Genomic DNA, 144,179 nt, shown 5'->3' on the forward strand with positions numbered 1-144,179 from the left:
GAAAGTGAAAGACCAAGACATTTCAAAACTTCAGAGCGTTTAACATTCCCAAGCATCCAGACTTTCTGTATCTTAACAGCTGTCACATTTCACCCTATTTATCGTGGTCAGCTTCACCAACAGCATTCGTTTGTAAGATGCTGCTCTATCCCCTTCACATATAAGATGGAAGGAACAACAGGGCAGAGTCTTCTCAGCCCCGGTGTCTGGAATGCAGCTCCTCTTGGCACCATGGCAGAGCTGGGGCTCTTGGTGAGTAATGAAGGGCAATCTGGTCTAGTGATCTCAGCAGGCTAGGCTGGGAGGTGGCACGCCGCCCGTCTCGTGCCAGCTCTCACACTTGCTTCTCCCTCTGTAAAGTGGGGATGCCACCTGCCAGCCCCACAGGCTTGTCATGAGGATTGATTAATGTTTGTAGACATTTTTAAGAGGGGGGAAGCTCACCAGACAGAGCTGCTAAAAGGCTGTGTGCGGGCAAATGATTTTATCACTGCTATGGCTTAAACTGAGGCCCACACCATTAAAAAAATTATTCAATTTGGATTCAGTTATGTCCAAAAGATCTGTGGCAGTCAGGCACCACTACAACATGCAGAAGTCTCAGAACAAGTGACTCTTAACCAAGAGAAAAATAGCCCATCCCTTGCTTTTTGCTTTTCTCCAAAAATCCCTCTGTAGCGTTGCATGCCTTCAGGGCTATGGGTGTTTCTGCATGATACCAGTCACAGTCTCTTCACAAAAACTTTCTAACCACTACCAGACATGCTCCCTCGACCCTGGGCTCCCTCTGGAAAGCATGCCTGGCCCTGTGTCCAAGCTGTAATGCCAGCAGTTAGTTCACAGGCACATTAGCTCTGCTGCAGCCTTTTAGTAGCTTGCCCCAAAACTTGCACCTTGAATTTTGACTGCGCTCCCCACCCAGGCCGAGGGAAAGTGCAGGGATGGGGTAACCCCTGCCATGGCAGAGCTGCCATTCCAGAGCACAGATAAAAGTGAAACCTGAGCAGAAAATGTTTGCGGTGCCACTGGCAATCAAGGGCCGGGTTGTCCCAGCAACGGGAACACTTCATCAGCTCAGCTAACAGATGGTCAGTGAGCAACAGGCAGCATATGTTCCAATAAGCACTGACATCAGCACAGATGGAGGGTGGGCAGGAGGCTGGCCCTGAAACATAACCTGACATTTCCTTCTCATTTGGTGCTGCATTGTTATAACTCACACAGGAAGATTAGCAGGGAAAAGTGAATAGCATTAGGGAATCTGCTCAGGAACCGATTACTAACACTTCACTGCAGTTTTAGATTTTTACTTAACCAGAGTGCAACATTGTTAACAACATTCAGGGGCAGAAAAGGAAAATGCACTGGGTTTTAACGATGGGGCTTTATTTTCATCACAGACAGGTTTTCCCAAGAACACTAGTTAACAGATTGCCACCTTCTAGGAGTCTAGATCTACAGTTCCACTATTTCTACAGCTTTTTCTTTTACTCCTTCCATCCGTCCCCCAACAAAATGCACCCAAATACCCCACAGGATTAAATAAAGCTCCACAACACACTGTCACAAAGGGCATAGCTTTCCTCAGCCCAAAATAAACTTTAATGCTTGCTACAAAAGACAGAAAAACAGCCACAAAAGGCAAAAAAATGAAATAAAACATATATTCCTGCCGATGAACATTAAACAAAAATAGAATTCAAAGGAGACTGTAGTCCTTGGAATGAATAACTGATCAATCTGGGATTGAGGGTCAGTATACAAACAGGTTACATGCAAGTTGGGTATTTATAGCCCTGCACTGAGGATAATGGGCAAGCATGCTGCATGGCTCCAAAGTGCCTCTTTGTGACAGACAGCCAGATGTCAGGTAGATACATCCAAGTGATGTAAGTGTGCAGCTGTATCACAGGCAGATATTAAAGAGAGGTAGCATGTGCAGCCACAGCCTTCTGTTACCTTGTGAGATACCTTTAGAAGCCTTTTCCTCCACTAGTTCATGGGAAAGTTTAGCAGGCACCTCCCTTCAATGCTAATGGGACTCGTATGTACATCCATCTCTTGTGTCAGCAGAAGAACAGACCCTCCAGTGAAGCCTGTCTGCAGTCCTGGGGGACTGCCAAGCTGTTTTGGAAATAGCAAATGCTTCCATCTCTGCTCCTTGTGCCTTTCTTTGGAGAGCATGAATTTGGTCAGAGATTTGCAGCCTGGATAACCCCCTGTACATCCTCCTGTTTATTCACAGTTTCTTCTCGGGAGCTTTACCCCGATAGCTCTGCAGTTCGATAGCCCAATTCACACAAGGATCTCCTGCCCTTCTTCAAACTACAGTATCTCTGAGAGGTGAATACAGCTTTTTAGCAAAGAGCTGCACAAAGAGTCATCTGCTGATATTTTCAAGTGGCTCCTAGTTTTGCACAGCTCAGTATCTGGCCTCAGCACCACAGAGTTATTGGGGTAATATTCCACACATTTAGTGTGGAATACACACTGCAGCAATCACTTTCCATGTCTCTCAGCTTCCTAGAAACTCCTAAAGATGGATCTGTGCTCCAGCTGATGACAATGAGTGTCACAAGATTCCGGGATATCTTGAGCAAGGTCACAGAGTCAGTAAATGACAGATCTAGGAAGGTGCAGGGGAATAAGTCAGATTTCCTAACTCTGACCCCCATCCTAATGATTAGACGGAATCTTCTTGCAGCAGAACAAATTAGATCCTCATCAACTCTGAACACATGTGTTCAGTGAGAGCTCCCTAATGAACCTTGTGTGCCAGTGAGTGGACAGACACACACACACTGCAGATCACTGCATAAGAAGCAAGGCATCCCAGCACTGTGCTCTTGCTGCTAACTGCTAGAGGCAAGCACTGCAACTCTAGCAAAGCCACTTAAGAACACTTTTAACCTAAGAAGACTGAGTAGCTGAGCCATTTTTGATACATTTCAAGCACAAGGATGCCAGACTGCTGAAAGATGCTCATTTTATGCTCTGGGCTGTGTTATGCTTTATGCCATCAATGACTTTCAGTATCAAAAAGGCAATCTGCAAATCTGGGACTGTGCTCTTGGAAGTCCACCTCTTTTAGTGCTGTTTGGGGAATGGTATTCCAGTCACAGGGGATGTTTTGTTCCTTTCCTCCACTGCATGTACAACCAGAGCTGGTACATACTAATTTGGTGCAGCCTCACTCCCCCAGTTACACCAAACACTGTATTTCAGTCATCACCATTTGGTTCTCTGGCAAATCTTCAATGATGTTAAAGCATTGCAAATCCTTTATGGTGAACAGTCTTCTTAAGTGGAAGTTGGAGATGGTCAATGATAGCCAAAGTCAAAAAGAAAAATCCAAAGCATGTGTTTTAATTGTAGCAATAATACTGACTGTTTACAAAACAGCTGCAGGGTGAGCATATACCGCCAGTTTCTGCCAGTTAAGAACATTTGGAATCACATTTAACAATTGAAGTCTTTCAGGATCCAGAAGGATTGGTTTGGCTTCATATAATGTGCTTTTTATGAGTAAAAAAAATTTCTGTATCTCTATTTGCACTACATATGTTCCAAAAAATGAGGCAAGTGGGGCACTGGGAATATTTATCCAACAAAGCAGGCCCTGAGTGTGCTATTTCTGGACAGAGGTAGTTTTTTCTAGGAAAACCAGCAGCCAAAGGATGTTAACATTGCTTAGATCTCCAGAAGTTCCTGCCTTCAAGTCCATCAGTTAAGAAATCAACCTGTCCAAGGTATCTGAGCATTCCCTTCTAATGAGTCCCTCGGTTCTCTGAAGCAGCATGGACAATCTGGCAGGTAAGGAGATGGGTAATCTGAGCAAGGAACAGAAAGAGGGGAGACTGCTTCCACCTCTCCTTCACTCTCCAACTTTCTGATCCTCAGAATGAGCAGGATATTCATGTTTACTGAAAGAAGAAGACAAGGGACAAGGAAAGGTTTCATTTCAATATAGTAAATAAATTCTTTGCAATGAGAACAATCATTCACTGGGACAACTTCTACAGGGATGTGGTATGGTCCTCATCACTGGAGGTTTTCAAGGTGTGATCAGACAGGGTGCTAAATAATCTCATCTGGGCTCCTTCTCCCATGGAAGGTTGGGTCAGGTGATTTTACAAAGTCCCTTCAAACCTGGGCTGTTCTGTGATTCTGCTTAAAAAAACTGCTTAAAAAAACCCACCAAACAAGTTTTACAAAATGCTTTTGGGAAGCGAGACTGGTTTCACCTTAATGTGAAGCAAGTCCTTCTCCTAAATGGAAGGGAAGGTCCTGTGCTCTCACCTGCTTCCACCTACCAGTGTCTGTCCCTTCTTTGTGCTGGCCACAACAGACAGATTAACTGATCAAAAACTCATTATCTGAGTTGTTAGTTTCTTGGGGAGGTTAGCTCTCAGTCAAGCTGACTCCCTGACTTTGTAAACAAGGCATGAGCAAAGCGAGCCTGCGGACAGTAGTTTTCAATTAGCTATAAAACAGATGACTGGAATTTTCAGGACAGACAAGAGTAGTGTCATTTGACTTTGACATCTGTGGACACACAGCCACAAATGTGACAGACGCTGGTGGGTCTTGTCTTCAATTCCAACCACTGAAGCTGCAGGCAGGACCTGTAATGGATGTGCTGCACCCACAAGAAAAATCTCATTCAGGCAGAGAAACCAGGGCATTGTCAATCCATAAAATACAGAAGAGTCTTTACTGAGAGCATATGCTACAGCACATCCTGAAAAAGCAGGGTGAATGGTGCAGCTTCTTCTCCTGATGTCCCCACCAATATGACGGCTCCAGTGACAGGTTAGAGCTGCAAATAGAGAGATCCCAGCAAAACTTGCTCTGAAGCAGCATGAACAGAGCAGTTCTAGCAGGAATCATGCAATGTTAGGAGCATATTTGTGCAGGGACTGGCAGTGTCTTACAAATAATTGCAGGTGCCTGATCTTAATGCTAGCAACTGCTTCTTTTTGTCTGTACTGTAGCCAGGACTTGTGAGCGTGAGAGAGATTGAATGCTTTGTAATGAAGGTATATTGTAACATTTCTCTCCAGGTGGCACTTTGTTAACAACAATTAGATCCTGATTCATCTTTGAAGGGCTAATTCTTATGTGGTTTGCAAGGGTCCTACAAGGAGCAAGTGTTGAGTGGGGGCACTTTAAAAGTATTAGTGGTGGGGGGGGGAAAGAATAGAGCCATAAGAAATTTGCAATACAATGCCCAAGCCTCCTTTGCACCTCACAGTAATTTGTTCTTATTCCTGTTATTATCCCCTCGGGCACTAATGGTCACTTTATTAATTAGTTGAAAATTGCATTCTAGGTCAAATGGCAGCTTTTTTTCCCTCCCATTGTTGCAAATTGCTAGTGGTATGGCCCAGTAAATGGCAGCGTTACTGCAAAATGGGAAAGATCCTTTGCTTTTCAAGATAAAGCCTATGGACCAGCTGCACTTTCCATGACATTTCTAAGCAGAGCATTTCCCCAGGCCTGCTTTTAAGCAGTTAGGAATTAAACAGAACTCACTGTCATTGTTAAGATTTCTAATCATAGGCTGTTACTGTATTTGCTCTCACTCTTCTCACCCTCCCCCCCATTTTAATTCTAGCCGAGCCTGGTTTCTAAGGTGCATCTCTGCAGTGCTTAGCCCCATTTTCCAGCAAAGTAGACAGTGTGTTTAGGTGCCTTCATTTCTGGTGCTCTGATGGAAATAGTTTAGAGACATCTGCTTTTGCAGGAGAGGACAGATGCTTAGTTTATTTCTGAGAAATAAGGCCATGTCTGTGGCCTCTGAAGTTAGAGACACAAAAATTACAAATCACTCTTGAAAATGTTTGCTGGCTACTGAATGTAGAAATACAGCAAACCACAGTCTCAGAAAACAAAATGGAAATTACAGATTTTGTAAAAGTTTTTTCATAAAGAAAACTCCTACTGGGGACAATAGATGTTTAGCCTTTAAACCAGAGGATCAGCCCACCAGAAGTGAACATCAAAGCAGTCTATTTCCCATTAACTACTTTCTGCAGCCTACTGTGCTGGATGCAATCTGTCATGCCAGTTTGTAGTCCAGCAGTCAGGGAAACTACCAGAAGTCAGAAGGCCTGGGCTAATTTCCCAGCATTGTCAGCCTAACACATCTAAAAGGACGCAGTTCTTTTAGATGCATAGCCTTTTCGTTTTTCAAGAAACCCTTGACCTCATATCTGCTCAATTTTCCTTCATAAAATTACTTTTAAACTTCTGTTCTGGTAGTCCCAACTTAAAACCAACAGAATTCAGGAAAAAAAAAAAAAAAAGACCTTCCCTCTGGCCCTTCAGGGATTTTACTGAAGTCATATAAAGAGCAAGAAAACTTTTCATATGGGAGGAAAATGCTACTGAGTCTCTTACAGAAACTTCACACATGCTATCCTCACATACCTAAAAGCACAACTGTTTTGTGACTGAAACTGTTTCCCCTCGAAGCATAGATCATATCCAGCCCACAGAGAGGCATCTTTTCCTCTAGCAGGCTGAACACTCATCCTCTCAAAATCTAAATGCTTGAGCTGGCACCAGCTGTAGCCCCTAGTGAGCATTACACACAGCAGTTAAAAACCCCCTGAAACACTGCACTCCTGGATCACAAGGACAGAAGAAAAGCTTTAATTCTCTTTTTTCTTTTTGCCCTCTCCTCTCCCCCCTCCCTTCCTATTTTCTAACATCATAAACGATCAGCCTTGCTAAGCTGAACTCTTTCTACAGGCAGATGGGGGTGCTTATGTGGGAGAGGGATGGTGGAGTGATTAAGCAATAACACCTTAGTGTAAACAAATGCACAGTGACAAATTTGGGATTTCTTTCCTGCTCCCAACAAGGAAGTGTTAAGACATGCAGACTGGCTTCTGTTAGCACTTAATATTTTTTCTTTGATGCTATTTTTTAACTTGCTTGGAGAAAAAGTTTCTTGCAGCACTATTTGTTGCCAAGAATTAATATAGTAACCAGCAATGCAAATAAGTAAAAGAATTCCCTCCTCAAAATACAAGAAGGCTGAATTTGCAGGTTAATATTTCTTTTGTTCACAGACTTCAAGAAATCATTAAAATCTAATCTTTATTTGAAGCATAAACCACAATCACTGCCTAGACTTGCACTAGTGTCACACAGTTACAAGATGAGCCTAGACAGACAATAAAAACCACAAACAAATCTGCATTAAGTGTATTCCAAACCAGTATTTGCTCAAGGTTTCTGATATGGTTTTAAAACCTAGAAGTTTTGGTCTTGATGCACTGGCCAGCTTCTAAATGCTCTGTGCTACTGTATATCAACTGTATAGCTGCTCTCCCTCTTCTGTTTGGAAATGCAATTTTGTAGTGGATTTGTTTGAAACTCTCCTATTTGCTCCTTTGTGGAACCCCCCCTCTGCACAGGGAAGGTGGAGTAGAAATCAAATCATACCTACAAAATGAAGGCTTTGTTAAAGAGAGGAGTATTGCAAGTTCCTCAAAGATGGTGAAGATTTGGGGGCAGCCTTATCACCCTATTTAAATGTGGTGATCTTTCCTATGTGTATTATGTAACAAGAAGTTCAGCCTTGTCACCAGCACCCTGCCTCAGACCTCCATAAACTTCACTGGAATTGAAAACCCTTCAGCAGAATGTAGATCAGAAGGACTGAAGGACCTGATGGGTAATTAAACTAGAGGACAAAAATGATTACCAAAAGGCAGCACATTATACACTTACATCCCTTTTAAATGAGCTGTATCATGATCACAAGTGTTAAAAATCAAAGTTTTATCAGGAAGTAGATACAGAGCCTGCTGGTCTTCTGCTATTAATGAACAATCTCTTGCCTAAAATAAAGCTGAATATGATGAAGGTAACTCCTGAATGGTTACCTTGACCTAAATTTTCCAAATGCCATAAATGCCATGCAAGTTTGTCATTGCTTTTCTAAAAACTATGATTGCTTTCACTGATTAATGAGTTTTTAAGCCACCTAAAGCATATTTAGGAAACACATCTGATATCAGCACCGCTCTTACAGTACAGTTTTGCTCTTTAATATGAGTCCAAAAAACAGCTGCAGACTTGGCTACCTAATTTTTGAGACAGCACTATTTCCTATTAAAAAGCCTGCAGCTATCAAGCATTTTCACAGAGCTTATGTTCAGGATTGGTTTCTGTGCCTAATATTTCTTGTGTTTTCTGGCATGAAAAACAGAAGCTTAATAAATTTGAAATATCAGTGTATTAATATATATATAAAAAAGCCTAGATTAACCATATTAACAGTTAATATATCCATTTATCTATGGGACCACTATTAATAACAGGTCATTTGATAAGTCATCTAATGTATAACTGGGAAGATAAGAACTAATGCAAAGACAAAAGCCTCAGAATACTAAACTGATGGATTGTGTGCACCCATATCTTGTATTTTGTCTGGTCCTTGCTTCCCTAGCCTGTGTAACTTTCAGGTTTGTGCTTGTATCTGATCACCAAATCAAGTTCTTCATGTCCAAAGGAATGGTAAACAGTCATTGCAAATGTCATCACTGAGGAGAAGAGAGTCTTTTGGTGATGCTTATTGGCAAGATACATTTTGATATCAAACACCCAGTGCAGAATACAACACTGTGTGACTGAAATTCTGCACGCAGAACAGTTCTTTGCCCTGAAGAAATGCCTATCTCCCTATTACACAGAATCACAAAATATGCCCAGTTGGATCATTGAGTCCAACCCCTAGCCCTGCCCAGCATCATCCCACAAGAGTCACACCACATGCCTGAGACCATTGTCCAAACTCTCCTTGAACTCTGCCAGGCTTGGTGATGTATATTTGTATTTGTAGTTTTTAGAGGTATAGGAGACAGCAGTTGCAATTGCTACAGCTGATGTCCTGCCTGCACTCTGATTTCAGGCGTGTTAGTGAGTTTTAAGCTATGCACTACCATAGCTTCTACCCAGGCAATGAGCAACACCCAGTACAGCATCACAGTCAGTAACTGGTTTGGATTCCTCACCAGAACAAATATTCCAGACTCTAAGGTCGAGGGGTTTTAATACAATTAATACAATATTTTCCCAGTTGCCACAAGCAAAACCAAACATTAGACCTTAATTTTGTAGTAAGATTAAATAAATTTAGGCTGATGAGCACTCAGACAGAATACCCTGCCAGCTGCCCCTGTCTTTTACAGACAACTTGTCTACTCATCATGTGTTGCCTCAATGCCATATTTCTAGGTAAAAACTGTAGGCTAAACTTAATGCCTGATCACCAACCTAGGGCTCCAAAAACAGTACAAGTCAGAAAGCTCTATGAGTATCAGTTTCAAGAACATACACTAACAAATGAGCTTCTGTGCTCTGAACCACCTTCACATTTGTGGTGAGCACAGTTGAAACACAGTGTACCCATCAGCCTGGCTATGGGTGAGAAAGGTCTGGGTGTCAGCTCTAAGGTTTAGGACAGCAATGAAAGCAAGGTCCTAATTCTGCAGGGATACACAAAGACACTTGGCTGGTTTGTAGTCATTTTCAGTTTTCCCAGCTGTTTTCAGCCCACAGGCCGTATCTATTGTTTTGACACTATCCAAGTACTACGGTAGTTTCAGCCAAACTTCCTGACCCCCTGTGCTGTCAGGGTCATAAAGCTGTCATGGAGCAGCAAGGGGGGCCTGCTCCACAAGGGAAGGCAAGTCAGCAGTGGAGGGGCAATGTAGGGCAGTGGCCTCACTGCTGAGGGTGCAGTCCCACAGTACCTGAAGAACAGGAGAGCAGGTCTGATGGTGGCAACCAGCTTCACACAACAGTCCTGTGGTCACTGAACAAGTCCATGGGGATGGGGAATGTCCATGTCACACAGGGAAGTCAAATCATCAAGGCAAAGGCAGAATCAGACAGGCACAGGACTGAGTTCCTACAAAGTAGATTAGGCAAGCACCAAGGGCAAGGACCTGGGCTTAAACACTGCTCTTGAGTCAAGAGTCTCATGAGATTCCCAGGAGGCTTCCCACAGCTCTCTCACACAAGTCTTCCTCACTGACCAGCTAGATCCAAGGTCACCCAGCTGTAGGCAGTCAAACCCCTTTGAGAACCAGGAGGAGAGCCTGGCAGTGCCTTCAGGATGTAGGCATGGAACTGTCAGTCACCTCTGCGCCAGGGACATCAGGAAACACTGGCGCTTGCAATAGTCACCATCATGAGCCCTGTCCTGAGCAACCTCAGCCATCCTGAATGACCTGCACTGAGGAGTTTGCCAGGCCATCAGCATGTACCCAAGAGGGCAGCCTCACCAGGCTCACAGAACCCCAGGGCATTCCTGTGCCCTCAGGCATCATGTGCCTTTATGGCAGAAATATACCAAGGTTTCTGGACATGGGCTTCTGGGCTGACCATGCTTCCACAGAACCAAATGATGCTCTCTAAGAGAAAGAGGCTCTGCACCACAGAGGACTAGCCCATCAAACTTCCAAGTGAAGGAGCACATACTAGCCTGTTTCCCAGTTTAGCTGCCAATGGGGAGTCAGTGTTTAAATGTGAACATGCAAACTTTTGATTTTCCTCCCCAGCATTTAAATAAAGATCACCTCTGCAATATAATACCGTATGTCGGAGTATCCTTATACTTTTTCTCAGACAGCATGGCACAAAAAGATCTGTAGAGCTTTAGGACAGCTGTTCCCCTCCATCTCAGCACAGCACTTGCTAAGATAGCAGAGCAATTAAAATTGTAGTCTCCTGTTTTATAAAAGAGGCAAAAACTATATGTTTTGATACTTGCAGTGCCACAGCATCATAAGATTAACTCGTTGTTTCAGGGTTTTCTTCAGTCCAGATTCAGATTCCCAGTGTGATGGTGTCACAAATGAGCAAAGTAATTTGAGAGGAAGGACACATAAAGAGGAAAGCTGATAGATGTGTTCCTGTCAGTCACTCTCTCACAATGACCATGTCACAATTTCTGCTGAGTCACTGTTGACTAAGTTTTTGATGAAATAGAATGTTCTCTGGATCCCCTTCCAGAAGGGAAACACATAAAGCTAATAAATCAATCCACAATTTCAGGGAATATTTGAGTCAGAGAAGACTAAGCAGTACAGCTGAACAAGAATGCTTTTCTTCACAAAAATATGTTCCTTCACTTCAAATCCACATGTCTGTTTGTCCTCTGTTCTGTAACCATTCAAAACAACCCTGTGGTCCACATAATAAAGGAATCCTATTAAACTAGAACCTTTACAGTTGATGTATCATGTTCTCTGATATTATTTCTTTCTAGATTCCATATGATTTGTGGTATTGTGAACAGTTCAAAGTTCAGTGAGACAGGAAAGTAGCACCTCTATGTTTCAACTTCATGCTTCTGCTTTCCCTCTACTATTCCTGGTGGGAAAAAATCTTATGGCTTGGAAATAATAATAATAAGCAGCTTCTGCTTATAGTCTAACATTAGGAAGAAAAACAACCTCACAGAGACGCTATCAATTCTTCAGTAATCGGGGTAATTATTACCAACAATTCATACCACAGCTAGCACAGCAAAACTCCCACTCTGACTGTATTTAACTTTGTTTATTGAGGACAACAGACATCTTTTCTCATATCAAAGCCTGAAGAGGGAATTACCAACAAATTCTGGCACACAATCACATTCTTTTAAAATACATTATTATACATAATGAGACCCCCGAAACCAGAGAAGTTTCCATAAAATTCAGACCACATTATTTCAAAAGGTTTGGAGGGAAGGGATAATAATGATAGTAAAAACATTATGATAGTACAATTACAGTCAGTGGAAAATTGATTGAAAAAGGAAGCAGGAATACCTCTATGATGACAGTGCATTTCCTGAAATGCAAATCAAGACACCGTGTTGTGTGAAATGGTGTCTGCTCAGACTTTTAATAAAACAAGAAATCCTTATTGCTTATTTATTTAGTTGGATTGTTGCTATATACGGAGTATGAAGAACACATTTATTGGGTTACAAACAGAAAAATACACGGGAGGAAATTGAGTATGGAGTTATGGATGTCTGACAATGCTATTTACTTTGACATAATATGGATACTAAACAGGAATGAAGGTCCATTGACAGTTGACTCAAAGGAGTCACCTGCACAAGGCCAAAGAAACAACATTAACTGAGTAATCACAGAATCACAGAATGGGTCAGGTTGGAATGGACCACAGGGGGTCATCTGGTCCAATCTCACTGTTCAGTCATGGTCATCCTAGAGCACGTGGCACAGGATTGAGGTCAGGTGGTTCTTGAACATCTCCAGCGAGGGAAAATCCACAACCTCTCTGGACAATCTGCTCCAGTGCTCGGTCACCTCCACAGTGAGGAAGTTCTCCTCATATTCAAGTGGAACTTCCTGTGCATCATTTTCTGCCCACTGCCTTTTGTCCTATTACTTGGCACCACCGAGAAGAGCCTGGCTCCTCCCTTGACACCCTCTTGATTTTAGAACTAAACAAATACATATATTACTGAAACTGAATCACAAAGTGAAACATACCAATTTTTAAGAAATAATTTTGAAGGTAAGTGTTTAAATTAGACTTCTGGACAGAAAAGAAATATTAAATTCTCATATGTATTATTCATTACAGAATATTATAGAAGTTTATAGAAGTAGAGCATGATAGATTCTTTCCTCAGTTGAAAAAATTATAAAAAGTTGCTTAACTAACAGTATCAAATGTAAAAGCAAATTTTTCCCTTTGTAAAAAGGTGTTACATTTTACAAGAAGGTCACATTGTTTCACTGGCAAATAATGCTTACATCAGTGATGTCATGTTTCAGACTTTTCAGGGTTTCAGTAACAATAGTATTACCCTTCAGACACAGATATAAGCCACAATCAAGATATAAACCACAATACAGCATAGACGACATATTATTCATGGTGAGGAAAATATTGTAATATAAACAACTATTACAAAAATATGCCAAAACTATAGTTTAAGTCTTAAATTTACACTCAGTAATATCTCACAATGTTATAAAAAACAATTCAGACCTTCCTTTGTCAAATGGACAAAACAGTGTAGCTATACTGGGAAGCTACTGTGCCTCAGGTATCTGTAACTTAAGTTTTGGTGATTCTGGTCTCATAACAAGCTTACACCTAACATGGTAAGTGATTAACAAGCTAAACAGCCTCAGCTTTGTGTGATTTCCTCCACAGTCACACCGTCTAGTTACTTTGCAAAGTTCATAAAAACAGGCTTTCATAAACAAAAATTATCCCAGTGGCAACTATTCCACCATCCCATTTGCCACTTGTAGGCAGGAATTCTTTACCGAGGAGGAAGGTGATATCTCCTCCAGTGTGGATGTCCCGATCCTCCACCTGGAGAGAGTAAGAGAGGAATTAAATACATTCAATGAGCATTAAAGCAAAAAAAGCAAGGGCTTATTAAGATAGTGTGCAAGAAAAGTTACAATTATACATATCTTAAAAAAATACATGTCTCTGTCCAGTTGGTGTGTAATTATGGCTAGTATTCTGAGATCCTCGAGGATAAAGTGCATGGTGGCTCTTTTTAAAACTCTTGGGTGACTGTAACTTTTAAACCTAGTCCAATTAAAGGGTTGGGATAGTGAATCTCATCTGTGGCTGGCAGATCTGACTGTGTGAATTCAGGTAAGGATAATATGCTGTTTAGAACCAGACATGAGCTATATTTACAAATATTTTCATACTGGTTTAAGTGTGCCTGTGCACACAATACTGCTTTAGTTAGAGAGCTCTATTAGCAAAGCAGTACTCACAATGTAAATTAAATCTTTTCTCAGCACTGACATTCTACTAGGTCCCATCTGCATTACAGTTCTACCAAAATCCTATTAATCAGAAGCATGCTTGAAAGCAACACCAGTGTGGAAGACTTGACTAAGTATCTTGCAAATGAGAGGCTGCTTGTATTATCAGCAGTTATGTGTTTTACAGTGTGCTAAGACTGAAGTGAATGTACCCTTTTGATGCAATTACATTCTGTGAAGAAATGGATAATTAACAGTGGTTTCCATAGTTCTTAATGCTCAGTTTATTTTTAGGTTCTTAAGGAATGAGTTAACATTGTGATGTAAAACAATGTATTAGTGGTCTTAACTTCTAATTAATGAAGTTTGTCTACCAATAGGGTATATGGGCTGTGGTGTGGTGCTGCAGCCACAAACCTAAAATCCATAAATTATCAAACAAGAAATATTAAGGGAAAAATCTACCTTCCTGAGGCTTACATGTCCTGCTCTGAGTAACAGGGGTGTGCTTTTATCCATTTGTAACACACAGCCAAGAAATTTATGGAGAGCAAGTTAAATTAATAAAATCAAACAAAAAAAACCCCAACCTTCCTAAAAAGCAAAAAAAGACACAGCAGAATTCCCTGCACTCGAAATACAGCTAGAGGATGAGCTGCTTATTACAGCAGCTGGGTAGCTACTATTGGCCATGCAATGAAGGATGCCTGAGTCCAGTTCTTGTTCTGCCTGAGGGGATTGAAGCCATTCCTCTCAGAGAAATACCACTGCTACTCGGGCTGATGCTTTCTTGGTGGAGGCACTCTTTCCTCCACTGGTGAAGCTGAGACATTCTCACAGAATTCTTAAATATTAACTGATAAGAGAGAGCAAAGGCTGCCTTATCACTCCTGATACAGATATGGGTCCCATAGTTACTGTTCCATTACTTTCTACTGTATTTAATCCAATGATTTATGTATTATATGCAACAGCAGAAGCCACAACAGTGCACCACGGAAAGGTACATAGAGGATGGGATAGACAGATATCAGTATTATTACTAGGGAGTTTTATGACATAAGCTACCATGAACAGAAAATGGCTACTTTTTTGTTCTTTTTTTTCTCTCTCTTTGCTGAGACACACACATAACAGACAACAGCTACATAGAGAAGCAACCCAAATACCTGTGCTAATATTAGCAAACTTAGGAAAAGAATTTTGCCAAAATGAGTCATGTTGGCAGATCACTTTAAAAGGAGCTCTAAAACATTGCAGGGCTCTTTTATATGGACAGATGTATTTTTCCAATAAACCTGTTTTACTTATAACACAGGCAATTTAACTGCAGTTATGGGATCATGTTTTAAGAGTGTCCTGAGGGTAAGAAATAGGGATAGTGTAGAAGAAGCCAAGATGTTTAAATAATGCTACTGAAAGACATTTATAACACAGCAGCACAGCTACTGTGGAACATACTTTGTGGAATACACTAGCCATAAGATCTCTGGAGCTGGTCAGAGATTATCTGACCCCTGAATATCAGGTTTCTTCAGATGGTCAAGAACTGGTAACAATGACCAGTTTGGATTTTGCCCGTGGTCAGCAAGCATACTTTATATTTTAGCTTTATATTTTACATAGAGGATCAAAGAATATTATTTGTGAATCAAATTATATTATCTTACTCCGAAGCATTCAACAGTGGCAGCTGAAACACATTAAAGACTTCACTGTATCTATATATTATTTATCTTTCCTAATCACATCAGCAATCTTATTTGAAAACCTCACCTGGAAACATAAAAGAAATTCAGGCTCTGCAGACTTAATAAAATAATTGCTGTTTCTTAGACACCTCTCTTCCTTTTGCTTATTTTCTTTAATCTACATGTATGTGCTTCAACTCACAGTAATGAGGAAGTAAAACTGAATTAAGTCAGCTCAACAGCGTTACCCACTGTGGCGTTTCACTGAAATGTCTGCTCTTTTCAAGAAGTGAGACTGGTGAATGACTTAAGATTAATGCCAAGGCAAGACAAAACTTGCATTTGTATCACTCAGGCAGTGACCTGGAAGCAGAGACCCTGATCTAGAAAACCACTTAAGTATGTGTGTAACTTTATTCATATGCTTGAGGGTTTTGCTGAAGTATGAACGAAGATCTGCAGCTAAAGACTTCAGACACATTTCTGGGCAGCTGTGCCAATTTGTTTTAGAACTGTTACAATTTTAAACAAAGTTCAGCTGAGACCAAGCATGAAAATTACAAATACCACATGAAAGCTTATTTCCCAGAACATTGTGAGTAGAAGATGACTGCAGATTACAATGCTACACTCCACCTCACCCTGCAGAATTAGTTTTTGCAAGTGGCAATACACAACTGCGTAACTGATGCTGATGCCTTGTGAAAGCTGACCTAGAACAGAGGCTTAAAGAATTAAGTAGGTATTTATTAAAAGGCCTCAATGGATACACCTTGGGCAGTACAGGAGCCCAGCCAGGGCTACACCCAAGATGAGCCGAAAATGGTCACAAAAATGGTCAACTGGTCACGAGGTCTCACATTTTTATTACTTTTGGTCCATTAGCATATTGGAGTTAATTGTCCAATTACAGATTTAGGTTATGAAGTCCCATCCTTCTTGTTTTTCTCTCTTAAGTCCACTGTCATTAATGCTCTTGGGCCTGAAACTAGTATGGATTGTCCTTGGTCCCAGGCTAGAAAAGGACTTTTTCTGTCTACCTACTCTGTGAAGAGAGCTTACCAAGCCTTAAGATGAAGCTCAGAACTACACACTAAAGCAGCCCAGAATCTGAAAACTATAAAAGCTAAAACTTAAGGCATCAATGCAAGATTTGTTGCTGACTGCTGTAGGGTTACTGCACACATAAACATGAACTGCAGGTAGACACAGAGCTGTTATACTGGTGATAGGGACAATTCCAAACCCACAAACATGTACCCATTTTTTACCTTGGGATTGCAGATGTCTTTGTGTGAACCCCCTCATCTGGTTATGATATGGAGAAACAAAATGACTTCTGTGTGGCTGTTGGAACCTGGGATTAAAATCTCTTTGTTCTCTTCCTGAAAAACAGTATTCACTAAGCAACTCTGACAATATGTAAGATTAAATGGAGAAAAAGAGAGACAGTGTATTCTTTTTCAGGAAACAGTATTTCTTAGTTTTGTGCCAAAATACTCATGCACAATTGTGATCTTTCCAAGCTAAAGTCAGCCTAACAAGCATGGCTCTTGTCCTCATTTCCATCTATGCACATCATCATTACAAGCTGTTAACAAGTGTATTTAGAAACCAGATCAAAATTTTATGACACAGATTTGGAGACTGCAGTCATTAAAACAAACAGAAATCTCTCTCCAAATTGGAATAGCAAATCATAATTAAAATAGTTAAAAATAGCTCTCAAGGAAAAGCAGATGCTACCAAGGTCTGGTATTATAAATCACCAACAGATATCCTCAATTTTGAGTGTCCAGCATGAGCTTGTTGAAGAGCCACATCAGAAGTATTGCTGCCACATAATGCAAAGTACTGAACCAGCAGAAAATCATTCTGTCTGTTATAATTTGCTCAAGGAATTCTGAAGGGGTAATTTTTGTCCTCACAGACATTACAACTGATCAGGTATTAAGCAGGTAATAAATATAATATGAGTATAAACACTGAGATTCAGTGTAAATTATTTCAAAGTCTCAAAGCCTCAACATTCAGGTTGATTTATGATTGATGTTAAAAACCTTTTAGATGTTTTTTACCCTGAAAGTCAGGCAGCTCAGGTAGGGAAAACAATTTTGCAAACTGAATTCTTTAGCAAACTGAGCCATAAAGTTGGGGGAAAGAGCAAGAAAGCACAGTTTTTCAAACTGACCAAGAGCTCTCTTCTATTTTTGAAATACGTCAGCAAATCCAATACGAAGTATTTCATCTTCAACGTCTCATTCCAGCCTTCAACTATCAATGTTAAATAGCTCCCCTGAGGGATTGAAAGAAAAAGCTGAGCCATTTAATTTCTCCTATAAAAATATCTTTAGTCACTGAATAAATAGTGATGTTTCTGTCAACTAATGACACTTATTGCATATATCTCACTAGCTATGTACCTAGATGGAAATATTATTCTATATAAACTTTGGTAATCAAATTCACATTAATTGCTAAAAAAGTAAATATTTTCTTAGACCTTTTCATTGCTTCTTGGAGAAAGAACTTAAAATTTACTTAGCTTGATGGGCTGCCTATGTAATTGCTACTGCTGTTGAAGAATAATTTAGCTCATCTATATATCAACTTTATTGAGAAAATTCACACAATGCCAACCTGTGTTAAATCCATTCCCTCTTGGTCTGCTCTGTATTGTTCTGTTCTTTGCCATGCAAACCTTGCAAATGAGAGATTTCAAATTCTGGAAGGGTGTGTACAAAGACTCCTGCAGAAAACACAGTTAAAAATCAATTACTCTTCTGCTCTTTCCTCAGGTGTAGCACAAATTAAACACAAGCACAACAACTATAAGACTTGTCTTAGCCACACTTGTGCATGCCTGAAGCTGGTAGATCTGGTTCACACTTTTACAGGAAATAAAGTTTGAACATTTAATATTAAATGTGGATACCTGGAGGGATGAGTAGGGGTGCAGAAGAAAAGCTTTCCCCTTTCTCAGTGAAGTAGTTTTTCCTTCTCTGCTCACATCTGCAAATCCCTTGCTGTCCTAATCTATGACCCTGTACCTGTAGATACACTTAAGTAGACTTCCATCTGCAATAGCTCAGGCAGAGATGGTTAAAGCCTCCAGATAAGGACTGATGAACTCATGGAAAATACACCAGTTAGAATCAGTCTCTTAATCTCATACAATAGAAACAGAACTTACCCAACAGTAATACATCTGCCCCAACTCCTCACTGATAAAACATAACTAAGTCTAAAAAGAAGTGGGGTAATTAAATTCAAGTGCTTATCTTGTGGTGTGATGAAAAATTCTACTGTCAAAAGGTCAAGCTGAAGCTATTTAAGGATGCAATATTGAGAGATGTAACACATCCTTAACTTTCTCTGATCTTAGAATGCATTTATTTTTTTCTGATTGGTACTGGGCATGTGGGATTTACTACACAGTGAAGAGAATTAGGAAAAGAGAGATTTTAGAATAATAGCATAATTTGTTATTTTCATAAAATTGAACTGATTTTTACAGGGTGACATTTCCTTTTGAAGATGACAGGATAAGCTAAAAAAAATCTAATAGGTAGCAAGACTGCAGTAACTAGAGAGGTTTCTTAAATTAAAGGCAGAGTCTGACTCCCTGTATGAACCCTGCTGAGAACTTCCCTAATAGACTTCTTGAGTTAACAAACAACTTTAGACAGACTTAAGTAAAACCCACAGATTTAAAAAAAAATTTGTTTTACTACACAAACTCGGTCCATCCTGTGAAGAGCACAGAGAAAAACCTTTCATTTTATTCCTGGGAGAATAAATTCAGAATGTATGGAGGTTGGATGAAAAGCGAGATCAGAAAAGAACAAAACACATCAATTATGCCGACCCCATGATGTAATTTGATTTTGATTTAAAAAAATTGACCATGAACATACTCATTAGTGAGAAGCACAATAAAAAGGCTAATAAAGTGATAATATCATTGCCTCACTTCTTTATGAGACTATTATAGCCAATTTTCTGTGTGGATAAACAAACTAATATGATTACAGTTTTGAAAAACAGAACTAGCATAATGTGAGCTTAGCATAATTTTGTAAAAAAAACAAGATGGCTCTATTTTTATTCTTACCAGAAGCTGTCCATTTTTATATCTTTTAACAGCTGTTAGGCTACAAAGAGCTGAGCTACACAAAAACTTGCCCACAAAAATATTAACTGTATTTAATGTACACATTTTCTCCTTTTGGTATAAGAACCTGTAGGAAGCAAACCCTAAGATGTTCAAAATTTTTGATATAAATGTAAATATTTAACAAGGATTGTATTTCCACTGTAATTGTCAGAAACCTATTAACTGTATTTAAGCCTATCAGATTCAAAACAACACTGATTCTGAGATTGCCTCAAGTCCCTGAAGTAATGTATCTGTCCAGACAATAGAGAAGGGACCCTAGGAGTTAGGAGACAAGCACTGAACAACCAAAGGAATAACTTTTTTCTACTATTTTTCCTTTCCACAACAAAATGTACCATGTAGAATAACTTCTTTTCTGAATACAATACTGTCACTATCACCAGATTAGATTTGTGGTGCTCAAGGTTAGATTGTTAACAAACAAGTGCTAAAAGATCTTGGCTTCCAGCAGTACATTAAGCTCTGCCAGGAACTAAGTACCATTTTTATTTATTAAAGTTGAACTTATAATAAGAGGAAAAACCAAACACATATACTTGTTGCCTTGCCAGTGTTCCCAGCTAAACTGGCATCTCTTGGCAATTATCCCCAAAACAGATTCTTGCCTCAAACTGATAAGCTGGAAAGTTGTTTTATTAGTCTGGGTACATATCTCTGCCATATATGTACCATAAAATTGTACCAAAAAAAGAGAAAGGTATGTAATCTACTCTGAAAGTTCACATAGCTAGAGTATTTTTCCTCTCAAAAGAACAGTTTATCTGGGGTTTGTTTAAAACAGAGCATCAGGCTTTTAAAACCCTAACCTAGATATTTCAGTTGACCAAGCATATTTCTAACTCGGTCCTAGAAAAGTAAGATCTTTCTTCATCTTCATTATAAAACAGAACTCCAACACAAGATTTTAAAATGTTAGCTAAAACATACTACATAACACATTTTAAAATATCTGTATCAATTAATATAAAAGTTGTACAGATTTAAATTTTTATTGTCAAAGTTATTCACTAACCTGAATTCTACCCAAGAGGAAAACAAGTATCAATTTCATTTTGGATACTTTAGCATTTTCCCATTTATTCTTTAAACCCTCTATTGTTTTGTAAAAATCCTGTATGAAATTCCTGGATGAACCATTAGCCCAATCCAAAATCTACTGAAATCAACAGACCAATTAATAGGAACCACAGGATTTGGATAGAGGTTATGGTCCTAATCATATGATTGAACACATATGGAAAGGATTATTCTCCTTCTTCATGCTAAAAACATGTTCATTCCACCCACCCACAAGAGCTGCACTCCTCACTCCAGACCAGCACGGTATGCAGCTGGACACAAATCACAAAAGAAAACCAGTTTTACAAAAACAACTGGCATTGATGCGTAAGATTAAAATAAATCAAAACTGAAACCTTTTTTCTCTGTAATTACTTTACTTCAACCTCAAGTGATACATTTAGTAGCAGGTAAAAGCATTTTGAAGGTAAGATTTTCAAAAGTAATTAAATGATACAGGCTTTTCAGACACATTAAATGAGAAAGACACATTAATTGAAGAGCTTTAGAGCTACCTTCCCAGATGGGTATAGATTTACCCAAGCATCTCTGCACATATTCTGTGCTGGTGGGGCACGAGGCAGGTCTGGTTTGAGGCTTCACCAGTGCATCAGCACGGTCTGGCACCGAGTCCAGCAGACCCTACCTCTGAGCCTGGACATGCTGCCCCTGTGCAACGCACAGTGCTCAGCAGAACCTCCCTGCCCAGACGTGTCTGAAATCACACTGCTTTTCTGGTAACACAGCATGCAAATCTTATAAATCCCCAGATTTGTAAGATAAAGTGGGATTGAGAACTAAATAAGTACTTAGAGCTACAGGAAGGTACTTGGTGAGATTCTAAAAGAAATACCCATATTTACCTATTCTAAAAGAATGTACCTTCTTCTTATTTGCAGTTCCTCTTTGAATTTGCCAAAACTTCATCTCAAAATTTAGGTTCCTTAATGCCTTTAAAAATATCACTCTTAAACATTTGGTTTTTTTTAAAGGTGTTCTTAATAAGTTGCTTAAAATCTTATGGGAGAAAGATCTCATTCATATCTCAGTACTAGAAAACTACTGTAGGCATTTTCATTTTTGAAACTGACAACTATTTTCCTTCTATTATTTTCTGAGTAGTGGGAACAAAAATAAGGGTAAAATTACAGCTTCCTTCATAAGCTCAGTATTTCTACTCTTTTTAAAAAAATATTTTTTGTGGAGAGAATGAAAAAGGAATAAGAAAGGGAAGAAAAATACAAAGAAAGGGGAAAAGTGTAAACACGAATACAAAAACAACAAACAAAATGGATGGGTACATTTTTACAAAGAATGCAGAACTAAAAGGAAGTGATTACTTACATTGCCTTCCAAAAGTTCTTCCACAGAGCAACCTTGGTGTGCCTTCTGGTATTTTTCTTGAAAAAGTTTTCCATCAAACACTGCCCAAGGCATCAGATCATCCATCCTGAATGGAAAGCCGCAGGCACTGTTGGCCATGAGCAAAGTCGTAAGGCCGCGGATGAGGACAGCACCCAGATGTACAGCCCTGGAGTCTACCTGTGCAAGCTGTGAACACACACACACACACAAAGGCAGGTCTCACAAGTCAGGAAATATGAGCCATCTTACCATCACATATAAACACACAAGCAGCAGAGAAAATTGTCAGCTGTCCTGATGTTGTGACCATGATGGCCCTCTACTCCCACACCAGAATTTGTCTGAGGGTTCTGTACCTAGTTTTATTCAATGAAGTGGAATAAGTGAAGTTTAACAAATACAGCATCTCATTCAAATTTTTAAGACAAATACATTCAAAATATAAATGGAAAGACAAAATAAATGGCTCCATAGCATTTTTCAAGTATTAGCAGCTCTGCATGGAAAAAACTTCTGTTAGTGGAATGCAAAACATGAACTGGGAGTACAAATTGATGTGTACAGTGATCCACTGACCTTCCAAAGTTTGCTTACCCCGGAAATGTTACAGTGTTTAGAGATCATTTAAATTGCAGCATTTGACAGAACAAAGTTTATTGTATCCTAGCTCTTATTTTAAACACTCCAGAATTTCTTTCTACTGTAATCTGAAAGTCAAATTATTTCACTTCAAGCTGGATGTCTCCAGAAGAAATACTGGAATCATGTGACAACATTTAGAAAATGCAAAGCAAGAAACTCAACAAGACAATTAAAACTCATGGCCAAGATAATTTCCATGCGTGAATTTAACATCCTGTTGTGGCAGAGAACAGCAAAATATAAAAACCTTGAATCCAGTATGGGGAAAACTCTGATTTTAAGTATTGTTTAAACAGTACAAAGCTCTCAATGGGCAATGCCTTTTGCAGTCTGGATCAGGAGAGATTCATAACAGTGCGGCCATCAATACTGTAATCCCTTGTAGCTGGTGTGCCCTTATGGTATAAATTATACCAGAAATGGAAGAGTATCCAAAATAGTCCAGAACAGAAAGGGCAAAAAGTGACTCAAATTGTCTTAGCTCTAGCTCCTGCAGAATTGTGAACTGTTTGTCTGAAACGCAATGGAAAGGGTTGGCCATCATTACTACACCTTACATCTTGAAATGTCTCCAAAAGACTTAAAGGTATGAACATACACCATCAGTGCCTTATGTTTTAAGAAATGACAAGTAGTAGCAAAATCCATGAAATGTAGTACTAATGAATCAGAATTTTTCCTTCCTAAGGTCCGCATAACAGAATCAGGAAACCTTTGCTAGCAATAAGGAGCTACAAAGCTTCTTCCAAAAATGAAAACCATCAAAATCACTTGGAGAATAGAGCCAGACCCTGGTGAAGGAATTAGGTTTTCTGCACTATTATGCAATGAGCTGAATTCTGTTGCAAAATTTGACTAGGTGAAGCTGACTTCTGTGATGGGGTTCTCCCTAACCACAGACAAGGGGCAGTAGGGTTCTGTTAAGCTGACTTGAAGATACGAGGTGCATCTCCATGGGCAGCTTTCTGTAAAATGCAAAAGCAAAAGAGCACTCACATATGAAGATGCAGGCAGGGAGATGCCAGGCAGGGAGGTTCAGAGCCCTCTGGGAAGAACTTCTTCTGTCTCTAGAGATTCCTGGAAAGGCATCAGGCTGGCCACCAGGGCACTGACCCAACATGACAGTAGCTGAAATTCATCCAGTGCAGACAACTGGAGACAGCCACTGACATCCAGACCATTGCAGACAACACAAGCTAATTTCACAGAACTGTACAATGGTTTGGGTTGAAAGGGACCTTAACATTCGTCTAGCTTCAAGCCTCTTGCCATGGGTAGGGACACCTCCCACTAGAATTTAAGCAGTCATTTAGAAAATGGAAGGTCCATATTTTTCGTGACACTTCATATTAGAGTAAGGAGACTCTCTCTTGCCCTCCCTTTAAAACAAATGTATTTGCAGTAGGGGATCATGAGTTTCAGAAACTTATTGCCTCCAGATGTCAGCTACCATTTTACCAGCTGAGACTAGTAACTACATGCATACTCATAATTCTCTTTTTCTGGCAAGTAAAGCAGGGGTTTGCAAACTGTTTAACGATGCTGAAGGGTACTTGAAAGAGGAATGTGGGTTAAGTGAACCAGTATTTGTACTAAAGTAAACTGCTAGAGTGCACACAGACACTTACCATGTTGCAGCTGAGATTCTTACATTGCATTTACTAGATTGTTTCTGATCACCAGGTCAAACCAGAAGATCTGCTAAGGAAGATACAACCCTAGCTGTGTTATTTTCAGTTAAACTTGAGACATACTGACCAACAAGATAAAATAATGTTGCTGGTGACAGGCTCTACAGTTAGAAGACTTCACTGCCTTCTAGGGATATTAGTCCAGGACTTCCCTAAAGCACTTTAGCATTGGGGGATAGAGCGTTTGTGTGTGTGTGAGGGATAACAAGTAAGGCGTGGTGTTTTAATGGAAATTAGTATGAGCAAGACCAATGCAAGAACTATCAACAGTGATTACTTTAATATGATAGGAAATACATTCACTAAAGGGTAGTTTCTATTTTCCATGTCTGGCAATGAAAACCAAAGAAAATGAAAGCACAGCGAGTCTGTAACAATGAGGCTGTGCACATGGCAAACCACAGAGCGGCCTTGCCATGGGAATGCTCACAACTACTTGGTGTCTGCAGTGTTAAGACATCATGATGAGAAGTGGAAAATTCCAAAAGAAAAGAAGTCTTGTCTTGCAGGGCATTACACCCTAGAGATTACTTCCTTTTGGAAATTGTGTCTGTTCTTTTTACCATTTCTATAAACTCAGGACCCCAGTGAACCACGTGAGACGCAGCCCTGTGATCTCGCTGCTGCTACTCCTACCACCAGCTGATGACATTTGTGTAAGAGATACAGGGAATGTGTGAGAACTGCTCCTCCTGCACCAGCTGCCTCTGCTGTGGCCCTGCTGCTAAGCCTACCAATGGCAGCTCCCCACCCTCCCAGCACTTGGGGAAAAAGATAAATTTTTCCTGTTTGAAGACTCAGAACTCAGAAGTTCACAGTCCTCTAGCATCATTGCAGCAGAGGCTACTGATATCAGAGGCCTGATCTGAACATGGTAGGCTACTTGAAAAGAGCAAGAGAAGTGCTACAGCATCCACAACACTATGCATAAAGTTTTTTTCTAACAATTTCAGAAATCTCTTTGCTAGAAGACTTATATCACTGAGTTCAGGCCAATCTCTGTGGCTGAGTGCATGTGCATAGGTGACAGAAAGAGGCTTGGCAGGGTGGAAGGTGTTTGCTCACAGCAGCACTTTTCAAGTCTAAACTGAGACTGCACATCCTGCTGAATAGTTTTAACTTACAGGAAGAGAAAATACATGGATCTTGTGTATGAAAGGCAAATTTTATGTTCAAATTTCATCTAATGAAATAATAATTTAAAATAATCAGGATGTAAAAATACCTTTATGTTTTAAGGAAATACTAGTAGTCTTCTGACTCTTCTTTGTAGTTTCAGAAGGGATTTTTTGATAGAGGTCTAAACCTTGTACTATGCATTTTTAAAGCCGCACAAACTATTTCCAGGAGCATACGAAAAAAAAACTGTTTGCCCCTCAATTGATTGGAGTTTAAAAGCTTCAAATTCTGCCAAAATTATAATAAATATGTTCTACGACAGTTGAAATGTGAGGGTGAGTATCTGAACATGCCAGATGTCAGCAGACACAGCAAAGCCACCTCACCATCTGAATGTCTTGAAACCAGGGAGAAAATGCATGATGACAATTTCACAGTTCTTTACTTGTGCTGCTTTACATGTCCTCTCTATCTCAATGTACTAAATACAACATTTCATTTTAAAAAGTGTTCCTTTAGTAGGATTTTCAACAACATTCTGGGCATGCTCTTTTTCAATGTAAAAAGTCTGTATTAATAATTGTTACTTAGGTTAGAGTTTTCTTTTTTCCTGTTCTGTTGCCTTCTTCCTGTGGTGAAGTTGAATACAGAAGACATGAATATGGCTAACATTTTGACATAGAAATTTAAAAAGAAAAAGCTTTAAAATTACATAATGCATTTCTCCACTCCTCCCTTCCCCACCTTCCCCACATTCCCACCTACAAAAGAACACACCTGTTTTTGTGATAAAAGGGAAAACATAACACTCAAGGACAGGTTAGTATTTGATGATTTCTAGTTAAAATTAATCAATTCAACAACAATAGTTACAAATCAATGTAATTTGCCCCATGCAATAAACTGCTGGAATTCAAGTGGTAGTGATCAAAATCTGTGTACTTGTCTAGTTTGACCAGTCCCTTTTAGATCCATTTGAACTCAGTCGGTATATCACCAGTATTGCTGCTTCTTGCATTAACTCCCCTAGCAGCCACCTGTATCTTAAATGATCAAATATTTAACCATAGGCAATTTGTGCTTGAGCAATAAAGGCAGCAGGTAGATCCTATCTCAGGAACTTGTCACTAGAACAGTAAGGCTTAGCTTTGCCTAAGAGCTCTAAGGCACACTGTGTTCTAAATATAGAGAGATGAACACTCAGCTGATGACAAGTCTTTGCAATGGAAAGCATCACTAAACAACCTCAACCCAAAGACAGAGAACAGATTGTCCTGCCTTCAGCCATTAGTATAAATTCCCAGTGGGAGCTGGCAAAGGATGCTAAAGCCCCTGCACGCTGGACTCTATTATCTGTTCTTGAAAAAAAAGATAATGTAAACTGGTGCAATGTTGGTAAATTACAAGAGTGTCACCCTGCAGAGGTGGGCTGGTGAAATGGTGCATTTACTAGGCATCAGTCAGCTTTAAGCAATAAGCTGCTGGGCCCTGTCAAACTGAGGGGGGAGAGGAGCACCAGTATTTTGAAAACAGTCTAAGGTTTATTCTGATGAAAGATTACAGCTTAAATTAAGCTCTTCCTGCTTAAACAAGGTGTGTGCAAAGGAAAACGAGGATTGAAAAGAGATCCTATGAGGGCATTGGCTGCAACAGAAACTAGAAAAACCAGTTTTTAAACACTTCTAAGACTTTGAAGTAAATATTTAGCTGTAAACAACCCAATTGTTTAGTATTTATATGTTCAGGAAAGTTTATTTACTGGGTTTTATCAGGACTTTGATGTAAAATGATACCTCTGTGTGGAACAACACTTGTATTTACATTAAACCAAAACCACCACTGAAGTAAACTTTAAAAAAAAATTAAAAATTGCTTTCACCATTAAGCACCATTAAGCACAAATAATAACACAAAAGTACTACTGCTAACCAATTTGCAACTAGAAAAAATTTCCTTCAGTTCCAAAATGATTACATCTCATTTCTTGTTTCATTTTCATAAACAGTTGCTTTTATCAGAACTCTTTATCATATCCACAACAAACCCCAGCATAAGTGACATTTCTGTGATAATTAATTTCACAATTAAAAAGTTTAGTCCTCTCAGCTTAATTATTCAGTTCTGCAATGGACAGCACATTAACACCTGCAGAAAGACTGAAATAACATTACTTCCCTTATTTTAGCCACAACTGCTCAGCTCTGATCTAAAGTGCTAGTGACAGTCCACAGTACCTATGACATCTACAGAATGCTGACATCAATTCTGAATTATAGTCACCATGCCAACCATCTGACTGTAGCCCAGCTTGCAGCCATGTCCCTTCTACAAACGTGAATGGATTTTAACTTTTAGTGTCTTAAATACTTGTTCATGTTTTTGGATACATACTTATCCTCGAACATCCTCACCTTTCCATCACATGTATAATGTTGAGTTTAGGGAAACACATTTTAATTTTTTGGAACTCCAAAAATTCTTGTAGCCTCCTGTAATGATGTCCCCCTCTCACATGGATGCCCTAATAAAAGTGATGCCACAATAAAGTTTGCTCCTGTTGGGCAACTTAGAGTGCCTTCTCCATCTTCCCTGCTGTTTAAAACAACCAGCAGTAAGTACTGCTCTCCCAGACTCCTACATTTCTGTCAAATGCAGCTGAAATTGGCCAACACATTCAAATGTTATTAGGGGACACAGAGAAAAAATTTAGAAAGCATGCAAAAGGTCACTTCTCTGCCAGTAACTTTCCACTGTGAGCCTTCAAACACCAAACTCTTCCCACTCTTTTACTTTCTGAAACTCACTATATATTTCTGTATTCTATTCTATACTGTCTAGCTCCATTACCAAAATCTTCAAAATGAGGGTCTTCATTTGCCGCTGCCTCATCCTGACCATACTCCTGATCTGAAGTCCTTATCCACACTTTAATCCAGCACTATCCCTTTGTTTAATCATAGGACTGGTCCATGCAACACAGTTTTAGGTGTAAAAATTCTGCCACCAACAGAACTACTGGGCAGAGTGTGCTGGGCTGCCTTTGCTAATGCAGTCTGTCCTTCCACAGCCTCAGACTCTCTTGGCAAATGACAGCTGCTTAGGCCTGCAACTGCTCAGTTCGCTGCTACAATTGTCCCAGGCTTAATTAGCCAAGCTTAAAAATCAGTATTCTTTATTTTCCTCCCTAGAATCAGAGTGGAAATTCAAGATTTATTCAATTGTCCTAATGTAGGACCATCCCCTCTCTTAAGATGTTTGAGTTTATATTTCTTAAGGGTCTGTTTTATTTTGCACTGAAACCAACAGAAAGATCAGTGAATTTCAGCAGAATTAGATCTGGCAAAATTTAGCATGTCTGAAGCACTGCAGCTTCCAGAAACATTATCACAACTGTTATTAATGTCATAAGCTCTTCAAATAAAATTGTCATTGAACCAAGATACCTTGTCTAGAGAATTCCAGTAGAGCAAATATTGCTTGCCAGCGCAATATAGGTTTTGTAGGTTTTTTTTTTTTTTTCCCCTTGGGTTTCTTTGTATTGCAAAGCAGCTGCACAGTAAGATTGTTGATACTGCGGTTCACCCTTTGAAGTGATATGGTCCACAGTAAACAGTTCTGGCTAAGGAATTTTCTAGGTGTTAAGTCCACAGGTTGAGGAGGAAAAGAAGAACTTGTCTGCTTCTATTTCATGACAATCCCGAGCTCCAAGACAAATCAAATGAGTCATGCAGCAGCATTTCAGATGACCTGTGAAGGGAACTGACAAACTGTAACCTGTGATCAGGGATGTTCAAGATAGCAGGATTTCACTTGAAACTAAGCTACAATAAAGTATCCACTTCCAGAACACATATTCCTTTCAAAATGGAAAATTGCCATACACAGCTTGAAAGTCGCTGCCTTTTGGCACAAGAATGCCAACCCTGTGCTGTGGTTTAGATGAATGCATACAGAGAAATTAGAGAATCCTTGTTTGGTGCACACAGCTGTTGCATAAAGATGGTCTTCTGAGCTATTCAAGGACTGACTAAAAATTTAGGTTTTAACAAAAATAAAATTATTTACAGGTAGTATTCTACATTTTTTTGTGTTAGCACTATGTCAGAGCAAATTAAAAATAAACAGAGAAAGAGTTTATGTGAGAGTAACTTGGCCATTTTTAAAGACTTATTGAATACAGAGAAGAATGCTGTTTTAAAGAAAATGCATGCTCTGTAATAAGCCAAAATTTGACATTGCGGCCCCTCAGCCAGCATTGGACTCTGCAGGCACTTTGCTGATAACATTTCACATTTCAGCCTCAGGAACTGATCCGCAGCCATTTTAAAACAAAGGGTACCTTTTTTTTTTAATGCAGAAGATGCTGTGCCAAAATAAACTTCCTGCAAACACCACTATGCTTTCAGCCTCCTGTAATTGAAAAATACTACTCACCATTGCTCCTAGCCTGAACTATTCCTCTATTGTACTGGAGCCTCAGGGTACAAATACAATATACAATTGTATGATTTTTCTAGAACGTTAAACATGCTGACATGCTGATGAAATTATAAACAATTGACTAAATCTCTCCATAAATCACAAATTTTCTTTGGAGGTAATAGACAACTACCTTTAAACATCTGGTGTTTCTTGTCCCTGTTTGTTCTTTCCTCACATGTAACATTGGGATTAGAATGTCTTAACAAGTGAAGATGTCTTTGGATGCTAAAAAATAATGCTGGTAAGGGATATCATAACGTACTTTCATCATGTTTCTCTTAACACAGCTCCATTTCTTTATAAAAAGTTCCTTCAACCATATCTCTGCTGTTTCTCAATGAACATCAAATGAAATAACCCAAAACAAAGATGAAGGGGAGAATATATGTATGACAACAATATTAATGTTAACATATTAAACGTTCGCTTTCACACAGCACTTTTGGCTAAAAAACTTATATTATTGAGACTACTGTTACAAGCAAGAACTAAAATACAAGAAAGAAGAGAAAAATTTCACCAAAGAAGCAACAGATAGGAACTGGACACTCTCTTGACTTTTAACCCCTGGACAATGGCCATGTCAATCAAGAATACACTTGAAAAGAAAGGGAACAAATCAGTTCTTGCTGTTTCTGATATCTTCCAGATGAACATTTCTACTATAGTATTTTGAAAACTTCCAGTACGTCCAGCAAAGCACTGTAACCATACGCCTATAAAGGCATCCACCTCTAAGAGGCTCATTTCAGCAAACACTTGGCTTCTCTGAAGCTGCACACAGCCATCTGCTTCTTTTTCCAGGGACAGATGTGCAGCTCGCATTCCTGCTCGGGCGTGACAGAGGCGCGCGGGCAGGTGCAGGCGGCCCCGAGCAGATGACGGGCAGGTGCGCGCGTGCCACCGCTTCCCAACAGCTCCTTTCCCTCCCTGCTCCAGCCCCTGGATGTCACCTGCCCTGGGGGACACAGGTCAGCCCTCAAAGGCAGCGGGGAGCAACCCCACCTATGCCACGCAAACACCACCTCCAAGCCTCATGGGCTGCTGGCTCCTTCCAGCATACAATATGCAAGGAAGTGAGAACTATTGAACTCAGAAGTAAACGTACACTTTGACCAACACAAACGTGGCAGGAAAATGCCAGTTGATACCAGAAATATTTATTTCCCCTTCTCTACAATATTTATCTCTGACTTTTTCAAAGTTGTCACTTTGCTTGATATTTTGGGAGAGCTTTATTACCCTCACTACTAACAAACATGTTTCACTTCCTGCAATATTATTTGGCATGGATTAAAAATTAACAGCAATTTTGTTATCTGAAATTCCAGTGTCTTTTACCTTAAGCATACTGAAATATTCTTTAAGCTATATACAGTCTAAAAGCAATTTATAAATGAAACATTGCTGCTATTTTCATGTTCTTGACACGTTGCTAATTATGAGCTACAGGACAGAAAAGGGGAAAACTCACAGAAACGCACAGCAAGCTTAACACAATTATGCAGAAAAATGCAAGACCATCTTCCACAAAGGAAAAAAGATCCGCTTTTTAAGACCCTTGCTGAAAACCTTGTGCAAGATTTTCTCCCTGGGCAGACTGAATCCAACTAAACAAATGAATTTTTTTCACAAAGTAGAAGAGATGACCTGCAACTCAGCTCTCTATGGCACCTGAATGGAGGCTGTAGTGAGGTGGGGGTTGGTCACCTCTGCCATGCTTCAAGTAAAAGGATGAGAGAAAAATGGCCTTTAGCTGCATCAGGAGAGATAAAGACTAGATAACAGGAAATTTTTTTTCACTGCAAGAGTGGTTAGGCACTGGAATAAGTTGCCCAGGGAGGGGGTGAAGTCGCCATCTCTGGAAGTGTTCAAGCATCTGAAGGTGGTATTTGGGGATGTTGTTGAGGGGTAATTATGGTGGTGCTGGGCTGATGGTTGGACTAGATGATCTTGGAGGCCTCTTTCAGCCTTGACAGTTCTGTGATCTAGTTATGCTGTGGTTTGTATTTGTGCCAATTTTATATAATAGAATTTACACAGCTATGTGAATTCTGGCATTGGGGCTCACGTCAACTGCAAAAAATGTTCAGGGAAATAGACTCTAATAATACTAATAAATATACCAAATTTTGTCAAGAAGAAAATGGGGAGAGTGGGGCAGAACACCAATCTTGTCTACAAGTTGAATAGATTAGTTAAGTCCAAGATTTCTTTTTAATATGCCTATGAACCAAGAGCAGCAAAAAAGGTAGAGCTAGTTGTCAGTGGACTAAGAAAACTTATTTCAGAACTTCAAAAGATGCTTATGAAAATAGCTACAAATTTAGAGATGGGTCTTTGAAAAATGCTGTAAGCAGTGAGAAACTACAGCTCCTGAAACAATTATATTTGCCCTAATGCTTGACCCATGTAAGTGCAGTGGAACTTTCTATTTGGACTGGTTCATTTAAGATCTTGAGTATATGAGAAGAATATTTCTAATTTTGAATAGGGACTGAACCAATACCAACTTGAAATACACATCTCATACTGCTGCACTTTAGTTCCAGATTAGCCCAGAACACTGAGGAAACTGAAAGACCGCAGATGAGAAAATGGGCTGGGGAGCAACGCCAAGATCAGCAAATCACCTCAATCCCCCCTGCTCTCCACCACCTGCCAGTTACAATCTCGCCGATAATTTTTAAAACACTTTTGACAGACGCAAATTTTGAGGGAATATGAACCCTGATGCAGTAAAGCATCTGGGAATGCACTCAAATTCCATTTTAGTTAATACTAATTTACATTACAGAAGCAGGTCCTTTGTATGTAAGAAGGGTTGATCCCTAAGATCTTTACAATATTCTTACTTGCATTTTATGTTTTACTCAATCCAATTAGACTTCAAGCAAATATTAATTAGGAAAGAGTCACACAGACACAATATACCCTCTCTGGGGGAAAAAATATTTTTTTTCAATAATCATATTTTGAAAAATACAGATAGCTTACAAAGGCTATTTGGGGTCTGTTTGAAAAATATCACACATAGTGGTATTGACAAACAGAGCTTGGCTTGCCAACACATCAGGAGATTGAAATTATTGAGTGTTCACAATCTGGGTATTATTTATGCCTTTCTGTCTGCATGGCACAGAAGAAAAAACACAGAATAGATGTAGCAGCATCCTTCTTTAAATCTGAGGGATCCCAACCAAGACACCTACACTACTACTTATGACTCTAAAACATACTGCTATTTTGCATAGATGTGGCCAAGTATCCCTCAGGAAAATATTCAGAGAAAAATACCCTGTGTAATATGGTATAATACTAAGGTAAACCAAGGTACAAAACCAAGGTAATTTTGCTTCCATGACACTGCACAATGAAAACTACTCAAAAGTTCTGTAAAACTAAAATTCTTGCTAAAGCTATTTCCAGCTTCTTCTTATTCCAGCTTATTTCCAGTACTTCTTCTTCTTCTTCTACTTATTATTATTATTATTCCAAAAGGTAATTAAATAATACCTAATACAGATTGTGTGAAAGTTCAATTTGCAATCAAGTAGCAAAGACTCTCCGAATTTTATAATTTCATCTAAAATGACTGTGCTCATTTCACATCAGTAACAATTTTGAATTACAAAAAGCTCTTAAAAATTGAAGGAATATATTTCAGCACATGACTGTCTTATATCTCATACACAGCCAAACTGCTCCTTTTACAAGTGTTACAAAAGATGTTATTATTAAGCAGATATTGGCAAAATGAGACATTTTAAAGCAAAAATATCAAGGGTTTGCAAATGCCCTAAATTCCAGCAGTGATATGTATGTCCACTCACACACCTGCTATTAAATTTGATTTCCTATTTTCTGACATACATTTCACTTTTAAAATAATTTATCAGGACACAAAATTAATCTACCAATTACCAGTTTTTATTTCCTTTTTAACCAAATTCTTCCATTTCATCTTTGGTCACAACTTTCAGAAAAGATGTGATTCACAGCTTTGTACCTCCAATGCAATTTTTTCATATTGTCACATATTTAGAGTAATCTTAGAAAAAATGTAATTGTGTTTATAATTCATTATGCTTTTTCCTCTTTGGGCAGTATTTTACACACATTACTGTAATTGCACTTGTAAACAACCAAGGCCAGCACAATATAAGAAGTGAGTCTGGAAGCACAACTACTGGTGCCTCTTTTTCTCTGCAATGGCCTCAAAGTTAGACTGATGGCTCTCTGGGCTTTTTGCCAACACCACACACCAGATTAAAATAGAAAGAAGGGAACTAGACAACCTGGGGTCCAAAATTTAATTCTGACCTTATGTATAAGCTCTATGGGAGGCTCGGGCAAAGTAGAATGCTAATCTACCATATAAGGGGGGCACCACAAAAAAACTAGAAAAAGTCTAACCAGAAAAATGTCTTTTTTATCGTGTGCACATTTTGGTATTTTGAAACCATATATCTTGAAAAATAATCAAATCTTCATGTATAAACATTATGTTATTCTCAGAAAGTAATATTTAATGTATAGTGTTGTTACATGTTCACAGCCCACTTTCTTTCAGCATGAGATAAACTATATTTTTTATGGCTTTAACCCACTTTATTCAAACCATAGACTTTTCTGTTTCATACACTTGTGGGTTTATGGATCTCATTAACTATGAAATATGGACAGCATATTAGAAAGTAGATTTGAAAGTGAAGGCTGAAACGCTCTCTTCATTCCACCAGAACAGGCTCTATTTATATTTCCTCTCATATTTCATAGTGGAAGATAAGTATTCTGCTAAAACATATTTGCTAATTGGCTTCTTTACAGAAAGAGATAATTTCTAAAATCAAATTAGTGTTCTTCAAAGAAATATTTAAAAGAAATAAACATTTTTTTCTACATTTAAATAATATTATAATGTTAAATCCAAAATGGCAAATGAGAAAATATCTTCATAAAATTTTGCAGATGCTGACTAATTTTACCATTGTCTTTGGAAGCTCTGTAATTTAGCTGTTTCTAGGGATTGCTTTTAACTTTTCAATGGAAAACAAAAACTATGGTAAACAGATTAAACTCTATTCCTGATTTCTTGTAAACTCCATTTAATAATCAACTGCATGTTAGTGTAATTCATTGCACTTGGATCCTTTGATTTTAAACACAAATATCTAGAAAATAAAGCTATTAAATACCTATTGATACTTTATTCACTAACTATTAAAATAACTCAATAACTCTATTGAGCGTAACTCAAATTTGTAAAATGACTAAATAAACACAGTAATGAGCAAAAACTGTTTAAGCTGTTCTGAGATGGGATCTTGAAAATTAGATGCTTGAATGGTAATTCTCAGAAAGCTTCCATTATTGATCATTATTCTTAGAATATTTGTATAAAATATTCTATTTATTTAGTCCCCTGCCCTTTCAAGAGAGAATTCCCAAGACATTATTAAGTTCTCTATTCTTGAAACAGCTTGACACGACACAGATACACATACAACTGAGAAACAGCAATTTTTTTTTTTCCACAGGGAAATTCTGGTCATCAAAACACAGGAAAAGAGGTTAATTTGAAGAAAATGAGGGAAAGTTTTGAGACTCTTATTTATGAATTCACAACCTCAGAAAAGAAAGAGATCAAAATCTTTCCTCACTATTCCCTTCAGAAGGATTTAGATTTATTCTGGCTCAAACTATTACCAAAGGCACTACCATGAATTTTTATATAAGATAAGGAGCTGATCTACTAAGTGGCCTGATACAAAAAATTTCAGCTATGTTACATGGATCTTGTGTTGGGTTTTAGCACAGCAGAAGGCATTGTGGGACAGTGCATGAAGTGCTTGTATAAGCAGCAGAGTGACATAACTTTGGAAAGGAATTGCCAATGGCACGCAGAAGTCAATTCCAAAAACATTCTGTCCACTTCATAAAGCGATTCATGACACAGTGTAAGACCAGCTTCACACTTCCTGCACTTCTGTATGCACAGCTGATCTGCCATAAGCTTTGTGGGTAAATAACAAAATCTTGTGAACAACTTTCAATCAGCACAATGCTGATAAGTAGCATACATTGATTAATGTTATGCATTTGGATGCAGATTTGTATTTCCATAGAGCCACAACACAATGAATCAAACAAAGACTTCTAATTCAAGCAGAATAAACTTAGAAGCACTTTAGAAACTTATGTAACAATCCCTGTAAATGCATCTATAAACAAGTTGTTTCAACACTTCCTGCTTGGGCTTGATTTCCTTTATGCTGTTGCTGAATGACTGCCACGAAGACTTGAAGTACTGATCCTCCCAAGGCTGAGTTCAACACTGTGTGCAGTAATGTATCTGACAGAAATAAGGCCTACATTTCTGCTGTGTTCCATATTGCCTTCATTTCATTGCTTCCTTTCAGTTACACAGTCAGCTACAAATCAAACTTGTAATGACTTTGAAGAAACTTATAGGACCCTCAACTTCATCTGTTATAAGGAACCAAATAATGGAACTGGGATCACACTGGTTTTGTTATTTTGGTACTTGTGCACTAGAAACAAATTGATAGTAACAGGAGTGTTACCTTGAGATCAGCAAAAAAGTACTTTCAAAATTCTCTCATGGACTGTTCAAAGAAATGGAATTTATTGGCAATACAAGCAAGATTTACAGAATGAAGATATGTTAAGGCTCTAACCATTCATTTCTTTGAACAGTCCCACAACTCAAAATAGCAACTGACATAACGATTTAGGAACCTTCAATCCACATGTGGAAAGGCAGAAGATAAGAAAGAAAAAAACCAGATTCGCATGGATTATATATAAAATATTCAGAAGAACATCCAAATACTTACAGAACAGTGTAATCCAAATAGTTTTCACTGCAGTGAGTCACATTAGGTAACTTTTTTCTGGTTAGGTTTATATTCTTTATATTCTCCTTCAAGCAGTAATACCAAAATTAATTTAATCTAGAGATTTTCATACAACTCACATCCAAAACCAAAGTTCTTCTCAGTAAAAAAAATGAAGCAATATTTTATGACAGGATTCACATTACCAATTTTTCAACAGATGGAATTTTGGAAGCTAAGGAAGGAAGAAATCTGAGAATAATTTGCTCTAGGATTGCAACCACTACAAAATGTCCCTTCCATTTTAATTTTTTGTGTGATTAGTAAATATAAGTATTTACATAAAATATAGCACATGAAAAGCCTACACATTTACCCTGATCCTTAGCTCCTGTATCTGTAAAAAAAACTAATGTAGAATGATTTACCCCCAAAACATTTATCACAATGTTTCCATGAGTATTTAATGCTGCACAATTATTCCAGTCATACCTGCAGGCCTGTCAGTTGAGCTGCTGATTTCCCTTTGAGGCAGAGAATGAGTGCCAGAAATGCATTTAAGTCCTCCAGAGAGAGGCTATTGACCTAAAACAGATGAAAAAATGCTACATTATCTGAAGGCTCTGAAGAGGACCTTTCTGAAAATTGAATCCTCTTGCTCAAGCACATCAAACTTGGAACAGTGACCTCATGTAATGATGACCACCAGGAATGCATCATCTAAGAAAATGCACAGGAACAAAATACTTTCTTTCACAGCTTGAAGCAAGTGCATATCCCAACTCTTTGGTATAGTGTATACACATGGATTTCCACACACCAAACAAAATGCCCACCCTTCATTTTTCCCTTCTCCACTTCCCTTGGAGTTTCTTAATAACAGGAAATTTCTCCCTCTCTGTTACATTAAGCATAGTAAAAAAAAAAATTAAAAAAAATTAATTTATAATCAAGACATAGGATAAAAATCACCTCAATCAGCCCCAGATATGATGACCACTGGGAATTTTGAAAAAAATGCTTACACATTTATCTGTTAGAAATTTCAGAAATATTAAAAAATATTTCAATTACCTATTTTAACCTAAATTTCAGGATTTATCAAAACATATTTGATTTCTTTCAGGTTTTTAAGGCTACATATGGAAGCAGGGAAAACTTAAAACTAAAATCTAAAATGTTCAAGTGGGTAAAAGGAAATGACATGTCTAAATTGACGTAACAGTTCAATTCTATCAGTAAAGGGGGAATGGACAATTTTTCTGCTGTGAAAAGGTGTTTAGAGACGTTGCAGAGGCACATGATCAGCTCAGAAGAAACAGCACCTTGAGAGCAGCTGGCATGATTTCATGACAGTACCAGTCGACTTCCAATCCTTTCCTTCCTCTTATAAAACACTGTGTATCAACACAAGTGCACCAAGACCACTAATCTGTCCTAGCATTTGAGGATATACAGAGAGCTCCAAAGTGAGATCCACAGAGCATTACAATTCCTTATCAATTGGAACTTGAGGAAAGGTTTCTCTAGCAAAAGGTGGAAATGTGCATTGTGGGCATACAGAACACTTAAGAGACTGCCAAAAACTCAGCATTGCCTTTCTTTTAATAGGATAAAAATCATTCATCCACTATTCAGGATTTTTTTTTTTTTGGTAAATCAAGCCCCACTGCTTGTCCCACTGTAAAATACTTTCTCCTCTATGATGCTGTTAAGTCTTGCATAAGGCACAAGAATGTAGGGGAGATCAGAAACATTTTAAGCTTTCAAAATGCTCCTTGGTATTCATTAACTCCACCTGTCTGCTAAGATCTGATAATGGCCCTACTTTACCCTGCAATTCAAGTCATGTGTCACCTTTGTGTAGATGGCAACAAGAGAGGTTTACTAAACCTGCACATTTCATACAGTGAAGTAACAGAAAAAGTGACTTTTATCTACAAAAATTTCTTAATACCTGCACAATTTTGTCCTAAGAAAAGGAAATCAAAGATTGCTTGCAAAGACAACAGCAAGAAAATGCCCCTAACAGATCAGCCAAAAATGCTTATGAATATAAAAACACTTCTTCAGAGAAATATTTTATTCAGTAATCAGACTTGGTGAGTTATCACAGTTCAGATTTAATCCAAAACTGTTAGAGATTGAAAGACAAAATTCCACTTTGTCTGGAGGCTTCACTGTTTGATTTGAACTCATTCACTGCTTGCCAACTTTAAAGACAGACAGACCTAATATTTTCTAATTTTTTTGTTATTTTTGTTCTTAATTTAGAGAATATTTGAAAGGTAGCCTTGAAAAAAACATTTTTCATATGAGCACTTTTTTAACCTATTGTTTGTTTACTGGATATTTTTTCTTACTTAAAAAAAATGCATCTGAAGTTTTCATTACATACTTGCACATACATTCTGAGGAAACCAGATGGGTTGGTTGGTATGCTGGCTCCTGCAACACCCTCACTTTTAGCTTAGATTCAATTATAAGTAATGAAATTTTAAAGAATTTTATTTTCCCTCATATGAGCTGAAGGAAGACTTCAGGCCTGCTTCAAGGCAACCTACAATTTTCTTAAATAATTTCTGAGGAAACAATTCACCTTCCTTCTCTAATAAAAATTTAAGACCAAAGTGTAAAGACAAGAGTCAGAACACAGCTAGACAAGCCTTGTTTTCTCAGCTATAAAACAAATGGAAGCAATATGGCTAGCTCAAAGCATGGCTACTGACACTCCTGCCCTTATGTTTTCCTCTCAAACATCCCAAGAGAACAAACAGACAATATCAGAGAAATAACCAAAGTTTAAAATAACTCAAATCAAGTCCCCAGTCTGGTTCCCAGGGTAGACTGCATCAGTGCAACTCCGAGGGCAGAAGAGAAGCGGGAAAATGGGGCAGTTCTTGAGAAACTGGCACTGCCATGAAAAACCTTCCATCAAACTGAGCCCTTCGCATGATCTCTCTGCTGTTACTCCTGTTGAAAGCAAGAGCTGTAAATCTGATTTCATCTCTGTGTATAATAGTGGCCATTGGAAAATCAGTTCTGAAAACCATTTTCCTGACAAGCTTTTTTTTCCTATTTTATTAATATCCTGTGATCAATGTTCAGTAAATCCACATTTCTGTAGGTGTTCCGTCCTGTTACTCCTCTTCTTAATCCCACTAAAGAAAACCCTTCTCAAATAATTTAGTTACCATGCTATGAAAGGGTGCACAGAAGATGTCAATAAATAAGTGAAATAGTGATAAATGAAACTGCATTTTCACATTCTAATAGGAAAAATACTTCAAGTATGTTAAAATGTAGGTATGTGATATATATCCTGCTGACTTGAAATTGCAAGGCATGACATGATGTTTAATAAGCATTAGCTGCAAAAAATTTTCAAATTGTCTTCTGTTATACAAATATTAAAGAAAAAAAAAATTACCCATATGGATCATTTGTGTAATTCCCTTATGTACTTCCTCAATATGTCATCTAAGTTTGAGTAAACACATGAAGGGAAATGAAAGGAAAAGTCAGGGAGAACTTGTTTTCATGTATCACACATGAGTACAAATCTGTTATGGAGGAAACTGAAGTCTAAAAAAACAAAACAAAAGACAAAATGCAGTTCAGTTTAAGTACAAGTGAAGCTGAACTTATGAGATCAGATAAATGCATCATTTGCTCATCCTCAGAGAGGAAAATCTGCTTGTGAGATCACCATTTGAAATGTGGCAAGTACAGACAAAATATTAAATACCTAAGAGAAAAGTAAATAATGAAGCAATATCTTGTGTTCCTTTTTATTACAGTTAAGGTAGTCTGCAGGATGCCAAGTATTTGGAATTATAACAGAAGTGCTACCTAATGATCTCCTATTACTCAGAATTTAATGAGAAGAGCCATATCCTCAATTCTGGCTTGAAAATTAGTAGACTGACAAGAAGTCATGAAAAAGTAGTGAGAGCTGACTAAATATTTATATTGTCTGTTTGCACAGTCTGCATAGTCACCTGAGGGGATGTCTCCTTTTGATGACACAAAGGAAACACAAAAGGAGCAATTTTAATTTGCAAACAGGTCCCAAAGAGTAGGGGAAATCCCTCAGTTTATACTCTCTCTGCTAGACTGCCCGGGGGGTTTTGTCATGGGCACGTGAGAGCTATGATTAGCTACTAAAAACCCCAAGTATTTCTTGAACAGGATGGTGCACGCTAAGTGGAGTAATTAAAAATACTGTAATGCAGTACTATTACATTTGATCAGCCATGCCTACAGTAAGGATTAGAGAAGTGCCCAGCACAGGCTAGCAAAAACCAGTTTATTTGTCCTTCACACTTACCAGGGCTGACAGCTGACAAAAAAGCAACCATCCCTCTTACCTGCATCATAAGATAGGCCAGCAAGCAGCAGAATCCTGCAACAGGTGCTTCCAGAGCCTGGAGTTCTTCCATCTCATCTTGAAGGTGAAAGCATGCCAGAAATGTACTATAACGTTGCTTCTCCACGTCGGGGCCTTTGGCAAGCCACAGTGTTTTCAAATTAGGTGTTCCACCTACAAAAGAAATCCATTATTTTATTTTGGCAGCAACAAGATGAAACATGTCTACCTCATTATAATCTGAAAGGAAATGACTGCTCTGGCAGGAAAGGAAATGAAATGCTCTTGGCACTTGCCAGGACCACAGAGTCAAAAATAAAATGTATTTGACAAAACTTGCATTGGACAAAAAAAAAAATCAACGAAAAAAATGGCCTGTAATTTAAACCAAATTTATTGAATACAGGCATGTTTAAGCAGAGTGGACTGAATTCAACCCTTACAATAACATAGACAATCTTGAGACAGCAAGCCTTTAACCTATACAAGTGCAAAGTTTGCCTGCAAGTGTGTTCTTTCCCTTGGGGATGCAGAGCATTAAATGAGACTTGCTTCACTGTAAAACAGTGACTCAGCAGAGAACCACCAGGTCTGTTTTCCTCTCTCTCTGCTGGAGTTAACATAGCAGGGATCCCTGAAGGATGCTCACACTGTCTCCCTGCTGATCCCATGTTTCAATGAACACCCGTGCCACTCGGTGGTGAGCAGGCACTCTCCACTAGGCACTGTGTGGGTTTGGCTCCTCTGCAGCACGTTCCAGTCTGGGAACAAAACCCAAGGCAATCTGGTATTTTGCACCTCCTAGGCTACTGTATGAAACACTGTTGCAAACACACAAAAAAGAACTGTCATCAGTTATGAATAATGGATCTTTCCAGACCTTCTCTAGTATCATTCATGCTTGTCTCTAAATCCTTAATATTTACCCCATGCTGCCATCTCCCAGCTTGTGACACATGTGGGCTAATGCAAAATTTGCTCCTCATTTAAATTACATTTAATCTGTTATCAAAATAAACACTAATGCACGTGAAATAACAGAACAGTGAACTGGTTATGCCTGAGAATCTCAATAAAAGTCAGAATCGTACCATAAAGTACAGCTGCTCCTGTAGTTAAATAAAACGAGGTGTGAATTTTAAATGTGGACTAATTAAGCTACATTTGGTAACACCTCTTCCTTTTTAATGTGAAATGCAGCAGCTGCAGACCAGTTAGGAACACTTGGTGATAATAAATGGTTAAAGTGACAAGGTGCTGAAATCTACATAGATGATGTTTATTTAGCCAAGAAAGCCCATTAACCAAATGGTACTAATTCTTTGGAGAGGGGGAAACTAGAAGAAAAGTTAGTATTTTCTTTCTTTATCTCCCTGATGGATGTTTCCTTTACCATTTTTAAGGCTAACTCTCCTGTCAAAAGTTTTAACCATAAAAAGAACTACTATCATATAATCTGTAAGTTTCTAACCTTATTTTTAAGGGAAATGTATTATTAAGAAAAAAAACCCAATTGCTTGATTGGAGGTAGATATGCAGGTAAGAGATAACATAAATAGTGGCAGTGAGTGGGGTAGTACAGACAGCACAGTAAAGACTCACATTACTGGTTTTGATATTGGAAACTGCTGCCTTAAGTAAAAAAAGAACAGCAGAGACTGACTTCCAGGAAGAAAATCAAATATAACATGCACGAAAACAACAAAGCGCCAACTTCTGTTGCCAAGCCTAAGCAACCCTGATGTGTGAGACAATCTGTACATGGGTAAACTCAAATAGTTTTGATGGTTTCTGCACACGAAGAGATACACCAAGAATCAGTTAAAAGTAAAATTCTCTTTTGCATTTAGGGGCATACCTAAAAACAGAAATCCTTCTTTCTTCAGAGTAAAACCATTAACTTTTGTCAATATTCAAGATTTTAGATCTATATTGAGAGAACTCAACAAAAAACTCAAGACATCTCTTCCATAAACAGTTTCTTACACTTTCAGAAATATCTATTTGTGGCTTGGAAAAAAAGTGAGTTATTTACTCTGGGAAAGAAAATTTGATCCTGTCTCCTTTTGGAACACACCAACAAAAAAGGGCTTTTTTTCTGAAGGGTTCTCTTCTTCGAGTAATTAAATTCCATGTAATACCCAAGACTAATCTATTAAATCAAATTAAATGAAAGATAAGTGAAACAAAGAAACAAATATCCTAAAGCTTAATGACTGTCCTACCATACAGGCAGTCCACAGCAGATCTAAGATTCATCTATGGTAGACCCTCAAAATGCTCTCTGCTTTATGTACATGCTCATTACATTATTTACAGTAATTAGAAAACATTTCTGAAATAGGAATTTACTGGGATAGGCAGAAGAAATATTTTATTTTCTGAACGTGTCTATATATTTACTAAATTAACCTAAAACCAAGCAAAACTGAGTAAGAATAGGAAAACACACCAAAACATATTTCTATGTACCTAACTGAAATGTCGTTACTATAAAGACTAGTAATGATAAAATTATTTGTTGAGGTTGTAGGAACCACAGTTTTCCATGAATTACACAAATATATGTAAACATAATTACTCTCAACAGACACAAAATTGTGTAAAAACCATATTCAGCACTATGGGAACTGCAGTCCTCAGGAACTCCAAGAAGAGGAGCTTTAATAAGACCTCCATGGAGTTGAGATATGACCTGCCTAAACACAAAAACAGACAACCCACAAGTTTAAAAAAAAAAAAGCATGGACAAATCACTTTTTACCTTTTTCCTTTATACTCACACATTTAATACCATTATCATATAGAAAGCAGCATGAGAAACAAAAGCATTTCAAGGGACTACATAAACATTTATTTCATCTGTTTGAATTCCAGATTTGTTTGTTTGATTGATTTATGGATATGCAATACATGCAAAAGTTGTGGAATGCATTAATTCTATTATATCATTTAACTCAACACTTAAAATAAGGTGATCCTCACATTTGTAGCAACTTTAAACACAACATTACTGTGTATGCAGATGTATAATAGTAAATGTTCATGTATATTTGAAGTAATGACTATTGAAATTTTCTTTTACAACACCAGTAACAGACCTTTAATAGCTCTTCATTTTACATGCTCATGTAAATAACGAGCAATAAAAATAAGTTTATAAAAATGTACTTGCTAGGAACACTCAACAGTAACTTCTCAACAACTGTGGCCAAAAAGCTCAAATGCCAATTAAATCTGACCATTAATGACAGAGACAGCATTTTGAACATAAAAATATTCATGACATATTCATGAAGGATGCAATGATTAGAATACTGAAAGTACATCCAAACTCTGTGGTATGAAGCTGCAATATCCTATGCATTATCAGAAATAAAATGAACCGCAGAATCCATATATTTCCAGCAAAGACTTTAGAACTTTTTCTCTTCCACATAAACTGCAGATACATGAAATATAGCTGCTATGTTTAGAAGACATGGATGTGAAACAGTATTTTCCTAGATCACAGCTCTTCTAACAAAATTGATTTGCCAGTGACACTTTTTATCAACATAAGTGCTGCTCTGTCTATGTGTGTAAATCATGATCATATTCATTCAACTGAAAATAAACATTCGAGAAAGAAGAAAAAAACACAGACAATGCAAGCAAGCACAGATGCTAATTCAGAAGACTGTCTCTCAAAAAAAAATATATATAGTTAATACACACTATATTTTAAATATATTTTAAGTTATCGTCTTACTTACCAACCTGCCTTTGGGATTCGATATTTCGTTTTTAAAAAAGGCTAATATTCAATCTATCACCTGCAACCTTTCCAGATGCAAGGCACTACTGCTGTTTTATACACACACAAAAAGTTAGTAGGAATTCTACTTTTTTTTTTAAAGATCAATGCAAAATTTAAAGTATTTACCATTATGTACTCTACAGTTTAAAGTTCACAGTTTCTTTAGACTTTTTAATCTAAATCAAACTGGAAGAGAGTCAAGATTTTCCACATATTCTCAGTACAGCTCTAAAGTAGTTTTGATGATCAGGTTATCAGTTTTTTTCAGTAAAAATAAAAGAGCCTTCCCAAATTAATTGCCCTTTTGATATTTCAAATAGGCTTTTGGTAAAATTCTCTTTTGTCTTTTTGAGTAACCTGATCTTGATTGACAGCCTTGAACTCTAACTTCCTAAAACAACTTTAAATTTAGCTCTAAATATGATCCCTGTCTGAAAAATGTGATGTGCTGTTGAGAACCTTATTTGGTGAATTAGAAAGTCATGCTGTGGAAAATCAAAGATGCATGAGCAAATGTAAGGCATACAAATATGGACTGCAAAAATTTTAGAAAAATATTTGTCTGCTGAAGGAATGACAACAGAGCACTAAAAATAAACACTAAAAGTCCTCCTCCCATTTTTTAATAGTCTGCTTGAACAGCCTTTCATTACTGAGTTTGTAAAGATTGTATCTGAGAAGATCCTGTTTTTATAAACTCCACTTATGTGGTTGCTATAAACAAACACACTTAAAATCCTGTTTATTGTCAACATGAAGGTGGGTTCTATGTGTTGTATGTTTGCAGAACTATAGAACCACAATACATGAGATTAAGTGGATTCTCCGGAAAGGGAGGAAAGAAGTATACTATCTGGGATGGAAAATTTCACAACAATAAATACAGTATATTTGCCAGACAATCTGAAATGTAACTACATAGGTATGGTTTGTACTTTGTTGAGTTTTGTTTCCTTGTTTTGCAGCATATTCCCAGAATGTAGGCTGAAATAAAACAGTTGCACAGGACGAACTGATCACTTGTCACTCTGCATATTCATATTGCAGTTGGAAAATTTCACAGCAATTTCATGCTATTATAAAGCCAATTAGATAATCACTCTCCTAATATTGTGTCAGGGGTACTGGACAGTGAAAGTACTGTATAGCAAATAAAAACTCTTTTGTACTTTATCTATATAACCTATTTCTTTCTGAACTGTCCTTTAAAAAGGATTTTGAAAGGGCTCATATCTAAAAAGCAACTGGTTTTCCTTCATCTTCGAATTCAAAGACTTTCATTAAATATATGAGTTTCAAATATGAATATAAATATTCATATAAATATGAAAAAGAAAATTCACTATAAATTTTCAAAGAAGTGCCTGCATTTCAGCTTCTGAATTTGGATTTAGATCAGATCAGCACAAGAATTACTACAGCAGGCTCTGGATGCCGAGGGAAGATGCACTGGTAATTACTCTCCAAAAGCTGAGTAGACAGTAACTTTTCTTAACAAGATATCAATGCTATTGTGTATCAGTGGAACAAACACATTTCATGTGAAAGACTAGAAAAATCTCTGAGTTGCTGATCCATTTGCTAACAGATGACAGAGAGAGAGAGAGAGCTGAGAGCTGTGAGATCAAGGATAACTACAACTGCATGGACCAATGAACACTTAGAACAATTTTCCCCCTGACATAATAAAATTGCTTACTTCCCATCCTAAACTTATCCTGCATGATACAATTGTATAGATATATACACAATTATATATGTACAGTGCTAAATATTTTCACTGAAATATATGATACTGCCTCATAAATGTAACATATTTCTCATAGCTCCAATTTCACTAAGAGTGCTCAATAATGTGTTTTTTTACCAAAGGGAAAAAGATAAAAACATGCAAAATACTTAAGGTTTAAGAGAGCAGAAACAGCTTCACAGAAACAGATAGTCCATTTTTTTTTTTTTTTTAATTAAAAGCTGGAATCTCTCTCTGGGTTGTCAGATATGATATAAAAATGACTCCTTTTTTCATTCTCCCCTGTTCTCATTAACACAATTTGTCAAACAGCTTAATGGACAAATTTTAATATGGCCCTACACACCACTTATCCCGGCCTCAGAGCAGTATTTAGAACTTCTAAGAAATTGTCTGCGTTTTTGAATGGATGTTTGAATTAGCACTGGGTTTAACCAGAGACCCAGCAAAAATATGTATCTCAAAGCTGAATCCTATTATAAATACAAAGGGTAATTAAAAGCAACTACAAGCACGCAGCTCTTTAGCTCCTTGTTCTCCACAGTCATCCTGGATTCTGTATCAAACATATGATGGATTGTCCAACCTGATTTTAGTGAAGTGGTTCTTCCAGTTTAGATTTGTACACATTATTATTCTACCTGTAAGAGAAGGTTGTACAGGTTGTATCAGGTCTGGCTGCTTGAGAGGATTTCCAGAATAGACAAACCACTCTTTTACCAAAGGATATGTTCCACCTAAAAAAGACAGAATTGGATCAGTAAGTCAAATGCAAATATTGACACTACTGTAACAGCTGGAATAAGCTGTGATCAGGATTCTAAATAGAAGGCACTTCTTGATGACTTGTTTGCTCAGCTTTAGAAACAAACCAAGAAAAATTTGTTTCAGTATCTTTATGACAAATCATCAGAACAAATAAAGAGAGTTTCAATTATGTACTATAAACATGAGTTTGGACTGGGCAACTGCAATCAAAACTGTAAATACAAGAGTCTGTGGAAAACATTCTCAAACAGGCTTAGGCCTTCCCACCCCAAGGCAGCTCAGGAAGCTCTGGAGGTATGTGGCGTAGCTCAGGGACCTGCATAAACTACCTCAGTCTCTCAGCACTATCACACTGCCACATATCCAGGCACAGCTTAATACGATTCACCTCCCAACTCGCCTTGACATTTCCTGTGTCAGGGTTTGAGCCAAAATCTTAATAGGGAGGCCTTGATGGCTATTTGAAAGCTGACAGCAATGGAGTCATCCACCATCAGATGTAGAGCTTTTATAGCCCATTGTTCCAGACCTTTTATCGAGCATAAAGGAATTGTTTATAAATAATACTTCAAATGGCTTTCCTAGTCACTAACCTTAACCCTGCTCAGCCCTGCTAAAGATCCCCCTTAAATTAAAAATTTCACTACAGGACTTGTGCATCTAACTACTTGATGTTTAAAAAACCCAAACAAACCAGTCCTCAGAAAAAAAATCACGCATTAAGAATTTCTGAAATGCAGACTACCCAATTTACAATAGTCAGCTCAAAATCATTCCAATGCAAACGTACATTTAAAACAACCCAAAACAAACATAGAATCAGTGTTACTATCACTGTGTTTTGCATTCTATCCAGATTTTTCCTTATGGTACCCATGTCATAGTGCCCTAAATTTCCTCTCTGTAGTCTGGTAAACAGTATTAATTAAAGAGGTTAAGCTAGTCCTGGGCACTTGGAGTAATGTTTTCAAATATTTTATTTTTTTCCTTCTCTTGTCCCTTTCCAGATTCACAGGATTGCATCTCTAATTTCTTCCAGCTCTCAACCAATACTGAAGCCACTATCCTTAAAAATTCCTGCCTTTTATCACCAATTCCAATCTCCATGAAATTTACTGCACAAGTATTTTTGATGCCATGTTCTGAACCCTAATCAAAAACTTCCTCTAGATTAAAACAAACCAAACAAATCTTTCCAACACTGTCCTTTCCTTGTCCACCCAAAAAGATTTTGTCACACAATTTCCTGATCTCACTCATAGCTCAATGCTGGAGATAACTGTTGACATGAATGAAAAAGTAGTGTGCTATGGTGCAAGGGCAGAAATTCCTCAGATGGATTTCTAATTTCAGAGAAGGGAAAAAGAACACTACAAAATCTGCTTGACAATCACATAGAGTATGAGGGACAATATTGCACATGGCTTGCCATGCTTACTTGCTCAAAAACTGGTGGCATTAAAAATAAAACGAAAAATGCCTACACTAGAGGCAGAAAAAGCCTTATACGGTACATTCCACTAGCTGAATAATCTCACATCTTGATTATAAATCATTGTCTATGATAATGCTAGTTCATTAACAAAACCCTTCAATTAAATAACCCAAAGTCACTTTCAGAAACATTCTGATGTTTTAGCATTTGGTTTTAAGATTTAGTGTGTGGATTACGCTGTTTTATTCAATTTATTCAGCTCACTCAGACTCCTAAATTTTAGCCTGGTTTCTTAAGGAGGCAAACCTAATACAATTAGGACATCTGTCTGTGCCAAAGAAGAAGTGACTTCAAATGAATTAAAGTCCTACACATTTTGTGGAACTGAATACTCAGCTGACAGAGGGATCCTACTAGGGCACCAACCGAAAGAAAGGCAGGAAAGCCAACTTGCCTGTTGTATCCAAACAGAGTGAATGGCAAACCAATACACAAATAGCTGTAGAAGAGCTAGAGATGAGAGAAAAGGTAGATGGGATTTGGGAAGGGCAGGAAGCAATAGGGAACATGCTTAGGAACACCATATACTGCAGGAGGGAGTTGTCAAGGACATGAGGAGAAGTTAAGATGGCATAAAGAAGCATGGAAATAGAAAAGCTTGGCTGGTGGGAAGCATTGCTCTTTATGAGTTCCACAAATTACATAAAAACATATCAAAATGTGTCTTGATTCTAAACACCAGTGAGAGATTATTTTTGACATCAACCATTGAACTCATGCACAGTAAAAAGGGAAGTTGATAGGAAGTCTACAGTTTCATTCTTTTAATGTTTGTGAATGTAGGTACAGGACATAGCACCAAATCAGCTGAGTGCTTTTCATTACTATAGCCTCTAAGTAGCAAACATATGTTACTGTTCACATAAACAGCCAAATAAATATAGCTGAAAGCCAGGTCCTGCAAACTGACAGCCCATTAACATACCAAGAACAAAGTGGAGATTTGATTTCTAAATGTCAACCCTCTCCGCATAGAAATGTCTTGGGGAAAAAAACCCACTAAGTTTTCAAACATTTTTCCCCACAATGCATATAAAGAATATCACCAATGAAATGAAAAAAATAGCAGTTCCTTTGTTTAAATAGATTCTGAATGACCTGTGAAAGCACTGCTTAAGCAGCCTAAGGACAGCTTCAACTATGTGCAAACCACAAGACAGTTGGAAAATGTTGCGTGCGTTCCTCTATACTTGCAACTCAACAAGGTCAGCTCTCCTGAGCGGTCACTGGTGATGACTGGCAAAAATTCTGCTAAGGGACTGTTTTTGACAGAGTCAAAGCAAGGATCAGTCTGGCCTGCTAATGTTAGAACTGGGAGTGATGCCAGGACTTCGAGGAGCTGGCCACAGACTCAGGCTACATTACATAACCTCCTAATTGGCAATGGACATGCAGGTACAGGTATTTTCATGGACTGCGCTAGTGCCAAAACCTGCTGGCTTTGTTCTGAACTCTTTGCACACATAAGAAAGCTTGGCTGGCCTATCAGAGTGTATTATTTACTGTTATTTTCCCCTCCTACTTGAATTTTTCCAGAAGTACTTTTTCTCTGAAAGATGCTAAAGCGTTGACAATTTCTATCACTCTATGCAATATTTCACATATTGATCAGAATGGCTCAATTAATTATAAAAGCACTTTTGAAATACACAGACAACAAATGCTGTGCTGTCAGAATCACCATCAGCCCCTTATTTATTTCTGTAGGATCAAAAATAAGGCTGTGATTCTCCAATATTCCCATAAGTAAAGGTACACACACCACACACCAAACTATATCAAAGGCAATGTTATATAAGCAATTCTTTCTATATAAGCAGCTCTGCTATCTTTTACAGGCAGGCACTGATTTGCTTATTCCCACTCCCTGCCATTCCCTCGGGGTGTTTCACCCCAGCTGCTTGTAGCTACACAGAGCCAGATAGGGAAACAGACCAGGTTAGTTACCTGACTACAAGAAAAGCAGGGAAGAGACACAGAGGCAATTTTCAGTTTCTCAAACTAGGCCACCACACAGCTGCACAAACAGCTGCAACAGCACAACTGAGACGATGTGCAAGGATTGCAATGAGTGGCTGTGCAAGAGGATTATTTAAAGTGGCACTGATAGCAAAAGCAACACATCCCACTATGGCTTCAGGCAGTGGCATGGTATGGGCTGATGGTTTCAAAGGATATGACATCCTGCTCCTATGGATTTGTAGGTCTCTTAGGCACCCTTGGAAATCACAACCTAGACATTCAAAACTAACAGTCTCTTGCTTCAGAGTAGGGCAAACAGTTTACATTACCTTTAACCTGTTCTTACTAAAACTGTAACCACTGCTTTTACTAAATTTTGTCTGCTTTGCCAATTAACAGTAAGTAAGCAGATCTGCAAAGAGGTCATTTTCCACCATATTTTAATTGACGATATTAAGGAGTGAAAAGAAGGATCACTAACACATGTATCACCACTGCAAACTGGAACAAACATTGTGTAGAGTTAGTTGAGTTATTTTCAAATGTGCTACATCAGCAGCAGCATAATGGTGGCAGATTCCACATGGACTAATTTAATTCCTTGTCTTGTTCCAGTAAACTCTTTTATAATGCTAATCCAATGTCATTCTACATTATACTACAACCTATGCACAGTGTAGACTACTTCTTCCCATCCTATCCCTTATCAAATCACAAAAAACAGTCAACTTGACCACATCTGAGGGAAACTGGCAAAGGATTCTACTTTTTAAAGAGCAAAGCTTCTTTGTAGGTCTAGCAGTGAATCCATAAAAAAAATAATGCTTACACATACCTATGCATTCCAATACAGACTGTGATTAATGATCTACACTCCTGACTTAGAAGCAACTATACACTGGAATAAAAAAACAACTCATGAACTACTAGGAAGTGACACGGTTAAAGCAGTTACAGGTAGATACATGCACTGAAAATGCAGATTTAATAGAGGCACCCATGCAGACACAATCTACCTACCTTTCTGGAAGGGTTAAGGATTGATTTTCTAAACTATGATTTTGTTTAGAAAATTATCTCTGGAATTGGAAGCCTGAACTAAGAATAATTAACACATCCTATCTGTGGTTTTATTCTAAAATCACTTCCTTAAAAGAAGACAACTTTCACACTAAAATTTCATTTTCAATATGACTCTAAATAAATGTTTCTGTATTTCAATCCTAATCTTCTTTGAGTACTTCTTTGAGTAACACAAATGCTAACCTGCCTACTACCCTGCCGTCTTGCAGCAACAATTTTTAATTAGGAATTTTGGTCTGGGTGTTTCTGAAAACATCAATGAATATCCTGCTGTTTAGATGAATAAGTAAAACCCAACCAAGTTATAATTATCTACAAAATTTGGAGGCAGTACACCAAAAAATGAAAAATGACAGATGTGCATGATTACTGCTGAGATTTTTGTTATTCTCTCCAAATTGCTATGTAAACTCTGATTCAGTTTTTCCTATTATGGCACAATTTCAACCTCTGGCTGCTGAGGGAAGTCATGTACTTAATTACCTTTTTGTGCCTTTCTAAGCAAATAGTTTGAATATTAGGTTTGATGGCGGTGCACTTTCATCAACAAAATGTAAAGCGATTACCACGGAGAAATCAACACATTCAAAAGAATAAAGTTCAGTACACTTTTAATTTTCAACTCACTGGCTGAAAGACACTGTAAAGATAACATTTAACTAATGGAAGTCTTAAGAACATGAAATTGGTCCAAGGATGTGAATAAAGAACTCTCTGTCATCAAGGAGATGAATGCAAGCACAGATATAAGAACCTGCTACCGAATCTGTTTATACCACTGGATAAGGAAATCGTATTTTCTAGCACTTGGATGAAAGAAATAATAATCGCTGGCATGACTACTTGCATTTGTATTATTACAGTAACTGTATTTGACTGCTCTGAAAATTGCAGTCTTAAAATCAACAGAAGGTAAAACTTTAACAGTGCATTATTGTTCTGTAAAAGTGTATTACTGCTCACTAATTCATCCAGAGCCACACTTATCCAAGCAACATTAGGTCTCATATACCTTCAAACGTTCAAAAATTTCATAAAGACCACTGCTTTGCTCAATCTTTTGATCATTAACAACTTTCACAACTTCCCATTTAGCAAGGAAAAAAACTCAAATTTTTAAAAATCACTTTAAAAGCACTGAAATGGAACAGCATGTAGAAAAAGCCCTACAATTTCACTCTCACATTTTCTCTTACTTCCATAAGAATTACATTTCAGCTGCTCAGAGTTTTTTATCCTAAATGCATTTTCTATCCTAAATGCTGACACAGCCACTGAAGCAATGAATTCAAGATTTCATATTTCAAAATTGAAAGTATACTTGAATCATGGTGTAAGTAGTTTAATCCTTACCTTTTCCAGATTCCAACAAGATAGAATAAATATGCTGACGAGCAGGGCGGTAGATAAGTGCCTGTCCAGGAATCTCTGTATCATAGTCATCTTCCAAGGAGTTGCTGCACTCAATCTCTCCATGACTCAGGATATTGAAGATCGAATAATTTTCAGATTGGATATGCTGTTCTTTAGCTAACTGTTTGTTCAAAGAAGGAAGAAGGCATTATCTCCAAAATTAAGAAGAATCAAAAAGTAACAAAATGTAGTCACTATCTGAGCAAATAGATATTTCTCCATCAGTAGAAATGGAGGGAATAGCCAGGGAGGGAACAAGTGCTTTTTCAAATAACACCAGTATAGTATCTTTTCAGACATCCATCTTTTTGTGGACAAGAATCCCCCAGGAAAACTATCATTACCTTTCTTAGCCCTTCCTTTAATTCTTAAAATTTAGGAGCTTGAACAACAGTTTTTTAGAAAGTAATTTTTCTTAAAACTAATTCTGTATTCCAGCATAGCTGCCCTCCTTTGGTCACCTGAAAATGTATCTTCTTTCTTTAAAGAGTGAGTGAAGAAACAACAACAACAACAACAAAAACAAAAACAAAAACAAAACAAAAAAAAAAACCTTCCAATTTTATTGCAAGATGAACGATGTAAGACAGCTGTATTTCTTTCCCGACCTGACTTGGTGTAGTTTACATTCTGGTAAAATTAGAATACTTAACTTTACCACACTTTTACTTTGCAATAGCTCTACACTGTGAAAAGAAATGGCATCTACTCTAGCGAGGAAAATCAGGTCTGCAGGCATGTTGCTAAAAAGCAGAATTAAGAGCATCACCCAGGCTGCACATTAACCACGCACTAGATACAGATACAACTGTCTACAAGCAGCCTCAGTACCAGCAGGGTCTGCTGGTCTCGAACAGCCTAGGTGAGAAAGCAACAAAGATGCTCTCAGGCAGCACAGAATTCCAACCAGTAACACCGGCAATCTGGATTGGCCAAGTGCACAGCCAGACAGACTTTCTACTTCACAGCCCCAGACCAAAACTCGGGGTGTTCCAACAGCTGAGCGGAGTGAATAGTTCCATGGGGTGCCACTAACAAATTCTCCAGGACCTGTGCCATATGGTGAGCAGGCACTGACGTTTCTCTGCTCTGCATTCCCTGCATGTGTCATGCTAGCTGTACTGTTTGAGCTCTGTCATCCCTCTGCAGCTACCACAGATTCTTTCACCAGGAGTTACTGAACCACTGGCTGGAAACAAATTCACCATTTCTGCAGAATTCCAGTATCTGCAAACCTGGGAACTCAGCAGGTCAAAACTGCAATCATTCACTGGGTAATTAGTGATCAAAACTAATTCTCCTAAAATGTCATGCTTTCTGTGTACAGTGCCAATCAACAGAGCACTTATACAATAAATTAAAGGTTTCCCTGCAAGAAATACTTCAATATCCCTAATATGTGTAAACAATGTAATCCCCCCAAGTATACTTACAAAATAAAAACAGAGCATCAAGTGTTTCTAAGCATGATTTTAATGAAGCACTGAACTACTGCACAGAAACTGGCCACAGATGAGACCATCAACAATGCTAGTTTATTCCAACTTGCTAAAAATCTATACATCCTTATGTACTGAAAAAAACTACAAGCTGATTTCAAAAGTATTGCTATATTCAATGTCTGTGTATTGAAAAATATTTCTGATTCATGCCTATAATCAGCTAGAAAGTTATGCTCTTCTGAGAGGAACAGCAACATGAGGCTATGCCCTCATGGTGGGAATTGAGCTTTGTGTGCCATTTACATGAAGTTCAGATAGTGTGCAAGGTAAGCATAACTACATATGGGTTTCAAAATATGAAGTAAAGCACACACATTACATACACAAATATTTGAACACTTGTAACAAAAACAAAAGAGAAGTTAACATGTCTAACATTTTGACTGCAATTTCCTTGGCCCAGGGACTGGCTTCATGTAGGATTCTTGCAGCAACAGGGAGGCGTTATTCAATGGAGTTTCTAAACATTATTATTTTATTAGAGCAGTAGCTCAGCATGATGCTTCAGAACTTCAACCCTTCAAATTAAAGACCAAGCCAAGAAATAACGACCATTTGTCATAAAGACCACATGGTACATTCTCTTATGGAATAAGGATATTGCCACTATTGTCCTGGCCATAATCCAACCTAGATAATTGCATTCTGGCTATTTTTTCCTTGCACTTCAAGCAGAAAGAGATTTTTCAACAACTTATTATGATGTATGGCTGCTGATTTTTTAAAATATCTTCTATTTAACTACAAGAGTCAAAAGTGATATATATTGTATCTATGTGTGGTGAATATAAAAGACCAAATATATCCATAGTTTAGCTGAAATGAGCATTGCATAGGTTACAATGCAGTGATAAAACATTTTATAGTCTTTTTAGAAAGCAAAATGTAAATTATATTGTTACTTTGGAGTAATATGAGGAAACAGAAAAATTGTTTTAAAGAAAATGCTCAAGATAAGAAAAAGAAAAAAAACTTCTGTGTTTGAAATCTAAAAGGACCTAATAAAATAGGGAGCAGCATATGGCTAATATAGGGTCTAAAATACACTTCCTTGTATAGATTTTTTAAAAAAATCTCAATATGTTATCTTAATTGCCATGAATTGACAGAATTGTACTCTAGACTTACTACTATACCATAAACTCTGATGCACAGTAGCACATTTTCTATTAGCCAGGTATACCACCCTAAGCTAATATATCCAATTTCCCAGAGTGACTCAATCTGACATACCATATCTCACCCCAACACCAGTGCATCCCTGTCTGTGTGGGATGCCATAACTAAAACTTGCTACTTCACCCCTGCCCTTTGGGAATTAGTAAATGCATTTAAGTGTTTTTGGGTCATTCAGGGACAATGAAAATAAGGGTAATTTAACCTGAACCAAAAATGACAAAATACAGACTTACTGCATTTGTCACTGTCCTGTACAACATCCTTGTCCCTGAACTGGAGAAGAATGGATTTCACAGATGGACCTTTTGGTGGATGAGGAACTGGCTGGATGGTTGCACAGAAAGAGTTGTGGTCAATGGCTTGATGTGCAAAGGGAGGCCAGTGACAGGTGGTGTCCTGAGGGGTCAATACTGGGACCAGCACAGTTTAACATCTTTGCCAGGAACATGGACAGTGGGATTGAGTAGTCCCTCAGCAAATCTGCTGTTGACACCAGCCTGTGTGGTGCCATTGATGTGCAGAATGGAAAGGTTCCAGCCAGAGGAATCTGGACAGGTGGGCCTGGGCAAACCTTGTCAATTTCAACAGGGCCAAGTACAAGATCCCACACTTGGGTCGGAGCAATCCCGGCCACAAACACAGGCTGGATGGAGAATGGATTGACAGCAGCCCTAAGAAGGGCTTTAGGGGGTTGCTCAATAAGCTGCTTGACCTATGAGCTTGATCAGCAACGTGCACTCACAGCCCAGAAAGCCAGCTGAACCCTGGTGTGCATCCAAGGCAGTGTGACCAGCAGGGCAAGGGAGGGGATTCTCCCTGTCTACTCTGCTCTGGTGAGACCCTACCTGGAGTGCTGGGTCCAGCTCTGATGTCCCCAGCACAGGAAGGACTTTGACGTGTTGGAGTGAGTCCAGAGGGCTGCAATGATGATCAGAGGGCTGGAGCACTTCTGCTATGAAAACAGGCTGAGAGAGCTGGAGTTGTGTAACTGGAGAAGAGAAGGCTCTGGAGACACCTTACAGCAGCCTTCAAATACCTAAAGGGGGCTACAAAAGAGCTGGAGAGGGACTTTTCACAAGGGTGTGTAGCGACAGGATGAGGGGAAATGGATTTATACTGACAGAAAGCAGGTTTAGATTAGGTATTAGGAAGAAGCCCTTTGCTGTGAAGGTGGTGCCACTGGCTTAGGTTGACAAGAGAGGAGTTGGATCATCCCTGAAGTATTCAAGGCCAGATTGGATGGGGCTCTGAGTAACCTGGTCTAGTGGAAGTCTCCCTGCTCAGCGCAGGGGTTTGGAACTAGATGATCTTTACGACTATGAGATTATTCTGGAGTTTCCATGCCTCCACCACAAGCAATTTCAACTTCCGCATTCTTAGCACAGCTACCTTTGATACCTCCACTGAGAGGCACAGCCAAGCAGATCACTGACCAGCTTATGGCTGACCTGTGGGTAGTCAAAGTAAAAACCAAGTCACTACACAAATCATATAAACATGAGAAATTATATAATACATGGGAAGCACATTTCTGTGCCCAGCTACTGGCCTATACAGGAGCTGCTCCCCATTATTTGACCTACTTGACATTTCAAAAAGAGAGAAACTACTGCATGCTGCATTTGTGCTCACATTAATGCATGAAACAGTCTTAACTGGGGCTCTACTTAACAGAAAAAAGATTTTTGCACAAGCAAATTTAAATCAATAGGATTGATGTACTCATTAGTAACTTCCACTAACTAGTCGTGGCAATAAAGTGATCGTTAAACTTTAAAAAACAAGTTACCTGAAAGATTTCTTTATCTTGACAGAGAGCTGATTGTTGTTGAAGGGATAACATCTGACAATTTGTTTCATTGGGAGGAACCCATGGAGACTGCTGCCCAGGCAAAAGATAGGAGTTCACTCCTCTGCAAAGCAATGTCTTGTCTGATCCCAGAGGTAGAATCTCTTCCAAGTGTTTCAGGCTGCTGTATGAGCACGGAATTTTTGAGATGTAATTTGCTACAGACAGCAGTATGTTTGTTCTTCTGTTGTAGCTGTTATTCCTGTGGGGAGTGGTGGTTAAACATTTGTGCCAAAAGCCTTCCAACATGCTCTCTGGAACAACATCATTGCCAAGCAAGCACGCAAAGAGAGGAAGGTGTGTTAAACTAATACCCAGCACACGGCAAAGAACTTCTCGAGAGTACATAACAGTGACCAGTCTGTCCAAACGGAGGTTCTCAATGGAAAAGTAGGGACATGTGTTATAGATGAGGTAGTCACTATCTTGCCCCAGAATTCCTATACAGTTGTGGCGCAAACCATATGCAGCCACCTCAAAGTCTGCCTCTTGCAGTGTGCAGACTGTTTTTTGACCAAGTGATTTCAGTGCATAACGTGTAAAAGTAGGCAGAGCTGAAGGAAGAACAAACATTTCTCTCCCTGGCTGCTTCCTGTGAGTCTTGATAAACTGAAATAATCTGGCTATTTCCTCAGTATTTTTCATCCTCCGTTTGATCCACTCATCTCTCTTTTTCTCTTCTACCACCCCGTCGAAGTAAAACACCAACTTGATACCAGCTGCCATAAAAGCATTGATAAAATCCTCTAAAATGGCAAGGTACTCCCGCCACTGGCCACCGCACACCCAGGATTCTGGTGTGTACCAGTGTCTAACGCAACTCATGGCATCTACTACGATAACAGGTGGGCGATCAGGATGATCAATGCGATGCTTTTCTGCCATTTCTCTCAGATCTATCGTTTGGCACGCATCAGGGCAAACTCTTGCCAAAAATCCCTGCAAGCCTCTAACACCCATGGCTGATCTCCGAAACTCACAGCAGTCTGAAAGAAGAAAAATAAAAACATTCTAAGATGCAACACTGGAAAACAATGAAATTTTACAGTAATATTTTTAAACACTGCTTGGAAACAGAACTGTCATTTTTCTGCTTTTGCTGATAGTTCATTGCCATATCCCAGTTTTTAACAATGTGAAACGGTTCACTTCCCCTCTGCCAACCGGACATAAGTACTCATTCATTTTCCCTTCTACTTCTGCTTTTTATAGCAGTGAAAAATGTAAGTATCAAAAGATTCTCGTAAGTATGACCAAAAAAAATTCACTCCTTCATTCACATTGAATGAGTAAGGCTGGAAAGAACCTCAAGTTCAGCCTCCCATCCTAGAGCACACAGCAGAGGATTGCATTTGGACGGTTCTTGAGTATCTCCAGTGAGGGCGATTTCAAGTTAACAGCGTATAGAGAAGTACATAATACAAGAAAAACGAGGATAGATTTTGTTTTTTTTATTAAGAAATATACATGCTTATGGTATTCAAAAGGTAAAGAAAGGAAGTGAGTTTACAAAGTATAGTAAATAGCTTTTAAAAGCATTCCCGATACCTATCAGTTAAAGACAGTTCTGAATACCACCCTCTTTAATCACAGTTTGGTTTGGAAGGGGCCTTTCAGAACCTCGCAGGGTGCGGGGGCCGCTGCGCGTAGCCCCGGCAGGGCCGAGCCCCCCCCGCCCCGGGGTCCGTGCGGCTCCCGGCCCGCGCGGCCCGCGCACCCCGGGGCCGCAGCCGCCCAGCCCCGCCCCGCCCCGCCCGGCCCGGCCCGGCCCGGCCCCGCCCGGCCCGGCCCCGGGGAGCCCCCGGGCCGCGGTCCCACCGCCCGGCACTGACCCGAGCGCCGCTTCCGCTTCTCGCGGGGCGGGGCCGCGCCTGCGCCCGGCGGCGGGCCGGGCCGGGCCGGGCCTGTGAGGGGCAGGGCCGCTGGCAGCCGCGGCTGTCCCCGCCCGCGGGCTGCGCTCCCCGGCTCCTGGCTTTGTACGGCCACAATGGGGCCGGAGGGGCCACTGTGCCCCCGAACAAACCCGGCCGGCACGGGGGGGACGGGGCGGGGGACATGAAAGTGTCGCGCACCGAAATTGCTTCAAACCCCCCCGAGTCGCACTTGGGAGATTTATGTCCCCCCTGGCAGCGCGACCTTTGGCGGGGGGACGGGGTCGCTTTGTCGTGCCCGACGACTGCCAGCGGAGGGGAACCCCCGTTGTCCCCGGGCCGCACATCCCGGGAAAACGCCCTTGGTGCGGGCCGGGAACGAGACCCGCTCGCAGCCCGCCGGCAACAGGTGGGGACCTGAATAACTTCACATCTTTCCGGGAGGGGAAAGAGGGACACGGGGGAGCCCGTGGGAAGATTAGATCAGATGTTATTGCCGGTGAAAAATTAAAGAGAGCGGTGCTCTGGGGAGTGCAGATTAATATATTTGGTGACTCCGAGTGCACAAAGCCTCACCATTGTGGCTGTGTCTGAATGCCTGTGAATAGGATGGAGCATATGTGGCCTGTCACCGCAGGTGCCCACATCTGTTCGTCTCCGGGCAGATGCTCTCAGAAAAGGGGAGAGCATTTCCAAAAGCTCAGGCCCGCCCCATCCATACCCATCCTTTTTCTCATAATCACCTTCTGCAGTGTAGTTTTTGCCCCCACCTTCTCCCACCCCCTGCCTACCCTGAACGTGGAGAGATGCAGAAAGAAATAAAAACTGCACAAATTGGAAGTGGCTTGGAAAGCTCTGCAAGTATGTAATCAAAATGCTGCCCCCTCTCCTCCCCCAAAGTTTATAAGCAGCAAGTTTCGCCCTGCAGCCAGCATACAGTGCACAAGATGTACACACTGTGCAAAGCGGGGGAACACAAAAACCCTTCATGCGTGAAATGCAACACAGTACAGCAGCACTCTGTGCTGTCAGAGGGCTCTAGAGAGCGACCTGTGCTGGAGTGGTGGTTTGCAGCTACTATTTATAGTTCTGGCTTAAGATGACGATTAATTATGCTGGGCAAAAGAGGGAGTTTTCCTACAAGAACTGACAGAGGCAGCGAATATTGCTACTGAAGTTGGTAGCAGAAAGGGATCTTTCCAGCCGGAAGGGATCTTTCCAGCAAAATCTCATAGCTGCGATGCAGAACATTCTTTTGTTGAGGAGTGCCATCACATTTTTTATCACCTGTACATGACCTGAGTCCTGTTGCTCGCCCTCCCTCTCTGTGACACTGCTGCCAAGACAAGCCAGGCCTCAGCGCTGCATGGGGTTACACTGGGCTTACATGGCAATCTGTCTGCTGGGGCGCAGGATAAATATCAGGATCAAGGGATATTTCATGTGGTAAAGCACTTCAGAAGGTTTTCTAGTTCAAATGTGTTCTGTGGCTTCTGGTGTGGTGAAGATCTTGAGTATCCTTGAATTTAAAGTTGGGCAAAGATGCCGGTACTACAAATGGAAGGCCGAGGTGCTCTCGAGGTGGGCACGGGCAGAAAGAGCCTTTGAAACAGCATGTCCCAGAGCAGGGGCAGGGGAAGGAATGGGGCCTGCCCAGTTCAGAACACCCACGGGATGTTTTGGGAAAAGTTCCCCCCCAGACCGGGGGCAGGGGTGGAACCCGAGGGCTGAGGTAGGGCAAGGAGGGGGAAACCTTATTTCCCCAAACCCCTTTTGTCCTGTCGTTCCCTGGGGGGTCCCGTGGTTGTGCCCCCCCGGGCGGAGGTAAGCAGCCCTTCACCTTCCGACTTTGGGAGCAATGACAGCTCACGCACACGAGTGATCAATTTTATCCCTCTTAGTTTCCCACAAGCTAAATCCCGTCGGAAGCGAGCCAGGGAGCAAACCCAAACAAACAAGTAGCGCAGAGAAAAGGGGCCGGGGCGGGGGGAGGGGGTATCTGGCTTTCTCCTAGTGTGCAATCAGTAAAACACATATAGGGGCCACTTCGGGATTTGCCCAGGAAAGGGTTGGAGAGCAGCTGGCTGCGGTAATCTCCTCGGGAGACAAAGGAATGCCCCGTCCCAGGATCACAGGTAAACACACAACCATTGTAATGAAAATGAGGGGCTAGGATAGGGCCGGAGCAGATGATTTGCGATTTCAAAAAGGGGGCTGGGGGGAAGGGAAGACCCAGAGCTGCTTATCTATCATCTGGCCTCGCTGTGTGCCAGCTGAGCCACGCGACTGCCCTTTCTTATTCTAATCAGCACATGCCTTTGCAACTTTGGGCTAACCTACACGCTAAACTTCTTAATCCTCCTCTCTGCACACGGCAAGAGCGGCGGAGCGCCCCTCCGGCACCGCGGCCCCTCCGCGCTCGTCACGCACCCGCCTCGGGTCGGGGCGCCCGGCGGCGGGGCCCGAGGCAGCGCCAGCCCCCCAGGTCACGCCGCCGAGCCTGGGGCCAGCGGGGGAGCCAGAGCCCCAGCCCAGCGGCACCCTGCCTGCCCTGCCCCCTCTTCCCATGCCCTCCCACCCGGCCCGGCCCGGCTCGGCGGAACAGGTGAAGGGGGCGTGCGGCGGAGGGGCAGCAGCGCACACATACCTCCATAGGGACTATAGATCTAATTAAAATATTATGCACACTCGGCTACACATAGCTCCACACGTTCACGTCCCTCCGCCGACGCACCGTTCGCCATATGCCCGAAGCCCTCCGTCCCGGGAAAAATCAGTGTTGCACGCCAGCGATGGCAGCGCGTCGCCCTAATTAATACACGCACATATCCCACCCACTCCCCCTTTTAAAGTGACTTTTCCCATAATCTCGCTTAGAAATAAAAGCTGCGGCTGATGTGGAGCTCTCGGCCGCGCTGGTGCGCGACGCGACCGTAAATACTCGGCGGAGCAGGAGAGGGGGGCCGCCGTTGCGGGAAGGGTATCAATTAGGGGCAGGGAAGGAGAGCACAATACCCCACCAGCCCCAGCGAGCCGCTGGCAGGCGGGGCCGGGCCCGCCGCGTCCCGGCCGTGCGGGGTCACCGCGCCCTGGCAGGGCCCCACTCCCCGCGCCCGCCCCCGCCCCCGGGGGTCCCGCCGCCGGCTCACCCGGCGGGGCGGGTGCGGCCGCGCAGGGCGTCGGGCGGGACGGGACGGGACGGGACGGGACAGGAAGGGAAGGGACCGTCCGTCCGTCCGTGCCCAGCAGCGGGGGCCGGTGGCGGTGCGCGGGCACGGCGAACAGCGCGGGGGCGGCGGGGGACGGCGGGGGGCGGCGGGCGAGCGCGGTGCAGAGACACGCGGTTGGGAGCGAAAAAGCGCCATTTGGTTGGGAGCAGATGGCTGGCTGGGGGGCTGATCGCGTCTAAAGGCGTGTCATCCCCCTTCAGCGAGAATCCCTAAGGGCTCCCCTTGTCTTCGAAATCAATGAAAATTAAAGTGCAGAGAATGGATGAATAGTTAGACCTCGAGTCCCTCCTTTGTTCGCCTCAGCTACTGGTGGGCAGGAGTTAAACTACAACAGCCTCCTATAGAAACACTTAAGTTAAACAGTCTCCCCGTTAGTCCAGCATCTGAAAGAGAGAGGGAGAGGGGGGAAAAAAGCAGAAAAAGGAGCTTTCTGCTTGATTTCCCCAATACAGAATCGCGTGGCATAAATTAAGCCAGAGAAGAATGAGCGCCGTGGGCAGGATCCTGCCGGCTCTCACGGCGCCTTTCAGTCACGCTCAGCAGCGGTAATCGAGAAATCTGTGCCACGTCAATTTAACAAATACCCGGTACCGAAGGGGGGTTGTTAAGGATTTGGGGGCAAGTTTTTTCGTTTTTTTTTTTTTTTTTTTTTTTTTTTTTTTTTTTTTTTAATCTATCGCTAAGTTAAAGCCCTCGCGCGTGTAACTTTTTATTTCCAGTTTTTTAAGCAAGGAGATGCTAATGGACCAACTTTCTATCTCTCGTAGATTAAAAGATCCGCGTTGATATATCACTTCTCGCCTCTACCGACGGGCCACCACCCAAATTTCAAGACAGATATTGCCGCTCACCCCGGCCCCCCCACCTCCCCCCCCGCCCCACTCGCTTAGCAAATCTCATTCGAAGCGATGTTTTCCCCCTCTCTCTTTTTTTCCGGGGATAACGCCGCAGCAAAGTTTGCGAAGCAGCGACAAGCCACTTGAAAAGATGTTGACGCTAGGTGGCAAAAGTAATGTGCAGTGAAAACCGGCGCTGCTGCGGGATGCGCCCCCCCGCTCCCCGCTGCTGAGGCTGGGCACGGCGGGGGCGGGCGGCCGGGCCTCCGGGGATCCGCCGCCCGCTCCTCTCCGCTCTCTCCTGGGCCGCCTTCCCTACGTCCTCGCAGGATGCCTGCGGGATCGCTGGTCCCCTCTCTATCCGGACACAACTCCGGGGTAAAAAAAAAAAAAAAAAAAAAATCAAAAAAAAATCAAACCCAAACATTCCTGTACATTTTAAACTTTTGCTTATGCGTCGAGGGGCGGGGAGAGGTGAGAGTAAGAGCACCTGGATGTAGATGGCTCGTTCGACTACAACTAGATGTAAAGGACACACACTGAGTGGCAAAACGTTGCAAAGATCTGGATGCTTGTACCAAGGGTTGGAGTAGGTGGCCTGGGTTTGCGGTAGATGCCACAAACCCCTAGTAAATGAATGTGGGCAGCTACAGTCCTGGAACAGTCAAGAAGAGCTGGGCTGAATGAACTCATTAGTGATTTTCTTTTAATTGGTATTACTCAATGCTTTTACTTTAAGAAGTCTTTAAGATTTTTTTTTCCTAGCGCATTGTAAGATAATTTGTGATCAAGACATCTGCTTCAATGGAAGCCACATTTTGCCATGCAAATGCACGTTTCAACCCAATAAAGTCGCCATAATAAGGCTTTTAGCACGGCATACCTACAGTGAGGTTATTGTAGCCAAATCCTCTCCTTTTGCACACAAGCTTAATCTGTGCTGAAATGATCTGTTACAATTAAAATGACATTTACAGAGACAGTTACACCTTGCATCCTAATGAACTCGCCTGCGCCTACCAAAGGTGTTTAAACAGAGTGCCTAAACAAAGTGGAAAACCCTGATTCGAGTGACATGCCAGAGTCGCCCTCCAACTTTTATCCCGTTTCCATCCATCATTAAGAAACTCCTCAAATGGTAATAGTCTTTATCCCTTTTTCACCGCACCAGTAAACTCCTTTCCATGTTTTAAAGATCAAAACAAAAGTTGTACTGTCTGATGGGTACGTTAAAATTTATAAAGGTGACGACTGGTGTAAATTTGGGCTAGTTTATTTTGTGGGCGTATGTGTGTGTATGTGAGTGTGTGTGTATGTGTGTTGCAGAGGGGGGAAGTGCTGGAAGGGATTTCTTTAAAAAATGTGCGGACATTGTTGTAGAGGCAGTAGCGTGCGCCGAGGGGAGCTCTTTCTCTCCCTCGCATTGTGCAGGGAGCAGGTGCTGTCTACATTACCATACAGCTGAGAGCACAAAGAGCTAACTGATTCAGCCCTCACACAATAACAAACGGCCTTAATGACAGCCACGCGAACGACACACACCAAACTCACTTTTTACTAAGCTGAAGGACGAAAAAAGAGAGAGGGAGAGAGAGAGACGGAGAGAGAGAGAGAGGTTGCTGGTGATGATGATAATAATCATAGAGGGGTGCGGGACCCGGGCACAGCGAGTGGCTCTCTCCAGCAGCGGTGGTGACGGGGACGGGACCCGCGGAGCCCCGCAAACGGGTCCCTTCCACGAGTCCCCGCCGCGAACCCGCCCACGTCCTCCCTCGCCGCCAGACCCCCGGGGATCCCCCGTGCCTCTGCCGGCAGGATGCGCGCCGTGAGCGGAGCCAAGGGAAGAGCGAGCCCCGGGTCATTTCGTCCACGTTCGTTGTCCCCCTCCCCAATTACCCCGGTTATGCCAGGGTAAATGCGGTGTGAATTTCATGGGATGGGACTCCCCTCGTTATGGCTCGATGGCTCCCTTGTCCCTTTAACGCCGGAGAAGCCCCTTAGAGTAGCCGCGATCACCGAGTCACTTTTTGGGGTCACGGCGGCTCCTCTGCACGTTCCAAGAGGCAATTACAGCCCGCCGTCCCCGGGGCTGCTCTCTGGCCGGAGCGTGTTGCACTGCCTCTCCCCGGTGCAGAGGGGGTGTTACCCTCTCGCCGGAGCAGAAGGGGGATTCTTGCGGTTACCAAATTTGCAGGAATGTAAATGAACACGTTTTGTGAGCGCGAAGGGGAGGGGGAGGAGGGTTGCACATTTTACAGCTCACTGACCATTTGGCGATCCATTGAGAGGAGGGTTTGGAAAAGTGGCTCCTTTGTGACAGCTCTAGCCAGATTGGGGGGCTGCTCATTTGCATCTCATTAGGCATGCAGTCGGCCGGCGGGATATAAGGGCGGCAGGCGCCCAAGGAGAGGCAGATCCTTAGCGCTTCACCCTCGGAGAGAGCCGCCGAGCCGAGCCGAGCCGCGGCACGGAGCGGAGCGGAGCAGAGCAGGCACCCCCTCCCCCGTAGGAGCACACCCGGACACGCTCTGTTCGTTGCTGTTGAGACACGAGCTTATTTTTGTTGGCTGGGATTCCTCTAAAAACAAAAGTAAACCCACAACAAGGAAAGAGAGCTTCGCTTCCTTTGAAAAAAAAAAAAAAAAAAAGGAAAAGAAAAGAGAAAAAAAAAAAAAAAGAAAAAAGGGGATCAAGGCTCCGACGTGACCTGCCCGCCACCGCTGCTGTTTGACACCCACCAGCCCCGACGTGCGCAGGGCGAGCGCAGCCGCGCAGAGCCGCTCCCGAATCGCACCGCCCCGGGAATTATCGCCGCTGCCTCCGCCGCTGCCTCTGCAGGGATTTCCAGATCGCCAATTTTTAATCTTCCTTGGGAAGCCTTTTCTCTGCCTCTGTTGGGAATTAAGTTGCTTTTATTTTATTATTTTTATTTTTTTTTTCTTCCTGGCGAAAAGGAGGAGCATCGTGGATTGCGAAAGAAAAAGAGTTTAACAGATAAATATTATTTTTTTCCCCCCGTCCTCTTTTTCTCTCTTTTTCTTTTGCCATCCGAAAGAGCTGTCAGTTGCTGACAGGCTACATCTAGAGGTATCGACAAAAGAGAAAAAAAAAAGTCAGAGACACTCCTGAAAGAAGGAGACCGTGACACTAACTCTTCCAGCTCTGCTGGGACGAGCGGCTTTGGCCGCTGTGTTTTTCCCTTACCCCGAGAGACACTTTCCCTTTTTCCCTCTGACGAGAAGATAAGGGGGAGGAAAGCGAGGGCACCAGAGCTGCACCTCCAAAATGGGAGGTCGGTTCCTGCTGACGCTCGCCGTCCTCTCGGTGCTGCTGAGCCGTTGCCAGGTAAGTGCCTGCGGGGTGGGGGACAGGAATGCCTGCACCGAGGGGTCCCTGCTCCGGGGAGTCCCGCGGGGGATGCCGTGGGCTGTCGCTGCCGGTCGCAGCCGTGAGGAGCGGGGAGGGGGTGGCCGCTGTGGCCGGGGCCAGGGTCGGGCTGGGGAGCGGGCTGCTCGGTGGCTGACGGCCGCTGTCCCCGCCCCGCAGGTCGGCTCCTCCGGGGTCTTCGAGCTGAAGCTGCAGGAATTTGTCAATAAGAAGGGGCTGCTCAGCAACCGCAATTGCTGCCGCGGGGGCGGCCCCGGCGCCGGCGGGCTCCAGCAGTGCGACTGCAAGACCTTCTTCCGCGTCTGCCTCAAGCACTACCAGGCCAGCGTGTCCCCCGAGCCGCCCTGCACCTACGGCAGCGCCATCACCCCCGTCCTCGGCGCCAACTCCTTCAGCGTCCCCGACGGCGCGGGCGGTGCCGACCCCGCCTTCAGCAATCCCATCCGCTTCCCCTTCGGCTTCACCTGGCCCGTAAGTGGGGGGCGATGCTGGAGGGGGCAGCAGATATCCATCCCGTCCCATCCTGTGCCATTCCAAGAGGCCACCAATCCCCTTGAAGTGTCAAGATGGGAGGGGGACAACCACTGATAACTCCTGGGGACTGGTGGCACTGCCCCATTGGCCTACCTGCTCTCATGCTCTCCTGGTGGGTTGTCTCTCTTCTTTCTACAGGGCACCTTCTCACTCATCATTGAGGCTCTGCATACGGACTCACCTGATGACCTCACCACTGGTAAATGTGCTGAAACACACTTTTCCTTGTAATAATCGCGGCCCTGCAGCCCTAATTGGCCCTTTTCTCTGCAATCTGTAGCACATTCTCCTCTACAGTAGACCTGTGGCAACAGAGGCCAACCTGTTGGCATGCAGCCACGTCATCCTGCCTCTGCAGTTCCCCTCCCACCAGAGACCCCCCTATGCCCTGCCTGCTTTGGGCTCTCTAACAACTCTCCTCTCCACTTTCACACAGAAAACCCTGAGCGCCTCATCAGCCGCCTGGCTACCCAGAGACACTTGGCAGTGGGTGAAGAGTGGTCCCAGGACCTGCACAGCAGCGGCCGCACTGACCTCAAGTACTCCTATCGCTTCGTGTGTGATGAGCACTACTATGGAGAAGGCTGCTCTGTCTTCTGCCGGCCCCGGGACGATGCCTTTGGTCACTTCACCTGTGGAGAGCGTGGCGAGAAAGTCTGCAACCCGGGCTGGAAAGGCCAGTACTGCACTGAGCGTAAGTATCCACCTCCTTGTCTCCTTGGGTGCCCCTTGCAGCAGTGTCTCCTGAGCTCTTGGGGTTGGCGGAGGGGTCTTTCTCTGACATCAGTCCCCATGGGGAGAGAGAACCAAGCAATGGTGGGTGGATGTTTGGTTCCATGCCCAAGCCATACCAGTGTGAGGGATGGGAGATCTCAGCGTTGTCACAGAAAATTAATGCAGAAAGTTAATGCAGCCCCTTCTCAAGCCAACAAAATGTCAGTGTCAACACTACACTCTTGCTTATTTGCTTTAGACCATTTAATCTGGTACCAAAATGTTCAGTAGTTCCTTGAGGATTTATTAAAATATATCAGGACTACTTTTTATACCTATCCACCCTCCAACCACGCAACTTTGATATCGTCACCTACAGGGTATGTAGCTTCAGGGGAGGTAGCTTGGCTTTGGCAACATCCATGTGACAGCCTTGTGCATAGCCTTGCTACGGTCTGATCCTCTGTGGCCTTGTATTAAGAAGAATATCAGGAAGTCCAAGACATTCTCTATGGCTTCTAGACTGTACATTTCTCATTTAGGGTACTCATATGCTGCCACTAACAGAAATTTCTGCACATGGGGCCACAAGAACATTCAACTTATTCCCCAGCTCTCTTCTGACCCATTGCCATGATAATTAATACAAATAAAGTAGTGAGGGACATGAAACATACCCCAGAGCTTGAAGTTTTTGAGGAATGTGGTGTGTTGATACAGCAGGAAAAGCTGGGACAGTAAGCAGATCACAGACAGGATAGTCCAGGATGTCAGATACTTTCCGGTTGTACGAGATTCCGCCCTTTGTAGATCCATAGCAGTGTACACCCAAACGTGCACACAGAGCCCCTGCTGCAGCCTGTGATGGCATTCTCTGTGTGTCTATACACGGATCTGAAATATGCTGGCAGATGACGTACTGGGCCAGTGCTCCTCTGTAGTCATCAAAGGGCCAGTCAGGCAGGAAGAAAACAGTTTCCAGGCCACAAAGCAGCCTCTCAGCTTTCTTCTTGTTGTGTTTTTGTTTCTTTTTAAACCCACCTACACTGTGGTCTCAGCTGAGCTGCTATCAAACCATTCCTGATTGATTATTCACACTTAGTGACTGCTAGGATGCTTTTAGCGGTTCATGGTACGATGTTGCACAATAAACAGCAGGCAAAGGGGCTCACATTTTCTTTGATGGTGTTTTAAATAAGAGCTACAACCTTTCCTATGATCAAAAGTACCTAGCCCAGTTGTGTCAAGGGGTGGGGAAAAAGGAAACATTTTGATAATGAGCTCTTTTGGGGCTGTCAGCACTTCTGAATACCTGCACATCTCTGCTATTCCCACAGCGAAACAGAAGGCTGTCCATCTTTCTTGACTCATTACGTACCTTCTTTGCTGTGTTTTCCCTCAGAAAAAAACCAGCTTATAGCACTGACACAAACCTACTAGGCAGGGGAGATGTGTTTATGTGTGCATGCAAAAAGAATGTTTTGCCGTTAGTGAGTGGAGCTGCCAGTTGCACATTGCTTCCCGTTGCCTTGCCCCCAGCTCCATTCTTTCCAACTTGGAGGCGATCTGATTATCAGCACTGCTTCTTTCTTTCTTTTTCTTCCCCCCTCCTTCCCCTCGCATGCCATTGTCTCCGGCTGGCTTTGTTGAATTAAAACTTTGCAGTGCCTGCTTAATGAGTTCCATAACCAGGCAAAGTAATGAGGAGAAGTCCCTTTTTTCCCTTCTCTCATCCTCCCTCCTGCTGGCCTGCTTACCTCTTTTACCAGGGCTGCACCCACCCGCCCGCCCCTTTTTGGAGCAGGGTGGAGGGGGGAAGGAGGGAGGAAGAACTTTAGACTTATTTATTTGAATAAGAAAAAAAAAAGTTTTTTTGCAGCGAAATCACGCGCGTGCCATAGATTAGCTGTGGGCAGGGATAGGCTGCCCGGTCGCCGGCCGCCGGCCCCATTGGCTCCAGGGCCGGGGTATTGTTGCAGTGGGGCAGCTGCTGGGAGAGAATAGACAATAGAGCAGCTGTCTTGCACTGGCACCCTGCACACCAGCTGTCCACTCTTATCTGCACACACACTTTCGGGGGATATTAAGAGGTGGAGCTGTGTGCATAGAATTGGAAAAAAGGACTTCTGACCCTCACTGGGAAGGGAAGGGGGGTGAGGGGCTGTGGGGAAGGGAGCAATTGTGAGCCCTCTTTTGTCTGTGTGCAACTGTATTAAGAAGAATGCTCATCCCTGGTGATAAGTAAAGTGCCCAGTTACGGGGCAAGATCAATACTCCTTCAGACTCCAGAGATTAATTCAGCTGTGCTTAACTGCCCCAACCTAGTAAAAGGGACTCACTCCCCACCCACAAGGTGCTCTCAGACTCAGACTTGTAAAAGAGAGTTGTTTTGGCACCAGTGCTGATGTCTTACCTTGCTTGGTTTGTTTACAGCAATTTGTTTGCCTGGGTGTGATGAGCAACACGGCTTTTGCGACAAGCCTGGGGAATGCAAGTAAGTTTACCACTCCTTCTTCCTTCTTTGTCTTTCAGTGTTGATGCTCTGGTGTTAAATAAGCCAATGGACATTTGAAGGGTTGGTTTAAAGGCCTTTCTTCATATTAGATGGAAATTTGAAATATCTGGTTGATGCCAGATCAAAGTATTATTCCATAAGTCAAACATCAGTGCCATTAATATTAACCTAATGGGTTTACAGTGCCATGTGTAAGGTTTGGCTCTTTGTTATTTAAACAAATTACCAATGAGAACCATGGGTCTATCTAAGGAAGTGGAAGAAATAGCTAGGACGGATGAAAGCTGATGCTATGGTTGGACTTGGTGACTTTCTCACATGAAGGATCACCAAGGGCTTTTAGGAAACTTGATCCCTGGCATCCATGTGCTTGCAAAGTTTGTGATAGGGTTTCCAACTGTGAGAAGTCTAAATCTGATGAGACTTTTTTGTTATCTTTTTTTTCAGATGCAGAGTGGGCTGGCAGGGGCGATATTGTGACGAGTGCATCCGCTACCCAGGCTGCCTTCATGGTACCTGTCAGCAGCCGTGGCAGTGCAACTGCCAGGAAGGCTGGGGTGGCCTTTTCTGCAACCAGGGTAAGTCCTCAGTCCTTGCCTGAGCATCTGTTTTAAAATGCAGAGAGCAGGCAACTATTTTCAGCTCACCCACTGTCTGCTAGTCTTGCAAAGTAGTAAACACTGTGGCTGCTCTCTTTAAAAAAAGAAAATATATCTTTTACAGACCTGAACTACTGCACCCACCACAAGCCCTGCAAGAATGGTGCCACATGCACTAATACTGGTCAGGGGAGCTACACTTGTTCATGCCGACCTGGGTATACAGGCTCCAACTGTGAGATTGAAATCAATGAATGCGATGCCAACCCTTGCAAGAATGGTGGAAGCTGCACTGTAAGTTGTTTGTTAAACTCCTCCAAGGGAGGAATTAATGTCAGTTTTACTAATTTTCAAAATCCCTTTTTGGATTTCAGAGCAAGTTCACACAAATGTTTTGATCGTTTCTCATTTTTTCTCCCCAGGATCTTGAGAACAGCTATTCCTGTACCTGCCCCCCAGGCTTCTATGGGAAGAACTGTGAGCTGAGCGCGATGACTTGTGCAGATGGACCGTGCTTCAATGGTGGGCGCTGCACCGACAACCCTGACGGGGGCTACAGCTGCCGCTGCCCACTGGGTTATTCTGGGTTCAACTGTGAAAAGAAAATTGATTACTGCAGTTCCAGCCCTTGTGCTAATGGTAAGGCCAAACAGCATACACTTACTTTGGCGTCTGGTCTGGAGTTCCTAACAAGTCACACTGATCAAGGCATGCTGATCAATCATAGTATTGTCTGGATTGGGAGGGACCTTAAAGGTCATCTAGTTCCAAGCCCCTGCATGGGCAAGGATACCTTTCACTAGACCAGGCTGTTCAAAGCTCCATGGAACCTGGCCTTGAACACTGCCAGGGATGGAACATCCACGACTTCTCTGGGCAGCTGGTTCTCTAACAGTAAATAATTTTTTCATAGTATCTTATCTAAACCTGCTGTCTTTCAGTTTAAAGCCATTCTGCCTTGACCTACCACTACACTCTCTTATAAAAAAGTTTGTGTCATGTCGATAGTCGACCTGGAGGAGGATCTGTACTAAGAAAGCAATGGCTTGGGCCATTGCTGCAGATTGTATTTTCTGATGGCCAAGTGGCCAAGTAACTTGGCCTGAAGCTTCATGCATGTAAACATGGAAGATTATACTTTCAAATCCTTTACAAAGAGTCTTAGGGGTCTGTGGATGCAAATGCCACACAAGTGCTAAGCATTATTACTTGTAATTTGGTAACAGTAATTTTCCTGTTTTGATTAAACTAGTGAAGACTTTCTGTACTGTAATCCTCCTTATTCATTGACACTCAAACTCTGTAACATGAGATGTGGTGTTAATCTGACCTGGGCTAGTGTTCTGGTTCGAGTTGAGTGAAATGTTAAAAAAGGAATAGGATTGAGAATGAAAAATAAATCTGCTTAACAAAAATCTTTCTTAAAAACATGCACTTTTTATGTTGGATTAGACTTGTCAAAGGTCAAGCTGACCTCTCAAAAAGAAAGCTTTCCTCAGCTGCTGGTTGGGCCTTTTGCCCCAAGAGCAGCGAGTGGGGGCCTGTTGTGTCTGGCTGCCCACCACTCAGCTCGTCCCCCTTCCTGTCTTGCAGGAGCCCAGTGTGTCGATCTGGGGAACTCCTATATCTGCCAGTGCCAGGCTGGCTTCACTGGGAGGCACTGCGATGACAACGTGGACGACTGTGCCTCCTTCCCCTGTGTCAACGGAGGGACCTGCCAGGATGGCATCAATGACTATTCCTGCACCTGCCCCCCAGGATACAACGGGAAGAACTGCAGCACCCCGGTGAGCAGATGCGAACACAACCCTTGCCACAATGGGGCCACCTGCCATGAAAGAAACAACCGCTATGTCTGTGAGTGTGCCCGGGGCTACGGCGGGCTCAACTGCCAGTTTCTTCTCCCTGAGCCACCTCAGGGACCTGTCATCGTTGACTTCACTGAAAAGTACACGGAAGGCCAGAACTCCCAGTTCCCCTGGATCGCCGTCTGTGCTGGGATTATTCTGGTCCTCATGCTGCTGCTGGGGTGTGCTGCTGTGGTCGTCTGCGTCAGGCTCAGAGTGCAGAAGAGGCACCACCAGCCCGATGCCTGCAGGAGTGAGACTGAGACTATGAATAACCTGGCAAACTGCCAGCGCGAGAAGGACATTTCCATAAGTGTCATTGGTGCCACTCAGATTAAAAACACAAATAAGAAAGTAGACTTTCACAGCGATAACTCTGATAAAAATGGCTACAAAGCCAGGTACCCATCAGTGGATTACAATTTGGTGCATGAACTCAAGAATGAGGACTCAGTTAAGGAGGAGCACAGCAAATGTGAAGCCAAGTGTGAAACGTATGATTCAGAGGCAGAAGAGAAAAGTGCAGTACAACTAAAGAGGTATCTCACATCTGAGTGCAGGGGGCGGCTTGGCTTTGAAGGGGGAGTGTATATCTCATAGGTAGCATTAAGCAACAACCATCTGACTTATTCTTTCTCTTTTTGCCTTCAATAGTGATACTTCTGAAAGAAAGCGACCAGATTCAGTATATTCCACTTCAAAGGACACAAAGTACCAGTCGGTGTATGTCATATCAGAAGAAAAAGATGAGTGCATCATAGCAACTGAGGTTAGTAGGGTTGGAACAGCAGAGAAAAGTCTTGCTCTGCAGCTCCCATCCAATACATGCCAGGGCAGATAAACTCCTTTCCATAATGCCACAGTGGTTTGTATCTTTTGAAGTCCAGACAGCTTGAGTTTATGATGCTGTGGACATTGCTTAGTGACTTACTGCTGGGGATGTTGTGGGATGGACAAGTTTTGTAGACTAGGGTACAATGGTAGTGTGGTTGAGGTGTGCTGACCCACCCCTTGGTGTGCTTCATGCAGAGTCCTGACCATCTGCAACCTTACAGCCCTCTTCATATGTTTCATTAACCTCTCCTGATCTCTACTTGTGTTTTCTCTTTCCAGGTGTAAACCAGAGGTCATGTGGCAAAGTGGTTGTTCAGAACAATTTCAGAGGAGATGTGCCCCAATGAATGCTGCTGAAAGAGGAATGGGAGATAGATTCCTTCACTGACTGCTGCTGAGAAACTAAATTCAGGCTTGAGCTGGTTCTCTACTGAAGTTAGCAAAGTGACTGCAAAATAAAGAAACAAGATGGACACTAGGCAAGGGTCTGTGTTCAAGGATTACTGTTGCACTGCCTTTTATGAATTTTATCATTGCACTATGGTCAGTTGCTTTTCTATATATATTTAAATGAATGGACTTAATTACTACATAAGAAGCATGCACTGCCTGAAGTGTATATTTTGGATTATTATGAGCCAGTCTTTTCTTGAATTAGAGACACAAACACTGCCTTTATTGTCTTTTTTGATACTAAAATGTGTTTTTACTAGGTGAGAAAAAGTGTGTTATTTTTTTGAATCTGTAAAAATATTTTCATGATAATTGTAAAGCTTGAGTATTTTGTGATGTTCTTTTTTTATAATTTAAATTTTTTGGTAAATATGTACAAAGGCACTTCGGGTCTATGTGACTATATTTTTTGTATATAAATGTATTTATGGAATATTGTGCAAATGTTATTTGATTTTTTTTACCGTTTTGTTAATGAAGAAATTCATTTTTAAAATATTTTTCCAAAATAAATATTATTAATGATAACCAGAGTGCTATGTTTATTCCACATCTGATGATGTACTGACTGAGCTTTGCAACCAGGCATCTGACAGGCCTGTGTGGACTCATGGGGGCATTGAGTAGGACTGAGACTTATTACAAAGACTGGGGAACAACTTGCTGTGTGTAGACCCTCCATCTTTCCCCTCCTAATCTTCTGACCTGTTGACCTCATGGTTGTGCTCAGTATTACTCCAAAGGCAAATGGCAAAACCTTGAGTAATATTTGCCCAGTCATGTTGGGCTGTGTGTTTATGTAAACACATATGGAGTCACTTCCTGAGGAAGAGCAAGAGTTGAGTGTACTCCATTGCAATCCCGACCTGGGGCTTGTCATGACTCAACTCCTCATTTTTTGAAAGTTCAAACACTTGCCTGCAGTCCAGGGGATTTTGGGACACATCAGCAAGGTAGGGCCCCTACCTCAGGTCCTTGATGCGCTCCCACCGGCTGTGAGATCCCTTAGACTTCCCTCTCCAGGAAATGGTAACAGTGAACTGACTGGTGGCCACAACTCCCCTGACTACAACATCTACTGAAGTACTAGTTGTGTCTTTGGTTTCTGCTTTGACCCTGGTGCCTGCTGCCTTCATAGTGGGACAGAGGGTGATCCCATCCCCTGGCTTGGCTCTGAATGCACAGGCAATTTCCCCAATTTAGTTTGCTCTAACGAGCTCGCCTTCATGTTGTGCTGCACGTTAATCTGCAGAGACCCTTCAGAAACAGGCAAAGGGTTCTTCCACTTCAGGAAAATAAGGAAAATCTAGGGAATAATCTAATTTTTACTCCATTGTGGGCCACCTTCTGCAGCTTTGCTAAGATGGTGAAAATCCTCTGCCCCCTTTCCCTTCAGGGGAGGGGCATGATATCTTAAATACAAGGAGTGGGATAGCACATATAATCAAGCAATTATTGCAGCTGGTGATCCTTATGTATTCCCCTTATTTTAGTGTGCATAAGCACATGAACCACTGGAACTTTTGTGTGAGGTCAGTAGAAAACTCACACTGAGTGCAGAGGCTTGTCTGTTTATAAGCTTAGCTTTTTGCTAAGTGAAACCTTAGACAAGGCATACAGGCTCAATTCCCACAAAGTGTCCTGATCTGGTTATTCTCTTCATCCATCCCAAAGTGTCCCTTTAGGGAACATTTTCATAAGGAAAGTGATGTGAGGTATTGAAAACCAGCCTGTCAGTGATGGTCTGAACAGCAGTTTCAATTTAAGCAGTGACATAAGAACCTGCCAATAACCAGTCAATGCATCATATATTAAATGAGGCATGATGGTGTGTATGGCAGCAGTTGCTCAGTGCAACATAATCTCACAGATTGGACAGAAAAATGAACCTTGGAAGGTGTTGTTGCTATCTTTGTTGCTCATTTGTTTTTCAGCCTTGGCCAAAGCATTTTATTTCTCTGTATTTACTCTTCTTCACAAGCTTTATGGAGCAGGCTCGTCTCTTATGATGTACTACACTTTGCAGTCAGTGCCATGGTCTTGGCTAGGCTTTCCTGATACTGCTTCTGTAGAAACAGCAGTAACAAAAGGAAGGCCATCAGTGGTTGAGTACCTCTGTAACATCAGGTTTTCTGTGCTACAGCAAGATCTACTTTAATTTACTGTCAGGTAAAGGTTTGGAAAAGCACACAGCTCCCTTCTCCTGTGAAAATGCGCAGCATTGGCATCTACCTATCTTTGCTTAAAAATAAATCAGCTTTAGAAGGATAAGTTTGTCCAAGTGTGCTAATTATCAGAAGTGCTGAGTTTGGTGAATGACAGAAAACTACAGGCAAAGGGAAGGGCATGGTCCTGTCTTCCTGAAACACCTCCTGAAATGATGGCTACACAGATCAGCCCAATGACTTCTTCTGTTTCTGTCTTGAGCAAGGTTAGGGCTACAGTCACACACAGGATTTATTTCTTCTACAGGATTGCCAAGTCCCCCAGCCCTGAATATATGTGTATACAGTGGCTCTCAGTGACCAGAGTGGGTTGAGGTACGCTGTGTGGAGCGCTGGTTCTGTTCTCCTCATCCGTAGTACTTGAGCCTTACTGGGTAAAAAAAAAATGGGTGATCTGGGCAGGGGGTGGAAGTGGAGCGTGTCTTGCTTGAGAGAGAGGATGGCAGGTGCAGCTGTGGAGCCATGTGTGCAGGTGGTGCACACTATGGCCAAGGGGCAGTGATGGGGCTCTGCTCACCCCAGGATGGGAGCTCTGCTGCCAAAGAACGGCAGGAACCTCCTGGTCAGCAGGGTCTCCGAATGGCCTCCTCATTCTAAAACAAGAGGAGAGCCTGCCTGGGGAGTCCATTTAGCTGGGACAGCTGAGAATTCAGGGCCCAATCCAAAGCCCATTAAATTAATGGAAAGGTTCCAGCAAACTGCAGGGACACATGGCACCGTGCCCCTCCTGACACAGCACATCTCTGTCTCTCCCCAGGGAAGCCACACACACTGATGCAGCGCGTGGCCCTCCGGGTGGTGGACATGAAAGCCTGCGGCTGGTCCAGCCAGGTCTGTGCCCTGGGCACTCGTCCCCCTGGAGCCAGGACTTTGGGGGCCTGGTGTCCCTCCTCAGGCTGTCACTGTGGCACTGTTAATTCATGCGCATACCTCGACATGCAACATCTCCTTCTCTCCATCCCACAGCAGCTCCGGAGGACTTGGCCTCCTTGTTTGGGGCCAGTTCTCAACAGGGTGGCCAGAGAGGGCACCCCTTAGCCCACACCTCTGCCAGCCCATGTCTCTGTGGCAAGTGGCATTTGCATTGTTGGCACATACAGGACATGTCAAGAAATTAGAAGCACTGAAGAAGCAGGAGAGATTAGCTGCTGGGAGGTATTACCTGCCCTGGTGGTAGACAGAGATTTCTTAAGAGTGTCACATCTTTTAATACACAGAAAACTTTAGGTTCAGACAGCAGTCTTAGGTTTAATTACAAACAAGCTTTATAAATTGATTTAAATTTATATTTGTACTTCTTTTGTACGCAGTGCAGGACAGTTTGTGTGTCAGGAAACTTGGGTGCTATTCCTGGCTCCACCACAGACCTGATACGTAACCTTGGGAGAGGAAGGATGGTCTTGTGGTCAAGGCACTGCAGAGGGATTCAGGCGGGCCTCCTTCTATTTCCAGCACTCCCTCCAGACTTCCTGTGCAACCTTGGACCTGTGTCACTTAATCTTTCCAGGACCTTAGGAAAATGGGGGCCTCCTGGTTGTTCTAACAGGGAGAAGGTCATTTGTGCTTGTGAGAGGATACCGTGGTGGTGGGGAATGTTAAATCACCCTTTGAGGCAAGTAAGGCTATTTCCTATTTCTGCGCATCAGACAGCTTGTCTGCGAGGTGTGAGCTATTTTTGCAAAGCACTTTCAGATGCTTGCATGGAATAGAGCCCTCTCTCACAATTGAAACATCCATCATCTCAGAGAGGATATGCAAACCCTGCACTGGCAGCGAGGAGACAAACTGGAAGGGGGAGGGAGGCAGCTGTGGTGGTATGTGTGTGCACAGCGTGTGCAGGGGGAATGTGATACAGCTGTGTGTCCATGGCCCAGAAAGGATGTCACACACCACAGTGTTGACATGGATGGCCACAGTGCCATCAGCCTTCTCTTGCAGATCAGCATCTGCAATCAAGGTCTGTAGTTGTCTCTGCTGTAGGCAGGTTCTCTTACAGCAAAACAGTTTTGCAGGTAGAGATACAGATTAAACTCAGCTTGGAACTATTAGGGTCAAGGAGGAAAGCCACAGAAATTATACAGATGGGAATTTTTTACTGACAGACCCTGGGAAACGTCCCTATTGTTACAGCCTAACATCCAAGGTCATGTACTCCAAATAAAATTACCCGAGAACTATTCCTAGGCCAAATCCCAACCTGAGAAGCAGTCTCTTCTGACACCTGACATCTACTTGTGTCAGAAGAATGAGGAGCCTCTCTGTTCCCTTCCCTCCTTGGGAGGTACATTTTTCACCTTGCTGTTAAGACCTGGCTTTCTGCCCATGTCTGTGTTACCTGCTATGCAAATCAGAGAAATCAAGAGCCTGGCCGGAAAAGACCCAACATGTACTATGAGGCAGATTTTAAGATGAAACTGCTGTGACAACTGGACAGTTGATCCTGCTGCTCTCGGTGAAGCAGAGGTGGATGACAGACCCACTGCCATGTGGGGGCTTGCTGCCTAGTCAGTAGGCCAGGGCTGTATGGGAGGTGGGGTTGGAGGTCACAGCATCCTTGTGACACGTTGGCTTTTATTCTTAGGAAGAAACATCCTCAGTCTTTTCTCATCCTGTTGCAGCCTCATCTCCTGCACCAATAAACTCCACACTGCTGGGGCTGCTCTCTGGCCCTGCAGCCAGTCAGTATGGATCAGTCTGCACGCACGGTGTTAAACTGCCTTACTGCACCAAATCAGCTGCTTACATCCACCCTGCCTGTGAGGGATGGCTCCTGCTTTGTGCCAAGGAACAGCCTGGGACTCTGATAACTGTGGGGGCAAAAGCTTGGTAGGGATCACCACAGCAGTGTAACCCTACAAATGATTGCATTTTAGAGACCAGAAGCTGCTTAGTTTTCCAGGACAGGTGTATCTGGAGTATCTTAGTGACATGTTCAGGAATGCCTTACTCCTTGGCACAGGTGAGGAACGGTGTGTGCCAGCTGTGGGAGTAACTCTGAGGGTCAGTGCAGATCCATTTCACCTGCTAGGGCAACTATATAAACTGGCATTGCTTACTTTAAAGCCTGCCTTATGCATGTGTTACATATGAACAGGACAATTTTTTAAAATGGTATACAATGATAACCTCTGAATGGCCAGGGTGGATGAAGCTATATTGAAAAAAATCACGTACATCAGTGCAGATACCTACCCTTCCCTTGTTTATTTATCTAAAATGTGAGTAAAGGCAGGTTTGTACCATTGTGTTCTCCAGAGCATGGCTGTGCAGCTATAAAAAAACAAGTATCATTCAAAAAATACATGGCTCTTTGGACAAGGTTTGAGTGCTTACAGCAGGTTAATGTATCTTCACATGGTAACTTCCCAGGGTGCTGGAGGCTGAGCAGGAGAAAGAATCAGAACTGGGCTGACCTGTGTTCTTTTTTATAACATGAAACTGGAACTTTGTGGGACAGCACTTTTCTGTGGGAAAGAACACAGCAGACAGACAAATCTGACCAGTCCTTATTGCAGCAAGGATCTGCTACAGAGCCATTTCTGCTCCCACCATTGCCAAGACATTCATGCTGGAGGTAGAAGTCAAAGCTTTTAAAGAGGAGATTTTCAGTGGGGAAAATGTTTTTCAGAAATGGTAAACTGAAATACACTCTTAAAAACCTCTTATGAGTTTCATTTTCTTCATGAAGCAAGATAGCAAAATGACAAGTGTTTCCCAGCAAACAACAAATTATCTGGAAACTTCCTTTCTACCCCCCCACCCCCCCTCCCAAAATAGAACTGATCTGGGAATTTTGTCTCATTAAAAAGTTGTATATTTTACTTTTGATTTTGCTTTAGAATGCAAGCATTTTTAAAGATAAGTTCTCCCCCTTATCCCATTTTCTGGCCCTAAGTAGCACTTCAGTGTCCGGAGTAGGGTTGTACTTAGTATAAGCAAACTGCATTTTTGGCCAGATATCAGAAAATACTTTTAATGGTAGCCTGGATAAGGAAAAAACTGGTATTCTCAAGGACATCTAATTACATGAGTCAAAATGTGTTATGAGGTATGAACTTTACCATAATATTTTACCATTGGTTTAAGCAATTCAGGAAGTTTTCAGTCAAAATACCTTAACTATACCTTAACGAATACCTTAACTAAAAACCAAGGTATGTCAAACCACGACACTCATCTACATTTAATATAAACATTGTATGGAGGAGAACCGGGCCTTCTGTATGATCCAAGTTCTGCAACCAAGATAATTTGGCTATTAGTTGTGTGCTTTCCTTTTTAAGGCACTAAGAGATTTTCCTTTACAAGGTTTTCCATACGTGCAAACAGGCGTGTTTACCAAGGCCACCTGTCTGAAAAATATAAGCCTCTCACTTCAGTCTGGTTTTACCTTAGTGTGAATCAAAGGGCCCATGGAATTCTCCATTGCCCTGCAGTGGTGATGGTTTGGCACAGCTGCTGCTCCTGTGACTTTGGGTGTCTTTGGAAAAGTCGGATGCCCGTTACTCTCACTCAAAGCCAGCAGGATCGATTGTTCAGAGCAAAAACTAACATGGAACTACTACATACCCTGCTTGTCATAGCCTGTATCTTAATTTTATTTCTTTCTTTCTGTATCAATTTAAAGAAAGGAATTGTGAAAAATATATGTGATGTTGTGTAAGTTCTTCTAATTGACTTCAGGAAGTGTTATCTGGAATGGCAGTTGTGAGCACACAAACTCAGCAGACTTATCTGTGTTATCTAATTACCAGACTATAAAGTTCTGCTGACATTTCCTTTTGATAAATACAATACATTGCTTTCTTTATCTATCTGTATTAAAGAAACAATGTTCTCCTAAATCCAACCCCATGCATACTTTTTACTAAAACAACATTATAAACCCCAAGACTAACAGAAATGTTGTCACAACGTCAACAGTCTTAAAACAGTGGCTTTCAGATGAAAAGCATTATCTAAAGGTGGTAGGAAACCACTACAAACCTCAACGTTTTAACTGTGAATAAGCATGAAACAGATTTCACAGATATTTATTAATCAAAAATAGAGACGTAGAAAAAGAAAATGGTGACAAAGAGCAGCAATATTATATGTATGCTTACATTTCTTCACTGGTGCTGTGTTTAACTACACACAGAAATAGAGAATCAGAGTCATTTAGGTTGGAAAAGTTCCTTAATATCAAGTCCAACTGTTAACCCAGCACTGCCAAATCCACCACTAAACCATGTCCTCAAATGCCACATCTACACATCTTTTATACGTTATTTTATACTATATATTACTGTTTACCATAAGGTTTTTAAACCAGGCCTTACTTCTTTTTCTTACTTACTTCTTCTTTTTTCTTACTTACTTTTAGGCCTTACTTCTGCACATGCACAGGAGGGTTTTGGATGATTGCAGAAAGCAGCTGTGCCAAACTAGCTTTGCTGCTGAAAGTCTATAGGTAATGGACATGAAGGAAAGTGCCTCTGAACTACACTTGTTGCTGTTTGATTTTCTGTTATCTCCTGATTCACCAGGCTTAGATGCTTTCTGCATTGGGAAGAGAAAGGGCAAAAGGCGGCCAAGGGTTGTAGTAAGAAGAGGTAAGGCAGGACATGGTTTTGCCTGGAGAACCCTGCTCCTCTAGACAGTGTCAGGGTGGGGAAAGGCAGGTGAGGAACCTCCTCCGCAGCTCCATGGGGTACTCTGGTTATGCTTGATCTGAGCAAGGAGGCTCTGACAGAAGGCAAAACTGACACAGAATCGTTGCAACACCTGTAGCACTGAAGCCCCAGTTTGTATGCTCTCTGCATTTCCATTAACCTCAATGAGAACTAGGCACCGGGAGGGCCACATTGGTTGGGAATCCTTTGGCACCTGTACACACCCCACAGGCACTGTGTGTCCCCACCTCTGTGACCAGCTAACCAGGGCACACCAAAAATTAGAGGCTGCACAAATATTCAACAAAAGAAATGGTATGCTCAGTGCTTTTATAATCTATGCTTTAAAAAAAGGAGGAGCCCACAAATGAAAAAGCAAAGCTGCGATAAGATGTAAACACACGTTGTAGATCAAATATAGCCACCGAGCACTGGGGATGTTCCAAAGATCACTTTTCTATCAGTTAGAAAAGATACCCATTTCTGTCAGAAATGCTAAAGGAAGTGTTAATGACTGGAATAAATAACAGGTGCAGGCAGCAGCTGTTACTGATTAATGACTTGTCTTTTTTAAAGTAGGTTTTCTGTTGGGGGAATCAGAAGTTTTCAGTAATACTCCATTGTAAGACATTGGAGGAATGTTTTTTCCTTTTTCTAATAATGTGCTCCATTATTTCTAAGGCTAAACAGATTCAAGATTTAATCTAAATTAATATTTGAATTTCAGGCCATCAATAATTGAGGAGGATTCAAACCATAATACTTCTCAATGACACAAATTACTTGCTTACTTTATTTTTTTCTGCCAATTTCCTTCTTGTTTTCTCTCACTGTTTTGTTCCCCTCTCTCTCCTCCCCTTTACCTCTCCACACCCTCTTTGTACCTGAGCTATCTGGAGATGGTGGTTACAATGCTGGTTATATTTGGCCCTGAAATTGGTTTTTTAATAAGCATATGAAGGATGATGAGATTGAATGTCACAAGAAAGACTGCCACTGTTGCCATTTCTCAATGATGAAGTAATTTAAAAGTCACTGAGGACAGCTCAGTGAAAACATCTGCTCTGTGCCTTGAGGCCATCAGGGAAACAAACAAAACAGTGTGATGGAAAATAATATGGAAAATACAGTAATAATTAGAATTAATTCTTATTTAATAATTTTATATGCATGTAAAACCACTTCAGAAATAATGGCAATACCATAATACCTCAATTTTAGCAAAAATGGCACAGGGGCTTCTATCCTAGCCGCTTTGAAGTCAATGGCAAGGCTGGTATTGACTCAGATGGAGACAGAATTTCTTACAGAAATCTAGATCATTCAAGACTGCCTTTCCAGTAGTCTAGAGCTCCATCTCCCTGCATCATAAAATGGACAGAATCCACAGTCAATTCCCATCTCTGCACTTCGAAGCAGGTGGACTCATGACTGAAAGGATTTCAGGAACTGGTGGAGGTGGTGGGGCATACGGAAAGTGTTCCATGTCATAATAAAATGTTAGAGTTTCCTCACTAAAGAGTAGGTAGATATGAAAATATGAACAATAAGAACAATTTCAAGAGCTTAGCATGCTTTAGAAAAGCATTCTTGTTCTTATCAACCATGAGGCAACAGTAGAGACAAGAAGTAATAGAATACAAGCCTTAATAAGGTGAAGCATAACTTTACCATACCTGAGGCATGGCATGTGTTACATTCTCTTCCTATGTGAGTTTCTGTGCTTACTGTTTATTAAAATTCTTTTCCTCTTTCTTTTAAAGTAGTTATTTAAAAACATCACCAAAGACAAGATGCAGTATGTAATAAACACAGAATTTTTTTCCAGTTTAGAGACAGAGTTGAAGTTTTGATTTGCATCCCGACTGTCTATGAGCATGCAGAAACTCTGAGTTATCTTCATCTGATCTTGTTTTTAGCACTCGTCTGAAGATAATGTTAAAAATGCTGTCAAGCCATGACTTCCATATACTGACCCACTTAATTATCTTTGCTCACATAAGGAAAACACACTTATTTTGCAACAGAGCCATAACTGAGGAGAACACTGCACTACTCCATACAACACCGATTAGTTGTGAGTTTTGAAGAGAAAAGCAGATACAGCTGTAAATATGACGGGAGGAGGAGAAGTTTATGGCTAGGCAGAAGGTAATGACATGGATGACAAGGGCCAGTATCTCATGATCTATGAGGATAAATCAGCCCCTGTTGTGTGCTGTGCACCATGGCACCCACCGAGTGTGGTTCCAGGTGTAATGCCAATTGCTACGTCCCCACTGCCATCTCCCAAATGCTGTGACACCAGGGCTGTGTGTGGTCCCACTGCAAACCCAGCACTGCCCTCAGCCCATTTGCAAAATGTAAAGATTGAAGGTTCATGGAGCGAAGACACATGGGTATGTTCCCAAGCAATTCTAGAACATCCTGCACAGTGGTGTCTATTTGCCATCCACCCATTGTATTTCTCACCTGTAACCACATCTAAGATTATTTTTAGCTGACATGACCAAAACCAAAACTGTCTCTACATTTAGAATTACTGATTCCTATGAGCACTTCACAATGGTTCCAAGAAAACATCCTTTGGGCTTAAAACAGTTTCCAAAAACATGAAGTACCAACCCTAAGGGATGTCTTTGGATGTCCTAGTCATGACCATCCCTAACTGGTTTAAAGTTCTTCAAGAAGTATTCCCTCTCCCCAAAGAAATCCATTCCACAGTTTTCAGCATCCCTCTCTGACAACCAGGATTTCAAATCCCTTTATCTGGGTACACATAGAAAGAGTGTGCTTGTGGTGAATAATTTGAGCTGATATTCTTGCCAGCTGTTAAGGGACACATGCAAAAAAGGAAAAAAAAAAATCAGTGACATCTGGTCAGCACTGATATGTCCTAACAGAAGTATTTGTTTGGGAGTGGGGAAGGGGTGGTGGGGGTAAAGAGAAATACCATCTCCACACACCTCCTTGTCCCCTTTTGAAAACTGAAAGTGATAACATTGACCACAGCAACTGGAACAAAAATTGCAACTTACATCATGGGGAAACAGTGACATTACATTAGCCCATATTACACAATGGTTGAGCAGTTGCTTTCACACACTAAGCTTTCAACTTTAACTTTTTTTCCCCCTTAAGCTACACAATGGATTTTTTTGCTGAGTTGGAAAATATCAGGAGACAGGCAGAAAACCTTCCTTTTGTTCCTTCATCCTGCCAAGCACCTCATCATAAAGATTTTTTCCCTTCTGTTCTGTTTTTCTTTCTCAACTTCCTTTCCCCTTTTCATCCTCCCCCACTTTTTTGTCAAATAAATGTGACTAATTAACAGCACGGCTTCTCTCCACTAAATCGTAAAACCACCTCCTTTAATTTCATGAAGGTGATAACACTGCATCCTGGTTTCTTCTTGGGAAGTAGACTTGTAAACTACCTTCTGAAGTGCTTTGATTCAAGTGATGGTTTTCTTGGGCCTCAAACCTTAGTTCAATAGGAACTTCAGCTCGCTCCTTCTCTTTTGGGCCTGTTCACTGAGGTACACCCAGCACAAGGCAGTAGATAATAGAAATCCCAGAATGGAAACGCATAAAAAAAGTTGTTTCCTGGGGTCAACAAAGGACAGGAAAAGAGCCAACAATCACTTAAATAAACAGTATTCAGAGAAACAACAACAACAAAAAAACCCCTCAAAAAACAAAAAACCCCAAAAAACCAAAACAAAACCCCCACAACAAAAAAAAAAAAAAAACCAAAACCCCAAAAAACCACAAAACCCCCCCCCCAAAAAAACCAACCAACCAACCAAACAAACAAAAAACCAGAAAAACAAAAAAAAAATGCCCAAATCTCCCTTTGTCTGTACAAACTAGCTTACATATGAGGGAAGCAATGGTTTAAAGCAACCCACTGCTCATTCTGCATGTGTTTAATACTGTTGGGAAAAGGAAATCAAAATCAAATAAAATTTGGAGGGCACTTACTCTCAGAAAAACAACTTTTTCTCCTGATTCCCACCTCATAACTATAGTCTGTTTTTATATAACACTTTTCATCATCAGAGCAGTAATGTCTGCAGGGTGGACATTTCCTGGGAATTATTAACTAGCTGAAGGTTAACAATTTTCTGCTGCACCTCAAACCAACAGCTCCTCCTGACTTCTCGTAACTCTTAAAAAATATTGCTTATCAAGATTAGCAGAGTGGAATACTAATAATGAGTTTTGTATCCTAGAGATATCTAAGAAGATGCATGACAAGAAAGAGATGAAAAATGTCTTTAGCTGCAAGAAAAAGATACAATAGGAGAATTCAGTATTTGCTTGCTAAGGACTAAGATTTACTGTTAAAATGGCAAAAATCACCCATACTAGCAATAAGGCCAGTAATTTCTGGCTCCTCAGAGAAACCATAGGGCAATTGCAGGGAAGAAAGGGCAAGTGAATTTACCCTGTTGTGAGAGAATGCTTTGCCTTCAGTTCCAGAATGCTCAAGGAAAAGTCCAGATTTGACAATAGCAGGTCATCTGTGAATTTAAAGCGTGGAAAGCTGTTTGCTCTGCAAATGCAATGGCTCAGTTGTCAAAAGATAGCCTTTGAGAGTTTCCTGATTGGAAAAAAATTAATAGCCTTTTGCAGAAAACAGTTTTAAGGCAGGAGATGAGATTCAGGGCTCTGAGAAATCTGTGGAAAGATGGGTCTGGCTCTTCTTGAGAACCTGTGTAAAGAAGGGCATGTGAGGACACATGATTTATCTTTGTCATTCTTTTGAGCTCTGCACTTTGGTGCTAGACACTGGCTCTCTGCCCACAAGGTCGGTGAGATGTTCTGAGAGAACCCATTTGGTATGATAGACCTAAAGTCTCCCTTAAAGGAAGGAATCCTAACTCTTGAATAGCTACTTCCAGAAACACAAAACCTATCAGAACACATGTAAAGATCAGCTGAGCCACTCAATTCTATCTAATCTGCTTCTTCCTAATTGTAATCTCTTGGAAACATGAGTTCAAATGGGTGAGACATTTCAAGCCAAGTGAGAAGAGGAATACTTGTGTCTCCAGTTTGCTGTGGTGCCACTTTCTACCTTGTGAAGCCTTGTGCATGAAACTAATGTCTTGCAGGATATCAGTAAAAAGCTATATAGGTCCCTAGCATTTAAGGCCTCAAAACAAGAATTCACTGGCACACTAATTCCTTCTGTCCGTATGTTCATATAAGAAAAATCCAGTGTATTCCATATCAACATCAAAAGATTCAAGAAAAGTAATTCTTGACTCTAGTACTTAGAATTACTTATTTCTTTTAAATTTATTTATCAAACACCTAGAAATAAAGAAATGAAGCAATAAAACTAGTGAGAATAATTAGGAAGAGACTATATATATTTTCTACATAGGTGTATCTTTATCTGTATCCATATCTCTGACATACATGCACACATACACCACACACATCACGATATTCTGTTTGTTTCTATTAGCTCCTCAGAGATTTAAAAAATTATTTAATGAAATTTAATTGTTCCTTCAAATATTTTTGAGACTGTCCTATCTTCAATGAATTTCTGGCAGAGCTAGTGGCAGCTATTATTTTCCTCAGAGCTCTCACAACTAGAATATATTTTTGGACAAAGGTGTTCTCACAGTCAGGAGAGGGATCTAGTACTTCTGGATCATAGTTCTCACACTGAATTGAGGATGAGATATTGGGTAACTGCTGTGCTCCAATTTCCTATCTCCAAAATGTGAACTGTTGCACTTGTACTTCCTGTAGTGTTTTAAAAGCACCTCTGAACACTAGCACTCCAGTTATTCCCTCCAAAACAAAGTAGAAATAGCAATGGGATCACTTCTGTCAGGAAGTAAGTAGCAGCCTCACAGAGATGGCAAACAGCCCTTCAGAGAGCATACAGCACTCCAAGTACAGTATAATCAGCACTTCAGGTGCAATGGCTTGGGAAGAAAAGGGTTGTATAATTAGGTGAGCAGAAGTGGTGAGGTTCAGTGGTGAGTGGCAGTGAAAGTATTTTGGATTATGAGTTCTTTTAGAGCAGTCAGAACTATTTAATTTAAATTGTTGATCTTGTGTGGTTGATTTCCAATGTTTTTGTTACCAAAGCAGCATTGAATTACAGAGTGTCACGCGTCGAATATGAGAGCAGAACTATCAGATGATCTGACTGATAAGAAACATTTCTGCAGTAGAATAACAGAAAAAATAAAAGCTAGTCACATCAGGAAGGTTGCTCAGAACTGAGCTTAACTTTATGAGGATCAGTCTAAAGGTTGTGAAAACAAATAACCAAATACTAATCTTATTTACACGATTCATTCAACTGTAGCACCTTGAGTTATTAGTGAAGGATCAGGTACTAACACACAATAAAGGCATAGGGTGGGATTGAAATTACCTCTTCCAGGACCTTATACAGGAGCTAAACAAGACTGGCAAAAAAGGATTGATTCAGAAACCCAGTTCCCCAGTGCTGGGGAGATGCTTGGTATGATTTAGCTCCTAAGCTTTGGATCACACAGTTCTTAAAATTCCCCCATTGCTACAGCAGCTTTATGATTCTGGAGGTAGGCACTTGCCTTCAGGCTGAGCTCAATGAACTTTGGAGACATCTATGCCCTGCCTGAGAACCCTAACAGGGCTGACCTCACAGTGTGTCTGGATCCTAATGCACCCCAAGACACGGAGGCCTGTACAAAGGATGCTAGTTGGGGTAGAGTGGGTGATTGCTTAATTACTGAGCACGCAATGAAAGAAAAATGTGAGCACAGAAGGATAAAATGTATGGTTTGCAGACATCGTAGTTTGCTGATAAACTGGCAGCAGCAGAAATGATGAAAATGATCCTCTCAGCTAAAGAATTAGGAAATTTAGTGAGGAGGAAGGCAAACATAGTCCTACATTGTGCCCCCCAGAAGAGAGTCAAGTTGAAGATAATGGCATTCATGCAAGCAGTTCATCACTCATAACCTGTGATGGTCAAGCTGATAGCTAAATTAAATACCTGAAAAAGATTCTTGTGTAAGGAGTAAGAGAAGAAAGCCTGCTTTGACAGAACTAAAGACTTGCCTATCCAAAGTAGAAATAGAAACAAATGCAGATAACTTCTGTGAAGTTCAGATGGAAAAATCTGAGGAATTAGTATGTGCTGAAAAAAAGTATGCTGGGGACAGTTTGCCAGTAATCTGTGACTACACTATTCCTATGAACCTTGCAGAACTTTACAAGCAACTCAGAATTAGCACTAATAGAGGCTATTTTGGGTCACAGAGGGTTTTCAACTGTGAGGCATTCCTGATTTTTCTATTCTTCCTCTTCTCTTGATGCTTTCTGATCCTCAGCTGCATTGCAGAGCCTGACATGGCAGTGAGGTCAGCTTCAGCAGGTAAGATCAAAGCCCACAGGCAAGCACAGCTTCACACTGTGCTCTCTGGCCAACCCATTTTCATTAATGGAGGCACAATCCAAAGACTGCTGCAACTCTTGGCACATATGTAGTTGTGGGACTAAATCTGGTTTTTGCAGAAACACAATAGGGTTTTCTGCTCCTTGCTCTGGACTGTCATCTTTTCAATGACTGCAAGTAACAAAAAAGAAAAGTGTGTGTGTGTGGGGAGAGAATGCCACATTCTGCAGTAGGTGGAAGGGGTCACGGTGCGTGTGCATGGCCCAAGTGGCAGTGTGCAGTGTATGCCTGAAGCAATGTGCACTTACAATTAGTTGAATTTCACTGTGTTGGAGATGGAAGCTGACAGGCCACCACAAAAAACCTCCCTGCAGCCAGACTCATGCTGAGATCCAGAGCGGAAAAGGATTTTAACTGAAAGGCTTTGAAGGCTTTAAATATGGAGGCAGTGAATTCATGCACTGTTTACCTTTGCAGGCCTGGCTTTGACTCTGTCTTTCATTTTGTTTTAATGAAGTAGGTGGTCTCATGTAATTCCCAATTACCGTAAAACTCCAGTGCCCTAAACTCCATAGCTTGCAAGTTATGAATATTCACTGAAGCTCACTCAAATTCTGAAGAGTTGACAATATTGCAATATTTAGACATAAACAGCTCAAACCAGGTGTATCTTCACAGAACTGTCTATTACAGGCATGGAACAGCTTCTGAAGAAGCATGTGCTGGTGACTCTGCTGGGATACTGGATGAAATGGATCAGAGGTCTGAGCCACTGTGGAAATTTCTCTGTTTCCAACTGAAACAGCATTCTGCCATTTGCAGCCTATTTATTCCAGTACTGATCTAACTTAAGAATAGATCAAATTATTCAGAGGAAGGTCAGAAACCTTACAGGTGCAATTCACCTCTGGATGATGTTTCTATCTGTCTCTCATTTTTTTTTTTCCTGGTTTGTAGTCCAGGAGATGAAGACTAACTTGTGACATACAATGCATGTTTTATCTTATCCATTTATGATATCTGAATGACATTCTTCTTAATATAAGTCCTCACCCTTTTGTGAATCACAGACCTTAAATCCCACAGCATACTGTGGAGATGGGTTCATCCTACAAACTCTATATCCTGGCTCTGCCATTTAACTTCCTTGCCCATGGCAGGATATTCATTCCAACTCTTTATCCATGGCAGCAAAATTAACCTTGCACCTACCCTGCTGGTAAACCTCTGAGCAAAGTAAGCTTAACTTCATTTGAACTGAGGAAGGATCCTAGAAAGTAAAGGCTTCAGCCAAAGCCCAGACAGCTCAGTTGTCATCACATGTACCTCTGACTTGCAGTCCTCTAAGTGGTTGCTCTTCATCCTCCTGCCTAGAGATGGACTCAGGATCAGGTGAGACCAATGCCTATTAAACCATTACCTCCTCCTATGGCCTTCTGAATATTTTTAGCAAGCAGGCAAGCAACAGCTTTCTTTTAGATTTTGGAAACACCCTGAGAATTCCAACTCTTCAGACTGTGAGCTACAAGGGAATTCAGTGTGCACAGACAGTTTTGCTGGCAGACCATGTTCATTAACATCCAGACTGAAGCTGCTGAAAGTTTCCAGGAGTTTTCTTTTCTTGACAGAAATAAAACTGGGGGATCACCAATGAAAACTGAAAAGGAATATCTTTGGTGCAGATGTATCACTTATTTCTCTCCAGCTCTAGAGAAATGCAGTAGAGATTTTGTATGCCTGTGAGGACCACTTCCAGCCTTCCACATGGATTGCCTCTAGCCACAGTCCATCTGATGATGGAAAAGGAATTGTGAGAGCTCAGGAGGGCACCACATGAGGGACAACCATGTATTTTTTTGAATATACTTTGAGAATTGAGGTCCTGCATTCCTTAGAACCTAGTCTGCCAAGGAACAGTGATGCTTGAGGTAGGTGCTGAAAAGGGCATTTGTGTATATGTGAGAGGAACACGTATGGTAAAGACTTGCACAAGGCTCAGTGTGCAAAAGACAGATTCCTCCTAATTTTTTACAGCCTCTTTCATTCCTTGTCCATATCCCATGCATCTATGTCTCATAGCTGTACTAGCACACAAACTTCTTGTGAACTGCAATGTTGGGAGTAGCTCATTCAGATGTCAGGTAATTCATAAGCAGCATGGATCCTTCCACTTGGAGATTGCCTGATGGGAACTCACCCTTCTAAAACTTCTGTATGTGTCCCTGAAAGAGAAACCAGATACTTACAAGGTGCATTTTCCACTTTGTAAGGTTTGGTTTGATGGCGTTGCTGGCAGTTCTGACACCCTTCACTGCTTTTCTTCTTGTCTGCAGTGGGGCAGGCACAGATTTACCTTGTGGAAAACATCACTGGCCAGCACCATGTGGGCAGGCTTTGGAGCACCTCTTGGTGCCCCAGTTAGCCAGACCATCCTGGCATCTCTGATGTCCCATGTCAAAATCAACATTCCCAGGAGGCGTCTGAGGGACACAAGGTAGGTGGCTGTGGCTTACAGTGTAATTGAAAGTCCTCCTCATAATATCCTCTTCCTAATACTTTATCTCCTCACAACAGGGGAGGTATCAGCTGCTCAGAAAAACACGGATCAAATCAAAGATTAAAGCTCTCCTCTCCAGGGCATTTTTTTAAATTAATCTCTCAAAGTTCATCTTTTATTTCTTCCTATATTATTTTAAAATCTTAGATTGAGCTCACTTTGCCAGGTCCCCTCTCATATAAGCTTATTAAAGTTCTTTGGACATATCTGCATGTGAGTCCCGATGTCCCTCCACGCACATCAGTGAAAGCTGGGTTTAGGCCTTGGTCCTGTTTTGCAGACAGAATTTTAACTATAGACCCTTAGGCCCTGGGGACTGGGCTTGATAGCCTGATGGGTCCTTTCAGAGCCCCATGCTCACACCAACACTCTCCTGGGACGACCAACAAACAACGGTATCCACCTGCAGGGCACTGCAGGCCTGGGGTCTTACAACCCTCAGCCTCCCCAAGATCTGTATAGACAAGAGGTCTTTACCACTTCAGAGGACTCCCCTTTGCCCTGAAGTCTTTTGTTGGCTCAAAGAGCAGATGTGGTGCAGGCAACAGCAGTGCCAGCTTCCCACAGCACTCACCTGGAGGGAGCAGCTGAACAAGAGGAGGAGGAGGTTCAGCCCTACTGATTTTTCCATTCTTCGGCCTTTTAGCTGAGCTGGCCTCAAAAAAGCACCAATTACTGCCACCTGTAGCAATGGCCTTGATGATGGGGAGAGCTGTCAGCTGGGAAGTGGACTGACACAACCAGTTCACTTCACGTAGGTCAGCAAACAGCCATCAGATTAAAATGATTTTTGTTCGCTATCGACCTGGGCTCGATTGGAACCAGTGACCCAGAGATGAAAGGCTCAGAAAGAAGGGTTTCTATCTGGTGTATGGTCACACATCACTTCTGTCTCCATCTCACTCATTTTCTTGTCCAAAATGCTTCCTTTTCTTTTTTTTTCCTCCACCCAAAAATTAGAAATCCATCCTCTACTCTTTTAATTGCAATGCACCATATGGGGATCTGTTGAGGTTTTGTTAAGGCTTCAGTAATCTATTAGTCATTCTCCCCTTTGTGTTACAAAAGGTCTATCCTTCAAGAGGCATGTATTGATTTCAGCATTTCTGCAACTTGTTTGAATCTGGAGGGTACTTGGTGAAGTAAATCAGAGCATAAGTTGAAATCAACAACAGCAGCAAAAAAGCATGAACAAGAATCAGTCTTACAGAGACTTAAACATGCAAACTATACAAGGAAAAATTAAAATTAACGGGATGGAAGATATGCTAGTAGCCCAGACCCGCTTCTTTTAATGGTTAAAGCAATGTTCTCTTGGATCTGAAATGTCTCTATCCATTTTTAAAATATGGACAACTCTTTAATTTTATCTTATCACCCCATTCTCTCTCATTTTTTGTTCCTTAGTCTCCCCCTACAACATATAAATGAAGCTTCTAACCTTTTTTTGTTAGAAAAAAATAACATATACTGGGAAATGAATATGCTTAACACATTTTTTTTGTGATAATATCCTGTTTCTGGAGCTTCTCCATTTATTATTTGCTAAAGAGATCTTCCCTCTCATCTATGCTTAAGTCCCACTGTAATAATAGGAGCCCAAATATTCTCCTGAATTGTTGCTTGTGAAATTCACAAGATGCTCACAAATTCTAGTTTTATGTTAGCACATGCATAGGTTTTTTTTTTCTTTTGATGTCAGGTGCAAAGCAAATAATGGGACTCAAGTAAAATTTCAGAGCTTATACAAGTGATGCCAATAAACATGTGGAACTCTGCAGTGGTTGTCCTTGCCGTGATCATGACATTAATACCCATTTTTTAAGGATGGCAAAGAATACCTACATAAAAATGCTACATTCTCTCTTCTTCTAAATTAATAATGCAAATATGGTAGCTCACTACTTAAATCAATGTAATTTTCAGGCATTCAGAACAAGGCATTTTTCTAGGACCATATTTCCTTGTAAAATTCATTATCTGCGATAAACTATTCATTTTGATTAAACCTGTAATCCATCCCATAAAACACTGGTTATTATCATCCTCACTACAGTTCAGCAGTACCATCATCATCCTCACCACCATCATTACCATATGAATCACTGGTAATAACTGATTTTGTTGGGATAATTGCTTCTTTGTCATGTCTGCAGTTGCATTTCCAGCACATGGGTGATGGTTGAGAACCTGGAATGGGCAGCAGTTAATTTCTCCAGACACTTTCATTTAACCCACAGAAATCTGCAGGCACTAGCCCTTATTCAGAAGCTTTTAGCACTTACAAGCTAGAGCTTGCTAAGACACTGGTTTTTGGGTCTTTAAAAGGAGAATTCTTTCCTTTTTTATGGAGAGTGAGCCCTTTACATTCAGGTTGTAGTACTGTAAACACAGAAAAATAGTGTTGGAAAGTATCCCGGGAGGTCTTCAAGTCCATAGCACAGCACCAAGGCAGACTCATCCCCCTTCTTGAGAAATATTTTCAATCTGCTTCTTTCAGACATTTAGTGACACAGATTCTGCAATCACTCCTAGTGATCCAGGGTGCTTCACTGTCTCAACTGTCAGAAAGTTTTTCTAATGTCTGTCTGTTTTTTAATGTCTAAGCTCCTGACCTGTGGATAAGGAAAGCAGGTTATTCTCTTCTTTAATGGAGACCTTTGGCATATTTGAAGACTCTTATCCTAGTGCCAATCAGACTTTTCTGAATGTGACAGGCTGAAATTACTCAGCCTTCTCTCATCTTCTTTGGGATTCCTCCAATTTCTGCGCATCTTGCTTCCACAGCTAGACTCAAATTTGCACAGAGCGCCAGTGGTGAGCTAAGTTCAGGACCGTCACACCCTGACAATACCTGCTATAATGTCAATATATATGGATAATATAGAAGATAGACTATAAAATCACAGGTATTTATGAAAAACAGAACATCTTATACAAGCCAAATTAATACAGCAGTGGCATCATTCATTCAGAAGTGTACAACAACTGCAATCTGACACAGTCCCAGCATGGGGCTGGTACCTGTGGCTTTACCAGTTGTTTTGCTTGGGAAGAACACTATTCTGCCCTTGAAAAACTGCTAGACTAGATATTTTTGCCTCTTTCCTGGAGAAGTCACTTCCAGATTACAAGATTTTGACCTGGTTTTGTCTAACTACAACAAATTCTAGAAACAAGATGTTTTTCTTATCAATAGTACAGCAATATTTTTTGCAGATAGGTCTTAAGCAATGGACTTTTGAGTGGGTTTTGCCCATCTCTTGTGCACACAAGACTATACAGAACACCTTTTTGTATGGTGCTGTGTGATAATCTGCTTGTTCAATGAGGCAACTGGACCCTGGCAGCTCCAAACTGAAATCTGTGGCTAAAGGGATGCTGAGCCTTTGCTAGGAAGTCCTGTTGAGAGACGCAGGAGAAACCACCTTGGATCCATGCAGCACTAATACAGCTGCATGGCTGCTAGAAACAAATTTCCTTGGTTGTGACTAGGGTGGAAAGAGTTTGTGCTTCCCTGGAGTGTGGGCAGAGTGAGCTTGTGTCAGCCTACAAAGGTTTTTGTAGCCAAACCCTAAGACAGTGATGCAGAGTCTAGGCATTTCTTTATTATGTTCTGATTCATTTCAAAAACTCTGTCCCCTGGAGCTTTTATGAAATACTGCCTAATCAGTTGTTTTCCAGCCTGAGTGCAGTACACCATCAGCTGTGCAAGGAGCTAGTTTATGAAACAATATTCCCATTGGAGTGCACTGAGCTAAAAGATGAATGTTTAAGGTTACCTCAGACAGAAATGTTAATGGCTGTCACAAGTCTCTGATCCAGGAAGCCTGATAACTTCCACACTGAGAAAAATCTCCCAACTCTGCATTACTTCTTCTCCAACCAGCAGCTGGTTTGCAAGACCACAAAATCTGGTATTGTTCAACAGGGTACTGCAGAGTGCTGCCTAAATATAATGGGTCCACAAATAGGACTCTGTAATGCTACAGAAACATAAACAACACAGGAGGCAGTGCACAACACAACTAATGATGGAATAGTTCAGGTTTGAAAATGTGTTTATTGCTAGATATTGTGCAAGTTTTTGAAAAATGTACACATAGCACCAAAGTCTCTTTATTATTGTGTTTAGTTCCCTTGCTGACTTATTTTTAGGCACATATTCTGTCTACAAGCTATTTTTGGGTAAACCAGGGATTGCATGGTATGTTGATCAAAGAAAATTGTGTGAATGCTGGTAAATGGAAAATGTAGTTTTGTTCAGCTTTCCTGACTGTTTGCTATGCCAGGAAGTTCACTGTCTCTGGCTGAAGCATTAGAAATAAAAATGATGTATAATAATAATAACAACAGCAAATATTATTATGTAACTAACATATACAACTATAGCCACTTTTGCTCTTTCCTCATTGATTTGCAGGAATAGTTGTCTTCATCCCTTTTTATAATACTACGTTGGGTTGCAGTTTTTTGCTGTTAGAGACATAAGTGCTGAACAATGTTGTGACTCTTCTTAAAACCCAATAGCTTCCTCTAAATGATAAAATAAGGGACAAAATTTAGAAAATTGTACAGGAACGCTAAGGCTTAGTAAATTGGTATCTGGAATTGCTAAAGACAATGAACACAATTTTTTAAACTACAGTAGGAACAAAAGAAACCCTATTGCTATGATACATAATAAGAGATTAAGATTACAAAAATTGATTACTCAGATGTAGAAAAATAGATATTTCACAGCTTTTTTTTCCTTTTTTTGATCTACTTCTATTTTCATAGAAGTATCTTTCAGACACTGAGTTACTGGAAGAAAAACAAGGCAACATATTTCAGTGATAGTAATTTATGAAACATTAGCAATCAGTAACTTACACAAAGAAATTCGGAAACCACTGACTGGTGAAATCCTCAGTTTGTTGACATTCAGTTTAAATCCACCTCAGAGCCGGATACTCCAGCTGTAAAGAGTGCAAAACTTTCAAAGAGAGCAAGCAGAATGATTCAAGAAACAGTGACCCAATTAGCCTACCATTTATCTGACGTGAATAATGCTTAGACTAGTAAAGATTTTAATCAATAAGGAATTAGATGATGGAAATATTTTTTAGATTAATGACACCAAAGAAAGTTGAACTTGCCAGATAACTGCCAACTCCTTTAATGAGATTCGAAGTTCAACTTTTTAAGGTAACTATAGAAATAAAGTATACTTCATGCAGCATTGATGCTATCGGACACAAAGTAAGACTGAAATCCTTTAAAATATCGCAATAGATCATATTACAAACAGATCCAGAGCTAGACATCGGTGTGTATAGAAAAGAAGGTGTCCTTGCATAATTATCTTTCAATGAGATTATTCCTAGTGTGCTTGGCAACAGCCAGATGCAAGCCTAATCCTGCTTATCTTGGAGTAAAAAATTGCCCGTCTAAATATAAATTTACATACAAGATTAATGGAATGCTTGAGGACACAGCAATTCATATGGAGCAATGTGATCGTATGTAAGACAAACAAAACATCTTTCAAACTCCAAAATAGTGCATACTTAGGAGCAAAATAAGTGAGCCACTCCTGGAAGAAGTGTGTTTGCCTCCTGAAATATGACAGTTTTGGAAAGGGGTGGCACTTACAGTGGACAAGCTATAGCAAAGGGGTCAAAGCAGTCCTTGGGTGCCTGCCCAGGATTAGCAAGTGACAGCAGTCAATCCTCACTTAATAGCCAAGAAAGATCAAGGAAGTGGCTTTCACTGAACACCTTAAGGAGTTCAACCAGTTTATATTGTCAAAAAAAAAATCAAATATAAACACAAGTTTGCGAAGAAATATTTCTACAAGGTGAAAAAGTCAGGTTCAGGAAGGCCAAATCAGGCAAAAATGGACATGGAAGCAAGGCACACTCAAATAAGAAATTAGGTACATGTTTTTCAAACTTAAAGTCATTAAAATACTGGTACTATCTACCACAGGAGGTAGCAGTGGTTTTTTTTTTTTTGTTTGTTTTTTTTTTTTTTTCTAATTTCCACTCATTAAAGCAGGATGGGTGATCTGTTTTAATCAAGTACAGGTAATTAGGCTCAATATGGGAATAACTGGGAAAAAATATGATGGCATATGGTATGCAGAAAGTCAGAGCAGATGATCCAAAAATCCCTGTGGTCTTTGACTTTGGGCAAATATGAAATCTGTCGGATCAAATTTAGTGCTAGCCAAGCGCAGACCTCCAAATCTAGGCTTGGCCTAGGAATGTCTTCAATGTCTTTGGACCCAGGCAGATCAGCCTGGTGTTACCTTAGGCATCACAAGCGGATGGACTCATTGAAGTAATGGAATGTAGAAACTGAGCAAGTTCACAGTATCTACCAGCTGTGACTGGGTCTGGTTGGGTTGAAGAAGGAGGTTGGTAGCAGCAGTGACTGTACACAGACACACTGTGTACAGTGGTAGGCCAAATGATCAGTGGGAGGATTCTCAGTGATTTAAGCTGATTTAGGATTATGCCAAACCAGGGTGATGATATTTCCACATATTTAGATAGGAACAATTCAAATCCAGAGGAAGTGATAAAGGGTTTAATATAAATACCATACACATGCTGCTAATGGAAGTTGATGGTGCAGACATTCTAATTCAGCAGCTATTACGTGCTGAATGCTCCTCTCTGACATGTCAGTCATACCAGGCTTTTAAACATTTACCGTACTGTAGACTCATAGATTGCAATGTCATCTTTACTATTAGCTGTGATGCAGAGCCCAGGCTTTGGTTACAAAAAAGCTGTGGGGGGGAAACACTGCAAAACTAAAGAGCACTTAGGGTCAGGCCCAAGCTAACAGGAGGCACAAACCACCAAGGCCAGACTGACCCGCAGGCCCCTCCCGGCTCCCCTTGATGCCATAGAGCAAATGGCCTCACAACCTATGCTGGCAACAGGACTGTCTCCTTCCATCCGAATGACGCTCCAGCACATGGTGCGGTGTTGAGTCAAGCTGCCCTCTCCAGGACTAGCCAGCAACACTCCCTTCTCCTTCGTATTTCATCCAAGGAATGTATTAAAACGAATCAAAGCCATCTCCTTTAGCAGGCACTTGTTATCTGCAAGTTAAAAAAAATGAATGAGGTAAAGGCAGGACATCAGGCATGATGTTGAATTTCCTGTCTTGTGTTGTCAGTATCTTACAACACTCAGACATTATTTTCAGGGCCTAGTAGAGAAAGAAATAGATTTCTATTTGTATTTTTAAGTGAATGTGGGGCCTAGTCACTCCTGTGTGCAGTTTTGCCAGTTTTGCTTTTTAGGATTTTTTTTCATGTTCTGTTGTTCTTGCTGCTGCAAACACTTGTGCCTGGCGAAAAAAAGAATTAAAACGAGGAGGAAAATAGATCAGCCTCTATCAATTGGCCTGTTCAGCAAAGAAGGAATAGATTTTACTCTAATCTGTACCATTAGCATAACAAGAGAAATGCTGGAGCAGTTGTTAATAACAGCAAAGAGGTTGTTTAAGTCAAGCATGTGTTTCAGCTCCACGGGCTGATTAATCTTGTCACCATTTTTTTTTTTTTTTTTTTTTTTTTTTTTTTTTTTTTTTGGTTCAGAAAACTTTTCACTGGAGGCAGTGGAGAAGGGAGGGGGGGTTTAAAAAAAAAAAAAAAAGGCAGCAGAATAGCCACGTCCCCGCCTTCAAACCTGTCTCTGTGTCTACCCTTACTTCTGCCTGGATTAGTCGGCATAAAGCTGTTTTCTACAGGCAGGGCCCTCAATGGCAAGTTAAATTCAGACAGATTGTGAGGAGTGGAGAACATGGGCCTGAGAAAAGGGACCCGGCTCCCGCCCTGACCCCGCTTTGTTCCCCCGCCGTGGTCACCTGCCACCCCGCACAAAGGCCCGCGCCGCCGCCACCGCCGCGGCCGCCACCGTGCCGCCCTGACCCGCCACGGCCCCATTGGCTGCCGCCCCGCTGTTGCCGGGGAAGGAAGGCCGGCGAGAGGCCAGAGAAGGCCGGGAAAGGCCAGAGGAGGCTGGAGAAAGGATCCCAGCCGACCCCGCCGCTGGGCGCTGCTGCAGTGGCGGGCGGAGGCCGCTGGCTGATGCTTCGTGGGCGATGGGAAGGAGGGCGCTTGTGGTCCGGAGACCCGAGGCGAGCACCTGGGCGGCCGCTGTCGAGGGGGCGAGCAGCCGTGATCTGCTCCCTTCGTGACCCCTTCCCCATCCAGGACAGGCCTCTTCTGCTGCTGCTGTGCTGTGTTTCCAGCTCTGTTTCGCGGGGCGGGAGCTGGAGCTGCTTAGCTAAACCCACACCAAGCAGAGGGTGGGTGAGCAGGGGCGGCCAGCGGCTCTCGCTTGCCATCCAAACCTACCTGCACACAGCAGGGGCCCTTTTCTAGTTTGCAAACGGATCTGCTGGCAGCGATGCTGCAGGGAGGAGGAGAGGCAACAGCTCCTCACCTAAATACCCTGCACACCCATCCTGAGAGGAGTTTTGTCCATACTTGTTCTTGCTGCTGGAACAACAGGGGAAAAAAAAAAATCACTGCAGTATTTCCTGACACGCGAAAACATTTATACACAGGCTTTTCTGTAAATGTGCCAGTTCTGCTCTTCACTCAGGGGAGCTGCTGGCAGCCTGACTGGTGCTGGTTCAGGTGGGGCTTGTGCCTTCTGCTGGCACCTCTCACCGGAGCCATGTGCTGGCTCCAGCCAGGCCACCAGCAGAGAGTGGTGAAAATGAAAAGCATCACAGTCTGTATGGTTGGCCTGAAGCTGGAAAAAATACCCAGTGAGGCTCGTTGAAGCCATATTATGCCAATAGGGTGCAAATCTCTTTTCTATTGAAATAAGCGCTTATGTGCCTCCACACATCACATCTGGGATTTGCTGTGTTTTACTGAAGTTCTTGGGAAGGTCATAGTGCCCTTCGTAACAGGTCTAAGCTTGGTTCTCCTTGTTACAGGAAATAATAAACACACAGGTCCTTCTGCAAAAAAAGCTGTCAGTAAAGGATCCTGTATCTTAATGGCAGTAGCTAAGGATGCAGTGGTGCCTCAGGGACCTACAGACTCAGGAATGGTGGGTGGTAGGTTTGCAGCAACTGAGCTCTCACAGCCAAGCTGGGAAGAATCTGTAGCTTCAAAATCTGTTGTTTGGAGCATTTGTATGTTATAATCCTGCTCAATGTCACAAGTCATGTTTTCTGGCTGCTAAGATAATTTTATTGCTTTCTGCCTGTGGATATAAAGTTTTATAAAAGTGGATCATATACAGTTTGTACATGTGAATTCCTTCACATATACTCTTTTTCATCCTCCGTTTTTAAAAAGAACTAGTGAATTTCTCCATTGCTCAGATTTTGCAGCCATTATGGAGACTAGATACTAAGTCTGGGGGTCCAGCTCTAGATAGTCTGTGCTTCCCCAAGCTCATCTCGTTTTAGTGGTAGAAAAGCTGCAAGTGAGTTACCCAGACATGTTCTTCTGTTATCTGTTGCCTGTGGAAAAAGGGTTTCAGACTGCAGAGAGGACCTTGATCATGAATTCAGCAATGTATTTTGAATGGTCTTAACCAGCAACAACTCAGCAGATCTGTTGTCTGACATCATACCTGGCTTAGCCCGTAAAGTGCCTTTATTCTCCCTAAATGTGTTACATGCTCAGAGAGAACAGAAACCAATTTGAAATCAGAAGTCCTCATTTAAATTTATGGTAAAACTGGAAATGGGTGTTAAATAACTTGCAAATGTGTGAAGGCAAGGTGATCTGGTGCTAAAGAGAGTAGTATGTCTGTACAGTACTTGTTCACATTACTTCCATGCTGGTACTGCACTTGGCCTTATTTGAGCTGGCAGTGTAAAATAGCACAAGTCCCCATTTAAAATAGGAATCACAGAGATATTAAATCCTACATTTTTTCCTTTCCTCAGTATTTTCTATTCAAAAATGTAATAGAGATGATGCAAAATATAATACTAATGAGACTAAGAGAAAGAGTAGCCTAATGCAGTCTTGTAAATGCTTCTCTGATATTTGTTTTGTCACCATGTGCTGTATTGCACTGCCTGACAGTTTCTTGAGACTAGACGGAAGGAGGGGTGATGATTTGGGGAGTGGGGGACTTGATTTTAAAAGTCTTCTTCACAAGTTCCATAGTTGTTTATTCCCCTCCCTCTCTCCAGTATTTTGGTCAGCACTAAAATGGATTTAAAAATTCAGCTAGTTATCAGTACTACTTCCAGAGTCAGCTACCTTGGTTACTTTAACTACTATGGAATTTTAAAAGTACCTCTGAAGGGATTAAGTGTGATTTCATGTGTAGTAGCTCCAAATTAATGAAAAGTTGAAGAGGAAAAAAAGAGGATAAGAGATGCATGAATACATTTAGCAAGATAAAATATCACTTATGATCTATGTATTATAGGGAAAGATATTTACAAAGATTATGTGGATATAAAAATTGCCATAAATACAGATGTAGGTGATAACTATATTAGTTGAAAGTCCACAGTGTTAACAGATGATTCGGGGGAATGGGAGAGGCACATACATATGAGAGGTGTGATGTCTCTTTTAATAACGCCACTTCTCTACGTGAAGATTTGTGTGAACAGAATTGATTTTAAAATTCCAACCGCTAGGAACCTGGCCGTCTTTTAAGTGGGTTTTGGTCAGAAGGTACATAAGGGCAATCATTTTACCGAATTGTAAACATGGTTTTACTAGTTACATCTGTTGCGCTTTCTTTCTCCTTGCCCCATAGTGGGCTATTCTGAGCTGACACCAAGGATATTGTCATGAGTTAAAAGTGGCTCTCTGGAGACAGGACCGTTCTGCGCTTCCAGGCTCGTACTCTAAAAGTTCCCAGGAGAAGTGCTTGACACACTAACTGTTTGACAGAAGGACAAGGCAAGATGACAGCTTGGGACGCCTATGTCCATAAGAAGTCTCAGTCTGTATCCCACTAGCAGAGGGTATTTAAAGATCAGACAAATAAATAATAGCATTCACACACATTTGGTTACAATGCTTAATAGCCGTATCAGGAATCAGGAGAAAAAACAATGCATGCTTTATAGTATTTTTAAAGGAATTAAAACTGCTAGTTGGGACATTTTTTGCATCTTGTATCTTTATTTGTTTTTAAACTTTGACTTAGTGCCAAACTGTCACTATTTTAAAAGCAAAAAAAAAAAAAAAGAAACAAAAAACCCCAAAAAACAACCCAACCCCAAACCAAAACAACCTAACCAAAAAAAAAAAAAAATCTGCTTAATTTTCCCATCCATTGCAAACTCTACTCTGAAGCTTTTTCTATCAAAAATGGTCCAGCCTGTTTCTTTTTATTTTAATGTTTTGATGCATAGGAAAAGGGTTAACTGCATAACTTAATCACACAATATCTTAGATTATAGATAGCCTGCAAGAAAAGGTTTTGCAGCGTGGTAATAACTACCATTGCATCGTGGGAACAGGCTGTGGCAGACAATGATGGAATTGACAATGGTGCATACAAAGGCCACCTTTGGGAGAAACCATATCTCACAGCATGCTGGGAAAAGTGAGAAATAGTAGCAGATGCTGTCAGGACTATAAGCAACAGATGCCTCCTGGCCAGCGTTCAGCCAGTACAACCAGATCACACCATTCATAAGCAGGGAACATTTTTTTTTTCTCCCTCTCTTTGTAGGAGGGAGGTAGCAAATACAAATATTGCAGAGGAATTAAAAACAGCAGATGGTGGCAGCAGGATTTGATGAGATCAGGGTCAGGTATGGGTATACATTTGGTAGTGGCATTAATCATCCTTTCCCTTTGGGAACTGAAAGTTCAGGCCACTAACACAGCATTAAATTGACCACCTTCAGGTTATGTTTTACTTACCCAGTCACCCTCAATACCCCCTTGTCATCCTCCCCCCTCTTGAACAGCATGGCCGCATAGCTCTCTCGTGCAAGGCTCTGGTAGATTTAAGAGAGTTTAAAAGAACATATGTTCAATATTTGGTTAATTCAATTTGTGCTTAAATCATTAATAAGCCAGCCAATCCCGAACAGGAAACGTTAAAAGCCTCCTATTAAACCCACTGCATTATCTCTCTCTCTCTCTCTCTTTTTCTCTCTCTCTCTCACTCTCCCCCTCCCCCTCTCTCCCCTCTCTCCCCTCTCCCTCTATCCCTCTCTCCCTCTCTCTCATGCCAAGCTGGTTGTTTTCACCTACAAATGCTCTCTGTTTATTACTCGCTTGAATATATTTAGTCACCTTTCATCTTCCATGTATTGCTTGAAACATTTAGCTTATAGCTCCTGTCGTAAATGCTCCAAAGGAAATGAGGAGGTAAATAATACAGCTCTCTTGGAAAAACAAAGTTGGAAGTGTAAATGAGCTTTCTTGCATGGGTTGCTCGGTGCATTGGGTTCAATACAGTCAGATCATTAAAGGAATGTAAATGAACAGTTCATTTCAGAAAGTGACACAGATTCCTTTTCAGAAGCTTGTTTCAGATTTTAGTTTTAAGAGTGGTTTGAACTCGTTACAGGTCTCTGCATGAGGACTTGTCAAACGTCTGGGATAATTTTACAAAACCAAAGTGTATTTTCTCCCAGTCATTGCTCTATTACTGGATTGTTGAGTAAACAGGATGGTGATGATGGTATAATCATTCCAGTGCTAGGGTTGTGGTTTTATTTGGCAATTAGAAGAACGCAGTCCAGTAATTAGAGGATCTGCATTCTAGCATTGTCTGTGATGCTGGTTTCCTCAGCTTAGGTAGGTGATATTTTTTCCATTCCTCAGTTTTCTCTGTTGTGATATTGACATTTTCATTATACCCGCATCAAAGGAGTAGTGTGGATGGTTAAACAAATTATTTTTCATTTGCCCAGTGAGTTTCTGGAGTCTGAAAAACATGCCCAGTAGGCATGTTGTGTCAGTTGCCAAAGTCTGACAGTGAGGCACATGTAATCTGAAACTTTGACACATGAAATGTAGGTTCTGAAATTCAAGGTGCAGGAGAGGTGAGACTTAACTTCCCTTTATTGAATCTCTTTTTTTGAACTCTGGCCCCAGGCTTGTGCAGAATGTTCTGGGAAGACACCCAGCATTGCTCCAGCACCCTGACTTTCCAGGCCAGTGGACCTTCCTGGCCACCCAAAGCATTGATTCCCTAGAGACGTAACAGGGTATCTGGCAATGAGTTGTGGGTCAAATCAGGTCTTCCAATAAAACCATCAGATTTAACTTGACATGATTTGCTCGATATTTGCTATGTGGATGATAAAGTTCTGCATCCTCATTAGAGGTTTTTCTTTTAGTTCTAATTCTAAAATTCATCCTATCCATGCTGGGAATAGATTGGAGATTAGGGAGGTACTGTTTAATTTATTTATCTGTCTGTTGCATAAATATGCTGAGATGAGCAAGAATGAATAAGATATTTTGTGCCCAGCAGGGGAAGAAAATATTTGCAGTCTCTTTTTCATATGTTTTCCTTCTCCCAGACTGCTGTCTTCAGCATCCTCAGATTCATTTGCCTCAGGATCTACTCTTACTTAGGCCAGGTGACTCATCACTACTGAAAGGGTAAAAAACCTGAGCTTTCATTATCCAACATACTCTTCTGTTGTAATTGCTTAACCAAAAATGGGAGAAATCTGTGTTTTCAATGGGAGATTGCACTGGAGATAGATGTTATTTCCTACTTACTCTAGTACAAAGAGTACATGAAAAATTAATTGTCTCTGTTAAAAGGCAGAGGGTGTAAAATTAGCAGAAGGGAATGATTTTTTAATGCTAAATCATTTCACAGAGCTGTGGGCCACATGGGACAACTAGAAAATTTAGTTTGACCTCATGTTTATCAGAAAAGATTACATTTTTCCAGTTAGCTTTCTCTCAAGCCTGGTTGAATGCACGCTTGCCTAAAGCACAGCTTGTGCTCTCCTGATGCACAGGTGATTAACTAATGAAATTCACAGTTTTGGGATATTAATAAGTAAAATAAACAAAAAAGCAGCAGAGACCTGTATGGATAGAAAGATTACCAACACGAATGCTCTCCAGTCTTTTTTTATGAATGATAGGGCTCTTCTGGGACATTAACATTCAAAGTATCTACACTACAATAGTGAGAGGTTTATGACACATTTTATTATTCTTTTGAAGGCTCTGGCTTTGACCAATATATTTCTGATACTGGAAAAGTTATGAGAGAGGAGTATTTTTTCTGTTCCTGCTGTGATATCCTGCTGTAGGGCAGGTTTCTACTGGATCTTATTGCAGGAAATATTTGTATCACAATCTGGGCAAGCAATGAGTTTACAACTACCAGCAGCTAAATGTCTACAGCGTAGCATAATCAAATAAACTGCTTTTACTAGGTAGATATGGTTCCTCTGACTGAAAGAAACCAAGCAACCATCTTGGCTCTGACACCTTTGAAATTCTGAAATGCACGTAATTTTGTTGTACAAAGTGCCAGACTGAAAGTGAATTTTTGTGGAGTCTAAACCAGACCTTTCTTTTCTAGAGGTATGAATAACATACTAAAACTAATCCCTAAACCAGACACTACAAAGCCCTCTAAATACGAATTTGAATGATGGTGTTTTGGTATCCACATCAAGTTGTGGAGCCAGCTGTTCAGAAATGGGAAAAAGATTGTCCTGAATCCCGGACTTTGAGGTACTGAAATCTTGCAAACAGGGTTACAGATTTCTTCTCCTGAAGTAACTTTGCTTGTAATGAAATGGCTTGTTTAAATGTGTTGGCTAAATGATCCTATTCCATATTACCTTTTGACAGGATAAGAAAGATACTCAGTATTATGTACATGCCACCTGGCCCATAAAAAGACATATTGGGGGCTTGCAACAAAGACATTTCTGAGCAGAGAAGGCAGAGCTGTGTTCAGGGTGGTTCTGGTGGGCTTTGCAGCATAGAGACAGAGATTAATGTAGTCAAGGATGTGGGCAAGACAAGACACGTCCATGCTCCATCGGGAATATGGGGAGATGCAGCTTTGGAGACTTTGGAGCGACTGCAATGCTCTGTGACTCTGGCAGAGTGCAATCCTTGTTGAGATACAGGTGTCTAGAGTTACCTCCTCAAAGATCTGACCTGTCTTTAAGAACACTGACCTCCTTTTTTAACTTATACAGAGGTTACCAAAAGCTTTTTAGTGCCTCTGTAGATCACGTCTTTGATTGAAGTTCTAACAGCTGAATGAAGCTCTAACCTCCAACACCTGTCTCAGACAATCAGCAAGATCCATTCTTCTAATTTCCAAATTGAAAGAAAATGGCTTGTTTGAGAACTTTTTTTTAATAGGCAATTGTGTGTAGTCAACACAGTTCTTTTCCCTTGCTCTTTCCACAAAGTTTGAAACTCCTGTGATTGCTGGTGAAAGCAAAAATTAAAACCCAGATCTTTTGAAGCCTGACCAAGCTTGTGTATTTGTTTTCCTGCTAATTTTGGGATAAATCTTTCCACCCAATAGGAAGTTCTTTTGTTTTAACTTTCTGTCTCGAGGAGCCAATCATCAAATTTCCCCCAGTGCCCACAAGTTCAGCTGTCATTAGTCCTTTCTTCTGAAATGACTAATTTCCATCACTCCATGTCATCCATGAATGGGAAAGTAATCAGCACCATTTAGAGAGAAAAACCACTTGAGCTGCAGGATCCTTTTCTCTCTGTCGGCTGATTGTGATTTCATATCTTTTATGTAAAGCAGACTTTCAGAGCTGTTACCTATTTAAGGAATTTTTCAATTAACATTTTTTTTCTTCAAGAGTGACCAGGGCCTTTCGATTCCATCACAAAGGATTGGCTTACTTTTCATATAACGCTGTGCTCAGCTCAGTTCCTTCATCCTGAAAGTCTTTTATTTGGCAGTGATAATTTAGTTTAAACCCTCACCAATCAATAGCTGATCAATGCACAGCAGGAGAGGATTTCTATTGAAAACCCATTACACTTCAAGGGACTAAAAATTTCTCATTTGAACAAAAAGTCCTCCAACCTTATTCAAAATCCGTCTAATTGGCTCTTGGTTAAAAACAAAAATAAGCCTAAAAAGGGAAGAAAGTCCCATATGAACATTAAGAAGAGACTGAGGACTGGTCCTGAAAGGTAACAAGAACCTTTAGTTTTGGAAGAACTTGGTCTTTCAGGACATGCCAAGGTTAGGTTCCAATGTTAAAGTGCATATTATGAAAAAGGTAGTATTTATTTTTAATTGTTTGCATTGTGATTTGATTTTTCTGGAGTGTGAATTATATTATTTCTGAATATTAAGTCCTTCATAGTTTTCTGCCTTCACAGGACAAATCAAAATCAAATCCCAAACAATGTGTGTAATCCATTATTGCTAGTTAGATGTTCTCCTAACCAGAGAATATCATAATCACAGGGTGTAAATATTGTAAAGCTGGGCTCAACACTACTTGTGATGTAAAGGTTTGTGCTTTCCTGCAGAATGATCTTCAGCTTTTTCCTGTGCTGTGAACCTCATGTAACTGACACTGTGGGAAACTTTGTCATTTATTTCTGTGTCATTGCTTCTCTGCAGCCAAGATCACAGAACCACACTGACAACAGTTTTATGATAATTTCTGAGGTTGCTCTGTGAAATGGCCATTGCAAACTCCTGTTTTGGCAGGTGCTGGTGGTATCCTGCTCTGATTTCCCAGAGTTTTGTCTCCATCTCACTTCTCATTTCTGTGCTACTTCTCTCCACTGACTCAAGCAGATGAGGTGAGACATCTCCACAGCTGCAAGAGCACGTGCTTCTGGCAAAACCAGTAGCTGTATCTGTGCCCCAGCTGCGTGACTGCTGCCACAGAGCAGTGGTGGCTGCCTCCTGCCCTCAGAAAGAGCAGAAGTACCAGGATTGCACCTGTGCAGGTGGTGCCCCAAGTAAACCTTCTGCTGAGGGTTACCTCTCTGAACAATGCGGGGATCCCCTATTCTCCTAGTCCAGGACAGGATGTGCCCCACATCACCTCCCTGAGGAACCAGTAATGGTCGCAGGCTTCTCAGAAGTGGGGGAAAATTGTACTTCTCCATGTGATCTGCAAAGAGGAGGGAACACCTTGATTTTCTCATCTTTAACTCCACTGGGCAAGAGATACTTGGGCTCTGGGTTGCTTTGTCAACCAGATTAATCCAGAGGCCCCAGAGAACACTGGTATCCTCTTTGACCACTTCTACAGTGGCTCTCCTGATGTGGGAGACCTCATGTCAATGAAAAGCCTTCTCCTCCCAGCTCCCGTCTCTTATAATCCATGTCCTCTAGAACTACTGATAACCCCAAACTACGAGACCCATACCAGACTCACCACTGAGACTTGAATGTCCTTTGTGTCACAGTGGAGTTCAGATTGCCCCTCCTAGGCTGCCATGATCCAGAGATGGACTTAGGCTCCTCTGTGTGGAGTTAATGCCGCAGTTGTTATGCGAGAGGCATCTTTTTGAAGATCCTTTAAATGCCAGAGACAGATCAGGCAGATGTTAGGTATAATGAGGAAGCATGGGAAATCTCAGAAGGGATCCTGTTGTCAGACTTCAGTCCCGCCTGCAGATCCACTTGGACCAAAATAATAGTAGTGTTCTAATAATAGCAACAGAAGTAACAGTTGCACATGATGCCTACTTTTCAGTAATTTACTCAGGAAATTACACTGTAATGCTGGTTCTTGAGCAGTTTTTGCAGGAAGTGAGGTTTCACATGTTGTCATTTTAGTGCTCTTGATCTTCCATGACACTTTCTTGCCCATTAGCCAAGATTTATTCTGTAGGATGATGTTTTGCTTTACTTTGCAGAAGAATTGGGTACCACATCCATCTTTATTTTTCTTCTCTTTCCCTCCCTCCCTCCCTCCCTCCCTCCCTCCCTCCCTCCCTCCCTCCCTTCCTTCCTTCCTTCCTTCCTTCCTTCCTTCCTTCCTTCCTTCCTTCCTTCCTTCCTTCCTTCCTTCCTTCCTTCCTTCCTTCCTTCCTTCCTTCCTTCCTTCCTTCCTTCCTTCCTTCCTTCCTTCCTTCCTTCCTTCCTTCCTTCCTTCCTTCCTTCCTTCCTTCCTTCCTTCCTTCCTTCCTTCCTTCCTTCCTTCCTTCCTTCCTTCCTTCCTTCCTTCCTTCCTTCCTTCCTTCCTTCCTTCCTTCCTCCCTTCCTCCCTCCCTCCCTCCCTCCCTCCCTTCCTCCCTTCCTTCCTCCCTCCCTTCCTCCCTTCCTCCCTCCCTCCCTTCCTTCCTTCCTCCCTCCCTCCCTCCCTTCCTTCCTTCCTCCCCTCCCTTCCCTTCCCCTCCCTTCCCTTCCCTTCCCTTCCCCTCCCTTCCCTTCCCTTCCCTTCCTCCCTTCCCTTCCCTTCCCTTCCCTTCCCTTCCCTTCCCTTCCCTTCCCTTCCCTTCCCTTCCCTTCCCTTCCCTTCCCTTCCCTTCCCTTCCCTTCCCTTCCCTTCCCTTCCCTTCCCTTCCCTTCCCTTCCCTTCCCTTCCCTTCCCTTCCCTTCCCTTTTTCCTTCCCTTCCCTTCCCTTCCCTTCCCTTCCCTTCCCTTCCCTTCCCTTCCCTTCCCTTCCCTTCCCTTCCCTTCCCTTCCCTTCCCTTCCCTTCCCTTCCCTTCCCTTCCCTTCCCTTCCCTTCCCTTCCCTTCCCTTCCCTCTCTTTCTCTCTCTTTCTCTCTCTCTCTGATTTAGCAGCAATCAAGTAAAGCTGCTGACATTTCCAGGAATGCAATCTTCTATACTGATACAAAATAGTGACTATCAACTTTGTACTTGTCTTTCTACACACTGAAAAATTCCCAGTCTAAGCACATCCAATGATGGTTAAAAAGTAGATAAACAAGCATAAGGAAGAGCGTTTATTTTGTCAGGACAAAGTTTTGGCACCTTTACCCACACTCCCTAATCCATTAACCCAAGCACTGGCTGCTGCAGGCTCCTGGGACAAGGTACTATTCAAGAGGGCAGACTGAAAGCCCTTACTTTAGTTCTGAGTAGTTAAAATCCAAAAAGGTGCATTGTGCTAGTAGTCCTTTCATAGCCCCTGTGCCTTTAATGATAGCCATTTCTCCTTATTGAACCCTTTCTACTCCTTTTCTTCTCTGTTCCTCTCTCCTCCTTTAAAGGCTCCTTTGAGTAAGTGCTGTGCCTCTTATTTTTCTTTTCCTTTTCCTGCTTCCTCCCTCTTATTTGTTTAAACCATTCCCTTGTTCATCTGCTCTCATTTTCTTTCTGCCTTTAACCCCCCCATTCAGTGTTATTCTCTGTTGGGTTTTTTTTTTTTTCCTGTGTGGGTGTGAGCACATTCTCCTGCCTTATCAGCTCTCTGGCCCTTTCTCTACAACATCTGAGTGGATGCTGGAATGATCTTTAGCCAGAATCTCCCTAGGGGTCTCAGTCCCAGGCTCCAGAGCTTCTGAAATGAGATGGAAAAAGAGAGACACCCTGGCAGCAGCTTGTCCCTAATGGCCAGATGGCCAGCACTCACATTAATACAATATCAGGCATTGCTGTAGTTCTGCCTTGGAAACTGCTTGCTTGTGCTGGCATCTTCTCACACTACTCTGACAGCCATGCCAGTCCCAACACCCTCTTGGGAAAAGAAATGGAAATGACCACATAAATACTTTGAATTCAAGTCACTGTGCAACAAGAATCATCTGATATTTTCATGCGTGAATGTTTACGTTATCCCCTCCCCCTGTGCACCCTCCCTTCTGTCCCCCTCCACTTCCATTATACATTGTCCTTTCCTGTATATTTTTCTGATATTGAATTCAGCTCCCTTGCAGCCTGGGCCTGATGTTTTTGAATTTACCCTAGCTTTCATGTGTACATCCTTTCACACTGTGCTTTGTCGGGTGGGACACCAGAAAGTGATTGCACATGTCAGGGCTGGAAGCAGTCAACTATCTACAAAGTAACAGTCAGTTGTTAATGTTTGGCTGTGGTGAGATGGAGGAACAAGCAAGCAGGCAGTACCTTTTTTTTTTTTTTTTTTTTTTTTTTTTTGGGTCGCCTTTTTTTTTCATGACCTTGTAATACCGTGGGGCTTTGCTTTGTGTCATGCCATTCGCAGAAAAATACAGATGTGAAACAGAAAGTTTTGTGGCTGATGGCAGATCAGAGGAGGCAGAGGTGGAAAACTCTCTACTTCATCTGCGCTCACTACTACTCTTCCTTGTGCCACCAGGAGTGCATGACTCAGCCTACCTCCAGGGCCAGAGATGCCCCTCTGGGTCTAGATTACCAAAACCTGTGCTGAACACGGTGCACCATGAGCAGGGCTGCCTATAGGGCTCTTTTTTTTTGGCCTTTGACAGGATATGTTTTGATTCAGCGTTGGTTCTTGCGATCTCGGACTTGGCCTGCTGTAAAGAAACGTGTTTGGTGTCACTTGAATGTCCAAGCTGCAGTTGGTCACGCAGTGTGTCGGCTTCTCTGTGTGCAGCAACCTCCATCCTGTGTGCCAAAGGAGGAGAGTTTCCTGCCTGTGTGGAAACACTGTCTCCTCCCATGGATCCTAGAACTTCCCACACTCGTGTTGGGATGGATGGGCAGCCTGAGCACATAGGAGCACCTAACATCTCAGTGCAGAAGGAGAGCATAAGAATGAAAGCAAAGAGGTGAAACGTGAGGCACATATTAATTCCTCCAGAGGAGCTGTGCATGGAGTCCCTCATTCCTGTTGGTAAGGGACTGCTCAGGTGGATATTCCCCTGCTGGTGTGAATAAGGGCACCACCCAGCACTATGCATGCAGCTTTGTTTGCTTTTTAACCTCTGCTTGTCTCTTGCTTGTCTGTCTCCCTGACAGCTTTCTAATCTTTCCTGGTTTTCTTTTGCTTGGAGTGGAAAGGGGAGGGAGACTTAATCCTATACCGCTTCCTTTTTTTTTTTTTTCTTGTAGGATAATCCTTGCTTGTTTAGGATCTTACCCTGTTCCCTTGAAGTAAATCCCAAAACTCCCATCTAGTTCAATAAAAACAAGAGTAGATTAAAACCATTACTGTTCTTAATTTCATTACAATTACATTATAATGCTAAATGCAACTGCTATGACTGTGATGTCTTTTATAACTATTAGTATTGCCAGTAGTGTTATTGCAACTAATAATATGGCATTGCCTATTGCTTTTCTCTTTGGAGCTCTTTGTCAAGGCTGGGAGCACCTTAAAGGATTTCTGGTTGAGAAGACAGAAATTATTGGGTGAGAATCTAGACAGGAAATTACCTCTTATGCTAGAAGAGGCAACAGCATTTAGTTGAGTTTGCATCTAGGGAGTGTACAGTAGCTGGAGTTAAAAACGACGGAGGCTGAAACAAACAGAGCTCGGCAGATCTGGCTCAGCTTTGTTGAAAATGTTTATGAGTCTCTGAAGCGGTTTGAATGTTGTAGGTCTAACCAGGCAGTGTTACCTTTAGACTTAGGGAGACATAATGAGAGGGGAGAACAGGTGGCCTGTCACTTTATGCACAGAAGGTTGGTAAATATTTGTCTGCACACAGGGCTGGCATTAGCACACAAGTCTGAGTGGGGCTTCATTAAACACAGTTTCTGCTTCAGATCATTAATTCATTTTAATTATGTGTCCATTGGTCAGTGTGGGTTGGGGCAGACGTGGGAGACACGTGGGAGTCTGCAGGGATGCCCCGTGTGCAACAGCCGGAAGGACGCCCTCCATGCACCCAGACCACGTGCACCTTTCTCCTCCCTCTTCCTCTCGCCCAAGAGCTAACAAATTTTGCACAGGACATTTCCTCTGGGATTAAATAATGCCTGGCTGGGGTTAATGGCACTTGGCTGTGCTTCATGTCAGCAGCTCCACCTAGCTGGTCATTAATCCATGGCCTCAAGGGAAGTCCTGTATTTCAATTATTGTTGTATTAATGAGATTAGATCTAGTCTGTACCACTCAACAGTAATTTCCTCATTTGAATGTTTAAAATTGTGTGAGTGAAGGGGAAAAAATTTATGCTCTTAATATGTGAAAAATTCTTCTCTATGTAAACCACATCTAGGGCCTTTGTTTGATTGAGGCAGCACCTGAGGAGACAACGGGTATTGAGGGAATCAGAAAGTGCAGGAAGGTTAAGGGCTCTGTTAGAAAGAGAAATTGCACTAACCATGGCTGTCACATTAGAGCTGGTGCAATGGACTGACAGTGAGTTCCACTTAAACACCAATCAATATTAATGGCAGTGGAGACAGCAGCTTCTGGCCTGAGTAGCGTGTGAAGTAGTTCTCGTGCATATTTATTAGGACATAAGTGTGTAGTATGGGATCTTCTTCTGCTGATCTAATCTGATTGTATTGTCCAAGGCAGCTAAAAATATATAGATAATAAAAGCACATGCTGATATATCATTAACTTCAATGACAAATATGCTATTTGAATTTCTTCTGCAGTGGGAGATAATCTTGATTCATCTGTTACCATTTCTATCTCTGGATTGCTGAGCTTGTATATCTTTTGTTCATGTCTTTTCTCCAGGTTTAAGACAAGGTATTAATCTCCAAGTATTAATCTCAAATTCTAACATATGTCCACCTTTGTATATGCATATCCTGAAGCCATTTGAGTTGGTCTTCTCTCCATGCTGGCCTCTGCCTTTACATTTCATGCTCAACAGTTAAGAGCACCACTGCTGCCCACTCTTCATTCCTCCATGTTACTGCACACTGATGAGGCACTGCTGTGTCCCTTCGTGGACTCCAGAATTGGCCTCCTGTCCTCTGTTCTTGGCTGCCAGGATGCATCCTGTGGGCTCTGGGGTTCTATGCAACACTGCATACTGACTCTTGACTTTCCTGAGAAAGACGAGGAAAGCTCACTGGTTTCTCTAAACTTCTGATGTGTTTTCAGGCAAAACTGAAGCAGCTGTGAGAGTTCTGTGAGAAGAAATACAATATAGGCCTAATGTTCTTTTCAAAAGCCTAACTAAAGACAGGGATATCCCCATTACAAATCAAAACGAGCAACTTCTGTCCAAAGACCGGATCATGTTAAGTATAAATCCACAGAAGGGTAAAGCTGAGAAATTGAGACTCATGTATGCCTTTAAATGTGAAGACTGAAGCACAGGGCTCTGTTTGACCCTGATTCTCCTTCTAGCCCTTGAAGCCTTCATGCAGTGGCCTCATGTGGAAGGAAAGATGGAGGCATTGCCTCTTCGCTCAGCCTCTCCCTCAAGGCTTTCCCTCCCCAGACTGGTGAGAGCATGGGATTAAATCTTGTGGGAGCAGAGAAGGGAACAAGCTGGGTTTTCCACTTTCTTGAGGGGTGTTCCTAACCCAAGTACACCACATCAGAAGGTCAGAGGAGCTGCTGACATTTGTCCTTCAGCTGTGTTTAAAGGATGAGACGGTCCTGTTCGGTCCTGGGACATAAAGCATTGAGGCATTAGCCTTTAGAAGGGCAGTCAGGGTGGTAGGTAAGTCAGGGTAAGTGGTGTTCGTACAATCCTCAGTAGTGTGGTCAGAGATTTTAGACATTTTTTTTTTTCCCTAGCTGTTCTATGAGTCCATCATGGCATAAACTGCTTTGGACATTTGTGGACAAAAAGTGTGCAAAGTGCCTGGAGTGTGGGGAGGCTCTGCACTTCCTCCTTAATGCAGGTGTTGCCAAGAGTCCAAGGGCTGCAGAGACCTCACTGGGGCTGAGGCCAAAGAAGGAGAAATAAATGGACAAGAAGATTGGTCACCATTCCTTTTATCAATATGAAAAATTTCAATTAAAAAATAAAAGCAGGTAAAACCTGCAGGTATCACAGGATCTCATCAGTGATCTTATCTAGCCCATTGTCCTGTCTTGATAATGCTGCTATTAGGAACTTATCTTCGTTAGAGGAAGGTGTATTAGTCTCCTCAAAGTAGTTACAAAATAACTAATTCTGGCAATGCCAGTCATTGTCTGGATTACACTGAAAGCCCACAATTCTGTATATCACACATATATACACGTAAAATGATTCTGTCTGCTGTAACCAGATGTCCCCATTATCCATGTGAAGGATAGAGGGCATCGTGAATTTTTCATGCAGAGTGATTTCCATTTAAGTGCTGATCTGGGTAACATTGATCTGTAGTCCCCTGGTCATGCTATTATTCTTTCGTAGACACAAACAGTTTTGATTCTTCCAAGGGAAATATAATTTTTATTTTTTTGCCTCTAGATTGGTGTAATGAATAGGACACAGAAAGAAAAAGAAAGGTTGAGTGGGGCAGGAAGCCTGCGTGTGACATAACAAAGAGAAGAGTTTTTTAGAGAACTTTCTAAAAATGCAAAATGTTGACCAGAAGTATCCTTTAGAAAAGTGATACATTTGATTATTATAGCCGTAACAATGAGCTTTAGTTACAGGAGTGGTAAATTGAGTATCTCACTGGGGACAAGGCTGCAGATTAGACTTCAACTTGGAAATGATATACATTCAAGCAAGCTGAATTTGATCCCAGCCTGACTGTGTAATGTGATTGGGGGGGTAGGGAAAGCAAGAAGAAAAAGAGAGAGAGATTATGGGACGTGTGGACCATATAATGCTGTGTTTGAACTTGATCCACCTGAGGAACCAGCAGGATGATATAGTAGGGGCCCACCTTGTCCCTTTTGTCTTAAAATTCAGGGAAAGGACCTGTTTGCATCAAAATTTGTCCTCTATTAGAGGTTTATTTTGTCATAATCCTAGTCTGTGCTAGACAAGGATGTGCAAACATCTTCTTCCATGTAAATCCTCTGCATTCTCAAACAAGAGCAAACATCAGAAGAGATGCTAATACGTGCAAAAAGGTGGCAGAACATGGTGAGGGAGACGATCTTTACTATCTTGCATGAAAGTCAAACTGAGGAGAACAAGAAAGCCACCACTCGGTTTGTCCAGGCCATTTTTTCTGGGTAGAGATGACGAATACCCATCTCACCTTATGACTGTGGCCCATATCCTGTGTGATGGGATGCTGCTGAGCAATGGAAAACAGCATTTGTGAGAAGTGTCCCACATGCTCAGACTCTCTCGAATGTTAGTCACTGTTCCTGGCACTGGTTCCTTTGTGTCCGAGCTGAGCACTTTCCCAAGCATGTGGTGCAAGGCTTTGCCTGCTCTCTTGCCACAGCAGAGCCAAAGCTGAGAGGTGGAGGGTACTGTGGCAGAGCTTGAGCCTGTAGCATCCGCCCCTAGAGAAAAAGGAGCAGTGTGTTTAGTCTCTCGCTCTTTTGTACAAACATTCCCTGAAATCAGCGGATTTGCTCACTTCCATGAATTTTTCACTTTTGCTTCCTGTGCTGAGGATGTTGTTTGAACAGACCCCTGGGTACCAGGTAGCAAGAGGGCCGAGGCAGTAAGATGTCCCTCCCTCTTCCCCCACCCCCCTTTCTTTTTTGGAAGCCACCAAATTTTACACAATCTGTTCAACTCATCTCCAGAGGTAGAAGACAGAAACAGTTGCCAGTTATGTGGGGCTCAGTGATCAGCGGTATCAATGCAGTCCCTTCATTTGCCTCCTGGCTCTGGCTTCCTGATCGGTATGGCCGTTAGCAGAGACAATGCCAGCAGAGCAGATGCAGAACTACAAACCACTGAAGGATGAAAAGGAAAGAGAAAAGTCTGTTTATTGCAGCCAGCTCTAAAGGGGGGGAAATAAAATGACCCAAACTCCATCCAATTAAATTTTCTAATTAAACTGGGGACACACACATTCTCTCCCTCTCACATTCTCTTTCTGCACACATGCACACGCTCATGCACACCCGCATCCTGATGCTTTCAAAAGTGGGGGTCCTGCCGTGGAGCTCATCCTCCCAGTTCCTAGTGGGGCACAGTGTAACAAACAGAGGAGTGTGGTCAGGCTGTAGAAATGATAGTGATTTTTTTTTCTAATGAAAAAATTCACTGCTTCAGCAACAGTGTTTATGGGAAGAACAGCTGATAAGAAAAATATAGAAGAAGCAGTTAGGAAAAGAAGAAACAATGTGAAATAGGTCAACCCTCCATGTTTTATTAGCAGAATCATAAAATTAAACAAACTCTCTGGAAGACTTAAACATTCTCTGTGCTGACACACAGTGTTTTACTACTTTTCCAGTTCTTTGTGTGGCTGGAGAAATCCTGATGCGACTAGCTGAAAGTCCTTGGCCATGCAGCTGGCCCTCACAGCTCCCTGCTTTGGCCCTATCACTGGGAGAGGATGGCTGGGGTGATACACTGCTGGAGCCAGCCTCTTGCCAATACCATAAGAGTCTTCAGGGTAACTTTTCTTAAATAGGGCCTGGAGATGGATGGGTCTCACTAGAGCACTGAGGAGCTCCTGTTCCCCTGAGCATCTCTTTCCAAAATAGTTGCAAGGGAAATGCACAAGGTCAGTCAATTTAGATAAAGGAGAGCTACAATAGTACACTTGATAGTAAATACATCCAAGTTAAGCATGAGTCCCTCTGGTAGTTCAGCTGTGCTTTCAAACTGACAAAAAATTGTCTTGAACTGAGACTTAAAAAGACCCATCGCCAAAACACAGTATATAATCTCAGACATAATTTGTCAGCCTGAGCAACAAGCATCTGTTGATGAGTGTCTTGGGACTTAACTCCATAAACATGCACCATGCTGCTCAAAACAGGAATTTGAATTTTGCAGGGTCATACTAAACACCAAGTATAAATGAGAATCTGAATTAAAGTGTGTCCAGCATGCTGAGAATAACAGAGGCCAGGGCAATGGCACTGCAAGTAGATCATGGCAACACCCAAAGCTACAATCAAACCAATCAAGCGCTGGTCGCCTCCATCACCTTCCTTTGGGAGATCCCAGAGGCTTCAAATGTCCTATCCCTGAGGGTGAGCCAGCAAACACCACGAGTGGTGTCTGCAGCATGGGACTGAAACCTAGTGAGATGTTTTCACCACAGTTGGTGTTGATGGTGTGGTGGAAAAGATGATCTCATAATTACAGAAGGTTTGGGCTGGGATGAAGGTTAATTAGCAGGAATTCACACAAGATGACAGAGAATGATTGGCTACAGACAGCAACCTGTAACTGTATCCAGAGGGGCTGGATACAATTATATCACTGCAACCAATTATGTATAGGAAGCCTGTGATTTATGAATCAGGCTAAAAAGATGACACTGGATACTAGACTTGAGTTCCCAAGTAGCCTCTGTGTTGAAGACCCCACTTGGGCTTGGTGATGGTGCTTATGTGTTCACCCAGGACTGTGGCACCTTCAGGAGAGACAAGCTGGGTTGGGGGTACCATGCAAAGGCATCAGGACTCTGATTCTGTGATTTGCTTTCCTGCCTCAGTTGTCCCTTCTCACAGGCTTGACAGAGTGGGCCGGAGTTTGAGATTGGCACAGCCTAATAAAAGACTGAGCCCAGCCTGATCATGTTTTTTCTGTGTAGTTGATCAAAGCGAGTTAACATGGACTGGCAGACTTTTAGTTTTCTTCTAGTGAACAGAAAGCTTGAGGTCAACTGCTCTCAGTTTGGCAGTTTCTAAATCTAAATGGGTAGCACCCCAAGCTTTCTGGTTGTGGGCAGTTGTGTGTACAGGATTGACACAAAATATAATAAAACTGAGAAATAGGCAGCAAGCCTTCATTAGTATGTCAGCACACAGGTGACCAAAAGTGAAACTGATATAAACTCAACATGCACTCGGCCTATAGAATATGTTTTTCACAATCAATCCCCTTTTCAGTCTTTCCTGCTGCCCTCCATATAGTCTTCTACCTGAGCATCTGCTCAGGGGACACTGCAAATTATGCCTGTTGACCATGTTCACAACATCAACCTATGAAAGTTTTCCAGGGACATATCAAAGCTCTCTCACACAGGACACATCTGTTTGTTGGGAGAATTGTCATATGTTTCAGGATGTAATTCTGAAAAGAGATCCTACTTTTTCAATAGAATGAGCCACATCATTTTCCAGCCCCATAGACAGTAATTCTCTGATATAGGTGCTGATGTTCTGCCATATTAATCCGCAAGACTGACTTGGATTAGAAAAGTAGTTTTGGCTGACTGTCACCAGTGAAAGGAGGCAGATCTGAGGGTAAAATAACAGTTGACCCAGTTTTCAAATCAGGACCAGGTGCCAAATTACTGTGTCTGAACATTCAGATGAGTGCACTGGTCCCTAAATACCTGTTTTACTAATTTAAATGAGACTTGAGGAATGTGTTGCAGGGTCGAGGTGCTGAACTTCATTGACTGAGTCTGAAAATGGGGCATTTCATCCCAGGAGTGCAGAAGCAGAAAGGAACTCTGGTCACCATCCACTCCAGAATCAGAGCTTCACTGGCAGCAGCCAGGCAGTGTGCCTCAGGCAGAGGCTGAAGCAGAGAGATGGAACTCTAATTTTCAAGGGAAGGAAAGGCCTGGGATCTGGGGTCAGGGCTGGATATAAGAGCTGCAGGAGGGATCAGGCTGGGTTTGGGTGGTATTGCCATCTGCCCATGGGAAAAGCAGAGGTAATGTAAGTTGAGTTTAATGGAAGAAATATTTAACAGGTCTCTTGGCCTTTGGATAGGCTGTGGCTTAATACCCAGGTAGCTGATCAAGCCACCTTCAAGATGTCTTTGGTTCTGAAAATTTGCTGTTCATACTCCTGGACTCATCCAACCAGACACAAGCAAATGGAATTTGTGCCACTGACATTTATGTGGACACACTGCTCCACAGTTAGATAAGCTATTTTCTGAACAGATGATAATTTTGCTTATGTTTCTAAATATGAATGACTTATTTCTACTTAAGGTGATCAAATGCCTGTTGATAGCTGTGTTGATCCATGCTGCTCCTGTAGATAGCCTCTGGCCTTTCCTTTTTCTGCATTCTTTTGGACAATAGGAAAATACATAATTATTTTCTTTAATGTAGCTCTCTTCTGATTCCCACTGACAGTGGGGCCCCTGGATGCTTCTGTTCAGTTTTCCACCTCACCTCCTTGATGAGAAAGTGGTGTTCCTCGCCAAAAGCATACGTTGATCTCACCTTTCTGAGGAGTTTGAACTTATTTACATTAGAGGTGTTACAGGTATCTCTGTGGGGAGAACAGAAGTAGATGGACAGACAGAAAGATATACAGAAGAATAATCTATGGTCAGATTAGAAAGAAGTACTAGGCACCCACTATTTTCAGAAAAATAAGTTTTTGTTATTTAAAGGAGCAATGGTTTAATATTTCAAGTACCTTTCTAAGGAGTAGATGTCAATTGGCATGTAGTAGGGTTTTATTCTTTGCAAGGTTTTCTTCATTCAATCTTAACTTTTTTGTTGCCATGAGGTTAGGGCAGTATTTGTTATACTTGAACAGAGCAAAAGCAATATCACATTTACGTTCTTTCAGTGACAAAACTAGTATCATCAGTTTCCACAGGAAGATAAATACCTCCTGATGTTTTTAAATATATTTCAGATCAATACAAAAAGCAATTTCACTTTCAAATAACTTTTACACCAGATTTCCCTGTGGGAGGGGATTAACCTGCTGCCTCTAGCAGAGACCTATTTCCATTTTCCCCCTGCCCCCTATCTGAAGTCCCCTTCTTCTGCCTGATGTGGTGAGATGGTAGGGGATCCTCTGCTCCTTGTGATGCAGCCAGCAGGTGCATTTGCCGCAGGGATGGTGTAGAGTGGCTCCACCAGTCAATCTCCTCCTCAGGGTCCCTGATGCTTCTTAACCTTTTCACTCCTCTGTTAGCGCTGTCACCATGATGAGCACATCATCTGCCTGGTTGCATTTCACACAGCTGTTGTCTCTGCTGTTATCCAGTTCCAGTGCCAGACTCTGGCACTCCGTGCAGCCTGAGACCTGGACAGCTTTATGTTTTTGTGGGAGCTTAGTCTGCACCACCGCACCCTTTCCAGTGACTGCAGAGGACATCGCTCCCCGCTCCTCTCACCGCTGAGACTGATGACCACCAACTCAGCCCTTCTTTTGAGCTGGTGGCTGACTGCATGAACTGCTGTGCCCACTGATGCAGGGAGTTGGGATTGAAGATGGGAACGTCAAAGGTTCTAAAAGGAAGCGAGGTGCTGACTTTCTACCTTAGCTCCTTTGAAAACTATCACCTGATTTTGTTTCAATGTTGTAATAAGGTGTAAAATATCTTAATTTGGAAGGCGTCTTTTCGTAGCAAGGTCAAGAGTGGAACAGTGGAAAAACAGCCAGACAGAGAGTAAAGCCGTTGGAGCATTCAAATGGGTCAGTGTCTTCAGGAAATAAATCAAACACTTCTGGGTAATACTGAGTCCTGAGTCATGCAATATCTTTCTTGTGTCTTTGAGAGGTCCCAGCAAGCCTTCTGCTTTGCTGCCTTGAGTGAATCTAAAGCTAAGCTGATCAAAAGATAATGGCACTTAGCTTTTTGGATTGCCTTTATTTTTTTCCAACTGAAATGCCTTCTATTGTCCTTCTGAGAAGTCTGCTCCTGGTAGGAAGCTGGAGGGAGCTATAGATACCTGCATGCTCAAGTTTGGAGTGGAGTGCGGTTCAGTAAGATGCAGACCAGACAGGTCTGGAGAAGGAATCTGGCCTCTGCTTGGTTTCTTGGATGTCTAATGATGACTGAGAGACCCCAGAGAGCAGGGTCCTTCTGTATGAGAACATAAGAGGGACTCTTTCCTCACAAAGCCTTTCACAAACCTTGTGAGAAGGTGAAGTACAAAATATCCCTATCCCTCTGACAAAATTAATTGAAATTTTCCCATGAATTCAAAAGATTTTAAACAAAAAATAGACATGAAGTCACAACTACCTGAATTAAAAGGTAACTTGAGTTAAAAAAACTTGCAGTGTAGGATTATGTTTGCTTTTTGGGTAGCTGTTAATACTGTACAATTGCTTTTCAATACTGTTCCTGTGACTGGCTACCTTTTCTGCATGACACATTAGCTAACAAGATGACATCTAAGAAGGTACTTGAAGAAGCAGAGCACAAAGACAAGAAAGGGGAAAAATCTTTTTGAAGAAGGAGTTTCTCTCACATGCATGTCTGTGTCTCCCACCAAGGTGGAGACTACAAGTAAATAAGAGCTATTCATTCTCTAACTAAAGTTTGATCTGTCTCTGCATCCGAATCAGCAGCTCAGCCCCACCAAGTCCCTGAAACACTGTTTGCATTGTTTATTCTATGTGGTACCAGGAAAAAGCTGGTGTTACTGTTATTTAGCACCAGCATTCTCCAGGCTGCCAAAATCCTTGTGCCAAAAAAGAAAGGTCATTTGAACCTCAGTGTCTGACAAAACAAGCTCAAACTGTCTACTGTGGGAACATGCTTTTTCTTGGGCTGATCCCATTCTGCAAGCAGAATGGGTAATGGCAAGCTCTTCCCCTCCCGCTGTGTCTGGAGGTGAGTTCTAAAATCCCAATGAATCATTTTGTTTGTTTTGTGACGCCTTTTATTTTTTTAATAGACACTGCCTTTTGTTAATGACAAAAAAATGGCTCCTTCCATCTCTGTGAATAGCAGTTGCTGCTGCGGGCGGCGTGTGCGTCTCGTGGCTGCTGGGCTGCGCACCGGGGCTGCACTGGGCCAGCCGGGTGGGCGGAAGAGGCTTTTTCCAAACAGCTCTCTTTGTCTCTATGAGTTTTATACATCTGCTTTGCTGATGAGACCTTTATGTGGCTACAGTCCACAGAAGTCTGATTCCTGGTTGCTGTATGCCCCTCCAGCTAAGCCTCTGAACACCATGGAGGGGTTAAAATGATTTATCATGGGGAATAAAGGATCCTAAATCCTCGTGTTTTGGATGATGAGTGCCTATAGCTCCCATTACTTGGAACAGACACTGGACCTATTCAGTGGGTCCGGGAAAATGAAGCCACAGAATCACTTAGGAAGATGAGGAACTTACTTTGTGGTCTCATGTGTGGTCTTGTGAACCTGCCTGTGGTCTCATGGAGCAAGCCATATTTTGGAGAAGGAAGGGAGCCCTCTCTTGCAGTCATGTCCATCTAAAGCAGTCTATTGCTGCATCACAATAGGATTGGGACTTTTTCCAAGCCTGGCTGGAGGTACATGCAAGTGGCATAGTGGCATGCGTCACTTGCTGCTTCCTGCAGGAGCAGGATGACACCTTGGCCCGGCTGAGGGAGGCACTGACTGGGGATTTGGCAAGGCCAGAGGGCTATAGGCTCTTTCAAACCCCAGGGGCATCCATGTTGGACCCATGCCCAGCCCATGCAGATTTGGTGGCTAGAGGAAGACCAGGTGAGTTTCATTCATAGGACACTTTGTCTCCAAGGAGGCAAGAAATTCAAATAAGGTAGTACTTGAAGTCACTCCCAATGGTAACTGAGCTTCAGGGGAGTAGTTTGAGGCAATTCTCATGGCTAGGAATGATTTCTCAGTGGGTGGCAAAAATCTGGTTAATGGTCAGTGTTTCCAAATGATAAGGCTTAGGAAAGTTTTCACTCTGCCAAATGCAGACTCACTCCTCTTCCAAGCACTAGTGGCTGGGAAGCACCTCACATCACCTGGCAGATTTAAAGCACCACATTGCTCCTGGGGTATCACCAAGGACTCCACAATTACAGCCTCAGTGATAATGCTCACTAATGCTTACTAATGTGCATTTTAATGGTTTCTGAATCATTGTGGTTGTGGAGTGTCCTTCACTGGAGATATTCAAGAACTGCCTGGACACAATGCTGTGCAATGTGCTCTAGGATGACCCTGCTTGAGCAGGGAGGTTGGGCCAGATGAATTCCTGTTCTCCCTTTCAACCTGACCCATTCTGTGATTCTGTGAACTAGTGTCCATTTATCTCTTTCATGCAATGCCTAAACAGTAAAAGATCCATAAAAAGAACCCTACTGAAGGAGTAGGGGTATTGACTTCATGGTCTACAGACAAGTTTGTTTTATCTCTGTACTCTGGAACTGTAGATACAAATCTAGATAAAATTGATACTGCCTTAAGCCACTCTGAAACCGATAAACTGAGCAGTTTGCTATGCAGAAGTGGTTAAGCCATGCAGTTCATGGTGTTTCTTATAAAATTATGGGTTTACTCAGAAAGACTCTGAATAAATTTCCTTTTCTCTGAATCAGGCTTGTTGGCTGCATGCACTTCATGCTTCTTAACTTTCTTGATATCCAATGTGCAATGCTGTACATGAATTTTCAAGCCTCACAGGATGCCTGTGCTGTATAAATATAAATAATTCAAAATAGCGTTAAAGTTTTTTTAGAGACATGAATATCTCCTGCTTTTTCCATGTTGCTATTGGTCTTTTTTAATGTATCCAAAAAGTAACCCCTCAGTCCTGTCTTTTGTAATGCTGTTAGGTCCCTTCCAGCACTGTGTATACATCTCATTTACTTTTTCGGAAAAGCCTTTCCACAATAAAAATATCCCATCAGAAGTGGTTGCAGGGGAGCCCTTGAAGAGGGTATCCCCTAGTGCCAGTGGAGAAGTTAATTTGCAGAGCTCTGCCTTCAGCCTAGTGCCACGCACTGCAGCGTCCTGCCACCCCTCAGCACTGTGGCTGTTTTCCTTGAACATAACACTAGAAAGGGCAACGGGGCTGGTTTTTCTGAAGCAGAAGTTAGGGAAATCACTTATTAATATGCAGTAGTATCCCCTGGAAATGGGCTTCCAGTGTTTCACATCTGCTGGCAAACTGTCACTGTGCTTGTGGAAACCATGAGAGCCAGCCGAGCACTATAAACCAATAACCAAACCATTGATGCTGCAGCTTATTTGCAATACAGCAGCTGAATATGGGCACATTTTCAGTCAACTCAAGGGGAGTTTGGCATATAGATAAAGGGTAATAAACGGTGACTTGCTTTCATATGGAACAAAACAATAAATTGTTAAAATGTAAGTAATAACAGACCTATACTGTGATGGAGTCTCACATGGGGTTTGTTCTTGAAGAATCACTGCACATCAGCTAGGTGAAAGCTTCCATCATGGGATGTAGGACACAGCTTTCACAGGAGACTGCAGTGACAAAAGATTTGAAAGCAAAGAACAAGATAGAAGAAAATCTTGTTCTGAGTGCCTCTGCACCTGTCCTGGTAAAACAAAGCTGTTTACAATCCAGAAGGGCAGAGAAGAAAAGAACAAACGAGATGGTGCCCTGCATTTCAGGAGTTTCTTTGTACATAGCCCTCCTCTACTGAGGGCTAGCATACTCCAGCTTTGCCTTCCTTTCCAGAAGGAATGCAATAGCACTAGCAAGGAAATATACCTGCAGCTTACAAACAACTGGTATAGCATAGTCACAGCAGTTGGCATAAAGACTTTTGTGGAAAAGCCTAGTTTGCAACTATTGGTGTCTGTTCATAATTGCCAAACCCTGTTGCAACACTTCCCCTGCCTGTTGGGGAGTGTGTATGTTGTGTTCAGACTTGGCTTAGAGCCCAGAACAGCCTGGGTTTTATTTTCCTTTTGTATGAACATGGAGAAGATTTTCCAGTAGGATGGATGGCTTAGCAGATAATGCACTGGCCTTTCAAAGTTGGGAACGTGGTTTGGGTTCAGTTTGAGGTCTCAAGCAAAATGATATTACTGGTCTGGGCAATTCACGGTCAATTTTATACAACAGTCTGTACGCTGTAAATTTGCCTCTCATTTGCCTTGCACAGGTTTGCTGTATTTAAAGCACAATGCCGGCAAGGTAGTGGTGTTACATCAGCCTTAGCTACTTCCACCCCATCCTCTGCCCTTCTATGGCAGTTCATACTAGTATTTGAATTCTGTTTTTGTGCAAAAACTCCAGAGTGCTAGGATCTTCATCTTTTTTCATCTGAGCTTGGCTTCCTCTTTTATTGTTTGGGTTTGTTAACTGGCTGCTGTTGTCCTTCTCAAGTCCCAATAACCATTTTTCAAGCCCCTTGTTTTTCCACAGGAAAGCCAGGAAGAAAGGCATTTTCAGCAAGGCCTCCCTCCTTGTTGGGTTTCATGCACAGACTTTAATCATTGCCTTGCCTGGAAAAGGGAAAGAGCTTTTCTTAGAATGTTCTACTGCAGCATATAAAGACTTCCCCCCTTCTCCCTTCCTACTCATTAAAGCACAATTGTTGACTGCTTTGGGGTCCCTCTGGGTAAGGCTTGTTTGTAATGTCAATTACCTTGAGTTTATGAGTTAAGAGCTGTTGCCGGTCCTCTGGAAAAGGAATCCTTCATTTAGCTGTCAGTGGCATACACTGCAGTTCATTCGGCCAAGAGGAAACGGGGATTAAAAGACCTGGTCCTGCTCCCGCTGGAGGCGGTGGTATGGCTCCTGGTGAGAACAATGGGAGCGGACCCCAGCCTCAGAGGAGAGGGTGGTCCCAGCCAGGGTGCTCCCCTGCTCCCCCTCTTCCCTAAGTGAATGATGATAATTACTGCAGGAGCATCTGCTTGGTTCACTTCCTCCAATTGTTCCCAAGCTCTTATTTTGCTTGATGCTGAGAAAGGGTCATTTGTTTAGCTGCATAGCAAAGCTTGTCTAAAATGACTTAATGTGTTCCTGAAATGCTTGAAAAGGTGGGTGATCACTGCAGAGAGAGGCAGAGAGAGTAGCTGAACAGAGGTTCCTTGCATACTTTAGCCCATCCTGGTCAAAGTGATAGGGGCGGTTGACAATGTTGGTGGCACGAGGCCAGTTTTTTTATGAGATATAAAGAAACTGTGACCTCATTTCCAGACAGAAACCTACACTGGGATAACTTGAGTCAGTGTTCAAGAGCTATTTTTTAAGAATTAAAGTGGTTCACCTGTCCACTAACCAGGTGGTCTGATAAAGGATTGCTTTTTGTCTGTGCTGGTTCCCCCCTGCTCTCTTAGGGAAGAGACAGAGTGAAAGAGGGAAGTTCTGTCAGCAACCCAAAGCTAATGAAGGCCCAATTATGACACTTTTCACCCCAGATGACTTCATTGTCACTGGAGTGGGCAGGTCTCAATGGGATGGAAAAAAAACCCTTTGTTTCAATTAATGAGTGAGAATGGGACTGCCTTTATCACACTATCATGTATTGGTATAATCAAGTAGACTTTCTGCCTGATGTACTAAGCTTTGCTTGCAAATGCTTCCTCTGCTGCTGGTAAGACACTGGGTGTTTGTGTTTGGTTTTCCATTGTGGAAATGTGTTGGGGAACATCCTCAATAACAGCTGAGCTTTAATTGCCGAGAAAGCCAGCAGCTCCACTCTACATCGCAAGTTCAAGTAACAACAGTTGGAAAGTGCAGATATTTTTTTTTCTGTAGCAAGAGATATTCTCACCCCATGGACAATACTTGTTAATAATAACCCTCCCTTGCATTTCTTTTCACCTTCCTTCTGAGGGCCTTATGTTGCTGAGCAAACATGAAACAAATGTCAGAAGACCTCCAGAGAGGAATTCTAGAGTTTCTTCTTTTCTTTAGAGAAAGGATGTCAAGATACAGAAAGAAAATCAAATTATTAAAGTTGTGGTGTGGAGCTGTGATAGCAGTGAGCCCTGATGGAAATGAAACTAAAACAGACTTCCAAGTCTGAGTGTCCTAGGCATTTCATGGTGGAAATGTGGTCTCCTTCCAGCTTAAATGGGATCTCTGAGCTCCCTTGTCCTCAGATAGCAGCATTTTCCTATGCAATTCCTCTTGGCAGAGTGATGGACTTTTTTTTTTAGCTTTGAATTGACATGAATATTCCTTACATGCAGAAAGTCACTGATGATGCATAGGCTGTATTACAGCCTTAATCAAAACTGAGTATATTCAGCATCTTATTGAGACATTTGGAAATGTTATGACGCCAGCTCTTTTTTGTAATCAGCCATGGGTGCATCTTGGGAACTCAGATCCTGTGCAGCCCCAACATTCAGTGGCTTCAGGTCTCTGATTTCATTGTAAGGATTGCCTACTACTACATCACTAAAGACTCTGCAAAGAGTGCTTTGCTTTGAAGCAGGGGATACTTCACTACTCCATGCTCAGCTCCTATGTTTCTCTAGTTCCAGGCAGCAAAACTTCTAGTGAAAGACTTCATATTGAAAATAAATCTCAGTGTCATCAGGTTAATAATGCAAACTCCTGAGCCTTCTGGATTTCAGAAAGAAAATGTTAAAAGACTGGGGTAGTCTTCACCCACCATTCTTCATTTTCACCTGATTGTGTGAGCCTCCTCTACATCATGCCCTTGTACACAAGCCCTGTGTCAGCTGAGCTGTGGCTGCCTTGGTAGCTGTTTGCCATGCATGCCTTTGGTCTGCCCTAGATGTGAGGTGATGCCATTTGGCCGAAAACTTGCTGAAGGGAGCTTAAACTGAAACAGATTAAAAACACAGACATGAACAATTAGAGAGGTTTGACTGACATAAAGCAACTCCATAAGCCCTGCACACAGGCTGTGTGTCTGAACCCTTGAGCTGCTTGCTCACAAAGCTTGGTTTGTTTACCACACATGCACATGGGTTGTGATGCACAGGCAGTATTTGAGAGAGACTGGCTCTGGTGAGCCCGGTGTGCTGCCTGCTCCTCCTATGCTCTCAGGGAGAGGGTGATTTTTCTGGATGTAACCTAAAGGATTGTCTGGTCTGGTTTTACCAAATGTGCTGATCATATGATGATGTGTGTTTATGTCAATATGTGCTGATTGATCACATTCTCATTTCCAGTGATCTTGGCTTAGCTATTTAGTTTTAACAGTAGTAGCATGTTGAAAGTAGTGCAGGCAGAGCAGAAAAACTGTGCTGCTCATTGAAAACAGAACAAGACCAGGCTCTAGTAATTTTTTAAGCCAGTTGCTTCAGAGTGAAAAAATACTGGATATTTTTATCTAAGCAGGTCACATTTTGATGAGGAGCCATAAGGTCTAGGGTTCAGAGGGCAAGAGCGAGTGTTGCTAAGGATCTTGCTGTGCTGTAATCCCTCCTAAGCCATGGGTTTGCAGGGTCACCTTGGGTGTGACACTTGATCAGTCAGCTCAACCTTAAGCAAGAGGCAGCCAGGCTGTCCCCTGCCAGTCCAAATGTCACAGTGTCCAGCTCCATAAGTAATTCTTCCCTTTCCCTAGCAGAAGTAGCTGTTGATAAGTTATAATGCAACAATCAATCCCTGGTTCCCAGTGCATTGCTAATAAATAATTGTCATCATTATGAGTATTGTGAATTTTAAAGACTCGACAGAGGAAAGCTCATTGTTAATAATAAAAGGCTGTTGTCTTAAATGAATGGGGATTTTGGGTGCTCCATTGCCAGATTCTGCTGTTTTGTCTTGATACTTGCTCTATTGATATTTACTGTTTTCTGCAGAAACAGCTGAGAAAGTGCTTTATCAGGGCTTGTCAGAAGCTATAAGACAAGATTATTCTGAAGTACAGAAGTTTTTTAAAAGACATCATCAGAATTTTTAGGGTAGGAGAAACAAGTGTGGTTATTTAGAGGCTGGTAGCTCAGCCCAGAAGGAAGAATAAATGTAGTACCTACACAGAGGCATGCTGTGCGATTCCCCACGCCCATCTGGCATCCAGTTCCCACTCCCAAAAGGTGCAGCTGTTCCCTAGATGTGCTGGATGCCCAGAGACATCCCAAATGACACTGGACACCTATGTGTTTGACTTCATGTTAAGAGATGTGAAAAAATCCCAGCACTGGTGAAGATGGGATAGGAGACAAATGTGTTTAACCCATTTTTGAGGCTGGTTATTTGGCCATATTAGACTGCATAAGAACAGCTGAGGACAGTGGAAATCTTCGCTGATTGCATGCACATGGGAGGATAGTCAAAACAGGAGTATGGCTGAATCTACTTTGAAGAAAGAGACAACTCCAGATGCTGGCTGGCACTGTGGCACTTCCTCCTCCTAAAATGCACAATTTTGAGAAGGACAAGGAGGAACTTGTGGTGGTAGATAATGCTGCTTATCAGAAGGTTGTTTGGTCTCAAAGGTTGCCATGAACAGATGAACAGTAGCTTAAGTGGACTGCCCTTATCTATTCCGACCCATTGGTGATAGGCAGAATTTGGTTACTTAATTGAACTACTCATGGTTGTGGCAAGCAGGAGAAGATTTCATCTCAAAAGCAATCTCTTGATAGCAATTTCATATTTTATCTCCTTGCCATTACTTCCATGATATCTGGACCATATTTTTTCATTAGGGCTTTTGGCAAGACCAGTCAACTTTTCTATAGCTGTTTGCCATTCTTCTGAAATCTCTGAATATACCTCTCATAAACCTAGATAGCCATCTTCTCTCCTTTCCCTTCCCCCCAAGATTTTTCCATTTCTTATAATTTCTAATCTTAAACTTAGTGAAGGTGTTCTCAGAATCAAAACCATAGAGAAGTGTGTCAGGATGGACTGATCTAATTGGCTCACAAACTCTAGGAACTGGCCTGTGGTTGAAAGGATGACTCAAAGTGTTCTCTTTTTACTAAAAAAGCCGAAGAGTGTTCTAAGAGATGTGGATTGTATTTTCATGTTGGTAAAATTTTAGCTGTGTGGCTGGTGATAGGGGAGCTTCTGCATGCATATTGTGTTTGAAAGAGAGAAAACTGCCTGTCATCTCTTTCCTGAAACATCACCCTACCTGCATGGAAGGATGGCATGTGTGTGCTTCTGTTATGTGTGGTAGTGCCCTGTGCCGATTATGAAGTCTCAGCATCAGCCACTGAGGCAGGCAGGACTCTGGGCAACAAGGACACAGCATGCAGCAGTTCAGGCACTTAAAATATCAGCTTATGTGGCCCTTGGTGCTTGGGTAAGTTTAAAAAAATTGGTAGATGCAATTGGGGTGTGAGAGGGAAGTGGAGATTTTGACCACAGAAACTTTCATTGTCTCTTTGGCAGCAGAAAGCAAATCTATTAGACACTGAACACAACAAGGCTCATTGGGACAATGCACAGGCCCTGCCAACACTGGGGATCAGGTGTTACAACCTAACTGGTTCATCAGCGTGGTATGGGGCTGCTGGGCCAGTCTTATCCCCCAGCAGAGCCTGACTGTGTTGTGCAGTGGTTCTGGCTTTCATTGCAGCTCTGGGCTCTCACCTCTTCACACTTCTCTTGTAGTTGCTTGCTGCATGTTTATCTTGTCGGCATCAAGATGTACTTGAACTTTAGAAATTATAACGGAAATTTGAACAGGAAACATGGCAGATAGACATGTTCCTCATTATCACTGCTACATTTGTTAGACATATGTTTTAAAAATCAAAACACTGCAGTATTCAAAGCACTGGGGATGGGGGAAAGGAGGGAGACCCATCCATGCCCCACCCAGGGTGTTTATTCTTGTGGATGATTCATCTGTGGATGAAACTACACAGCCAACCATAGCTGATGCTGAAAAGTACTTAGATACTGTTCAGAGATATCCTGACTGAAATTCCAGCTCCTCCTCAAAGATGGTGTGAGCTTACTGTACAGGTAAAACACCATGGACCAAATTATGCCCTCTAGGAAAAAATAAACCCACAAAATGCAGGCTGGCTACACATATCAGTGCTGGAGATGGAGCACTGTGTACTGGTGGTAATCTGATAGCCTTCAGTTTAAGGTGGCTCCTCAATGAACTTGTGCAGCACGAATGCTGTCCCACTCTCATCAAGTTTGCTGGTCAGTAGGGCTGACCAGCACACACACCTGGGGGCTCTCACCTGCAAATCAGCAGCTCATGCACTGCTTTTACTGATGTGGGGCACACCAGGCTGTGCTGGGCTTCCCCAGATCAGCAAGGTGTGGTGAGATAGAGCAACCCCCAAAGAGAGAGTGAAATGCACCTAAGAAAGGGCAGGCATTTCTCATGCTTACTGGTAAAAATAAAAGCAAGATAGATGGCTTGCTCCTCAGAGCTCCTCTGGGCCCTCTCTTCAGTCACTACTGTGCTGAGAGTGTTGACCTTATCCTGCTGCCGGAGTACCTTCAGACAGTGCAATACGGACTGATGCTGCTTTGGCAACTTGGCCCCTGCATGCACTTTGGTCAACCTCAACATCAGTGTAAGTCAGAGGAAGGAAGTACCTCAGAGAAAAGTTGTGGTCCTGATATTCCAGCCCCTAAACCTGAAGGATGCAACTTCGTAGCATTAGGAGAACCTCTGAAAGCAATCCTTGGAGAACAACAGCAATGTCATGGATACAGAACTTCCCACAACATTTTATTTCCACTAATTAAATCTGCATGGGCACTCCTGGCCACAAATAATTACAGGAGAGAAACTGGAAGGAAGGTACAGTCATTACCAGTCAGTAAATTGACATAGGGATCATTTTTCTTTAATTATTGAGGAAAAAATTCTTCTTACAGAAGAACTTAACTAGCTGAAGACACATGGACTTTCCTGGTATTCAGTGAATGAGAGGAGAGGTTCTGTCATCGGCTTGCAGCTGTGTCCTTCTTCACCTAGCTGTGCTAGCCATGTACAGTGTTAGCTGCAGAGATCTGGAATGAGGTTTTAAAATGCTTCTGTCTGACACAAGTCAGGCCCTTAAAGACCTGGCCAGTAGGAAAGTGGCAAAAGGACTGCAGCAAAACATGTCAAAATCAGTAGGGACAAAGCCATTGAGACAGGTGGATTTAGAGCTGCAGGTGGTCTCAGATAATCTCAGATGTGGAGGATTGTCTCTGTATGTAAAGCTACTTTTGGGAGCCACAGCCTTGTTACTTTCTGCTTTATGGATAGAAGAATGCAGACAAAAGGATTTAATTTGGAACACACACCATTTTTAAGATGCAAAATGCAAGAAACTCCTCTTGGGCACACAATTGTGCCTCCTTGGTGTAAATCATGCTGTTTTTTTAAGCACCCTGTGGTCATATGGGCAAAAATAGAAAGACCCCTGGAAACAGTAACCCAGTACCACTTCTGCAAGTAACTCTAAGGAGAAAAGAATTTCCTCAACAAAAGTTGGGAGAAAAGAGCTCATACATTTCTGATCCTTCATCTGTCCTGATAATACAAGTTTGAGTTATTTTTAATGCTTGCTTTCCTGTGGTAAGACTGTGAGGTAATACCCTTCTTGTGCAAGAAGATCCAAAACATTCAGAAACAGATCATAGAATAAACAGAATGTAAGTAGTTTCTTAATTTTTTCACTTTAAAAAATTTTATGGCCTGCTCCTTGTAAAATTCTCTAGGTCACTTTGGGCTGTATTCTGATAGGCATTATGGGGGAATATGGTGATGTTTGAGAGGGTGCAACTAACTCAATTTTTCACATCACTTCAGCAGGCGAGAGAATTCTGTCTTTCTAGAGTGGTATGAGGTAGGGAATTGTGGAAGATGACAAAATCATAACCTTGTTTTTTTTGTCTTTTTTTTTTTATTTTATTTTATTAGGTGGCATGGACACTGCTCAAAAGAGGTGTCAAAGTTTCTGTGTCAGCACATGTTCCCTCCACAGCTGCTGGTAGTGTTTTTCCTATCTCCATGTGCTACTGGGCTGCCCTGCTAGATCTGCTGAGGCCCTGGGAGCAAGCTGAAGCTCATCCCTCTCTTGACCACAGACATCATCTAAAGGCTGGTTTGCAAATTAGACACCAGTAGTAGCTGACCTGTGTGTGGACTTTTCTCTCATTGCTGAGTTCAGAGGACCCACCTGTGGATAAAAGAGGCACATGTTTCCCAGACACCAGTCAGTCTGAGCTCCTGCTAGGGGGCTCCCTTGAAAGGTCACTGCTATGAGTATGTGGCTTCTGGTGTCCAGGTGTAGCTTTTCCTCTGAGTTTATTTAATTCCATGTCCATACAAGTGTATACTCACAATGTGATGGGAGAAATTAAGCCTCTGTTGCATGGCAAAAATACTTACAAGATGGTCACTCTAGTATAACAATGAGGTGATATTATATTGCCATAATTGTGTAATCATCTGCTATGTTTGAAAAACCCACAATTTATAATTTTCAGTAGTGGTTTTTCTGTGACCAAAGTCTGTGTGTTGGGAAGATGATGGAAGCAACTAATCCATTTCTCAGGTTTTCTGTTTCCTATTTTATCATTCTAGACTTCATTTTATACAGAGTTCTTTTTTTATAGGCAGCTTTTCAGGAAGGTTTCAAAAGGTAACAACTGGAGTCAGCTCAAATAAGGACTATATTTCAATTTCCACATATTTCCATAAATGGATGTGGGGAGAAGGGAAAAGGGAGATGCACAAAGTGGTTGTTTCTGCACTGGCTTTTTCTCAGCTCAAAATTATTGAGAAGATGGTCATCTAGTGAAATTCAGTGCATTTTTTTTTAATTCAAGTGTGATATGCTGTCTAAAAGCTAAAGGTATTGCCCTAAAAGAGAGAACTATTTATTTATTCTTGCGATACCTTCCAGTAAAGTGATGATATGCAAATTGCACATTGGAATTTTCTATGTACCCTCCAAAGACTGACATCCTAGCCAGCTCTTCCTGGACGAGGTGTCAGCTCAGAAAGAAAACTGAGCCTATAATGTGTCAGTCTGATCCCCAGTGAGAGGGCAGGCTCCAAAGGGAGAGCAAAGATTTTAAAAGGAAAGGGTATTAATATGCCAGCAGGTTATATGATATGTACCATAATTTCTGGGGTCTAGGGTTGATTTCCTTGGCTATGCATATGAGACTGACAAGTCCACTTGGTGACATGAAGTGCAAAGTTTTGGTTATAATAAATGCTCTTGCCTTTCTTTCCCGTGCCTGCGTTTCACTTATGTGTTTGCATCTTTTGTGCTTTACTTTACAACACTGAAAGCAGCAAATCCCAGGTGCAGACTCTAATCACAGCTAGCTGTGAAAGAAACAGGTTGAAATGCTGATTTCACATGCAGCAGGGTAAATCTAGAGTGTGCCTGCCAGCTCCAAGCTAGAGGTTTAAACTGGTAGGCTGGTTGAATTTTGTTACATTCTCTGTGGTTTGTGGTTTTCACTTCCTGTGTTTTGTGAAAAGGGACATGAGGACTAAGGAGTGAGGCTTGATCTCTCTTAAATTAAAATCACTACATGTTACAAGATGGGAGAGGTGATTCTGGTTAGTGCCATGGGACTTCAAGCTGTGTTCGCTAAGTAGCTGCAGTAAATGTCTTGTCCACTTGTGTCTGCCTTTCCTGATTGCCCAGCATGGTTTGTGGAAAGGCAGCATGCAGGAGGACATTGCTGTCATGAGCAGCAGCAAGGTAAGTGCAGCAGCATGCAGTATTAAAAGGAGAGGGTAGAATTTTCATGTGTTTCAACCAATATGGAAACAAATCACCCCTCTTTACTCATATTGGACAGGTCCCTGGATCCAAAAGAATAAGCGACATGGTCACACTGGTTTACATCCACATCCTGGGAGGTGCATGCTCTCCAAAGCTGATGCAAAGAATAACTTACAGCTTTCTTTTCTATTGTGGTCATTGCTTTTTGTCTCCTGGGGTAAGACCCAGATTGTAGGTCACCAAATTGATTCTTCAGCCAGCCTACAGTAGCCTCAAAACTGTGGAATGCTGTTTTAAAAATTCAAACATGTAAAATGAGAAGACATCTAATGCCAGACTTTTGGTGGAGACTAGATTTAGGCTTAAGACAGCTGGTGCCAGAGCATTTGCCTGTTTCTAGGCTCTGGAATCCCTTGCAAGAGGATATCAGAGCAGCAGATTCAATTAGTGGTCTTAAATGTAATGCTTAAACTTCTGGGTGACGCTAATTTTTTACTCAGATGATCGTATTTTATGAGCTGAACTGCTAGCTGGAGAGGTGCAATGTCATTGTTATAGGGAAGCAGATAAACCATTATAAAATTCTCCTCCCAAGACCAACAAAATTGTTCATATGCTGATTTGCTTTTACTCTGTGTTTTACCATGTGGGAGCAGGGAAGAAGAAAGGAGTTTCCATGTGAAATGCACAGATTCATACCTGCCCAACCATGCTCAGATGAGTTAGGACTAGGAGTTTATTCTGCTGATCTTTAACCCAGATTACGTGCCGGTGCAAGGGAGTCAAGGTGCATAAGAATTCCCCTCAAACATGTAATAGGAAGATTCCATCTTTTATCCAAACACATAAATATATACAGAACTATTTGACTGATTAGTTTTCTTGCTACAGCAAATGTTGAGCATTGACAGGTGGAGTCTTTGTCCCTCCCTATGTAGCTCCAACTGCCCATGACAGAGAGAAGCAATAGATGCCTACCCTCCTGCAAGTTAGAGGAGAGACTTGGTGGGCAGGGGGCACCCAGAGGGATTTCTGTTCAAAACCATAGTGTTGCCCTCTAAGACTTAAGATAATGTATTGCCACGCTTTCCTTCAAGAAGCATTGCTTCACCTCGGAGGCAGAAGACCCAACTTTTCCCTCGCGCTGTCAGGATGCCTGAGAAGGAGAAGATGGGAGCGGATAAGAGCTGTCATTTCTCCCTGTCCTTTGCTTACAGAGTGAATGATGCAGGGATCCTTTTCATAGAACCACAATGCAACCATGGAATAACCTGTGCTCACCAGGATTACAACACTTCATATCGTGCCTATGGTGTCAGTGCCCTAAGTCTTGTCCTGTACCTCTTTCCCAATACAGGAAATAAAAGGGCTGTGCAGAACTTAGCCCTACACAATCACAAAATTGTTTCAAGTAATTGCTGACTGATGGTTTTGCCTTGATGCAGCAAGAGTAAAACCTCAGTTCCCCACTTCTCATTGACTTCCTGAATGGTAGGATGGCATTGACTATATGTCTGTTAAGGGACAACCCTACAGTGGAGCCTATTAAAAGCATAACTCCTTGGGAGAATGCTCTGATAAGCAACAAAAACAATGAAGATAACAAATGTAGGCTGAGTGCTCATATTTGCTGACCTCTGTCCGTAGTGATCATAGAAACAACTCAGACAAGCCATAAAATTTCTCCAGATGGCAGCCACTGATCCCAGTTTATAGAGTAATAGAGTTTACTCCATGAACAGTCTCAGGGATTTCAGCAGGACCACGAAGTGCCATGTGCAGGGAGAATGGAACAGGACTGTCTAGTCTTAGTCTGCTCTTTAGTGTTTTTAATGAACACCAGTTTTTGGTTGTGTAGGCAAATTCTTCACTATGTACAATACCTTAATTTGGACAGGGGCTATGCCAAATGCTGCTACGTCCCTACTGTAGAAGGGGAAGGGCTGCAGAAAGCAGGACAGAGGAAGGATCACTGCAACTGTGGCACTTTCTTTCTTGTGTCCTCCTAGATGAAACCACCATTAATGGAATAACAATCACTGCTTGTGTCTGCACAGCAAGTGTGCTTTCATGAGCACTCTGCGCAACTCAAAAATCTTTGGGGTCCATACAGAACAGAAAAAAGGACACAAATAAAAAGCGAGATTGTATGCTGCCTGGTTTTGTCAAAGGTGAATTGTGCCAGAAGAATCTGATATCTTATCAAAGAAAGCTAATTGATTTTCCTTGTAAAGGAAACGTGGCTAATCTGACTATCAGCAAAGCATTTGATATGATGCCACATGGGAAATTATTAATTCAATGGGGGATGATGGGGTTAAGCAGAAGAACAGTGTGTGGAGGTCTGGCTAAAGAAGGGATGATACAAGCGATGATGGTGTGGGAATGATCAAGCTGGAGGAGGGGACTGCTTGTGCAGTTGTTCAAGGAATAATCTTGGGTCTGATTCTGCTTAATATTTTCAGTATGGCCTCATGATGGAATGTAGGAGTGTGTGAATGAAATTTGTAGATGACAGCAAGTTTGAGACCATAGTTATTATGCAAGATCAGGGTATGATACAGGAAGCACTAACTGACCTTGAGGGCTGGACTAATAGAAATGGGATGAAATTCAATATTACAGAGTGCAAGGTCATGCACTTAGGGACTAATAACACGAATTTCCACTATAAGCTGAAAGCTTATCAGCTCAAAACAAGCATAGAAGAGAAAGACCTGGGTGTATTAGTTGATGGGATAACTAAGAAGCAGAGATATCATGCCAGCATGAAAAAGACAAATGTGAGTGTAGGGTATGTGAGTCACAGCCTTCCCAAGAGGCAGTGAAGTATTAATGCCACTGGAGAGGAGTGAGATCTCCCCTGGAGCACTGCTGTCTGCTGTGGTAAAGAAAGATGAAGCCCTGGCAGCGCAGGTGCAGAGACAGGCTATTAGGAGCATCAGAGGATCATATCAGCTCTGGTCTCCATCAACCAGTGAGTGGCAGCTGCGAGATGACACAGCAGCTTTCTCTAAATACCCACTTCTGTGGGTAAATGTAGTGGAGAGGAAAGCATGAGTTCAGAGACAATGCTGGCAAATGAACAAATACAAACTGATCGTGGATACACTGAGGATTGCAGGGTTTATGGTCACTCATGGGCAGAGTATGGCAGAAAGGCATTAATTTGGTCTTTGGGGAAGATTGTGCAACGTGGTGACAGTGGCAGCAGGGTCATGGGGTTGATGTTCCTGCAGGTTCCTTGTGGCCACGTCTTGCTGGCTGGCAACTGAGGCTCAATGGGGCTTGGTGCAATGGCAAATGCTCTTCACTCCTGGGGGCTTCCCAATGTCAGTCTGCACTTCTGCCCTCTCCTCAGGTATCTGTGTGCACTGGCTTTCCTAACATCTGTGCCCAGACTCTGGCTGGCAGTCCCATTTGACTGACAGGAATCAGGTAAAACCCAGCTGCAATGTGTCAATGTGGTGGCACTGCAAATGAGATGAGACCCAGCCTGGGCTTCACAGTTTCACCATTTTTGTGGGCCAGCCAAGGCCATTTTGGGAAGACGTCAGGGTGACCTGATGGAGCACAGAGATCTGACCCACCATGTTTCAGCCTTTCTTGTGTGCTGGGTGAGCTGTCAGCCTCCATTTGTTTGGAGGCTGACAGCCTCTCACACAGCATCATCCCCTGCAAATTGGAAAGTACATTTCAGAGTTTTTGTCCATTTCTTTCAAACAAATATGGTATTTTTTCCTTTTATCCCTTTGTACCCTCTATCCCTTCCCTCCCCCTATTTTTCCTTATTTTTTTTTTTTCTTTTCTCCCCTCGACGCTAGTTGACATTTACCAGAACCCAGTGTGATTTAGTGACCTTGGGCATACTGTGCACTTTAATTTGTCAATTTGGGAAATTAATTTGTGGAAGAATGAGTGGAAGTCAGAGGTCAGGCAGTTGGAGCGCAGACCTGCTGACAGGTTGACTGTTGGTGGGGGGCTAATGAGAGCACACCACCAAGCGAACGGAACAAAAGCAGACAGATTACACTGCCCGCTCGCTGGCTGGAGTCAATAACATCGGGCCGTTGTGCCTCCTTCCCTGCCACGGTTCTGCCTCATGCTGCTCGGGCAGCAATTCAGAAACAGCCAGAGCGGCCTTCTGGGAGGAAGGGATAGGTCACTGGGTGTGAGGCCACTTCATGGCGAGGATGGAGAGCTGGCCGTGGCAGCTCTGCCAGCCCAGCCCCAGCATGGAGGCAGTACCGGAAAGGTTGCATCCAGGCATTTGCAGTCCTGCTGTCTGCAGCCACCTGGGGTCCAGGTGAATTTCAGCATCTCTGCTGAGCACCGACAGCCATATTCAAAGAAGTGGGATTTGTTTTCTGCAGGCAGTGTCTGCCTGGCTCTGCCCACAGCCTTTGAGAGTGGCTGTAGAGCTGGACAGCTTGCTGAATGGGAAGTAAGAAGCTTGATGTCTCTTGCTCAGCACCTTCCCACCCCAAAATCCCTTTCCTTCTCAGCTGGCAAGGCGTGTATTTGTTAGGCAGATTCCCGTGGGCACATGCCACCATCTGCATGCAGCACGAGCAGAGGTTTGACCGCAAACAAGACCCGAACGTGCAAGAGAGAGATTGCATCTGCTGCCCTGCGGCAGCTGAACTGCTGCATCACGCTCAGGCTGCTCCTGAGCCCTGTGGCAGAATGACTGAGCGGTAGAGGATGACGAATGCTTTAAAGTGACAGCAAATCCTCAGATTCTGCCTTTGAAACAATGCAGGAGTCAGGCAAGAGGCATGACTAGGTCATGTCAAAGTCAAGACCATAGCCTCAAGGCTGCTGGGGAAGCAGGACAGGACACACTTGTTAGCTATGCACGTCGAGGCAGAGGCTCCCACAGCTCTAGAATAGGACAGCTTCTGGGCCTCAGTGCCAAGGCTTGTGTCTTTTGGAGCTAGAAAAGGCCGGAAGGACCAGACTCAGCATGCATAGCCCACAGGGCACGGGAAAAAAACTACTTGTTTTGCTCTGACAGCTGGCACTGCACACATGAAGTGAGGGTAGGTTTGGAAAGGTGTTTCTTATTGTAATGTAGCTGGCTAAAACATGAGGCACTGACAGATGTTTGGGGAAAGGAGCACAGAGGACTATGAAAGAAGCCTCTTTTCTCCTGTGACAAGAGGAAGAAAACCTCCCTGAGGCAGCAGCCTGGCTGCTCAGGAAGGTCTCCACAGCTGTGTGTGTGCTTTGACATTCGCACTTAGAGTAGGGCATGGCTCTTAAAATCTCACATTTTGGGGTCTGAGTATAGTTTCCAGCTATGGCATGACAGATCTTTAACTGATCCAGATAATTTGGTGAATGTAGAGATGACTCTGAGAGAGATCTCAGGCAAACAATGACATGGAAAGTGCAGATTAAGACAACTCTGGAATTTACAATTCCTTTGGTAGCACTCCAGCACGGACTCCACTTCAGCAATCATTTGTCTGACTTCAGCTGTCATTGATAATGTGGTCAGTTGTTTCCTCTGCTGAGCACTTCAAGTTCCCTTGTTTGGAAGGACTAGAGGGTGCCTTGTACTTCCATGCTTCCCTAAATGCCAGCAAACATGACTGCTCTCAGCCACATACCTGCTCCATTGCCACTGGCTGCTGTGACCCTGCATTGTGGTCCTTTCTCATTGACTTCTTCCATTTCACTGGAGCTCGGGAAGATCTAACTCTTGCAGCTTCCATGAAGCTTCTGAGGTTTGAAGAAGACTGAGGGGTCATTGGACAGGACCAGAGATCCATCATTGAGGGTTAGATGAGGTCAGGCAAACTGCAGGAGCAGAAGAGGACCAGGAGGGTGACTTTTAGAGGCTGTCAGGAAGATGAGACCTTGCAGTCCCCATCCTTGCAAATTGTCTTGATCTTTTGGATGTGCAACATTTCTAACCTCTGGCTAAAACTTGGCTCCCATACTCCCCCTTTCCTTCACATGTTAAGGTGTTCCCAATATACCTCGCTCCTGAGTTGACTTGTCCATCACTTTGCAGTAAGTGGTAAGAAATTTCTACACATTTTTTTATTGTTAAACCACAGCGAAGGTTGAGCAACTCGACAACTTATGGTTTCATTCTCTTTTGTTTCTCAGAACTGACAAACACACTGTTTGTCAGCGTGCCACTCACCCGGGAAGTGCAGCACGTAACTTCCAAGAAAGTGGTGGCGATTCAGGCTTCAGGCATTTAAACAGTCATGCTCTCCATGTTTGCTCCCTGCTCCATATATGGCCGCTGCCCTGAAGCCTCTGCTGCACAGGGAGGGCTGTGCTGTGGGAGGGGTGGGTGAAGGCTCTCAGCCCCTCTGTCTGCCTGCACAGTTTGCCACTCTCTGGACACACAGGACAAGCCATGGCCCCACAGTGGCCTCGGGGCACGCAGCCCTTGTGGGTCAGCCCCCTTCCTCACGCCCCCGGCAAGCAGGCGTGCAGCGGAACTGGCGACGGTCACTCTGTGCAGAAACACTCTGTGTTTTCCTCTGGTAGCAAAAAATCACTGCAAACCTTTGCCAAATTTGAACTGCTGTTCTGCAGGGCACGATCACTTCATCCCCATCTGGCTGCTCGAGACAAGCCTGCTCCTACCTGGCTGGTTTGGACTTGGATATCAGATACAGTGTAGGCATGGGCTGAGAAAGGTCTACTCAACTTACCTTGCTCTGCCCTATGAAATTATCTCTGAGCACAATTATTATTTAATATTGTATAAATATTTCAAGCATTTTAATATTTTAAATAAATCAGGTGTATCTTGTAGTGTCTGGCCATTCATTTCCTGGTGCTAGAGTGTTACTTCTTCATCTGGGGGTGCTGAGTCTTGCCTCTTTAGGTAAATGATGGATTTGAGTTATGGCATGGGACAGCCCAGTAGCTAAAGTATGTCTTCATGAAGTATTGCTGTTCAACGACAGAATCTGTTTTCCTCTAAATTCAGGCTGCTATCACAAGTGAACAGTATACAAAACACTGTCATCACTAGGAAGGTTTGGAAATCTTCATTGCCTATTTCTGAGAAGGTTACTCAAGAATAAATAAGCAACCTCTCTTCTTAGGGAGATTGTGGAAACAGCTGGGACCAGAGCAGATGAGGGTTCCAGACAAGGCAAAGAGCAGGAGGTCTAATCACCCATGGATGAGGCACTGCAGGGACTCGTCATGGAAGAAGCTCCACTGAGCTCTACCACCCTGATCTCGCTACTTGCTCTTTCCTGTCTTAGCCTCACAAATAATCACACACAAACAGAAAAATTAATAACAGATTGACAAAACCTCAACAGAGGCATATAAACCATCTTTGGAACAACGTTTTTTTTTGCTTCTAGCATCCCAGCCATTGCAGCTGAAGCTTGATCA

General features: G+C 42.1%; 2 protein-coding genes and 2 long non-coding RNA genes across 7 annotated transcripts; 2 read left to right on the plus strand and 2 right to left on the minus strand.

Annotated features, from left to right (window-relative positions):
- Window positions 1–11,571: 11,571 nt before the first annotated feature.
- FAM120B (family with sequence similarity 120 member B) lies at window positions 11,572–59,942 on the minus strand. Of its 3 annotated transcripts, none has more exons than XM_068185119.1 (10): window positions 59,881–59,942; window positions 57,989–59,034; window positions 53,459–53,639; window positions 47,439–47,534; window positions 41,250–41,422; window positions 37,372–37,464; window positions 22,065–22,271; window positions 18,122–18,230; window positions 16,753–16,893; window positions 11,572–13,377 (listed from the first exon to the last, which is right to left on the minus strand). In XM_068185119.1, exons 2-10 carry the CDS (start codon window positions 59,006–59,008, stop codon window positions 13,325–13,327), a joined length of 2,073 nt encoding a protein of 690 aa, XP_068041220.1. In that variant the 5' UTR covers window positions 59,009–59,034; window positions 59,881–59,942; the 3' UTR covers window positions 11,572–13,324. The 3 variants fall into 3 exon arrangements, with proteins under 3 accessions (XP_068041220.1, XP_068041223.1, XP_068041222.1); XM_068185122.1 differs by having other exon boundaries at window positions 16,753–16,866; window positions 59,881–59,941; XM_068185121.1 differs by lacking the exon at window positions 16,753–16,893.
- A 1,727-nt stretch (window positions 59,943–61,669) lies between these two features.
- On the plus strand, window positions 61,670–64,965 carry LOC137471099 (uncharacterized). The gene is made up of 2 exons (XR_010997408.1): window positions 61,670–62,054; window positions 63,917–64,965. It is a non-coding gene; the product is annotated as an uncharacterized lncRNA (long non-coding RNA).
- Window positions 64,966–66,064: 1,099 nt separating this feature from the next.
- On the plus strand, window positions 66,065–75,396 carry DLL1 (delta like canonical Notch ligand 1). The gene is made up of 11 exons (XM_068185118.1): window positions 66,065–67,330; window positions 67,532–67,843; window positions 68,045–68,105; window positions 68,343–68,600; window positions 71,054–71,114; window positions 71,583–71,713; window positions 71,859–72,028; window positions 72,157–72,373; window positions 73,328–74,120; window positions 74,236–74,350; window positions 74,695–75,396. The coding sequence occupies exons 1-11, from the start codon at window positions 67,271–67,273 to the stop codon at window positions 74,698–74,700; spliced, it is 2,184 nt and encodes a 727-aa protein (XP_068041219.1). The 5' UTR covers window positions 66,065–67,270; the 3' UTR covers window positions 74,701–75,396.
- Window positions 75,397–88,129: 12,733 nt separating this feature from the next.
- On the minus strand, window positions 88,130–93,603 carry LOC137471100 (uncharacterized). 2 transcript variants are annotated; one of them, XR_010997410.1, is made up of 3 exons: window positions 93,198–93,603; window positions 92,410–92,749; window positions 88,130–89,447 (listed from the first exon to the last, which is right to left on the minus strand). It is a non-coding gene; the product is annotated as an uncharacterized lncRNA (long non-coding RNA). The 2 variants fall into 2 exon arrangements; XR_010997409.1 differs by lacking the exon at window positions 93,198–93,603 and having other exon boundaries at window positions 92,410–93,162.
- Between the last annotated feature and the right edge of the window lie 50,576 nt (window positions 93,604–144,179).

The sequence above is a fragment of the Anomalospiza imberbis genome, chromosome 3 (genome assembly GCF_031753505.1).
Source record: "Anomalospiza imberbis isolate Cuckoo-Finch-1a 21T00152 chromosome 3, ASM3175350v1, whole genome shotgun sequence".
Lineage (NCBI taxonomy): Eukaryota > Metazoa > Chordata > Aves > Passeriformes > Viduidae > Anomalospiza > Anomalospiza imberbis.

Bases quoted from the DNA above. Each gene is read 5' to 3' on its own strand.
- FAM120B (XM_068185119.1), bottom strand. From the start codon at position 59,008: ATGGGTGTTAGAGGCTTGCAGGGATTTTTGGCAAGAGTTTGCCCTGAT. The intron at 37,465-41,249 runs GTAAGAGGGATG...CATCTGTTTTAG, and splicing joins TGGCCTATCTTATGATGCAG to GTCAATAGCCTCTCTCTGGA. The intron at 13,378-16,752 runs GTAAAAAATGGG...TACTCTCTCCAG, and splicing joins AAGACATCTGCAATCCCAAG to GTGGAGGATCGGGACATCCA.
- DLL1 (XM_068185118.1), top strand. From the start codon at position 67,271: ATGGGAGGTCGGTTCCTGCTGACGCTCGCCGTCCTCTCGGTGCTGCTG. The intron at 72,029-72,156 runs GTAAGTTGTTTG...TTTTCTCCCCAG, and splicing joins AGAATGGTGGAAGCTGCACT to GATCTTGAGAACAGCTATTC. The intron at 72,374-73,327 runs GTAAGGCCAAAC...CCTGTCTTGCAG, and splicing joins TTCCAGCCCTTGTGCTAATG to GAGCCCAGTGTGTCGATCTG.